The sequence below is a fragment of the Chlorocebus sabaeus genome, chromosome 13, assembly GCF_047675955.1.
Source record: "Chlorocebus sabaeus isolate Y175 chromosome 13, mChlSab1.0.hap1, whole genome shotgun sequence".
In the NCBI taxonomy this organism is placed as follows: Eukaryota; Metazoa; Chordata; class Mammalia; order Primates; family Cercopithecidae; genus Chlorocebus; species Chlorocebus sabaeus.
In genome coordinates, this window is record NC_132916.1 from 46,568,812 (window position 1) to 46,712,990 (window position 144,179).

Sequence of the window (144,179 nt, forward strand, 5' to 3'; positions counted from 1 at the left end):
AATTTCTTTTGAAAAGTGTTCATTCATGTCCTTGGCCCACTTTTTAATGGGTTTGTTTGTGTCTTGTAAATTTAAGTGCCTTATAGATGCTATATATTAGACCTTTGTCAGATGCATAGTTTGTAAATATTTTCTCCCATTCTGTAGGTTGTCTGTTTATTCTGTTGATAGTTTCTTTTGCTGTGCAGAAGCTCTTTAGTTTAATTAGATCCCATTTGTCAATTTTGGCTTTTTATGCAATTGCTTTTGGTTTCTTTGTCATAAGATCTTTGCTCATTCCTACATCCAGGTTGGTATTGCCTAGGTTATTTTCCAGAGTTTTTTATAGTTTGGTGTTTTACATTTAAGTCTATAATCCATCTTGAGTGGATTTTGTATATGGTGTAAGGAAGGGGTCCAGTTTCAATCTTCTGCATATGACCAGCCAGTTATCCCAGCACCATTTATTGAATAGGGGAGTCCTTTTCTCATTGATTGTCTTTGTCAGCTTTGTTGAAGATCAGTTGGTTGTAGATGTATGTGACCTTATTTCTGAGCTCTCTATTCTGCTCCATTGGTCTATGTGTATGCTTTTGTACAAATACCATGCTGTTTTGGTTACTGTAGTCCTGTGGTACAGTTTGAGGCTCTGTGGTGTTATGCCTCCAGATTTGTTCTTTTTGCTTAGGATTGCATTGGCTATTATTGCTTGTTTATGAATTTTAAAATATTTTTTCCAGTTCTGTGAAGAATGATATTGTAGTTTGATAGGAATAGCAATGAATCTATGAATTGCTTTGGGCAGTATGGCCATTTTAATTATATTGATTCTTACTATCCATGAGCATGGAATATTTTTCCAATTGTTTGTGTCATCTCTGATGTCTTTGAGCAGTGTTTTGTAATTTTTATTGTAGAGGTCTTTCACCCCCCTGGTTAGCTGTATTCACAAGTATTTAATTTTTGTGTCAATTGTGAATTGGATTGCCTTCTGATTTGGCTTTTGGCTTGACTATTTTTGGTGTATAGGAATGTAAGTGATTTTTGTATGTTGATTTTGTATCCTGAGACTTTGCTGAAATTGTTTATCAGCTTAAGGAGCTATTGGGCTGAGACTATGAGGTTTTCTAGATATAGATTTATGTCATCAGTAAACAGAGATAGTTTGACTTCTTCTCTTCCTATTTGTATGGCCTTTATTTATTTCTCTTTCTTGATTGCTCTGACCAGGACTTCCAATAATATGGTGAATAGGAGTGGTGAGACAGGGTATCATTGTGACAGTTTTTAAGGGTAATGCTTCCAACTTTTGCCCATTCAGTATGATGTTGGCTGTGGGTTTGTCATAGATGACTCAAAAAGATTTTTAAATGCATTTATCTTTAAAATATCTTTAAAATTGGAAATGCAATTTTCAAATATTTCAGCATCTCCGGATTCGTGTTATGAGTAATACCAATCAGTGCAAAGAGGGTAGAAGAGTAAGCCAGAACAAAACACTCTTATTATTTTCACTAAGAAGAACTTGTTTAGGGTGACCCAGTTACAAACCTTTTGACACAGAGCATTCTTTTCATTTCTATTTGCTACTCTCTTCTGCACTGTTCCATGTTTTTTACTTCCTTTCTTCCATGTTGCCTTTCTCTTACATTTCATTTGCTTGTCATTTTTCTTTCATTTCCACAACTCCTTTTTTCCAAGAGTTTCCTATTTGTTCTTGGCTATTTCTATTTTACCATTTGTTCCAGTCACATTTTATTTGAACCCATTTATTATTGCCGTTCAATTTATTTTTATTTTTAATAATTTTCCCTCTTTTTCTCATTCATCTTTTTTTTCCATCCATGGGTTTTTCTTCTTTTATAGTTTAAATTATTAACTTTAAAAAATTTCTTTTTCACAATTCACAATAGCAAAGACTTGGAATCAACCCAAATGTCCATCAGTGACAGATTGGATTAAGAAAATGTGGCACATATACACCATGGAATACTATGCAGCCATAAAAAAGGATGAGTTTGTGTCCTTTGTAGGGACATGGATGCAGCTGGAAACCATCATTCTCAGCAAACTATCACAAGAACAGAAAACCAAACACCGCATGTTCTCACTCATAGGTGGGAACTGAACAATGAGATCACTTGGACACGGGAAGGGGAACATCACACACCGGGGCCTATCATGGGTAGGGGGGAGGGGGGAGGGATTGCACTGGGAGTTATACCTGATGTAAACGACGAGTTGATGGGTGCTGTCGAGTTGATGGGTGCAGCACAGCAACATGGCACAAGTATACATATGTAACAAACCTGCACGTTATGCATATGTACCCTAGAACTTAAAGTATAATAATAAAAATAAATAAATAAATAAATAAATAAAATTTCTTTTTCATCAAGCATGGTGGCTCATTCCTCTAATTCCAATAGTTTGAGAGGCCAAGGCAGAAGGATCACTTGAGCTCATGAGTTCAAGACAAACCTAGGCTACATAGCAAGACCCCTGTCTCTATAAAAAATACAAAAATTAGCTGAATGTGGTCGCACATGACTGTGGTCCCAGCTACTTGAGACACTGAGGGGGGAGAAGTGCTTGAACCAGGAGTCCAAGACTGCCGTGAACTATGATTGTGCCACTGCACTCCAGCCTGGGTAACAGAGTGAGACCCTGTCTCAAAAAGAATAATAATAACGCCCTTTTCTCTTTTTCTTTTCACATTTATTGAGAAAGCTACCTCTTCTCCACTTTTGCAAAGTGGGAACAATATCTTGGTGGTATTCATTCATTTGCTTATTTCATATATACTCAACGAATGCCTACAGTATATAAGACATACCAGGCATCATGGTTGGGAAGTAGCAATAAGGAATGAATGGTGAAGATGAAAATGAAAAAAACATAATTCCTTTTCTCTGTTGCTCATCAGAAATAAACACAAGGCTGGGCTCACACATAAGGTGGTGGCTCACACCTGTAATCTCAGTGCGTTAGAGGCCGAGGAGGGCAAATCACGAGGTCGGGAGTTCGGGACCAGTCGGGCCAACATGGTGAAACCCCATCTCTACTAAAAATACAAAACTTAGCCACGCATGGGGGCACACACCTGTAGTCCCAGCTACTCAGGAGACTGAGGCAGGAGATTCGCTTGAACCCAGGAGGCAGAGGTTGCAGTGAGCCAAGATCATGCCACTGCACTCCAGCTTGGGAGACAGAGTGAGACTTCGTCTTAAAAAAAATAATAAGAAGAAACACACAAAATAACTACAAGGCAGTTTAATATCAGTATCATAAGAAAAATACAATATTTTTCTCCTGGACAGGGCATTAACATAGAAACTGTGAGGGCTCTTGAGGGACACATAAGATATTCATAAATGTAAGTGAGGAGAGCAAGATGCCTAATAACACTGAGGCAGAAAGAAGGAATAGCTTAATTGTATTGAAATAAGGGGTAGATGCGGAAGAATAGCTGGAAATGTTGTACATTATGTGTCCTACAGTAAGAATGGTTTCTATGCAGTATTCATAATAGACTCTGCCTATTGGTAAACCTTTTCAATCCTTCTATAGACTTGGTGGGAAAGATGGAAAATCACAATTACTAATCAGTACCTTTTCTTGGTTTATTTCTTTATTTTAAATGGGATTAAAATAGTGCCTAATTCCTGGGGGATTGTTGAGAACTAAATGAGTTAATAAATGTAAAGTAATTATAACTGTTCTTGCAACGTATAGGAATGTAAAGCCGATTCTTATGTTGTTGTTATTTGGGGCCAATTCAAATACTCCATATTCATTCCATGAAGATTTTCTAATCTCTTCAACCCACTCTGATCTTTAACTTTGCTGTACACCTAGTCAGTGTTACCTGATTAATACTTAATTATTTGCTAGTTATTTTGTGTATTTTCATTTCGTGTTTTCGTTAGATCATAAATTCCTCTTGGCAGGGACCACAAGTATTGTACAATTGTCAGTGTAACTAATATGACCGAGGACACCTAATAGACACTCAAAAAAATTAGCTAAACTCATCAATATATTTTGTATCTTAGAAGTGTAGGAGTAAATAGTATGAAATGTAAACCTGCACATTCATTAATGGAAAATAAAAATTATAAATAACCTCAAAAGACATCGAAGAAGAACTGCTCAAATAAAGAGTATTTTAGTATTTCAGAGTTATTCAACAGTATCAGGGAACATCTATTAGGCACCTACTATTATGTGTCTATTTGTCCATAATAAATAATAAATTCATTATTTAAATGTGAGGTTTTGTAAATGAATGAGGCTCAGAGAGGTTCACAGTCACACTGTCATTAATAATGACAAAGCTTGCCAGGCATGATGATTCATGCCTGTAATCCCAGTGCTTCGGGAGGTTAAGACCAGAAGATGCTTGGCCCCTGGAGTTCAACACTCTGGCAACATAGCGAGACCCCATCTCTACATAAATACAAAAATTAGCTGGGCATAGTGGTACACACCTATAGTCCTAGCTATTCAGGAGGCTGAGGGTGTAAGATCACTTAAATCCAGAAGCTGAGGCTACTGTGAGGTATGATCACGTCACTGCACTCCAACCAGAGTGAAAAAGGGAGATCTTGTCTCAATAATAATAATAATGGCAAAGCTATGTCTGCCAAACTTCTAATATGTGCTCTTTCTTCTGTAACACCTTCCACTGATATAAGTAAATTGGAGACATAATTTCCATTTGGGGACTAAATAGACATTTTATATAATTAGCACAATTATAGAGACATAAAGTGAGAATAAGAAAAATCAAAATGTGTATTTCCAGAATTAGCTAAAGAAACACAGCAGTTGTTGTCAAATGTCAAAAATTGATTGATTTAAAAGGTTGAAATTTTGCAAATGTATTTTGAATTCCCAAAATACATTAATATTAAAATTTTCCAATAGTGAAACAAATACTTTTTTACAGTTAGTCTTGGACAAATATTTATTATCAAGAGAATCAAGTTTCATAATAGCAATAAAATACTTTTATTTTTGTTTCATGTTTTTAAGAATCAGCCTACACCTTTTCTTGAACCCCCAGGAGTGGGCCATTTCTTTGCTAACTTGTAGTAGAGTTAATGCATCATTAAATAAAGCTTGTCTTTATGCCAAGTCCTTTACTCAGCTCTGGTTATTAACTTAGCTGATAGCATTGCATAAAGATGCTCTCCTCTTATTTATTCATTTATTCATTTTTTCAATAAATATTTAATGAACACTCATAATGTGCCAGGCACACTACTTGGAATACATCCATGGAAAAAAAAAAATGAAGATCCCTTGCCTTGTGGAAAAAAATAAAAAGAAATTGGGGGTGTATAGGGGAGAGTAATCAAGAAGGTTACAATTTTAAATAGGCTAGTCAGGACAGGTGTCATAGAAAATATGACATTTAAGCAAAATCTTAGAAGCCAGGAGGAGAGTATCTAGAGGAAAGGGCATTCCAGGCAGAGGAAGCTGTTAGTGCAAAGACCCTAAGACAAAGTGTTCCCAACATGTTTGAAGAATAAGGACTCCAATACATCTGCAAAGAAATAAGAGCATTAAGAGAAGAAATATGTGATCAGTCTTCCTCCAATCCCCACAACCCAGGTGCAGAGGTTTTACCAGGAGCCGGGATTGGGTGAAGACAAATCACATAGATGTTTGTAGGCATTCAAAGGACTTTGACTTTAATTGGAGTGGAGAGATGGAGATGGAGAGCTTTGCAAAGTTTTGAGCAGAGGAGTGACATGTGCAGTGAAAATCAATAACACGTATTGATGATGTGAATAACTCTTGGTAAGGTTCTGAACAAAACAAAACTGAATTTTCCATTTTCTAGAAGTTGTATCCCTAGATAATTAAGTACTCCATATGATAAAATCTTAAAAAAAAATACATAAATAAATAGTATAATGCCATCCAACTACTTGTTCAAGGATAATTTAAAACCATTAAGCTAGCCAAGGGAAAATGTCATTTGATAACACTTAAAATATAAATGGTCAATTTTTTATTCTTAGTTATCAAGTATTGCATATTCATTAAGCTTCCTATACTTAATGACAAATTTCACAATGATTATTTTAATTTTAATATGGAGAAATAATTCTCATTTCACCTAGGCTTAAAATAATGCCTTAATATCTCATAATTAACTTTTTTGGTTACAAAAATAAAAAATATTAATAGCCATTAAAATGTGTTCATGAGTTTATCCAGTCACTATAAATCAACAAGGTTAGTAAAAGGTTTTTATTAAAGTTGCTTTAATATCCAGAGTAGTTGGACTTTTTGGTTGTCCCAAGGTTTTGGTATAGTTGAAAGTCCTCCTATAGAGAGTACATTAGCAGTCTCAGTTGCTAAAACAATGGAAAATTATTTTCTCACTGTTCTGGAGGCTAGAAGTCCAAGATCAAAGTGTTGGCAGATCTAGTTTCTTCTATGACTTTTCTTCTTGGTTTGCCAATGGATTCCTTCTCCCTGTGTTCTCATATAGTTACCCCTCAGTCTGTAGGTCTGTGTATTGTCTCCATTTGAATCTCCCCTTCTTATAAGGACACCAGTAATACTAGATCAGGTCTACCTGCATGGACTCATTTTACATCAATTATATCCTTAAAGACCCTATCTCAAAAAAACAGTCACATTCTGAGGTACTGGGGGATTCAAATTCCAACAAATAAAGCTTGAGGGGACACAATTCAGTCCATAGCACATAGCATCAAGACCCAAATGATCTATCTGTTGGAAACAAGACTCAGGATCAGAGCACACAATGACCTCACTAAGCACCAAAGCAGGAGAACCAGAACATGTTTTTGTTCACTTATGTTCGTTTGTTTGTTGCATATTTTTATATCTTAAAAACATTAAAATAGTCATCATAAAAAAGCAGAACTTTATTACACATTCTAATTCTTATTAGAAGAGAGTCTTGTTAACTGGTTACTATAGGTCTTAGCCAGCCTGTGGAAGATACTGAATAAGGGCTAAGGGAGCAGCCCAGCCAAGTAGGTGGGTATTGGCGGCAGAGCTCTGCCTCTCGTATGGGAACTGGAGTGCCGCCTAGTTACAGGCTAAAAAGAGTCAAATTGGAAGCCTGCCACTTTGAACAGGGGATGTCAAGCACTCACTCTGGGAACATCAAATACAAGAGACTTGGGATATCAGATTTGGTTTGGATTCTTCTAGGGTCATCATAGGGTAAATCATAAAATGATAGAGACATAGATTTCCAAGTGGAAAAGTCTGAATCAAAACACGTACACACACACACACACACACACACACACACATATATATATCTCATACTGATTGTGAACCTATTAGAATGTAGTCAAACCTCTCTGGGTCTCGATTTCAATAAATACCTCTAAACACCAGAACACTAGCTCCTTTTGTTTACTCTCTTCATTTTTCACAGCTGGCTAGGACTAGAAGAGATAGTTACAGACAATTATAAATTGATTCAGTGGAAAGTAAACCGGAACCAAATTGCCCCAAAAGCAATGCAGAATATATCTTCAGCCACCAATGCTCCCTGAAAATCACATGTAATAAAATGTAGTTGCCTGGCTTTGCATTGTGTTATGAAAATAACAAAGAAAAAAGGTGTCTCCTTTTATTTCTATCCAAAGGTGAAATCACTCCTCAGCACTAAATATTAGATTTTTCTCTCTGTCTTGCTTAAACATTTGCTATTGCCATAGAAGCATGATGTTGACATTTCTTGTTGCTAGGAGTGTCATAGTGTTGGATACATATACAATGGCATTCTGTTAGCTCAAACGTGGGGCTTTTTAAACAGCAGCATGCTCTTTTTATATCTTGGTACAGTAATCCAAAGTATAGATTTACCATGCAAATTATACATGAAAGTCTGAATTTACTACTCCAGAGAAATAAAACCACCAATGCTTAACGATTTATGTTTAAGGAATATTTTTGCAGCATCTCAGAGTGGAAAAAAATAAAAACCTTGAAACAAAGCAGACGCCCATCAATAGCAGAATGGCTGAATCTATTGTGCTGCATACAAACCACAGAATACCATGGAACCATTAAAAGGAATAAATTATAACTATGCTAATTGACATGGAAGAATTTCTACCATGTGTTATCAAGTGAGAAAAGCAAAATGCATAAAATTGTTTATATATACCAGTGTTGATAGCAGCATTATTCACCATCGTCAAAAGGCAGAAATAACTTGAGTCCACTGATGAACGAATAAACAAAATGTGGTATATGCATACAAATGAATATTATTTAGCTTTTAAAAAGACGGAAAATTATGACCCATGTTTACAATATAGATGAACCTTGAAGACATTATGCTAAGTGAAATAAACCAGTCACAAAAAGACAAACACTGTATGATCCCAAATATATGAGGTAATAGAGTAGTCAAATTTACAACCACAGAAAGTAAAATGGTGGTTGCCAGGGGCTGAGGGGAGGAGGAAAGGCATAAATGTTATTTAATGGGTATAGAGTTTCAGATTTGTAAGATGAAAGGCATTCTAGAGATTGATTGCACAAGAATGTGAATGTACTTAACACTATTAAACTGTACACTTAAAATTGTTAAGATGGTAAATTTTATATTATGTATATTGTACTGCAATTAAAAGTAAATTTTAAAAATTGGGAAAATGTTTTATATAAAAAATAATGCCAATAAACTCTCTCTACACATATAAATACATATATAACCTACTATAAATAGAGAAAATTTGGAAGAATGACACCAGCTTGTCAAATGAGTTACTCTGCATGAGTGCAAACTAGAGAGAATAGTACGTTGTTCAAATAAATCGAGAAAATAAATGATATAATCCCTACATGGAGGCAATGGGAGTTCTCTACAGAGTGATACTTGGAGGTCTTTGTTGACCATAGTGCTTTTCAGTACGTCTTGAAATATATCTTTAGCCACTAATGCCTACAAAGTCATATCCAATAAAACCTATGACCCCCAGCACTGAAAATTAGCTTCCCAGCTAACTGAACTCATAGTTCAATGTAGGGATCTATTTTGTTGCATCAATTTAGGAAATTTTGCCAGATTTACACTTCTGAGAACTAATCTAAGCCAATTTGATTATCCACAATGACTATTTTTGGTAGCTTCAAAGAGTTAGAGCTAGGTGAAGTTGAGTTGAACACAACCTTACCACCAGAAAGAAGTTTATATTTTAAAAACTTTAAAATAATCATCATAAAAAACCAGAAATTCTGCCACACATACAAAGATGTATTAGCAAGAAGGCTTCACCCTGCTGTATAAACCTGATGAAGTACATTGCATAGAATATGTTGCAGTATTCTAATAGTGGGATTCAGCTAACTTTCAAGAAAGCGAGGTGAAAAAATCTACTCTAAGTAGCAGTATTGCCTTTATAATCTAGAGGAGGAATCTCTTTCTGGAGACCAGCACCTTAAAGGGCCCTGAATATCGTTTAACACATACAAAATAATAATAATAATAATTTATTAAGGAACAAATGATCTCTTCTATCATTTGGAATCCAGCACTCCATATTGGCATAGTGTAACTCTAAACATCATTCTAGCTACTAAGAGCTCCAGGAAAACTCTTTTCCTATGCCCTTGAGACACAAGGTTTGCAGGTTGCACTACTTTATGCCCATGCCAGCTGCTTCAGAGTGAGAAAAGAGTTTATTTTTTGAAATGCTTAATGCAATCTGATTATAGTTTCAAAATATTAAGCTTAAAATGTCAAATTTATATAAATGATTTTGTTTTTAAATTAGAAATTTATTAACTGTAATTTAATTTTTAATTTTACGACATTTCTAAATATTTTAAAACAAAATGCACAAAAACTTTAATTTTCCTATTTTTAACACGTATTTGAAATACGTTTTATAAAATATATTCAAATTTGGTTATTAAATACAGCTGTAGGTTGAGTACAACTACATTTTCAAATACTTTGATCCAATAGAACATAGGTTATGTGACAACCTTGATGGTGACAATCTAACTGAAATATAGGTAAGGAAAAATAATTTTATGGAATAAATATACAATGATCTACAAATCATATATCTCTATTTTATTAATCATCTAAAACATCATTCCTCCGTCAACAGAACAGCAAACAATAATTACATTTGATCTTCTTGGATCAAAGTTAATTTAAAAATATTTTGCCAACCTAGTGTCTTATGAAAACTACACACACACACACACACACACACACACACACGGAGAGAGAGTTTGTTTGTTTGTTTTTTGACACAAAGTCTCACTCAGTTACCCAGACTGCAGTGCAGTGGCGTAATCACAGCTCATTGCAGCCTTAAACTCCTGGACTCAAGCAACCCTGCCTTAGCCTCCTGGGTAGCTGGAACTACAGGCATGCAGCACCATGCTCAGCTGAAAACTATTATTTGACACATATCTTTTAATTTTATTGTTATGAAGATACATTTGTCAAGCTAGGAGACTAGAACATATTTTATTTAACTGTTTGTTAGCTTGATTTGTAATCTTTAAAATTTCTGAAATATGGCATGTAAGTCTCTATTTTTACTTTTGCTTCAGGCTACCGAAATTGCCTGAACAATGGACCTATGAGGATCCTAAGGTGAGGACACCTTGAGAAGAGAATAGGCTACCAGTTCAAGATAATGCCATTCTCAGGTTAGTCAAAAATGGGAAAAGACAATACACTATTTTTAGTCAATACACATATCCTGAACTTCACTAATTTTACCAAAAAAGAAATCATTTCCATATCTATTATCCTAGTTAACAAAACTTTTGGTATTGATTAAAAAAATAAACATTAAGATAAAATCTTCATAGGAAAAGCATTAGATTGGTCTTTCATATGCTAACTAACCATCCCTGGAGACTGCCTTCCTAATTAGGGTTTTTCAACTGTTAAGTTGACTGTCCCTGGGGTGCAGATTACAATTAACTATCACACTTTATACTCCTGTTTAAATTGTACTATTTTAAAGTAAATTATAGCAAATACAACAATTACCATATGTAAAGGGCTTTATAAATCAAGAGTTCTGCCATTAATTAGCAAATGTTTTTTGTTTTTTTTTTTTTTTTTTTTTTTTTTTTTTGAGACAGAGTCTTGCTTTGTCGCCCAGGCTGAAGTGCAGTGGCGCAATCTCAGATCACTGCGATCTCCGCCTCCTGGGTTCAAGCAATTCTCCTGCCTCAGCCTCCCAAGTAGCTGAGAGTATAGGCGTTTGCCACCACGCCTGGCTAATTTTTTGTATTTTTATTAGAGGCGGGGTTTCACCGTGTTAGCCAGGGCGGTCTTGATCTCCTGACCTTGTGATCCGCCCGCCTTGGCCTCCCCAAAGTGTTATGATTACAGGCGTGAGCCACTGCACCCAGCCGCAAATCTTTAATACGTCCTACCAACTACTTGATTCAGACAATGGCAGACTTTTCTCTGAAAGATCAGAATTCATTCAATTCTATCCCAGGACGCCTTCTCAAGAAAGCAGCAGCTTGAGCCTTTGTTTCATCTCTACTGTACTGCACCACACTGTGAGCACAGAATAGAAAAGTCATCTCTCTTTATGGCTGGTACCTGGGTGCTGCTTATAGATGACTAAACTCTAAAGAGGTTAGAAATGCCCCAGTCGTTGCCAATTCTTCATGCACACCTCTCAGATCACGACACACAGCTGTGATAGTGACTACCTCCTCACTGAACCCAAGTTCTCCAGTTTAATATTCAAGGTATGAGTATATTTCTGTATCCATTTCCTATAATTCAGCTCATTTCATCTTTGAGGAGCTCAAAGGTCTTAGTTATCAAATGATTTGAATAAAATGATCACTTAAACCACATTTTCCAGAAAGATGAACTCCTAACACTTTCGATCCCAGCACTTTGGGAGGCCGAGACGGGCGGATCACGAGGTCAGGAGATCGAGACCATCCTGGCGAACACGGTGAAACCCCGTCTCTACTAAAAATACAAAAAATTAGCCGGGCGAGGTGGCGGGCGCCTGTAGTCCCAGCTACTCGGGAGGCTGAGGCAGGAGAATGGCGTGAACCCGGGAGGCGGAGCTTGCAGTGAGCTGAGATCCGGCCACTGCACTCCAGCCTGGGAGACAGAGCGAGACTCTGTCTCAAAAAAAAAAAAACAAAAACAAAACAAAACAAAACAAAAAAACAAAACACTTTCCATCTGTCTTGGACACCACCTCCTCTTGGAACAAGACAAGTACCAGTGAAGTAGAAACTTAAACCCTAACATGGTTTTATTCTAATGGAAATAATGGAAGACTTACATTGCAGGCCATTTCTAACCCACTCCGTTTTTCTAATGTTTCCAGTCCTTGATGTTTTTTTAGCCTTGAATTTTCTTTCTTATCAACATCTCTCTGCGTGTGTCTGAGACTTCACGGGGACCTTGAGTTGCGGGGGTACATCAATTCCTTCTATTTATTAGCTAGCTGTTGGAGTGCCTGTGAAAGAGAACCTCCACACTGCTTCCAGAAAGATCCCTTATCTACATTGTTGCTATACAATATTGCTTTGCTTAAGGAGCCTCTGCTTCCTGTCCAACATCTATAACTGGAAGAGGCTGGAGTTAGGGTGACCAAACAATCTGGTTTGCTTGGGGCTGAGGGATTTCCTGGGACATAGGACTTTCAGTATCAAAGCTGGAAATGCATTGTGCAAACCTGAACTAGTTTGTCACCCTAGTTGGATGACTGATTGGATTCTAGCAAATCTGGCATAGATTGGAGTTTTAACGTAGAGCAGTTCCAGCCCAAGTCTGGTACAAGCAGTACTAACACATTTCCTACATAAAAAGCTCCTCTGGCCAGTGTCTTTTGCACCCAGGTTGTAGCCTTAGAAAAAGGCAGCTTCTTGAAAATTTTTAAAAATTAACTTTCACAGTCTTCTAGCTCTTCACTTACTCAAAAGCCTATTCAAGAGTCCTTAAGCATTTTGCCACTGTCATTTGTTTTGAAGACATAAGTGGCTTGAAACCTGGGCCTCTATAGCATTCTGTTAACATCTGGCATTTCCAGGATTCTAATATTTGTTCAGTTACTAACAGCTCCTCATTCGCATGCTTCTCAGTTGAGCTATCCTTAAGCTCTTCTCTTCATTTTCTTCTCTTGTAAACAAAAAGGTTTCTACTGACTGAGAATAAATTGTAAGGGGTTTCTTTATTATTAGGTAGGGCACATTTTATCCAAAGGATTTCAAAAGCTAAAATTATTCATTCAACAAATATTTATTAAGCGGCTCCTACGTTATTATTAGCACTGTGTTGAGTGCTCAGGATACAAGAGTGAACAATGCAAGCACAATTTGCTAGTCTAGTAAGGGTTGCTGAGAAGTAAATGAGCAGCAATAGTGTGGTAAAAACTGTGAAGGTCAAGTTCCAGAAGTTATAGGAGCACATGGGAGGAAAAACTAACCCCGATTTGGGGGTCATGCAAGAATAAGCGGATGGTTAGCACTTACCTGTTCATGTATTCATTTATTAATTCAACAAATATTTATTGATATTTTAACATATATCATGCACTGTGAATGTCATTGTAAATAAATGAATGTACATATGACATAGTATTTATGTTGAAGCAGTTTCATAGTCTAGAATGAAAAATACATGTAAATAAATAATTATAATATGATGTAGTAAGTGCTATAATAAATGTTACCAAGGAAGATTTCACCAAAGAACTTAGGTTTGTACAGGATTATACTTGACCTGGAAGGCTGAAGAAGAATTTAGAGAAAAATGGTGAAGAAGAAGGGCTCTGCGGGCACAGACAACAGCCTATGGAAATACATAGAGGTATAAAAGAATATGACCAGCAAGGTAACTACAATCATTTAGGTGTGGCTAAGGGAAGGGTGTTGTAAACTATGGTAGACAATAACTGAAATGGTAGGTGACATCAGATCAGAGAAGGCCTTTTATGCCCCTTCAGGGGTTTGAATTTATTCCGGAAATTATGGGAAGTCACTGAATAGTTTTAAATCTGGAAGTGACCTTTTCAGATCTGTGTTTTAGAAAGAGATCCATAAAGATTGTGAAAGTGGACTGGAGGAAGAGACAATTTCTTTGATCTTCAAAACCACCCTGTGAAGTGAGTATAGCAGATATTTTTCACTTACATCTTATATATAAGGAACAAGGACTGGAAAATGTTAGGTGATTTGCCTAACGTCCCCTAAGTCATTCCAAAATTGAAGAAAATCAACACTTTGTCCAGATAGCAATATAGGTGGAAACCTCTATGCAGTTCACCTTTGGATTTAATCATCCTATCCTTGAAAAAAATCTTTAAAAGCTAATACTGGTTGCACTGTTGATTCCAATTAGTTTTGCAAAATTGATTGGATAGAATTTATGGCATCATCTGATGATCTGAAGCATCAAATTGCTCCATAATATGTTTTCTAGTTCCTAGACAAAGGTCTGGGTCATTCATATTTTTGAATGTTATTCTAAATCTAAGTCTTACATTGTAGGCTGCAAATAAACCATGAAAATAATACAGCTTTTAAAATTGGAGTTAATAGGAGGCAACTCCTTTAAGAAAGTGACATTTTTATCTTCTTGTGTTATGAACAGGTCAAAATTGCTGCCACTGTCTCAAATCTGTTTCTTCTGATATTTTAGGGATATTACAGGTGGCAAATAATTGTGAGATAAAGCTTGATTTTGTTTTCTTCCCCTCTCAGTTTTATAAATAAGTGCAAACAAGCCAACAAGTTATAATTTTATTTTCCCCAAAAAATGTCTTCATTCAATACTTAGTTTTTCAGAAAATGTATTAATTATAATAAATATTAACCATTAAGTTCATAGAAAAACAAAACATAGTAGTTTAAGTTATTCCTGGAACATCTGGATTTTATTAAGAGATGAAGCGTGGTCAGGTGCGGTGGCTCACACCTATAATCTTATCACTTTGGGAGGCCAAGGTGGTGGATCACTTGAGATCAGGGGTTCAAGACCAGCCCGGCCAACACGGTGAAACTCCATCTCTTCTAAGAATACAAAAATTAGCGGGGTTTCATGGTGCAGCCCTGTAATCCCAGCTACTCAGGAGGTTGAGGTAGGAAAATCGCTTGAACCCGGGAGGCAGAGTTTGCAGTGAGCCAAGATTCACACCACTGCACTCCAGCCTGGACGACAGAGTAAGACTCTGTTAAAACAAACAAACAAACAAGCAAACAAACAATAACAAAAAAAGAAGTGAAGCATAACAATTAATCAGTACATGTTAGTAGTAAGGGAAGGTCAGTTTACTAATTTTTCCTCTATAACAGCTGTTCTCAAAATGTGGTTCCAGGGCCGGTAGCATCTGCCTTATCTGGGACTTGTTAAAAATAAAAATTCTTAACCTGTGTCCCAGACTTACTGTGTGCCATGGAAGCAGAAGTAGCAATTTGTTTTTTAAGAAGCCATACAGGTGATTCTGCGCTGAAGTTTGAGGCACATTGATGTAAATTTAAAAAGCATGTTTCAGACTACAAAAGACCTGGTTTCAATTCCAACTTTAGCTAGATGATTTTGGATACATCATCAATTTCCTGGTACCAAGGTTTTCTTACCTGGTTAATAACTTATCCTTGTCGCTGCCCTTATAAGTATTACAAATACTACCTGAGAACTGATATTGCTCATCTGCTTACTGGAAGGCTCCCCTCTCCAAGTGATTCAGACACATGCTTAAGTTTAAGAACCATTTGTTTCAAATTTACGGTCTATAAGATGCCACACACTGGAAACAGAATCAGCTACAAATTTTGCAAGGTCCATTGCAAAACGAAAATGCAGAGTCCCTTGTTCAAAAATTGAGAATTTCAAGAGTATGAGAGCAGAGCATTAAACCAAGTATGGCACCCCACTAAGCCCAGCCCTATGAATGCCCAGCCTTTGAATGTCCAAAGATAAGTTTCCACTTCTATCTAACCACACCTTATTTTTTTAGAAGAAAATAATATAATGCCATGAAAGTAGGCCACATTTCCTCCTTAGACACTGCCAATCTTACCTCTGAACTGTTGCCCTCCATAGACAGACATGATCATTAGCTTCCTGGTTTTTGCTTATTCTGGTATCTTCCTTTTAGTTATTCAAATATATTTGTACCTCAAGATCCAACTTAAGGTCCCTATCCTCCATGAAATCTTTCCTTATCACCTTAACCTACTAGTCTGTCTTTTTAAACTCACCTAGTACGTATTTTATACCAAACATTTAGCTCTTTTTGTATATATTAATGAGTGCTGATCACTGTGGTCATGTTGTTTCTCGAGTTTGAATATAAGCATCTTGAGCTTTGAAACAGTGTCATCATTGTACAATGGAAAGGGCACATACTTTTGAGCTCAGTAAAGCTTGGGTGTAAATACTCTCTCCCATTTACTTGCTGTGACTGGGGAAATTAATCAACTTTTGAGTCTCAGAATCTTCACTGGGAAAATGGGATAATAAAACCTAATTCATTGGATTGTTGTGAGGATTCAATAATACATGTAAAGCCCTTGGCATATATAAGGGCTCATCAAATACTAGTTCCTCTATCACATATATGCCTCCATATATCTGATTTTGCTTCAGCCAACATCCCAGTGCTGAACACAAAGGCAGCATTCAATAAATATTTGCTCATTGGAAGATTCTCTCTCTATATATTTTTAATGTACTATTTTACATTTACCCAAGAAGTAAACCAACCCTATGTTGAATTTTTGTATGTGTTGGCTCTGACTTGTTTATAAGTTTTTACCTTCACATGCTGATATCTGTAAAAAAAAAAAAAAAAAAAAAAAAAAAAAGTCGAATTTTGTAGACTTCATATTTTCAAAGCATTTGCACAGCCATTATAGCATTAAAGACGCTCTTAATGGGTAAAAAGATAGATCTTATTCCCAATCAAGAAATGGGAAAAACTGGCACTGGTGGCTAAGGAATTGCTCTAAGTGACAGTACCAGTGTATTTTAATATACAGAAAAACGTTCAAGAGGCTTTATCTAAACTCAGATCTACTGACTCCTTCTCCATTATTTTTTTTTCACTATACCAATCTCTCAGGCAAAAAAGAATGTATCTGTAAAGTATACGCAGGAGCAACTATTTTAATTAACTAAAATAGTATAAACAGCCTATTTCTTTTTATTCTGGGTGTAGAGTATGCACTCGATGACTGGATTAAAAACAGCACATGATACATCAATTGCAGTTCCTGGTTTACAGTTTTAAGTAATAGTGAGTTATTTAAACTGCTCTTTTTGATAAACATATTTTAAAGAGGGCTTTTTCTCCCAATGATAATGTAAGAACAAGGTTCATTATTTTTAAGACAATTTCAATTCGGGGCCTAGTACATCATGCTTGAGAGCTGGTTTTTTCCTTCTGCGAATGGATCTTCTCTAAACTGGTGCAAACCACACTTTGCCTGCCAAACTTATGACTCAAAGGCCCCGAAGGGCTTTTTGTAGCCTCCCAGCCACAGCCCAGAAACCATAAGCTGTTTCCACGTGAAACGTCCAAACACGGTCTCCCAAGCCGAAGATCCGCTACCATCAAAGCTTCTGTATAAAAGGCAAATGAGAAGGCAGCGCCCCCTTCTGCTCCCACCCCCTTCTGCTCCCACCCCCTTCATGTCAGCAGCAGCCAATCGCTTTCCTCCATCGTGTGGTCGGCCCCTGGGATTGGCCAGGAACGGGACCGGCGCGGAACCACTGCGCGAACAGGCGGAGCGCGGGGACTTGTCCGTCACGTGCGGCCGCCCGGCCTCTCTGCCTCGCCGCGCGCCTGGCGGGGTTGGGGGGCGGGGACCAAGATCTGCTGCGCCTGCGTTGTGGGCGTTCTCAGGGAGCTGCTGCCTGAGCTGCTGCCGCCGCTACCACCGCGTTCGGGTCTAGAATTTGGAATCCCTGCGCCGCGTTAACAATGAAGCAGAGTTCGAACGTGCCGGCTTTCCTCAGCAAGCTGTGGACGCTTGTGGAGGAAACCCACACTAACGAGTTCATCACCTGGAGCCAGGTACGGTCAGGCCACGGCGGCCTCTGAACCCCCTGAATAACCGCGTCCTCACTCGCTCTCCCGCGGGGTGGTCTCTCGCGGCCTTGCGGCTCGACGCTGCCTGCGAGGCCCGCGGTGAGGGGCCTTGGCGTTCGGCCTCGCGGGGGACCCCCTGTATTGTTCGCTAGGGGAGCCGCGGGGGCCCGGCCGGCAGCGCCGCTCGCCTCAGGCCGCGGTGGGGGAGGGGCGGCCCGCGCGGGGCGTAGCGGCCCTGGCAGCCCCTTAACGGTCTGGTCCGCGTTCGGAACCGGCCCGGCGTCGCGAGGGGAATCGGCGAGCCGAGGGCGCGGGAGCCTCTTTACTGCACACTCATCCTCTGTCCTCCCGCCCGGCTCAGGGGTTACAAATCGCGGAGGGAACGGTGAGTCCAGGGCCAGGATCATCGACCTGGGGCTTTACAGGAGGCGATCTTTACCTCAGCGACCGATCACCCCCTCCCCGTTCCCCCAACACTGCTTTGCATCTGGGATCTTTATGTGGAGAGCAGTCAGGGAAACAGACATATATTCAAACGCAGATTACTGCTTATCAGTTGGTTTTAAAAATATATAGAAATTAACACATTCTTTCGAGATTCTGTGCTATTTGTATAGTCGGATTATTAGGATTGTTTTAATAAAGTACTAATAGGTGGTCAGTAACTTAGTAGTTACTAAATTTCACTGAACTGTTACCAACAGAGGGGCATATCGATGTGTTGATTATTGGTCTGATCTCAACTCTGCTTGTAAACAAGGATGACCTTAGTCCAGCCCCTTTTCTTGTCTGGCCTAAGTTAAATCCATAAGATGGATGGGTTGCCTAGGTGACCCAAGACCTCTTTCAGTTCCAAATACAAGATTCTAGGCAGAATGATTTTTTACATCCACACTACCTTTACATTAGAATACAATCCTAGGCTGTTGGAATCATTTTATGAAGGGAAGTGGTTAACTCTTATTGTAGATGATCACCTATTGAGGCATATTTTCATGTGTGTAGTTCTTGAGAAGAGTAAGTGAAAACTACCTGCATAGTGCCTGGCACCTGTTAAGTGCTGAGTAAATGTTATCTCCCGTCCTCCTTTCTTTCCTGTTCTCCTCCTATTATAGGAACTCTCAGTTTTATTTACTTTTATCTTAACAGGGAGTGAGCACCATATTAAGACCCTGAAGTTTTGACTACTGTAATACCATAGTTTGCCTTGTGTTATTATTTGTTCTTTTTTCTAACTTCCTTCTAGGGTTTAATTTTTGTGTGTTCCTTATGAGCAACTGAGTTATCCTTTTAGCCCCACTCCCTGCTTGGAGTTGAGTGCGGGGAGGTGGTGGGGCGGGGGCATTGTGTGAGTGTTTGTATTAAGAATTTAATGAGTTCTGTACAATTGTACAAAGCTAGGTGAAAATAAGAAAGCCAGCCACTAGCATGTACTTAAACACATGTCTCATGCTTTTCATCAGTTAGAAGGATTAAAAGTTGACAAGAAGGGTCAGCACAGACTGTTATTCAGACATGTATTCGTGTTAGAGATCGGACTGAGATTCTCTCCCCATGAAAGCTGACTTTATCATACCTTTTTGTCTTTTACAGGCCAGAAATAGGGGCCATATATATTGGCAGTTGCTTTTAATCAGAGTATCATGCTAGTTGTAGGCCTATTAAATTCTGATTAGTAACAGTGTTTTAATAGCATTCTTATTTTCTGAGCAGTGTCAAATGTGGAGAGTGTTGTACTGATCCACAAATGCATCATTCTGTGAGTTCTAAGCCAGATAAACAAGCCACTTAACCATTTTTTAATCCCATTATTAACTTTAAGCTTATGTGTTAACTAATTTTCTAATATGCCTATGGGACAATCAAAATGTAAGCTCAGTGAGGTCACTGTGGCGGAGACACAGTAGATGTTTAATAATTGATGAATAAATGGGATCCCTCGAAAACGTAATGGAGTGGTAGGAATGATGAAGATAAAATTATGTTTGAAATGAATCTTAGAGATCATCTAGGTTAGCCTCATCATTGTATAGATGAGGATTTGAGGCTTGGACAGGTGAGATTATTTATCCATAATTATACAGCTCGCCAAGATTGGAGATGAGACTCTAACATAAGCTTGTCCAACCCGAAGCCCATATGTGGCCAAGGATGGGTTTGAATGCGTTCCAACACAAATTCATAAAGTTTCTTAAAGAAACATGAGATATTTTTGCAGTTTTGCTTTTAAGCTCATCAGTTATCATTAGTGTTAGTGTATTTTATGTGTGGCCCAAAACAGTTCTTCCAGTGCTGCCCAGGAAAACCCAAAGATTGGACACACCCCCACCCTAATAGATTTCTGAGCTCCCAGATCAGTCTTCCACCAATAGAACTAGACAATACAAGTTGACATCATGTTTAGTTTTATACCAGAATGTTGCTTGCCACAAGTCAGTGGACAATTCTGAATAAATGTTGTCTAGGGCTAAGCCTAGTTGCTTAGTTGTCTCACTCATGCTCTCCATTAATTTTTCTAAAAGCAGTGCTAACACTGAAAAGTAAAACTTTAACAATGATGTTAGGTGGAAAAACCAAAATGTTACTTTCATCTTTCTCTTTTCTTTGATGAATAAATGAAATCCCTAGAACATGTAATGAGAGTGGTAGGAACGATGATATAATAGTCCTCAGCAGACTTTGAATTTCTAAGTGGCAGAGATTATATCACATTCTTTTTTTTTTTTTTTTTTTTTGTAGTAGAGTATCACTCTGTCACCCTAGAGTACAGTGGCACGATCTCAGCTCCCTGCAACCTCTGCCTCCTGGGCTCAAACGATTCTTCTGCCTTAGCCTCTTGTGTAGTTGTGATTACAGATGCACACCACCATGCCTGGCTAATTTTTGTATTTTTAGTAGAGAGGGTGTTTCACCATGTTGGCCAGGCAGTCTCAAACTGCTGACCTCAAGTGATCCGCCTGTCTTGGCCTCCCAAAGTGTTGAGATTACAGGTGTGAGCCACAGGTGCCCAGGTACTCTCATCTTTTAAAAGTGGCTAGCTATGGTGGTTTCTGGTTTCCTTCAAACTTGTGTTTTACTTCTGTTGAGCTAATTTAGCATTTGTACTATGAAAATCATTGAGAACTTTTAGAAGAAGCAGTTGTTTTGGGAACCTGACAACCTTTTGTGCAATTTTTTTTCAGTGGTGGAAAATAATTTATTTCTCTACCTTGAGTGTAAGGCAAGGGGAAAAAACTCTTACCAACTGCGTTTTTCCAAAACCAACTGTGTTATCCAAATTATCTCTGGATAATATCTCTGGAGACTTATATAACTTTAATTTTCCTTGAAGTTTGCAATATGACAAAATTAAAAAGTGAAGTAATACCTCTCACCATTAAATACAAGAATATAATGATCTGAACAATTGAAATTATACTTAAATGTGTTACTGACTCTAAAATAATAGAAATGCCTTAATTCCAGACTGTCTTTAAGAAAGCATAACGTGACTAGGTGCGGTGGCTCATGCCTGTAATCCCAGCACTTTGGGAGGCCAAGATGGGCAGACGGCTTGAGCTCAGGAGTTTGAGACCAGCCTGGGCAACATGGCGAAACCCTGTCTCTACAAAAAAATACAGAAAGTAGCCAGGTATGGTGGCATGCATCTTTAGTCCCAGCTACTCAGGAGGCTGAAGAGGGAAGATGGCTTGAGTCCACGAGGCAGAGGTTTCAGTGAGCTGAGATCACAACACTGCAAGCCAGCCTGAGCAACAGAACAAAATCCTGTCTCAAAATAACAACAACAAACAGAAAAGAAAGAGCATTTTACATATTTCCATTTTATCCTTACTCTTCTGAAAAACAAAAATGAAAAGTTTCATTTTTTAACATTTCCTTTAAATGTAAAATTTTATATAACTGCTCTTGGCTTTGATAGTCTGTTGTCAGAATCAAGTACAGAGATTGTACTGTCAGACAACCTAAAGCTGTTTTAAATCTTAAGTGTCCTAAAGAGAGGGCACATATTAGCTTGGAAGCAACTGGTGAAACTTGATATTTAGAGACAAGGCTGTAGAGGTTAAATGAAGTTATATAGTAAAAACCAGCCTTTACAAGTTAATGAAATGTGATAACCAGTGTACGCTGAAGTGAAGCAGTGTAAAAGAAGGAAAGAACTGGAGGGTCATTCTTTTGTCAGTGTTGTTACCTTTGTCTCTGTTTTTCAGATTGTTTGAGAAAATGAAGTGATTTCCACCAAAGACTTCATACCCAGCTTTTCCCCCTTTTTGTGCCCTTTGGTATTCTCTGCTTCTCTGTCCCCCTCATATCAGCAGAAATGAATTAGGAAATAGGTAGGAGGGAGAGAGAGCAAAAACAGAATTTTCCCATTGTTTTCTAGCTGTTTTGGATGAATTTGAGCAGTAGGCCCTTGGACTTCACAAAGTACTAGTATTGTTTTGAACATCCCAGCAACCATTGCATTATTTCAGTGTTTCAAAGTGAAAATAAGAAAGACTACAAGTGTGGGAAGATGAGGGTAAAATCCAACTTAGATAGACCTGCAGAAAAGTTGAAAGATTGATTTTCAAGTATTTTTACTTGTGTATATATAAGAGAAAGAATGAGCTTTTAAAGACTCCAAAGAAGTGGCTGGTACATATTAAAAAATTATAGATTGGTAAGTCACAAATTTCTGTTCTGAAAAATGTTTTAAAGTAATGTGGCTGAAGTATTAGATTATTAGGAATATTTTGAGTGTTCTAAACCAAGAGTGCCAAATGGTTAATTTGGAGAGTAACTACCGTTTCTACTCTTTGGAAGCTTGCCAACATTTGTGGGTAGGGTTTAAGGAGAAGGTGCCTGTCTTTCCCACCTCATTCAGTAGTAGTTTTCTGATCCTTGTAAAATACTTAGAGAGAAGGAGATTCTGTGTTGTATTGCTTGAACCTCACAGGTTTAAAAGGGAGGAAGGTGAGTTTTTGCACTCTAAGTTATTTACTAATTTTAGAATAGAGACTGAGGGAATACAATAAGCAGAGATAGAGTGATGTGAATGAGTAAGTGTTTGTGAGAGAGGGTGAGCACAGGTATAAGCAAGAGATTATTGTCATCTTCCTATTTTATATAATCAAATAAAATTTGATGAAATTCTAAAAATTCAGTTTATTTGGCCAAAGATTAATTTAGTCAGTCACAGATACTTGTTATGAATCTGTTATGACCTGATAGTGTGCTGGGTATTAGGAATTCATTCAGTAGTGAACCAAAGTGCCTACCTTTATGGAGCTTACATTTGAGTGATGGATATTAATAAATAAAAAGTAAGCAAATACAATCTGGGTGTGGTGGTACATGTCTGTAGTCCCAGGTACTGGGGAGGCTGAGTTGGGAGGATTGCTTGAGCCCAGGAGTTTGAGGCTAGCCTGGGCAACATACTGAGACCCCTGTCTCTTAAAAGAAAAAAAAAAAAAAATTAAAAGCAAGCAAAACACAATTAATATAATTTCAGTTAGTAATAAATGCCTTTAAAAAAGCAAGATAAACTGTGTATTGATTAAGGTCCAATCATAAGTCAGAAGCCATAGGTATTTTCAAGAGGGTAGGTTTAATAGAGTTACTGATTTTATCAGGGAAATTAAAGAAAATTCAGGGAATACAGGAATAGTTTTAAGAAACAGCTACTACTGATATGGCTGAGATAGAGTGCCCAAGTAAGAACCCTTTTTGCCAAGGCTAAGATTCTTACCTTGTTGGAGATGATATGGCCATGACTCAGTAGCAGAGAAGTCACTGGTGTTGCTCTGGTGGAACTTACTGGAAATGCATCCTTTAAAACTTGCTGGGGAATATGCCCTCTAGGTGAGGGATTGGCAAACTACAGTCCTTTTGCCAGCTGTTTTATAAATAAAGTTTAATTAGAACACAGCTATGCCCAATCTGTTTACACATTGTCTATATCTCTTTCTCACTACAAAGGTAGAGTTATGATGTTATAATCTGCAAGCCTAATTTACTATTTGTCCCATTAAGATAAAAGTTTATAAATCCCTGTTCTGGAGTACCCTAAAAAACTGTTTATGGGGAGATATCTTGTTAGAGATACTCTGCTTTGAAACCTCCCCAGAGAGGGAGCACCAGGGAAAGCTGATGGCCTTTGAGTGTTGCTGACTACCATTAATATCAAGAGCTAGGCACTGGAGAACCTTCCTCCACTGCAGAAGCTTGCCAAGGATACATGAGTCAGGAACAAGAACTCCTTTTTCTTGTAATATCTCTGTAGTATCCCATGCTGACAAAACTTAACATCATGGTACCTAGAAAAATAAAGATATTTATTTAAGGGATCTAGCTCTGTGCTTGTAGAGCAGACAATGAAGAATGAATTTGGAGCAATAAATTGATAACTGACCCATAAACAAACTAGGATTTGTGGATATTTTAGGTAAGGTGATGAAGAAAACCTCTCCAAGGAGATGATGTTTGAGGAGAGATCTAAATGATTAGAAAAGATGGGCCAGACAGAGGGGAATGACAAAAGGAAAGGCCTTGAATGTGGCTGTTCAAGGAAGCAGGAAGGCCCATGTGGTTAGAGTATCTTTAGGGAATAGGAGAGTGAGGGTAGGGAGGTAGGGAGGAGCAGATGGTGTAGGGCCCTAGATCTATAGTAAGAAGATTGGAAATGAGGGGACCAGTTAGAAAACTATCACAGTTTTCCTATATGGTATTGAAAATATTGGTGGTTGAGACTAAGGTAGCAGCAGTTGAGGTATTGAGAAGTAGTCAGCTTTGAAATATTCTTTGAAGGCAGAGCTGCAGGATTTGCTGATAAATTGATAAATTGGCTATGGTTGGAGAAACGACAATTAAAAATGATTCATAAATTTGGTTTGAACTACAGGATAAATCCATTTGCTGAGGGAAGATAAGTTAGAGATTATTTTTGGCATATTAACTTTGAGATTAAAAACGGATCTGTAGTAGTATTTGAAACAACTTGAAAGTTGTTTAATTTTTCTTAAGTTTGACCATGCCTAGTCATATGGCCACACCTAATTTCAAAAGGGATGGGGAAGTGCAGTGCTAGGAAAAAAAAAAAAAAAAAAAAAAAAACAAAAAACAGGAATTCTTTGAACAGCTTGACTGACTTCCATACTCCAAGATGTCCAAGTGGAAATGTTGAATAGGTTGTTGAGTATAAGACTTTGGCATTCATGGTGGAGTTTGGACCTTGTAACTGGTAAAGCCATGAGACTAAATGAAATCATCATCTGTGAAGATAGAAGGAACTAAAAGATTTATTATTCCAACATCTGGAGAGTATGAAGACAAAAGTCAGCAAAGGACACTGAGAAGTGAAAAAGTGAAACAGTGAACAGTGAAAAAGAAGGAAAAATCAAGGGAGTGAACTCATAGAAATTAATGAAAGAAAATGGCTCAGGAAAGAGATCAACTGTGTCATATGCAGTTAGGAATATTCTTGTATGTCTCTCCTGGTGTATATAAGCAAGTTTCTCTAAGGTCTGTACACTCACATCAATTGCTGGGATATAGGGTATGAAATGTTTAACCTCAGGGTAGTGCAAATTATCTTCCAAAGAGACCACACCAGCTTATTCTGCTCTTAGCCATGTAGGAGATTTTCTGTTAATCTGCCTCTTCAAAACTGTGTATTAGTTATTGTTCTTAATTTTTACCAATCTAATTGAGATAAAGCATTGTCTCGATGAGGTTTTGATTTATATTTTCTTGATTATTAATGAGTTCTAAAACCTTTTCACGTTTCTTGGCCATTTGTGTTTCCTGTTCTGTGAAATGTTTGTTTTGCCATTTTTCTGTTTTTTTTTTTTTATTGTTTGTGAGAATTCCTATATATTCTACATACTCACTTTTCAAGTTTATGTGTTGGCCATATCTTCCAGTTTGTGGTTTTTTACCTTTTAGTTGTCTAGAACCTTTACTGAGTAGTTCCTCCTTTTCTAGTGATTTGTATTGCCACTTCTGTCTTACGTCACAAGTACATATAGATATTGTCTTAATCAGTTGGGCTGCTGTAGCAGAATAACATAGACTAGGTGGCTTCAACAACAGAGATTTATTTTTTACAGTTCTGGAGGCGGAGAAGTCCAAGATGAAGGCACTGGTCATTTCAGTTCCTGCGTTAGAGCTTTCTCTGCTTTGCAGACAGCTGCCTTCTCTCTGTGTCTTCACAATGGTGGAGAGAGAGAGTGTGTGTGTGTGTTCTGGTCTCTCTCATCTTATAAGGACACTAAACCTAACTTGGGGATCCTATCTTCATTACTTTTTCTGAACCTAATTACCTCCCAAAGGCCCTACCTCCAAATACCATCATATCAGGGGCAAGGGTTTCAACATAAAATTTTGGGGGACACAAACATTCAGTGGTTTTGTTTCTGGAGTCTTTATGCCATTCCATTGGACAGTTTATCTTGTGCCTGTCTTCTGCTGTCTTAATTACTGTAGCTTCAGAAAAAGTATTTTGGTAGGGTAATCTATTCTTCAGGAGTGCCTTAACTATTTTTGGTCTTTAGCTCTTCCATATACGTTTTAAAATCAAGTTCCATTAAAAAAAGAAAGCCTTTTGGATTTTTGCTGCAATTGCATCAAAATTATATAAATCAGATTCGGGAAAATCGATATCTCTATGTTGTGTATTCTCGTGACAAGGCATATTTCTAAATTCATTTTGTTGATTTATAAATGTTTCCTATTAGGCCTTGTGGATCTTTGTTCATTTTCTTCCTGGATATCCTATATGTGTTGTAAATGGTGTTCTTGACTTAAAAATAGATTTCCAACTGTTGCTGGTAATTAGAAATACAAGTAATTTTTGTAAATTGATAAACAGTGAGCAAATCATTTTACTGATTTCAGTTTTCTGAGTACACCCATAGTATCTGTGATTGATACTTATTTTCTTCCTTTCAGACCTTTATGCCTTCAGTTTTTCTTTTGGCAGTAACTAAGAGTGAAGAGTAGCAATTATCGTGGGATTCCAGCTTTGTTCTTAATTTTTAAAGGGAATGTTTTTAATGTTTCCCTCTTATTAGCTGTTAGAATTGAGAGTTTTTAACTTTATGTTTTCTTCTTGACATCAAATGTTGAGTAAGTTAGTGGGGAAGGGACTTACTAGAATGGAAGACACAAGAAAAGATTGACTTCAGGGGAAACAGGAAATGGGTTGAGAACATACTGAGTTAACATAGTGTAAAAAATGTTAACAATTTTAAATTGAAGTGTGTAATTTGAGATGATCGTGGACAGGGATGTACATGTGTTTATCATCATATAAAATAAAGTCAATAATAAGATACCCTACTGTGGATATAAATATTCATATATATATATTCTTTGTCTTTCCTTTGTCTAAGGAAAGAATATCAATGCTGCCATGATCAAGGATAAAAACCTAGAAAACACAGCTACCTCTTATTTGATAGGTGGAAGAAATTGAAAGGAAATATGAGAGATAAGAGACTCAATAGTGTTTAACATCAAAGCCCAGGGAGTAGAACATTTAAGGAGGTAATTGTTAGTTGTACCAAATGAAATGCCACAGAGAGGTGTAGGAAGATCAGAACTGAAAAGAGGGCATTGAATTTGACATTTGACATTTTAGAAATCTGGTTTCAGTCAAGTGAGGGAACCAAAACCAGTTTTAGTGAGAGTAAGTGGATGGTCCTGAATTGGAGAAGGGGGGTTTAAAATACCTGCTTGTTAAATTTTGCAGTTAAGGAAAAGACAAATGGGTAGATTGAAAAAGAAGGTGTAAGAGGGAAAGTTCTTTTAAGATAGGAAAAGATGTATGCATTTTAATTTTGATGATTACCTAGTTGCCAATCCTGGTTATTGTCAAGGGTTGTAAATTTAATCTAATAAGGGAAAATCATTATTTGTTTTGCTTTACATTCTTCAATTATGAGTCTGGGCCTCTGCTAAATTTCACAGTGTGTTTTTCATCAAAATTGTGTTTCTGTTAGGAAGAAAGTAGAGGAGAGTAGAGATAGAGCAAGAAGCTAGCAGTCTCCCTGGATAAATTTATATTTTATCTATATGTCTTCTTTGTTTATTATGTCATGTCTCCAAAAGCTTGGTTGTAAAGAGTGAGAGGGCATTGAGCTCTTATTTTTCTTCCCAAATGGAAAATTTCTTAATCCTTTTCTGTCCTGATTATCCCCCAATTTGAATGCCATCTTGACTTACTACCTGGTAAATTCTCAAATAGATTTGCTGGTTCATCTATCCTCTCTAGTCAGTCCATTCATCTATTTAATCACTTTTTCTTTTGTGCTAAATTGTTGACACTATGATTTTATAATCTATATTGGGTAAGGTTAAAATACTCCCCATTGTTCTGAATATTTTCTTGTTTGTTGTTATGTAATTATTTTTACAAACGAACTTAAGTACCTAATGTTTGGTTATAATAGCATCAATTCATCTTTACTCCACAAATCATTTTTTTTAATAGAGAATTTAATGTATTGGTTAATTTAGAGAGGATTGACACCTTTATGATACTGCATTTGTCTTCCTTTTATATTTCTGTGGTTTTAATATTTTTAAAGTTCCTGTATATTTTTAAATTTTATTTTTAGATACTTAACATTTTTCTATTATTGGGTTTTTTATTCCATTTTAGTTTCTAATTTTTTTAATTATGGTAACATATACATAAAATTAACCATTTTGAGTTTGTTAAGTTAGATTCACATTGTTAGGCAACCATTACCACCACCCATCTCCAGAACAATTTTTATCTTTCCACACTGAAACTTTATACACATTTCACAATAACTTCCAACTCCTTCCTCTCCCCAGCCCCTGACAACCACCATTCTACTTTTTGTCTCTGAAATTGGCTATTATGAAAACTTCATATAAGGGAAATTGTGCAGTGTTTTTTCTTTTGTGACTGGCTTATTTCACAGCATAAAGTTTTCAAAGTTCTTTCCATGTTGTAGCTGTGAGAATTTCCTTTCTTAGGTGGAATAATATTTCATTGCATGTATATACCATATTTTATCCATACATATTTCACAATGTATTGGTGGATACTTAAGTTACTTCTACTTTTTGCCTATTGTGAAAAATGCTACTGTGAATATGGGGTACAAGTATCTGTTCAAGTCGTTGCTTTTATGTTTTTTTGTTGTTGTTGTTTTTGTTTTTGTTTTTTGTTTTTTGTTTTTTTGAGAGTATACCTAGGAGTGGAATTGCTAGATTATATGTTCTTTGTTTAATTTTTAAAGGAACTATCATATCGTTTTCCACAGCAACCACACTATTTTAACATTCCCAACCAATATTGCACCAAGATTCCAGTTTCTCCACATCCTTGTCAAAACTTTTTTTATGTGTTTTTGATAATAGCCATTCTACTGGGTGTGAAGTAGTATATTGTTTTAGTTTTGATTTTTATTTTCCTAATGATTTGGGTTACTGACCATCTTTTTATGTGCTTATTGGCAGTTTGTATAGATTCTTTGGAGAAATACCTACTCAGTTCCTTGCTCGTTTTTTAATCGGGTTGTTTGGGAGTTTTTTGTCTTTTGTTGTTTTTGAATTTTAAGAGTTCTTTCTATGTTCTGGATATTAACTTCTTATGAGATATATGATTTGCACTTTCTTTCCATTCTGAGGATTGTCTTTTAAATCTGTTGGTAGTCTTCTTTTCATAAAAGTTTTTGGATTTGATGTAGTCCTATTTGTCTGTTTTTGCTTTTGTTGCCTGTACTTTTAGTGTTACATTTAATAAATCATTGCTAAATCTAATGTCATGCTTTACTACTGTTAAAAGTTTATTTAGTGCTTGGGTTTAGGTCTTTGATTGATTTGAAGTTAGTTTTTATATATGGTATGTATCAGCTAAGGGTCTAACTTCATTTTTTTTGTATGTAGATACCCAGTTTTCCCAGCACCATTTGTTGAAAAGACCTTTTTTAATTGAATGGTCTTGACACTTGCCAAAAGTCCTTTGGCAGGGTTTATTTCCGGGCTCTGTTTTATTTCACTGATCTATATGTTTGTCTGTATGCCAGTACCGTGCTCCTTTGATTACTTATTTTTGTAGTGTTTTCAGGTGTTTGTTTTTTGTAGAGAAAAACACTAGTGACGTTTAATATTAATTTATTAACCACGTATCTCACTGAATTCTTAAAGGATTTTTTAATTGATTGTACAGCGACTAGGATTGCAACCCCTGCTTTTTTTTGTTTTCCATTTGCTTGGTAGATCTTCCTCCATCCCTTTATTTTGAGCCTATGTGTGTCTCTGCACGTGAGATGGGTCTCCTGAATACAGCACACTGATGGGTCTTGACTCTTTCTCCAGTTTTCCAGACTATGTCTTTTAATTGGAGCATTTAGCCCATTTACATTTAAGGTTAATATTATTATGTGTGAACTTGATCCTGTCATTATGATGTTAGCTGGTTATTTTGCTCATTAGTTGATGCAGTTTCTTCCTAGCATCGATGCTCTTTACATTTTGGCATGTTTTGGCAGTGGCTGGTACCGGTTGTTCCTTTCCATGCTTAGTGCTTCCTTGAGGAGCTGTTGTAGGGCAGGCCTGGTGGTGACAAAATCTCTCAGCATTTGCTCGTCTGTAAAGAATTTTATTTCTCCTTCACTTATGAAACTTAGTTTGACTGGATATGAAATTCTGGGTTGAAATTTCTTTTCTTTAAGAATGTTGCATATTGGCCCCCACTCTCTTCTGGCTTGTAGAGTTTCTGCTGAGAGATCTGCTGTTAGTCTAATGGGCTTCCCTTTGTGGGTAACCCGACCTTTCTCTCTGGCTGCCCTTAAGATTTTTTCCTTCATTTCAACTTTGGTAAATCTGACAATTAAACCAACAAAGATCAAAAGAGACAAAGAAGGCCATTACATAATGGTAAAAGGATCAATTCGACCAGAAGAGCTCACTATGTTAAATATACATGCATCCAATACAGGAGCACCCAGATTCATAAAGCAAGTCCTTAGAGACTTACAAAGAGACTTAGACTCCCACACAATAATAATGGGAGACTTTAACACCTCACCGTCAACATTAGACAGATCAATGAGACAGAAAGTTAACAAGGATATCCAGGAATTGAACTCAGCTCTGCACCAAGCAGACCTAATAGACATCTACAGAACTCTCCACCCCAATCAACAGAATATACATTCTTCTCAGCACCACATCTCACTTATTCCAAAATTGACCACATAGTTGGAAGTAAAGCACTCCTCAGCAAATGTAAAAGAACAGAAATTATAACAAACTGTCTCTCAGACCACAGTACAATCAAACTAGAACTCAGGACTTAGACACTCAATCAAAACTGCTCAACTACATGGAAACTGAACAACCTGCTCCTGAATGACTACTGGGTACACAACAAAATGAAGGCAGAAATAAAGATGTTCTTTGAAACCAATGAGAACAAAGATACAACATACCAGAATCTCTTGGACGCATTTAAAGCAGTGTGTAGAGGGAAATTTATAGCACTAAATGCCCACAAGAGAAAACCGGAAAGATCTAAAATTGACACCCTAACATCACAATTAAAAGAACCAGAGAAACAAGAGCGTTTACATTCAAAAGCTAGCAGAAGGCAAGAAATAACTAAGATCAGATCAGAAGTGAAGGAGATAGAGACACAAAAAACCTTTCGAAAAATCAATGAATCCAGGAGCTGGTTTTTTGAAAAGATCAACAAAATTGATAGACCGCTAGCAAGACTAATAAGTAAGAAAAGAGAGAGGAATCAAATAGACACAATAAAAAATGATACAGGGGATATCACCACCAACCCCCCAGAAATACAAACTACCATCAGAGAATACTGTAAACACCTCTATGCAAATAAACTAGAAAACCTAGAAGAAATGGACACATACACTCTCCCAAGACTAAACCAGGAAGAAGTTGAATCCCTGAATAGACCAATAACAGGCTCTGAAATTGAAGCAATAATTAGTAGCCTACCAACCAAAAAAAGTCTAGGACCAGACGGATTCACAGCCGATTTCTACCAGAGGTACAAGGAGGAGCTGATACCATTCCTTCTGAAACTGTTCCAATCAATAGAAAAAGACAGACTCCTTCTGACTCATTTTATGAGGCCAACATCATCCTGATATCTAAGTCTGGCAGAGACACAACTAAAAAGATAATTTTAAACTAATATCCCTGATGAACATCGATGTAAAAATCCTCAATAAAATACTGGCAAACCGAATCCAGCAGCACATCAGAAAGAAAGCTTATCCACCATGATCAAGTGGACTTCATCCCTGGGATGCAAGGCTGGTTCAACATACGCAAATCAATAAACGTAATCCAGTATGTAAACCGAACCAAAGACAAGAACCACATGATTATCTCAATAGATGCAGAAAAGGCCTTTGACAAAATTCAACAGCCCTTCGTGCTAAAAACTCTCAATAAATTCAGTATTGATGGAATGTATCTCAAAATAATAAGAGCTATTTATGACAAACCCATAGCCAATATCATACTGCATGGGCAAAAACTGGAAGCATTCCCTTTGAAAACGGGCACAAGACAGGGGTGCCCTCTCTCACCACTCCTGTTCAACATAGTGTTGGAAGTTCTGGCTAGGGCAATCAGGCAAGAGAAAGAAATCAAGGGTATTCAGTTAGGAAAAGAAGAAGTCAAATTGTCCCTGTTTGCGGATGACATGATTGTATATTTCGAAAACCCCATCATCTCAGCCCAAAATCTCCTTAATCTGATAAACAACTTCACCAAAGTCTCAGGATACAAAATCAATGTGCAAAAATCACAAGCATTCTTATACACCAATAACAGACAAACAGAGAGCCAAATCATGAGTGAACTCCCATTCACAATAGCTTCAAAGAGAATAAAATACATAGGAATCCAACTTACAAGGGATGTAAAGGCCTTCTTCAAGGAGAACTACAAACCACTGATCAGTGAAATAAAAGAGGACACAGACAAATGGAAGAAGATTCCATGCTCATGGATAGCAAGAATCATTATCATGAAAATGGCCATACTGCCCAAGGTAATTTATAGATTCAGTGCCATCCCCATCAAGCTACCAATGACTTTCTTCACAGAATTGGGAAAAACTACTTTAACGTTCATATGGAACCAAAAAAGAGCCCGCATTGCCAAGACAATCGTAAACCAAAAGAACAAAGCTGGAGGTATCACGCTACCTGACTTGAAACTATACTACAAGGCTACAGTAACCAAAACAGCATGGTACTTGTACCAAAACAGAGATATAGACCAATGGAACAGAACAGAGTCCTCAGAAATAATACCACACATCTACAGCCATCTGATCTTTGACAAACCTGAAAAAATCAAGAAATGGGGAAAGGATTCCCTATTTAATAATAGGCTAGCCATATGTAGAAAGCTGAAACTGGATTCCTTCCTTACACTTTATACGAAAGTTAATTCAAGATGGATTAGAAACTTAAATGTTAGACCTAAAACCATAAAAACCCTAGAAGTAAACCTAGGCAATACCATTCAGGACATAGGCGTGGGCAAGGACTTCATGACTAAAATGCCAAAAGCAATGGGAGCAAAAGCCAAAATTGACAAATAGTATCTAATTAAACTAAAGAGTTTCTGCACAGCAAAAGAAACTACCATCAGAGTGAACAGGCAACCTACAGAATGGGAGATAATTTTTTCAATCTACTCATCTGACAAAGTAGAACCTACAAAGAACTCAAAACAAATTTACAAGAAAGAAACAGCCCCATCAAAAAGTGGGTGAAGGATATGAACAGACACTTTTCAAAAGAAGACATTCATGTAGGCAACAGACACATGAAAAAATGCTCATCATCACTTGCCATCAGAGAAATGGAAATCAAAACCACAATGAGATACCATCTCACACCAGTTAGAATGGCAATCATTAAAAAGTCAGGAAACAATGTGCTGGAGAGAATGTGGAGAAATAGGAACTCTTTTACACTGTTGGTGGGACTGTAAACTAGTTCAACCATTGTGGTGATTCTTCAAGGATCTAGAACTAGAAATGCCATTTGACCCAGCCATCCCATTACTGGGGATATACCCAAAGGATTATAAATCATGCTACTGTAAAGACACATGGACACGTATGTTTATTGTGGCACTATTCACAGTAGCAAAGTCTTGGAACCAACCCAGATGTCCATCAGTGACAGACTGGATTAAGAAAATGTGGCACATACACACCATGGAATACTATGCAACCATAAAAAAGGATAAGTTCATGTCCTTTTTAGAGACATGGATGCAGCTGGAAACCATCATTCTCAGCAAACTCTTGCAAGAACAGAAAACCAAACACCACATATTCCCACTCATAGGTGGGAATTGAATAATGAGAACACTTGGACACAGGAAGGGGAACATCACATACTGGGGCCTGTTGTGGGGTGGGGTGGCGGGGGAGGGATAGCATTAGGAGATATACCTAATATAAATGACAAGTTAATGGTTATAGCACACCAACATGTCACATGTATACATATGTAACCTGCACATTGTGCACGTGCACCCTAGAACTTAAAGTATAATAAAAAATAATAAATAAATAAATAGATTGTACAAAGATACAATTATGTCTACTGCAAGTAATTATAAAATGGTACTTCCTCTCAAAATCTTTTTTTTTTTTTGGTCTTTATTGCACTAGTTTTAAAACAATATTAGTTCTGCTGGCTACATAATTGTATTTCATTTTCTCATTTCTGGTTTAGTGGAAATTCTTCTAATATTTCACCATAGAGTGTGATGTGGCATTTGGTTTGAGATATATTCCTAAACTTTTGAGGTTGACATCAGAAAGCTTAGTTGCAGTTTGGTACTTAATTGCAATTTGTTTGTTGTTCCTGTTATCAAGAATAGAATGTTAGTCGAAGACATCTAGGAAGGACTACTCAAGACAGTTCTGGGATGTATAAATATATCACCATGTGTCATAGGAACTTAATTAATTGACTTTTTCTTCTTTTTTTTCCCCTTGTAGAATGGCCAGAGTTTTCTGGTCTTGGATGAGCAACGATTTGCAAAGGAAATTCTTCCCAAATATTTCAAGCACAATAACATGGCAAGCTTTGTGAGGCAACTGAATATGTGTGAGTATGGACAGCAGTTTATTTGGAGTAGTATTATCAGCTACTGATGAAGCCATTTTTTCCCCCATTAGGGTGGTAAAGGAAAATTATTCCATACCAGCACCACCAAATTTTGACTCGTTTATTTTAGTGATTTGAATTTTGAATCTTTTTCAGATGGTTTCCGTAAAGTAGTACATATCGACTCTGGAATTGTAAAGCAAGAAAGAGATGGTCCTGTAGAATTTCAGCATCCTTACTTCAAACAAGGACAGGATGACTTGTTGGAGAACATTAAAAGGAAGGTGAGCTGTTGTGAACATGAACTGATTCGGGTATTGACCTGGAGTGTGCTTGACCAAGATTTTTATTTCAACTGTTGAAAGTACAGAAATACACAACTGTTCCTTGTTGGGATGAATTAGGAAAGTAAAGTTTTACTTGTTTCCCTGTATTTTTTTCCTAAGTTAGCTTAAAAATAAAATAAAATAAGTTCCTGCTAGAATGTGAGCTCCCTGGAAGGCTTTTTCTATAGTTTGCTATTGTATATCCAGTGCCTACAATAAGTCTCTTCTAATAATATAAATATGCCCACATAGTAGGCTTTCAGAAATACATTCAGTAATGCATTTTTTAATGCATAATATCTTTTGGTAAAACAAGATATTTTACTAAATCTATAAAAGGAGTGGACCATGGAAGAAAATGGCCTAGCATGAACCTCTTACTGCATAAATTTAATTAAATGTGGAATGTGGCAATAAAGAGGCTTGGGGGAAACTACAAGGAGTTTGGCATAACGGGAGAATAAAAGACCCTAAGATATTCCTGCTTGTGGAAACTTTTTCACAGTAAAAAACATTTTTTTAAGTACATTATTCCTTACATTCCCTCCCATTGAGCTCTGAAGTTTATTCTTTCCCTAGCATTTCATCCCGGGCTTTTGGAACCAGATCTCACTTCCTGAACAGGCCACGAAAACCTCTTCTGATAGGGAAGCTTTGAGTTACAATCATGAGTGTTTACTGTTTCTTTGATTTTCTAAATTTACTTTTTCAAAGGTTTCATCTTCAAAACCAGAAGAAAATAAAATTCGTCAGGAAGATTTAACAAAAATTATAAGTAGTGCTCAGAAGGTTCAAATAAAACAGGAAACTATTGAGTCCAGGCTTTCTGAATTAAAAAGGTAAAGTTTTATTTCCAAATATAAATTTAATGTGGGAATTGGGTATTTGTCTGTGTGTGTTGGGTTTGGAGGTTGTCTGATGTTTTATTGTAAGTACTCAGATCACTTTGTTGAAGCCAAGATCAAAGGTCATTTTTCTGCAAGTATTGGTTCCCTTTACTTTGATTTGTGGCCATAGACTTTACCCTAATATTCTTTTAATTATGATAGTCAGAAAAAGATATAAACCTGAGCATATCAAAACAATTTGATGTATAAGTCTTAGCGATAAACATTAGGTCTTTAAGATGATGTAGGAAATAGCATTCTACTTAGGTTAGCTCATATTGTGTTCATAGACAATGAGGGCATATGACATAAAAACACTGTATGTTACCCATCCTTTGTTTAGTGGCTGTTGCTTAAGACTTCTCTGGGTGGGCTCTTAGGAAAAAGTAGGACACAAAAAAATTGGAAAACAATAATACAAGAGAGTTGCCCTGCTTAATACTTATTTCATATAGACTTGGAAAAGTGTTATTCAGACCTTTTATCTACAGAAAGATGCTTCATTGTATTTTACTACATTTCTTGGTACCATTATTCTAACTTACCATACTAATAACTTGTATATAGAGTAGATGGTGTATTACTCTTCTTAGTAAGTAGCTGGAATTTTTCTGTATCCTAATAGGTGCCAAGGGCTTAAGAGTAGTTTATGTATTCTCTCTTCCATATCAAATGTGGGACATTAGTTAATCATAACTCAAATATCTTCATTAAAAGAGGAACCTATGACTTTGATTTCTTTTTTTAATAAGCATTAGGCTTTCCCTTTTTGTGTACTTTATTTAACAACTTGTTTACTGTATGTATCTTGTGTATACTAGCTGCTCTTTGACCCAGTTCCTTGGACCACAGTTTTAGCCCTTAAAGAAAGTGATCCCCAAATCATCTTTTGTGTCTTAGAGGAAACTTTCTTCTCCTTATCTTTTTTTTTGTTTGTTTTTGTTTTTGTTTTAAGACACAGTCTCACTCTGTTACCCAGTCTGGAGTGCAATGACTTGATCTCACCTCACTGCAACCTCCGCCTCCTGGTTCAAGCGATTCTTGTGCCTCAGCCTCCCTAGTAGCTGGGATTACAGGCATGTGCCAGCTAATTTTTGTAGTTGTAGTTGAGACGGGGTTTCACCATGTTGGCCAGGCTGTTCTCAAACTCCTGACCTCAAGTGATCCGCCCACATCTGCCTTTCAAAGTGCTGGGATTACAGGCATGAGCCACCGCACCTTTGTTTAGTAAGCAGGTAACAGCGTTTTAAAATTTGAATCAGAAAAATACAGTAGTTATTCAGTAAATATTAAAATCTCCTTTGGTCTACCTTTATATGTAAATCTCCAGTTCCTTTTATATTAGTTTGGATTAAAGAAGATGATTTGTGGAGATTAACAAAAGATGGAAAATTAAAGCATTTAATAGGTAGAGTGTCTGTCATGTCTTTTCAGCATTATCCACGCTGCTAACATTTAACAGCATAATGCAGTTTCAATTAAAAAAGGTGAACAAAGAAGAAGCTATTCATATTTGGCAAGTTATTGTGCAAGTTAATATCCATATTATTGGATATGCTTTTTCAGAATAACATTTTAGTGGTTTACATATGCTTTTGTTTGAGATAGATCTTAAGATAGTTTTAGAATCTGACAGACTTTAGTTTGACTTCAACACTTACCAAATTATTTGTATGATCTTGAGCAATTCCCTCAGTGTCCTCAGTGTCCTCATCTATAAAATAGAGATAATGACTTATTTCTTGGTGGTTTTTAGAGAAGTTTTAAATAAGTAATACACATAAAATGTCTAGCATAGTGCTTGGAGTATAGTAAGTACTGGGTATTCATCACTACCCTTTGTTTTGCAAGGTTAGATTAGGAAGGCCTGAATTCACTTGGTAGCCACAGTCGAAAGACTGGCTTATTTTTTTTTAAGCAAAAAGTAATGAGCCAGATTGTCAAAAGTAGTAAATTGCCAACTACTGTATGTATGTAGGCATATGTCTTTTAAGTTTCTGTGTATATATTGCCATGAGTAGCAGATAATACACTTAAGAAGGAATGATTCTGGTGCTAGGCGTGGTGGCTCACACCTATAATCCCAGCACTTTGGGAGGCCGAGGTGGGTAGATCACCTGAGGGTCAGGAGTTTGAGATCAGCCTGGCCAACATGGTGAAACCCTGTTTCTACTAAAAATACAAAAAAATTAGCCGGTTGTGGTGACACATGCCTGTAATCCCAACTACTTAGGAAGCTGAGGCACGAGAATTGTTTGAACTTTGGAGGCGAAGACAGCAATGAGCGGAGATCGTACCACTGCACTTCAGCCTGGGTGACAGAGCAAAGCTCTGCCTTTTTTTTTTAAAAAAAGGAATGATTCAGGAGTTGTGTCAAGGTAGTTGTCATTCCTGTGTAATTGAACCAAAGTTTTCTTAGTCTCATAAATATATATAGAGTAAAAATAAGTGTAGTTAAGTTGTCTGGTATTCTTAATTAAAGATATTGTGGTCTGGTTTTCTGACTGATTTTTTTGTTTTGTTGCTTAATAAATTATAACATAGTGAGAATGAGTCCCTTTGGAAGGAGGTGTCAGAATTACGAGCAAAGCATGCACAACAGCAACAGGTTATTCGAAAGGTAAGAAGCTCTTTTCCCCAGGACCGTAATTTGCATTTGTTTAATGGATACAGTTTGTGACCCAAAAAGGTCAGTATTGAGTATCTGTGATTGATCTTAGTTTCTTACATATTGGATGCACAGATCGAAGTAAAAAATGAAATGAAATGAAGCCAAGTGTTACATATTTTTAATAAAAAATTTCTCACTAGCTAAAGATGGTTATTCCATACTTCCATATAATGTCTCAGTAGCTTTTAGTAAATAATCTTTTGCCTAATATAACAACTTTGAAATACGTTATTTTTATGGGCTTAATTAATACACTACCAATTTCTTTTAAAATTAGAAAACATAGCCTTACTGGTTTTTGTTGTTGTTGTTGTTTTTTATTATAAAAGGCATAGTTAAGGTCTCAGAAGATAAATATTTTCAAATCAGTTGACCCAATTATGACTTCAAAAAATTTCTCAATGTATGCAGTTATTAGTCTGTGCAGAAAAGCAGTTAACATAGTAAAATGAATTTTAGATTTTAGTATGTGAGCTAAAAATTTAATATAGGAGTTGGAATCCCTCCGTTTCATTGTGTCCTTGTGATTTAATCTTTGCATATCAGCTTTCATTTGCTAATAAGAGATGAAACATAGTAATTAAGGCAGCTATTTTTTGCTCATGAGTAAACTAGACTCTGAGTTAAAGCAACAGGTTTTTTGAGGGGGAGCTTCTGATTGCTCCTGCTTAGAAGGCCCTTGAACTAAAAATAGGGTGGTGACTGACAGGATCAGGGTCTAATGGAGAAGGCTTAAAGCAGAGATGAATAGTAGTTGCAGCCTGTGGCCTATAGTCAGCATAGATTTACTTTTTTTTTTTTTTTTTTTTTTAAATTAGTGTGCAAGTGAAGGTTGAATGTAGTAGAATTCAGTTCTAAGTGTTTAGTCCAAGTACATATATTTTTAAAACTTTCATAGACAACTCTGATGTGCAGCTTGGTTAAGAATAGTTGATTTAAAACAATAGATGTACCTTAACCTGTACTTTATGGAAACAGTCTGTTAATAGTTTTCAGAAACAGTGTTTTGGTAATATATTAACTTACAACACTCTATAATGTGTAGATTTTTTTTTTTTCCTGAAAGCAAGAATAGTTGATAAAATAGCTATATGACATTTCAGTTTTTCATGAATGCTAACATTCTGTCTTCTAAAATTTGAGTTTGAATCTCTGTGCTTTGTTGAGTGGTGTTTATATAATGCATAACAACAACCAATAATTTTTACTCTGCTTCTGGAATTTACTGTCAGCCATGGATTAATTGAGAATAATATGTGTGATGGTCCAGTTATAGGACTTAACAGGTACAGAAGTTACATGCTGTATTAGATGCCTTATCTTCTTCAGATAAAAATCCCTGTATAATGTGATCCGGAAGTGTCAAAAGAGAATTGAGATGTAGAATAAATTTAATTTAGCCACTGATTGATGTTCTTATAAATTCAACCTGAAGTTTTTAGAATTTTCCCATAACATTTATTAATTAAAAAAACTGAAGTCGAGTTGTATCATAGACATCTTTAAGCTTACATATTGTCTTTTCATTAACTGTTAGCATTTTCTCTTGAATAAGCAATTTGGCGGCTACCCTCCTTTTCATAGACTCTAATACTATCAAACTTTTCAGTTAAAATGTCTATATTTTTATCCATTGAAAAGTTGATATTGATTATAAGGCAGACCTCTTAGTAGCCTTTTTTTGTGAGGAAATGCTCACTGTTAAAAGCTATACAATAGATATTTTTAATTGATAATACTCTATTTAATCATGTAATTTCACAAAGCTTATAAGCACACTTTCTGCACAGAGTCTAAATAGTGCTCCAATCAATTTTGGCTTTTATTCATAGCTTCTCAGTGATACACTACTTTTTACAGTTTACCATATGATCCTCACCTTTTATAGCACCTTTAGGAAGTTGGCAATGTAATTTCAAGACATACTCTTAAGCCAGTGGTTCTTATACTCACATCAGTATCCAGTCACACTTAAAGGGCTTTCTAAACACACGCATTACTGGATCCCATGATCCAAATTTCAGATTCAGCAATTCTGTAGTAGGATTGAGAATTTAACATATCCATAGTTCCTAAGCTAGTGTTGTTGGTTTATGGGCCACAGTTTAAGAAACACTACTATGAAATATGAAAGCTTGTTTGTGTGTCTTGACAGTTTTCTCTCGAAATTTAATCAAATATTAAAGATTAGCTTCCTTTGTCAGTAGGAAGTTTTGACAGGTAGGTCTCAACATTAATCTTTATAGAATCAGGCAATAAACTTTTTTCTTTTTCTTTTTTTTTCTTTGGTTGCAAGCAGAGTTTGTTTGTTTGTTTGTTTAGAAATGGAGCATCACGATGTTGCCCAGGCTGGTCTTGGACTCCTGGGCTGAAGCAATCCTCCTACTTAGGCTTCCTAAAGTGTTGAGATTACAGGCATGAGCCACCATGCCTGGCCCATCAACTGTTTCTAACTTGAACATTTTATGATTATTCTGAAGGAACTGACAGTTTCTTTTGCCTCTGTTACCTGGTATAAGTAAAATGTTGCCTATCAAACACCAGTTTTCTCTTCTGCACCATAATGTAATCTTCTTTAAAGTATTTGAAGTAAAAAAGTTGGGGTCTACACCCAGGCAAGTTTGGTACTTATCACCAAAACAAATAAACTGCCTGGAAGCTGGTACGTTTCTTTAGACAGCAGTTGTAAGGTGCACCTGGATTTCAAGTGTTAATATGTGAGAAATTATGAGACTTAGAATAGAGGACAAATTATTATATGAATTTGTTTTATAAGACTTGGTAATAGAGACAGAAGAATTAACAGTATAATGAAATAATTTTTGTTTATATTTTTTTCAGATTGTCCAGTTTATTGTTACATTGGTTCAAAATAACCAACTTGTGAGTTTAAAACGTAAAAGGTAAGTTTTTATGATATAGCATTATGGCCTGTATATAGACAGTCAGGCTTGCTAGCGTTTAACTATGAGTAGCCTACATTAGCTGAATATATGCTTGTTGTCCCAAAAGAACAATTCTCCTTAGTTAAATTATACTCTTAAAATCTCTAGAGTGATATTATTTTTTACTTTTATCATTCTACTGATGTTTGTGAGAGATAAGAATAGCCTAAATGGTCACTTTATAGACATACGTACAGTTAATAAAGAATATTCACTTTTCATTCACATTATTAAAGTAGCATTAGAAGGCCTGAGTGAGGGAAATTTAAAAAGAGGCCATATGTTCAAAAGAAAACATCAACCTTTGTTTTACTTGACCTCTCTTAGTTTAATCTGCTCATAGTCTTTTTAAATCTGTATATCAACCATGGGTTGTGATACCTGTAAGTGTCAGTAGCTACTATCGTCACAGCTAAAACATTAGAAGAATAATGGACAAAAGGAATAGTTGAAAGGAAAAAATGATCTGTAACACTAAGATTTGGGGAAAACCCGATTATGATCAGAGCTTTATGACCTTAACTACTTCCACCAATTAGTTCTTATGATATTATCTGTTTTTTTTCTATATAAATACAGTTCATAGAGTTGTGTAGTTCAGTAAGCAATGAAGTATAACTGGAGAGAATAGTTTATTATTATAACAAAAAGAGTGTAGAAAAATGGATAATTGAAAGTCCTAGATATTCTCATCCAGAAGTTTCTGTTCCTAAGATGTAATCATTTTTAAGTTTATTTATTGTTACTGAACTTTTTTATGCATTATTAAAGTGAGTGTGCATGTGTGTGTGTTTGGGTAAGTTAATAGAGGGAGTTTAAATTCCTTGTATGTTTGTCACTGAACTGCATATTCTTCTGGTTTTCAGGCCTCTACTTCTAAACACTAATGGAGCCCAAAAGAAGAACCTGTTTCAGCACATAGTCAAAGAACCAACTGATAATCACCATCATAAAGTAATTTTTTAGTCAGAGTCTATTTTATATTTATTGTGTCAGACTAAATTTTATTATGGCAGTGTTTCATGCATTCAAATAAGTGTGGTGAATAACAATTCAAGTGTTCATCCCACAGCTTTGTTAAACTGTGACACTTTTTATTATTTACTTTAGATTATTGTAAGAAATAAATCATCACAAATCTAGTTGTTCCAGTTGCCTGTTTCCAAGTTTTTCTCTCTTCCCCTCTCTTGTCTCACCTCTTTACTGTCCCTGCTTACCCTAGAGGTAGTCACTATATTGAATTAGTATCTATCATTCTCATGGCCATTTTGTATGAGTGAATCCAGGAGCAGTACTTGGTATTATTTTGCATATATCTAAACTTCATATAAATAATATAATTTTGTGCATATCATTTTACAGTGTGGCTTTTTTTTTAACTTGGTGTTGCTTTTGAGATTTATTAAACATAGAGATTTAGTTTATTCATTTCTTCTTTTTTTGTCTTGTTTTTTTTTTTTTGTTTTATTTTTTTGAAACAGGGTTTCACTCTGTCACCCAGCCTGGAGTGTAGTGGTACGATCTTGACTCACTGCAACCTCCACCTCCTGGGCCCAAGCAATTCTCTTGCTTCAGTCTCCTGAGTAGCTGGGACTATAGGTGTGTGCCACCACACCTGGCTAATTTTTTTATTTTTTGTAGAGATGGATTTTCATCATGTCACCTAGACTGGCCAGACTCAAGCCATCTGCCTGCCTCAGCCTCCCAAAGTTTTGGGATTGCAGGCATGAGCCACTGCACCTGGCTTATTCATTTTAATATAATAATTTAATATTTTGAAAATATAATTAATGTGATTATATATTCTTACATTGGTTATTTTATTTTCAACTTTTTTTTTAAATTAATGTGCACCAACTAGACTGCTTTTTACTCTCAGCAATTTAAATTTTTACCTTCATTTTGTCACAGGCTTTCCGTATAATTTGTCAGATTTCTATCCAGTGGCAAATTAGTCCAGTCCAAAGTTCAGATCGTTTTTATTATCTTTTTGTTACTACTTTCAGACTTCAGAATTCAAAATAGTTCTTCAGATTTATTATTAAAGTAATAAGATTTTTGTTTTTGGACAATCAAACTTAACCTCACGTCTGATTTCTTTTCCCACTACTGTTAGAAAATAAGCATACCTATTTTGTTTTTAGAATTGAAGGCTCATGTAAGTGGATGAAGAGTTTACATTTTTGACTGGGTTTATATATTTTAAAGTACTTCACATCCTTTGCCTCTTTATTATCTAGTATTGGAATTTATAAATTTTTGCATTTTAATAATGACTTTAGTTTGCTTTACAGGATTGAACTTACTTTGCTTATACAGCTATAGCCTGAATATATCTGTAGATTAAGTTTAAAAAAATAATTGCTAAAAAGCCAAGCTAACCTGTAACTGAGATAGGTGAAGTGCATTCTTTTTCTCTTAGTGAAGCTATTTAATGAATAAGAATAAAACATATTTCAAAACAGAGCAGCTTGAGCTGAAACAATATCCGTGTCAGCACGGTGGCTGTCTGGTTGTGCTTGAAATTTCTAGTGAAGTCCTAAGACTTTTTTACTCTTTAGGCATAAAAAATACTGTAAAATTTGAAGATCTTTCCATAGAAACATTTTTAGGGATGTCATCTTCAGGGTCCCTTACAGTAAAAGAAGTAGTTAAGTGTAGAATGCAGTTAATATACCTCATACCTCTGTGAATTGGTGCTACTAGTACCAATTAGTATGTAAGTTCCATAAGAGCAGAGAACATACTTGTTTTGCATACCCCGAGATTCAGTAAGTAGTAGTTGCCCAGTTATTTTGTAAATGATATCTTGTTTGGTAGTCAATGATTTTGATTTTTAGATATATTTTTCTCTCTGAATTTTTAGGTTCCACACAGTAGGACTGAAGGTTTAAAGCCAAGGGAGAGGATTTCAGATGACATCATTATTTATGATGTTACTGATGATAATGCAGATGAAGAAAATATCCCAGTTATTCCAGAAACTAATGAGGATGTTATATCTGATCCCTCCAAGTAAGGAGTTTGTGAGATAAAATGTATGAAAATATTGATTACTTTTCTTATTACAGAGCAAAATTCAAAACTACTTTGTTCTTTGAAAGACTAACAGTCTTTCTCACATTTGGATTATTAAACTGAATAATTAAGCTAAATTATTCAACCAGATAAAGCCTCACCTCCTCTTCCTCTCAAAGGAGGTAATACTGAAAATTAATTGATTTTTAATTTTTATTTTGTAGTTAAACACTTCTCATTGAATCGTTGTGGTCTTCTATACTATGAAGTACCAATATTGTGATTAAGCTGCTCGCTCAAGAAATTTAAGCCTTTCAGTATGTGGTATGGGGAGAGAGTTTCCATTAGAATGAATGGATAGTATGAACTTATTAAATTTGAAAGTGTAATAGATTCTTTCTTTTATTGCTGGTCTAGCTGTAGCCAGTACCCTGATATTGTCATCGTTGAAGATGACAATGAAGATGAGTATGCACCTGTCATTCAGAGTGGAGAGCAGAGTGAACCAGCCAGAGAATCCCTAAGTTCAGGCAGTGATGGCAGCAGCCCTCTCATGTCTAGTGCTGTCCAGCTAAATGGCTCATCCAGTCTGACCTCAGAAGATCCAGTGACCATGATGGATTCCATTTTGAATGATAACATCAATCTTTTGGGAAAGTGAGTACTTATCTAGATGTTGTCTAAAATTACTTGCTTTCTTTGTTCACTTCACATATTCTATTTCTCTTTTGAGTGATCTTCCTTTCAGATGATGAACCCACATAATCCACCTTTCTCTGTTTTGGTTAGTGTTGAGTTCTGTAATGAATGGGATTTAATCATCCCAAGAGTAGTCTTGGTATTTTCCTGCTAGTTTCTCAGATTCCTTTGATGATATACTTACTTTGAGTGTACATACAGTGTTTGTGATTATATATATTTGTGTATCCGAACTGCAGAATAATGTAATTTCTAGTAAGGGACTTATAACAAAGAAAAATTAATAATTAGTAATAATCAGTAATGAGATTAAACATTTTATAATATATAGAGGAAAAAGGTAAATCAGACTGTTCCTGCAGGGTGTTTTTTTCTGTAAATACTAAAGTTTTCTGTAAAGGCTATGAATTTTCAGTTAACCAAATTTGCAGGGATTCCTATTCTTGAATATTATCTCTTACGATTAAGAACCGGTAAAGATGCAGCAGCTGCTAGAAATATCTTGCCTAGCCAAGTTGTAATGGTGATTTTTAAACATAAAAACAAGGATATCTAATATTTGATTTAAAATTTTTTTTCCCCTTAGGGTTGAGCTGTTGGATTATCTTGACAGTATTGATTGCAGTTTAGAGGACTTCCAGGCCATGCTATCAGGAAGACAATTTAGCATAGACCCAGATCTCCTGGTTGATGTAGGTACTTTGGGTAATCTTTGCTTTACTGGTAGTTTGTGTATTTATGTATATTATTTAAAAATCAGTACGCCATTTTGTTTTGTATTCTACAGGTTGTTTTTGCATTTTCTTTTTTTAAATTAATGATTTTGTTTATCAGAAAGATAGGTTTGGGACATTGAAGGAGAGTGATTACCACCTGCCTTGGAGTAGCAGTTGAGCAAATCTCCCTGTGGGAACATATCATATCTTTTCAGCAGTACTGTTAAGTTCAGGTCTTGTCTGGACTTGTTGCTGTTTTATGTTTTGCTCTAGAATGATTGTCAGTAAATAGGAATTTGTGGAAATTAGTAATAGAGGTACATAGCCGGGAAATAGCATGGAGACAGCTTTTAATACTTTGGGGATTAACGTTTTTTACTCAAATATATTTTAATATATTTGCCTTATTTTTTACATTTTTATATTTTGAGTCACAAGATTTCCCTGCTCCAATCCACCATCCCTATGAAGTTGACCTCAATATTGACTGGACTGAGAATTCTTTTATCTACGGTTTCTGCCACTAACCACCTTTCTTACTCTGTTCTCTCTTGTCCCGGCTATTCCTCCCTTCTTTATCTAAAGCTTCCTACATGGCCTGGTCCCACTCAGATGAATCTTGTTCTGTTTCCTATTTCCATTTTCTGATGTGAACAGTTTTCTCTCTTTATCCTGGAAAATTATGTTGTCTTTTTTCTGTGTTTCTTGCCTTACATTGCAGCTTCTCTTACCCTTTTAGAAGCCTCTCAGGCTAAACAAGAATTAGTTCTTTCTGCTGTTCAGTCTTATTTCAAGTTCATTAATTTACTGCATTACTCCTCTGCTTCTCACCAGTCCTTGTCAATGTCCCAAGGACTTATTCTTACTAAATCGTTAGCACCTCACAGAGTGAATTTTACTTTCTTTGAAGATTTCTTTTCCATTTTGACCTGTGTTTCTATCTTATCAATATGTGTTAATTTGAATTTTACATCCATGTTGATGACCTACTTCAGCTTAGCAGTAACGTGACAGTGTTTGTTGATCCTATCAGCCCTTCTCCCCTCTTTAGATCCAGAGATCTTTCAAAATAGTTTTCCTTTAGATCACCAAGAAGAAAATAAAATTCCATAATCCTGGTCATGTTCAAACCCTTATAGTCTTCAGCTAGGTCATTTTAATTCAACTTTAAAACATTTACCACATTTATATGCCGTAAAGACCTTATCCAGTCAACAATCCCTTATTCACAGATGATAATTAACTATACTCTTGTTCTTTCATAAGTAATGACTGTTTCCAATCTTGTATCCTTTCTTAGAAGTAATTCCTTAAACCAATTTGTACCCCTGTCCTTTGCCTCTGTATTTGTCTCCTCTATCCTTCATCTTTCCCCTCTGCCTTCAGTAGTTAGAGATCTGCCCTATCTTAAAAAAACAACCATTTTGACATCTGGCTTTGTTCATTTACCATTCTGCTTCTCTGACTCCTTTACTACAAAACTTTAGAAATGAGCAGCTATATTTACCTCTTTTTTACTCTATTTTGTCTGAAGCTTGGTATTGTGTTGCTTATTAACTCTAACTCTGCACTGCCTGTGTTGTTTTGTTTTTTTCCATTGTAAGTACGCTGTGTGTGATTTTTCTTTTCTTTTTACTGTATTAGTCCATTGGGCTAGTGGAAAGTTTGTTTTGAATCAGACAAGTTTGGGTTCTGTTATTGGCTCATGTTACTTACTAGCTATGTTACTAATCTTGGAAAAGTTACTCTCTCTTGCCTAGTTTCTCCATCTGTTAAATGTTGCTAATGTCTAACATGAAGGGCTGCTGGCAAGAATTAGAAATAATTAACACTGTTATTAACATTATTGGGCATTCTGTACAATAGATCTTTTATTGTTGATTTTGGAGGTGCTGTACTTTTTTGTTCTCTCCCTGTCTCCCTAATCTTCTGTGTTTTATCTAGGAGCTTTTCTTTTTTCTACTATCTTCTACTTAAGGGCATCCCCTAATGCACCCCATCTTTCAGTCTCTCTTATTTTTTCTATCTCTCTTCTTTTTCCATTCTTCCTCTGAAGAGATTTTGGCTTGTAAGATTGCTTTTAAATGTGTATATTCAGCTCTTAACATTTTTCTAAAGTAAACTTGACTTGAATTCTAATTCCATGACTTTGTGATCATCAGTTAGCTCTTACCTCAGATTATTTAACAACAAACTTCTTTATTCTCTGTATTAGCTACATTTTACAACTTTCTCATTTTCTGTAATGGTATTAGACTTCTATTTACTTACGAGGATAGTTATTCACAGAATCACCTTGAATTCTCTTTCTCTCATCATTCACTAAGTCCTGTTTTCTAAAATAGCATTCACAAGCCATCCCTATATTCTGTTTTCACTGTTGCTTTTCTCATCCAAGACCCTCATTATTTTATCCTTGAATTATGCTGTATTGTTATAAATAAAAAGTCCACCTATGCTGCTTTGTTCTCTGAGACGACAAAGATGGTAAGAATGTGAATAAGTATGCTGAAAAGTTTACAGCTTCTCTCTGAGGAGTTCAGTACTGGTAACCCAGAGTGGGCTCACAGCAGGAGAGGCCAGACCTTAGAATTCAACCAGCTGTGTCAGCTTATATATGATCTACCTTTCCTACCATTTGTCTCCTGGGAATACATGTAGGATATCCTTGAGTTAGTGGGTAGGGGTTGTTGGGCAAAGAGGAGAATAGAGGAGCTTACAGTGCTGGTCTTCCTCAGATGCCACTCTCTGTAGGGACAAAATGTGAGTTAGGCTTCTTAGGCAGTGATAAACTAAACTGGTAGAGATTGATTATCATGAGTAACTACTCTCAAGGATCTGAGCTTTCTTCCTTTTCTGAGGTTAGTAGTTGGTAAGAAAGGAGAAGGAAATGAAAAGGCAAAGCCAGGGATTTTTGTAGGACCACCGTGAGTGTGGAACTTTAAAGAGAGGAATCAGTGTCTAGAGAGAATGGGGGAAGGATCTGCCTGTGGCTCTTTTTGCATCTCATTCTATCCTGTGAACCATTTGGTGTGTTCATTCTCATAAAAGGCCAACTTAGTGACTGCATTTCATCATTCAGGCCATTCCCAAGGCTCTTATTGCTGACAGGATATGGCCTCTACTTTTCGAACCTATGTATATAACTTATTCAGCTTAGAACTTCTGTGTTATTACTATTTCTGGAACATATCCTACCTTCTTTTTTGATGCCACTAGTGTTATACACACGCGTTCTTCCCCCCATCTTCTCCTTTCCAAGTTCTAACCTAATATTCTCTAGGTACTGACCTATATCACATAGTTTTATCAGCCCATTTTGTTTCATTATGTATGTTTCTGTGTGCGCTTTCCTCCCTTCCCATTCTCTTAACTCCTTAGTGCTTTTGAGCACCACCATCTTATGTTAAAGTATTGTATTGTATCTGAACATGTGTTGCTATTTGATGTTGGTCTTACCTTGTCCTTTTAGATTGTAAGCTCCTAGAGAGCAGGAATGATGTCTTTATGATGTCATTTATTTCTTAAAGATACTCAGTAAATTTCTATGGAATGAATGACTTTAAAGCTTATGACTTACAGTTACATCTATAAACTGGCTAGACTGAGGAGTACAGTAAGCAGTGATCTTAGCACTTACAATTTTCCTTGCGAGATGTGGTGAAAAGAAACAACAAGTAGATATGCCATTTGTCAGAGGGCTTCAATTGAGGCATAGTTTAGGAGCCACTGTCATAGAGCATATTCTGTAAATTTTTTACCTAACCAGGTATTCAGTGAAGGCTCAGTGTCAGGGCAGAGGTCTCACAACCCTGCGCACCACTTAAGGCCAAAGACATTTAGAGAGAAAAAATAAAGGAAATGAAATTGAATGATAAATAATGAAGAAGGGAGGAGGTGAAAACCACTATTTGTCTCAAGTGATTTACTCCTTCTAGAGAAATTCTTACAACATGAAATTTCATCTAATGCATGGGCTAGCTTGTTCTGCTTTTGTTTGTTTTTCTTTCTGCTTTTCTCTTTCAAACTTGTTTAACTGTATAGAAGCTTCCTAGTGTAGGGGCTACATCTCTTCACCCAACATGGCTGTGTAACAATTTTGAACACACAATTATTTTAAATTATTTTTTAAACTTATCATCTTTCTTGTTTGGTCTTTCAGCTTTTCACTAGTTCTGTGCAGATGAATCCCACAGATTACATCAATAATACAAAAGTAAGTTTTAATTCATGTTGCTCAGGACCCATAGCTATAAAAATCTACAAAAAACGTCCTAATAAGGAGAGAGCAGTATCACTCCCAGCTACAAAAAACATTTTATATTCTTACTCAGTATGTGTGATCAGGATAATAAAATTCTAGTTGAAAAATTAGCTTTTGGTTATGTGGTGAACCATTACCCACTTTTGGCACTTGTGGGATTAACTACCAGTATGAAATGAGCTTCTTTTGGTGCTGGGAGATCACCTGACTAAACTTGGTATATTGAAATAAGTAACTAAAATATGATTTCTTCATGTTTTGTGGGCAGCATTTTACATTCTTATTTTTTTCTATTCTCAACTTTTTTATTAAAAATTTATGGTACCCATATTTTTTATGAGTTCTATCATTAGCATATAGTAAAAACTCAGGAATTCTTATTTATTGCAGAAAAGGGAAGTTGAAACGTGTATGGATTTTCGACTTTTTTTTAAGTAATAAGGATTTTTTTTTTTTTTTTTTGTAACATATGGGAACTGCACTTGGGCTTAGCAAGTGTTGAAAAGAGATTCTGTGGAACTGGTTTTTAATGAGTGGTAAGGACAGTTTGAAGTTATTAGAGCAGATATTTATATATCATTGTATTTTGTATAACTTATTGTCATGAATGGGTATTCACTCCCTTTATATTTTATTTGTACCAAATTGTTTAGTAAGCCTGGTTAAAGGTAAATCAAGTCCAAATTCCAGATTAGTGAAGCCAGAATTTTGATTCTTTTGAGTCCAAAAATGAGCACATCTCAAATAAATATGAGTGATTAGGGTGAGGGGTGGAATTTATATGATAATTGTCATATGTAAGCCTGACCAGACTTTCTGTATTTTCAGAGTTACATTGTGGATAACTTAGAGCTTAAAAAATTTATGAATTTGTGAACTAGGAAGTTGATGATACATTCAGTATTCAGATAATTTATATTGGAGGTTGGGATACTTTCTCCATAAAGGTGCAGCTAGTAAATACTTTATCTTTCAGGCCATGTGTTCTCTGTCATAACTATGCAGTTCTGCAATTGTAGTGCAAAAGCAGATACAGACAATATGTAAAAGAATGTGTGGCTGTGTTGCAAAAAAACTTCATTTACAGACAGGCAGCATGCTAAATTTGGCATGTGGACCATAGTTTACCTGGATTTATATTGTAAGATTTTGTGTAACATGCTCTGTGTTTCAGTAAATATATTACTGAATGTTATTCTCATGGACCGTTTAAGTTGAATGGACCCATATCATTTGTTCATTTAGTGAATGTGCTTTATTGTTTATTTGTGACTAGACATTGAGTCATTTTTTATTTGTGGACCATCTTCTTATTCCAGAAACCAAGAACTTGATTATAGTTTTCAAAAACTGTAAACAGTTAAGCAAAAATTGCGTTTTGCTCTATAATGCTGTAGAAAAATTACATTTGAGAGTGACTTTTCATTATAGTTCTGAATCTAGATTTTAATGTTTTCAAATAATTGCCACATCAGCTGTCCTTCCCTTGCTCATGACAGGTGTTACATAACATGGATTACAACACTTTCCTAATAAATCAGATGCCTTATACTCCTCAGTACAGCAATATTAATTGGCCACTATGAATGAGTAAGAATTTGCATGGGAAATGAAATCTCATTCAGTATGATATTGGCTGTGGGTTTGTCATAAATAGCTCTTAAAATTTTGAGATATGTTCCATCAATACTTAGTTTATAGGGTGTTTTTAGCATGAAGGGGTGTTGAATTTTATTAAAGGCCTTTTCTGCATCTGTTGAGATAATCATGTGGTTTTTGTCATTTGTTCTGTTTATGTGATGGATTACATTTATTGATACGTGTATGTTGAACTAGCCTTGCATCCCAGGGATGAAGCCAACTTAATCGTGATGGATAAGCTTTATGATGTGCTGCTGGATTCAGTTTGCCGGTATTTTATTGAGGATTTTCGCATTGATGTTTATCAGGGATATTGGCCTGAAATTTTCTTTTTTTGTTGTGTCTCTGCCAGGTTTTGGTATCAGGATGACGCTGGCCTCATAAAATGAGTTAGGGAGGAATCCCTCTTTTTCTATTGTTTGGAATAGTTTCAGAAGGAATGGTACCGCTCCTCTTTGTACCTCTGGTAGAATTCGGCTGTGAATCCGTCTGGTCCTGGCTTTTTTTGGTTGGTAGGCTATTAATTACTGCCTCAATTTCAGAACTTGTTATTGGTCTATTCAGAGATTCGACTTCTTCCTGGTTTAGTCTTGGGAGGGTGTGTGTGTCTAGGAATTTATCCATTTCTTCTAGATTTTCTAGTTTATTCGTGTAGAGGTGTTCATAGTATTCTCTGATGGTAGTTTATATTTCTGTGGGATCAGTGGTGATATCCCTTTTATCATTTTTTATTGTGTCTATTTGAAATCCATTTGTCATCGGGTTCTCATGTTTTAGAATAACAGTGATATCTTTGGAAAATACCTATTTTAGGAAGCCTAAAAATAAAGTTGGTATTATTTCATTAATGTTTATATATTTATTGTGAATGCTAAGTGATGAAATATTTTTATGTACATTTTTGGAAAGGTTTCGTAGTTTTTATTATATCTTGGAGCCCTTATCTTCTCTAAATCCTAAAACTTATACAGCTTCATTTTATGTTAAATATCAGGAGAATTACTGTAATTAGTTTACAGTTGGTTACACCATATATATTTAGCCAGCATGTAGATATCTGGGACTTGCAGATGTCTGGGACTTACAGGAAAAATTAAGAACCTCTGCACCTCAGAGTTTGAACATCATTGAAAAGAGCACTGAAGAAATTAACAAGGTAAAGATATAATTTCTCTACCACAATCAGATGTGAGGAGAGAAGAAAGTGGTTCAAAGAAGCAATTTAAATGACAGAAAAGAACTGACAGAGCTACAAAAAGGACAAGAAGAAACACCACCTCAACTTTGAGGCTTCTAAATAGTGATAAATAGTTTTAAGGATGTCATTATGTCATCCTGAGCTACTCTGTGTTCACTTATGCTAAATATTCTGTTTATGAGTGAAATGTATAATACATTTTTTAAATCAAAACTACTTAAAATGAATTTAATTGCTTAATTATCTCTCAATTAACATTTTGAAACCAGTCATCTTTGATTCGTTCTGATCTTTTACTCTTGACAAATTCTATCTGTTCTGCTGTTGAAATCCCCCTTCATTTCATCCTTAATATAGAATATCCTAATTCAGGTTCTTTGTTTTATCCCCTCAGTGACAGCAATAGTTCCTTAACCAGTCTTGTTATCTCTACTGAAATCTCTCTCTGTAGCCCATTTTTCCTGATGTTTCCCCATCTCATATGTTTCAGATAATATACCAGTATTTACATATTGTATCAATTTTTCATTTTTTTCAGAAACTAAAATATGAAACAAGTACTTATATATATATTTTTTTCTTTTAGTCTGAGAATAAAGGATTAGAAACTACTAAGAACAATGTAGTTCAGCCAGTTTCAGAAGAGGGAAGAAAATCTAAATCCAAACCAGGTAGGTATAAATATAGTATTCAGTCTATGTAGGTTTTTTTAATCCTATGTAGAAACAAGTGCAAGCCAAGGGTAGTCTTAACAATTGAATATGCTGGCTTTAGTTCTGTGAATAGTGTGTCAAGATATAGAGCAAGTTGAATTGGTGAGGTAACAATTCTTAAAGTTTAAGTTTTTTTTTTTTCTTTCTTTCCTATTTAACTTTAGGAAACTGAAAGACCCCTCATTTCTTAATTGTTGAATGAGAACTACTGACTTGCACATTTTAAAATTTATTGACATAGTGCATCATGTCATTTCTTGTTTGGCTATCTGAGAGTAGTAATTGCCTATGTGTACATTTGTTTTCATTTTTTCCCCTCAGCTTGAACTCAATATAAGCTGGTGATAAGAGTGTTTTTCTGATCTTTATAGATAAGCAGCTTATCCAGTATACTGCCTTTCCACTTCTTGCATTCCTCGATGGGAACCCTGCTTCTTCTGTTGAACAGGCGAGTACAACAGCATCATCAGAAGTTTTGTCCTCTGTAGATAAACCCATAGAAGTTGATGAGCTTCTGGATAGCAGCCTAGACCCAGAACCAACCCAAAGTAAGCTTGTTCGTCTGGAGCCATTGACTGAAGCTGAAGCTAGTGAAGCTACCCTGTTTTATTTATGTGAACTTGCTCCTGCACCTCTGGATAGTGATATGCCACTTTTAGATAGCTAAATCCCCAAGAAGAGGACTTTACATGTATATATTCATCAAAATGATGAACTATTTATTTTAAAGTATCATTTGGTACTTTTTTTGTAAATTGCTTTGTTTTGTTTAATCAGATACTGTGGAATAAAAGCACCTTTTGCTTTTTCTCACTAACCACACACTCTTGCAAAGCTTTCAGATGTTACTCAGCTGCATAGTTACACAGATTTAATGCACATTATTGGCATATCTTTAAGTTGGATTCAAATGGCCATTTTTTTTCCAATTTTGGTAAATTGGATTTCTTTTTATTACAAATACGACCATTAACCTCAGTTAAATTTTTGTTTGTTTTCCTGTTTGATGCTGTCTATTTGCATTGAGTGTAAGTCATTTGAACTAATGGTATAACTCTTAAAGCTTTCTCTGCTCCAGTTATTTTTATTAAATATTTTTCACTTGGCTTATTTTTAAAACTGGGAACATAAAGTGCCTGTATCTTGTAAAACTTCATTTGTTTCTTTTGGTTCAGAGAAGTTCATTTATGTTCGAAGAAGTTTATTCATGTTCAACAGGAAAGACAAAGTGTACATGAATGTTCACGGTCTGATAGGGTTCCAGCTCCATATATATAGAAAGATCGGGGGTGGGATGGGATAGTCAGCCCCATCCACTTAGTTGGACTAGTTTTAAATAAAGGTTTTCCGGTTTGTGTTTTTTTGAACCATACTGTTTAGTAAAATAAACACAATGAATGTTGAGTACTAGTGTCTGTTATGTGTCTTCTTTAGAGGTGACACTTACATGAAACAATTTTTTCTTATAGGAAGCAGTGGCTTTAAACTGTCTATGGTTCATTACTCTCAATATGAGTCACACCAAGATCTTTGTGCCACATCTCGAAAATATATTGTATATTGCAACGAGGGAGATACATCTCTAAATTTAATGTATTTTGAAGTTCTTTGTTTAAAAATTATACTGGGTTGCTTTCTATGTTTCTAATAAAGTGGGAGAAGTATGCCCCTCATTGTCCCAAATAGGGTAAGAGTATTATCAGTAGATGTCTGGAGAGAAGATAAGAGAAATAGTAAAATCAGCTCTTTCCTTTGAAACAGTCGCCCAAGAGAATTATAGAGACTTAATGCAAGGCCAGGGCACTTTTATCATGTGAAGAATTTCACCTTTGGGCAAAGGAGTGAAAGCAGTACAGTTAATATTGTATAGGGCTATTTAATGAGGAGTTTCAAGGCAGGTTTTCCTATTGGCCATATTCTGTCCGTGTCTTAGAATTTCTTTTATTATGATGTAATGATTCAAAGTAAAAGCTAGCACAGAAGAATAGGAAACTTCCCTTAGGGGAATTTTAGTTAGATCCTAAAATACTTGGCTCTGACAGTGGGGTCTTGGTGAATTAATTCAAGACCCTACAACAGTGCTCTGTGTGAGCTGAAGAGGTTACGTTTCTAAGGGTGATAAGAAGAGTTTAGAAACTGAGAGGAGAAAACCTTAAAAGATTTTTTCTTCATTCCTTTCTCATTGTGAAATACAATCAAGTTTCTTCTTGGGGGCATTTTGGAGCTCTAGAAGCTCTTCAAAAATAATTTTGAAAAACTTGATTACGACCCTGGTACTTTTAAAGTTGACATTTAAGATTTTTCATCTTAAGTTTAAATAGTTGGAAGGAAATTAGGATATAGTTAATATTGCTGTTCTAAAACATAATGGTTATATGTTTCTCTAACATTTACCTAAAGGAACTTAAATGCCATAATGATTTGATCTCTCATCCAATCTACTTCCTCCAAACAATTTTTTTTTTTTAAAGACAGAGTTTCACTCTGTCGCCCAGGCTAGAGAGCAGTGGTATGATCTCGGCTCACTGCAAACCTCCGTCTCCCACATTCAGGCGATTCTCCTGCCTCAGCCTCCTGAGGAGCTGGGACTACAGTCATGTGCCAACACACCCGGCTAATTTTTTATTTTTAGTAGAGACAGGGTTTCACCATGTTGGCCACGCTGGTCTTGAACTGGCCTCAGGTGATCCGCCTGCCTCGGCCTCCCAAAGTGCTGGGATTACAGGCGTGAGCCGTGCCCGGCTTCCTCCAAAGAATTTTATCCTGCTTTTTTATGTGTGAAAGTTAGACATCGATGGTCTTTCGTGACACTTCTTTACATCTAAATTTGAGATTATTTCCTGTAAGATTCTAGGCATTTAAAAACTTTCTCTCCAATTTTATACTGTATAACTACACAGTGGTTTAAAACCATATAAATATATATGGTAGAGACTTAACTGATTGCCAGACCATTTCCTTTTCCTATTATGTGGCTAGATTATTTCCACCACTGCAGATGGGGTAGCCATGTAACTGAGTTTTAATCAGTAAAACAGGAGAAGTGATGTGTAGCACTTGCAGTTCTGGCGTAACTTCCCCCATGCCTTCCTCCCATGCCATTTACCGCTCCACTGGCTTGATGCAGAGTTGTATATAGCTTTCAAATATACAATCAAGAAGGAAAATAATGGCTTCTTGAATTACTGCTTAGAGGAGGGCAACCCATCAGTCCTGGATAACCATTTTACACTTCAGGTGAGGGGAAACAAACCTTTTTTCTGCCTGAGTTTTTGGGGGTTGATCTGTTATAGCTTTTAATGTTTACTGTCATTATAGTTTAATTTTGATGATCTGTTAAACAAAAAGTTTTACCAAAAATATCTTTTAGTGGGATAAACAGGTCTTCCTGAGTTTTCATAATAAAAGTTAGTACCAATTTTATTCCTATTTTTGTTTTCATTGATGTTAAAATCCTGAGAATCTGTTTATAGTACAAAGTGACAAGTAGATGAAAAAGCAGTTTTGTATAGTACTGTTAATTTTTTTAATGCCTTTAGAATTATGTACCAGAATTCTATCAGTTGATGACTCAGTTGGATCATCTTTCAATTTTGTTGAAAGCAAAATACTAGAAACCAGCTAAATCACAAAAAAAGTTTTTTAACTCAGTGTCATCTCTTTCTCACCAATATTTTTTAATGTCCCTTTACCAATTGTCTACTTTTTCCAAAGTGCATTGGTAAGATTCAAAATGGATAAGAGGTATATCTTTGTTTTGTCAAGTATGAAAAGAATAATTTTTGTTTTGCTTTTGTTTTTGTTTTTTTGAGACTGAGTTTTGCTCTGTTGCCCAGACGGGATTACAATGGCCCATTCTCGGCTCATTGCAACCTCTGCCTCCCAGGTTCAAGTGATTCTTCTGCCTCAGCCTCCGGAGAAGCTGGGATTACATGCGTGCACCACTACACTCAGCTAATTTTTTTGTATTTTTAGTAGAGATGGGGTTTCACCACGTTGGCCAGGCTGGTCTCAAACTCCCGACCTCAGGTGATCTGCCCTCCTCGGCCTCCCAAAGTGCGGGGATTACAAGCGTGAGCCACCGCGCCTGGCCAGAATAATTGTTAAAAAGGATGATGCCGGCTGGGCGCCGTGGCTCACGCCTGTAATCCCAGAACTTGGGGAGGCCGAGGCGGGCAGATCACGAGGTCAGGAGATCAAGACCATCCTGGCTAACACGGTGAAACCCCTTCTCTACTAAAAAATACAAAAAATTAGCCGGGCATGGTGGTGGGCCCCTGTAGTCCCAGCTACTTGGGAGGCCGAGTCAGGAGAATGGCATGAACCCGGGAGGCGGAGCTTGCAGTGAGCTGAGATCGCACCACTATACTTCCAGCCTGGGCAACAGAGCCAGACACCGTCTTAAAAAAAAAAAAAGTAAAAAAGGATGATGCCTTGTCCTGAGGCCTGTGGCACCGTTTCAGCCAGATCAGTTTTAGGAAAGAGGAATTAAAGATGTGGTTTCTTTAAAAAACAATCTAGCTTGTGTGTACCAGAGGGAAGTCTGCCTGTACTGTCTGGGAAACTAGTACCACAGTGTGAAGACAATATAGGGGGTAGGTACCCTCATCCCACTTCCAGCTTTTTTTTGTCTTTAGGGAGATACAACTAGGACCATAAAAGCTTGTGAATTACAGACAGCTAAACGTTCTTTTAGGTTGTGTCAGTATGTTTGATTACAGATGGCATACTCAGGAATCTGGAGCTTGAGATGTGAGAAAAATGGTCTGCAGACTGGAAGAATACCGAAATGACATTCACTATGACTTAACGTATATAAAATGTCATGTTCAAGACTTAGAGCCTAAACCTTCATTTCAAGCATACATGAAGTATTTTCTGAGAATCAATATAGCATAATAGGTCATAAAGTAAGTCAACAAACTTCTAAGAATTGGTATCAAATAGACTAACCACAATGCAAATAAGCTAGAAACCAGTGAAACCATTTTGAGATTCTTTAACATTTCTGGAAATTGGAAAAGAACTGCTAAACTTGTGGGCCAAACAAAAAATGTTGGAAATACTGATGTTAATGATTTAAAAAAAAAAAAAAAACCAAAAAAAAACAAAAAGGACATGCCAAGATTTATGAGATGCAGTTTAAGTGATATCTAGAGGGGAAATCTATTCTTAAGTGCTTTTCAAGATAGGAATAAAAATAAAATGAGCTGGACAAAAGCCAAGTAAAATAAGCCAGAACTTGTTTATTGAAAAAGCACTAAAACAAAATCTTTTGGTAAGATTGAGCAAGAAAACACAAATAGAGAATGGAAAAATAAAAATGCTATAAATGCAGTTGAAATTTGAAAATGTGAGGATATTATGAACAATTCATTTGAAAACTGACAATAATAGACAAATTACTACAAGTCTTTTACTCAAACTAATTGAAGATAGACATGTAATCCCACAGCTCCTAGTTTCAGTAATTAAAATTTTTCCCCCAAAGCATTTTATAGTAAATTCCACTAACCTGTTCCATATGGTACCAGTTCTTAATCTAACAGTTAACAGTTCATTCAAAATAGCAACAATGTATTTGATTATATACATATATATTTGTGTGTGTGTGTGTATAGTCTTCATACTTAGGGGTGCTTATATATAAGTGGAATGACAGCAATGATACGTGGGATAGGAAAGAGAAATTAGGATTATTTTGTTACTATAAGGTAAACTGCCCATGAAGCAGTATATTATTATTTGAAAGAGGGGTTGCATTATTTGTAAATGCATACTGCAAACACAAGGGCAACCATAAAAAAAACCACACTAGAAGACAGAGAATAACAAAATGCCAAATTAACACCATCAAAGGCACAAGAAGAATGGAAGTCAAAAATAGGAATAACGAACAAGGTTAACAAATAGAAAACAGTAACATGGTAGATGTTTATCCAAATATATAAATAGTTTGAATGTCAAGGGTGTAAATGTACCAATTAAAAGATAGATTATTCTATGGGAAAATTGGGCCAGTTTAAAAAAGAAAAAAAATATTGTCAAAGCAGATCAAAGAACAAAACCCAATTATATGTTGGTTTCAAGCAACCCACTTGAAATGTAGAGACATACAAATTAAAGGGAGAAAAATATGCCAGGCTAACACTAACCAAAATGAAGAAATAGGTATATTATAGAATAGCAGACTATACAGCAAGACTTATCAGGGATAATGATGTACAAAATGATAAAGGGGTCCATTCTCCAACAAGACATAACTATCCTTAACATGTATGCACCCAAGAACAGAGGATCAGGATACATGAGGCAAAAACTGATAGAACTGCAGGGAAAATGATACAGTTTGGAAGTTTACCCCTCTAACCCTCACACTGAATTGTAATCTCCGGTGTTGGAGGTGGAACCTGGTAGGAGGTGCCTGCATCATTGGTGCAGATTTCTTATGAATGGTTTAGCCCCATCCACTTGATAATGCCCTTGTGATGTGCATGCTCATGAGGTTTGGCTGTTTACAAGTATATGGCTTCTTCCCTCACTGTCTCTTACTCGTAACTCTCACTATGTGAGACTTTGGGTCCCTTTGCCTTCCACCATGATTGTAAGCTTTCTGAGGCCTCACCAGAAGCTGAGCAGATGCCTGGGACTGTGCTACGTGTACAGCCTACAGAACCATAGCCAATTAAGTCTCTTTTTATATTACTCAGCCTCAGGTAGTTACAGCAATATAAGAATGGCCTGCCACAGAAAATTGGTACTGAGGAGCTATATAGACATTTGAAAAAGCGGAGTCTCTTACTTCAGACAACCACCCTAGTGCCCCAGCAAGGGTTCTTAACCAGGCTGAAATGGCTGAAATGACAGAAGTAGAATTCAGAATATGGATAGGAACAAAAATCATCGAGATTCAGAAGAAAAGTCAAAACCCAATTCAAGGAATCTAAGGATTACAATAAAATGATACAGGAGCTGATAGATAAAATGGGCATTATAAGAAAGAAACAGACTGATCTGATAGAGCTGAAAAAGATGCTACAAGAATTTCATAATGCAATCATGAGTATTACCAGCAGAACAGACCAAGCTGAGAAAAGAATCTCAGAGCTCAAAGATTGACTTACTGAACTAACTCAAACAAAAATAAAGAATGAACAACACCTCCAAGAAATAGGGGGTTACGTAAAGGAAACCAAAGGGGAAGAAAGCAAGCAACGTGGAAAACATATTTCAGGATATTATTCATGAAATTTCCCCAACCTCACTAGAATGGCCAACATTCAAACTGAGGAAATGCTCTGGGAGATACTACCCAAGAAGACCATACCTGAGGCACATAGGCATAAGCTTCTCCAAGGTTGAAATGAAAGAAAAAAATGTAAAAGCACCCATAGAGACGGGGCTGTCCAGCCTTGGGACACTGCTCAGCTCTAAAGGGCAAGTAAGGCTTGGGCTGCCACTTGTGCAGGGCACAAGCCATAAGCCTTGGTGGCTAACAGGTGTTGTTAAGCCTGCAGGTGTGGAGGGTGCAAGAGTGAAGGAGGCATGGCAGCCTCCACCTAGATTTCAGAGGATGTATGAGAAAGCCTGAGTAACCAGGCAGAAGCCTGCTGCAAGGATGGAGCCCTCACAGAGAACCTCTACTAAGCCAGTATGGAGGGGAAATGTGGGGTTGGAGGCCCCACAGAGTCCCCACTGGGGTACTGCTCAGTGGAGCTGTGGGAAGGGGGCCACTGTCCTCCAGACCCCAAAATGGTTGATCCTCCAGCAGCTTCCACCCTGTGCCTGGAAAAGCCACAAGCACTAAACTCCAACCCTTTACCCTGCAAAGTCACAAGGGCAGAGCTTCCCATGGCTTTAGGAGCCCACCCCTTACACCAATGTGCTCTTGTGAGGCACAATGTTAAGACATGGAGTCAAAGAAGGTTATTTGGGATATTTAAAACTAAAAGACTGTGCTGCTGTATTTCAGACTTGGATAGGGCCTGCAGCCTTTCTTTTGGCTAATTTTTCTTTTTTGGAATGGTAATACTTATCCAATATCTGCACCCCCGTTGTATCTTGGGAGTAAATACTTTGAATTTTAGAAGCTTATAGGTGGAAGAGACCTGCCTTGTCTCAGAAGGGCTTTCTACTTTTGAATGATGCTGGTATTAGTTAAGATTTTTGGGAGCATATTGGCAGAGGATGATTGTATTTTGAAATGTGAGAACATAAGATTTCAGGTTCCGGGGCAGAATGATACAGTTTGCATGTGGTCTCCTCTAAAACTCATGTTAAATTATAATCCCCAGTGTTGGAGGTAGGACATGGTGGGAGATAACTGGATCATTGGGGCAGATTTCTCATGAATGTTAGTGCCATCCACTTGGTGCTGTCCTTGTGATAGTGAGTTCACAACAATATCTGGATGCTTAAGTGTAGCATCTTCCCCCTCATTCTCATCTGCTCTTGCTATGTGAGATGCCAGGTCCCCCACTGGCTTCTGCCATCATTGTAAGTTACCTGAGGCCTCACTAGAAGCTGAGCAGATGCCTTGCACCATGCTTCTTGTACAACTTGCAGAATTGTGAACCAATTAAACCTTTTTACTTTATAAATTACTCAGTCGCAGGTATTTCTTTACAACAAATTAGACAATAGGTTAACACAGAAATAGTTGAATTCACTATTACAGTTGGAGACTTCAACACTCCTCTATCAGAAATGAGGAGATCCATCAAGCAGAAAATCAGGGAGTCAACAGAGAAAACTGATGAAACCAGAAGCTGGTTTTTGAAAGATGAAATCAGTAAACCTCTGACAAGCCAGACTAAGAGAGACAAAAATTAATATCAGAGATGAAAGAGGGGATATCACTGCAGATCTCATGAATATTTACAAGGGTAATAAAGGAATATCACAAACAATTGTATGCCTACAAATTTGATAACCTACATGACAAAGTCCTTGAAACACACAACCTGCCAAAACTCACACCAGAAGAAATAGATACACCAAATACACCTGTATCTATTTTAAAAATTGAATCTATTGCCTTCACAAACAAAATGCTAGACTGAGATGGGTTCACTGGTGAATTCTAAAAATGATACTAATTCTGTAGAAACTCTTTCAGAAGGTAGAAGCAGAGGGAATGCTTCCTAACTCATTCTATGAGGCCTAAAACCGAAACCAGACAAAAATATCACAAGAAAACTACAAAATAGTATCTTTAATTAACATAGATGTAAAAATCCTCAATAAAGTATTAGCAAATCCAATTCAACAATGTATAAGAATTACACACCAGGATCAAGAGGGATTCATCCCAGATATGCAAGGCTGGTTCAAATATTGAAAATAAACTAATAGAATCTATCACACAAAGAAACTCAAGAAAAATCATCACATCAATAGATCCAGAAAAAATATGACAAAATCCAAAACCCATTCATGATAAAAATTTTCCATAAACTAGGCTGGGCGCAGTGGCTCACACCTGTATTCCTAGCACTTTGGGAGGCTGAAGCAAGCAGATCACTTGAGGTCAAGAGTTCAAGACCAGCCTGGCCAACACAGTGAAACCATGTCTCTAATAAAAATACAAAAAATTAGCTGGGCGTGGTGGTGGGCACCTGTAATCCCAGCTACTTGGGGGCTGTGGCAGAATTGCTTGAACCCAGGAGGTGGAGGTTGCAGTGAGCCGAGATCGTGCCACTGCACTCCAGCCTGGGTGACAGAGTGAGGCTCTGTCTCCAAAAAAAAAAAAAAAAATTCTCCAATTCTCTGTAAACTAGGAATGGAGGGGAACTTTCTCAACCTAATAAAGAATATTTACCAAAGATCCCCACCAGTAACATCATATTTAATGGTGAGTAATTTAGCAGTTTTCCTACTAAGGAGGAAGGCAAACATGTTTCTTTTCACTATTTCTTTTCAACATTATAATGGAAATCCTGGTTAATGCAATAAAACAAAGGAAATAAAAAGTATACTACTTGGGAAAGGAGATATAACATTAACATTGTCTCTGCTAGCCGATGACATGATCATTTATGTAGAAAATCCAAAAGAATTGATTGCAAATCTCCTAGAACCTATATGCAATTCAAGGTTGCGGGATACAAGGTTATATGAAAGTAAACTGCTTTCTTATATAACAGTAATAACTCAAATTTGAAGTTAAAACCCAATGCCATTTCTATTAGCACCCCAAAATGAAGTATTTAGGTAAAAATTAAGAAAATATACATAAGATCTACATGAGAAGAACTACAAACCTGATTAAAGAAATCAAAGACCCAAATAAATGGAGAGATATTTTATATTCATGGATAGGAAGACTCAATATTGTCAAGATGTCAGTTCTTCCCAACCTGATCTATAGACTCAATGTAATCCCAGTTAAAATCCCAGCAATATTTTGTGGATATTTGATAAACTGATTTTAAAGCTTATATGCAGAGGCAAACAACCTGCAATAGCAAACACAATATTGAAGGAGAAAATCAACATTGGAGGAGGAATGATTGATTGATAGTACTCATCCTCAAGATTTAATATAAAGGTATAATAATCAAGATAGTGTGGTATTGGCAAAAAAATAGACAAATGATCAATGAAACAGAACAGAGTTCAGAAACAGACTCTAGTCAACTGATACCTAGCAAAAGGACAAAGGCAATATGATGTAGTAAAAACAGTCTTTTTGACAAATGATGCTGGAACAACTGGACATTTACATGCAAAAAAATGAATCTAGACACAGACTTTCCACCCTTCACAAAAATTAACTCAAATGGATCACAGAACTAAATGTAGAAGTATACAACTCCTAAAAGAAAACAGAAGAAAATTTAGATGGTCTTGTGTTTGACAGTGGCATTTTAGATACAACAGGAAAGGCACAATCCATGATCCACAAAGCTCTCTCCCCTCCCATCCCTGACCCCAAACAACCATTAATCTGTTCTTCGTTTCTATAACTGTATCATTACATGGATGCTATATAAATGGAATTATATCATATGTGATCTTTAGGGATTGGATTTTTTTAAAACCCAGCATTCATGTTGTTCCATGTACTAATGGTTCATTCCTTTTTCAAGTAGTATTCTATGGTATAGGTTTACTAGTATGTTTATTCATTCATCCACTGAAGGACATCTGGGTTGTTTATAGTTTTTTTTGTTACAAATAAAACTGCTATGAACATTTATGTACAAGTTTTTATGTGAACATAAGATTTTATCTGGGATAAATGCTCAAGACAGTTACGGGCATTGTGCTGCTCATAATGTTGGAGAAAGACCACTTGACAAGAATTATGGAATAAAATATACTAAAGCTTGGTAACGAATACGGGTTGGAGTATTTTATCAGTAAAAGTACATTCTTTTTTAGTAAGGAAGGGAAATTTTTATACTATCTGAAGTATCTGCGAAAGAAGACAAGCCTCAAAACTGGCAACCAGAAAAAAATAGCTGGAAGACACAGTAGATGTAGAATATCCACTGAACATATTAATATTCTCCAAACTAAACTGGTCCATATACTGAAGACTTTTCAGGGGAAGAATGCCTCTTTACCGTTGAGATCCTACTTCTGGGGTCACTTATAGACAACCAAAGGGTAACAACCTCCTTCTAGACAATTTAATTATCATTACAGAAAACAGGGAGTTACTTTCTAGTGCCAGCTCCTTTTTCACATAGGAAGAAAGATCTAAATGTTATTATGGCCACGTAAAGTTAAGCTGCTAAATAATCAGTACACTATCCAATTTCTCTGAATTCATTTATTTAGAGGTAAAACACAGCCATTCAAAATTGTGGAATACAATGTCTACACACAGAATAAGGTTGGGGAATTAAGCTGAATTGTTATATTCCATTCACATTAATAAATATTTTTAAAGAAGAAAATGTAGATTTTAAAAGCTTCATTAGACACTAGTGACACATACAAATAACTAAACTGTCATACTGCTTGATTTTCAGGGTGAAAGGTTACAATAATCTATATCAATTACATGGCAGTAAGTACAAAGCATTTTAAACATCTTTTGAACTGTGTAGTATACTATAAGCAGGAGTTTATTCTAAAACATTCGATCATTCTTCTGACCTGTTTATGGGTCATGCTGGACACCAGCAATGCATATCACATAAATTATCCACCAGTAATGAGGTGTAAAATCAATTATGCAAGTATTTTGAATAGAAATTATTTTTAAATGTCAGAGAGAATGCTATTACTGGCCAACTTGAAATTTCCTAATTAGCTATCTGAGCTATTTAAGTCTGTACTTCAGTGTCTTCATTTTTTAAAATGAGAAAACTGGACTAGATTTTAGATAAGTACCTACTAAAGCCTAGTGTTTTGCAGTTACTTCCTTCCCTGTCAAAATTTTGCCTCCTTTGATTTTCAATCCTTTTTTTTTTTTTGTCTTCCTTTGTTGCCCAGGCTGGAGTACAGTGGCGTGACCTTGGCTCACTGCAACCTCTGCCTCCTGGGCTCAAGCAATCCTCCCACTTCAGCCTCCTCAGTAGCTGGGACCACAGGCACATGCTACAAAGCCCAGCTTATTTTTTGTAGAAATGGGGTTTCACCATGTTATCCAGGCTGGTCTCGAATTCCTGGGCTCAAGTAATCCACCCACCTCAGCCTCCCAAAGTGCTGGGATTACAAGGGTGAGCTACCATGCTGGCCCAAAACTAACTTTCAAAGTGAATTTCAAACACTTCCTTCTAACCCATGATTATCCTTTTCAAAACCTTGTCTAAATCCTTCAGAGTTCCAAACATCACCACTGAACCCATACCTCATGAGTTTAAAACAACCAACAGTTCACTTTGTTGGCAAAGGCCATCTCTACCCACGTAAGATTATTTACTCATTATTCAATTAAGTACTCAAACCTCCATCCATAACCTACACTATTGTCCACTGAACACTCCCTACCTGTGTAAGTCCCATATCAAGGGTAAAACCTTCTAAGATTTTTCAGACAATTGGCATTTAAGTGACGTGTATAAATTTTAAAATAAGCCATGTTCTTTGCAGTATCCTACCAGGCAACACATCAAATATTTCAAAAGGCAGCCATACATTTGCTTTAATGCTTCCTAAAACAGCTTAAGGTCTAACATAATTTTAAAATAGTCAAGCAATTTTGTTTTTACTCTTCATTTCACAAGTATAGAGCACAGAATAAGCCCAATAATGTCCACTTTTACTAACTCATCACCATATTCATAAAACTTTCCCTCTGCAATTCATTCTACTTCACATATCAATGCACTTGGCAAGAAAATAACAAATAAAATGACAAGCAGTAAAATCTAATTCATGCCAGAACACTGGAGAAGTTACATGGGAAGCACAAACATACACAACTTTACAAAAGTTGGAAATACTGTTTTCAAATAAGCAATAATCAAAGTGGGACTTTCATGCTAGAAGTCCCACTCAGTCAAAATCACGATTTGTAAGAACAAGTGGTGCCACGAGTGTCCAAACATACAGCACGATGCCAATCCAACTGGAAGAGATTTTCACCCAGACAGCTGTCCACTGACTTTTCATCTCACGAGAGGGTTCATACCTAAAATTTCAGGGAAAATTATTAAAAAGGGGCAAGTGGGTTGAATTATCAGCCATCAAGCTACGAAGCTTCATTAATTCAGAAGTGTTCTTTGTATATAGTTTGTGATTTCAGATATATCATTGCTGCATCTAATCTGCTCCCTTTCTTTCCACACTGCTAGTGTGAAGGTAAAAATCTGTTATTTCCTTTAATGGAGTAAAGTACACAGGCCTCTGAAATAGTTATTTTGCATAATCTCTGAAGCACTTTATGCATGTCTGCCATGTTATTAGAAGAGAAACTGAATGTGACCTCTGGATAAATGTCACTATTACATAAGATTATTCAAAGTGTATATGGAACTCCTCACCTGATTTCTACCCCGCCCCTCGCCCCTGCCTTCTCAGAATTAAGAGACTGGTATGACTCAGAGACATCTCCTTAAAAAAAGAAAGAATTAAGAGACTGGGAAGGAAATATATCTCAAGTTTAACTGATTTTTGAGTTAATGAAATACACCAGAATCCTTCTGGTATAAAGCCTTAATATCTACTGTTATCTGACAGCCAAGGATCTGAATTAAGAACCAGCTGGTTTGGGAGGCCGAGGCGGGCGGATCACAAGGTCAGGAGATCGAGACCACGGTGAAACCCCGTCTCTACTAAAAATACAAAAAAAAAATGAGCCGGGCGCGGTGGCGGGCGCTTGTAGTCCCAGCTACTTGGGAGGCTGGGGAAGGAGAATGGCGTAAACCCAGGAGGCGGAGCTTGCAGTGAGCCAGGATCGCGCCACTGCACTCCAGCTTGGGCGACAGAGCAAGACTCCGTCTCAAAAAAAAAAAAAAAAAAGAACCAGCTGGATCCTTATAGCTGAATACGCAACAGTATAGGAATTTTAAAAATTTATTGTTTTCAATAATAAAAATCAGTAAAGGCTGTACTCAAAGAAATACAACAAAGAATAATCTTTTTCCTCCATCTTTTGCTGATACTGAAGGCCTTCTTACAAATTGTTTATGAATATTATGCATTAAAAAGTTATTAAAAACAAAACTTCCCCAACTGCATAGTTCAATCTGAATCTTTGACCAAATCGTTCAGTAGTCATTTGGACAAAACCAGAACTTTCAAAAATGAAAACACTATAAATCACTACCTTCCTCTTAAAAGAAAAAGATTTATGGATTAAGTTTGAAGTGATAAAAAAGAAAAAGCATAAATTGTAGCTTGTAAGAATTCTAAGAATCTATGTTAATGAATTCATACTTAAATTTAAAAATTTTCAGAGCTTTTAATAACAGTTCAAACAAAACAGAAAAAAGGATGTATCCTTTACTTCACTATGTTTACAGGATTGAAAAAAACGTTATGTTAGATCCCCTATCAACATGGATTTTGTTAAAAAAAAAAAAAAAAAAGTATTAGTTTCATGAAAATTTTTATTTTAACCTCTCCAAGATTTGGAACTATTTCAATGTTTCAGTTACCGTTAAAGCAAGGAAGTAAAGATTGCATTTCTCATGCTAATCTCACTATTCATTTAGCTGTACATTTTGAAATATTATCAGAGGATAAAAAGTACTTCATATCACATCATGGTTTCACAAGAGAATCATAAAAACGCCATCAGAATTCACACATCCAGAGTTTTCATGAAATATAAATACCTGTACCAGTTGGTAAGGGTCATCATGATATAAAGTGAAGCCAGGAAAAGCATGAAGTGAAAGAAGGAATAACTGTAAGTGACACCATCCCTTTCATTATCTACAGCTCGGTGAACATCGTCACCATCCTCCAGTGATCCATCACTTCTAGCTCCACCATCTTCTATTAATGTAGATTCATCACTTGTTAAAGTCAGTTTATTAACCTGACTATTGTTTGAAGTACGGATGCTGTATGAAAGAGAGTTTAGGAGGAGAGAGAGAAAAGAATATTTTTAAAAGAAATGATTCATAAACAAACAGCTAGACTTCTTGTTTAAAGAAAAAAATTCCATAGTTTTTCCTACCTGGAATAAAATACACACAACAAAAAGAGGATTAGTCCTATAATTCCTTGAGCATGCCACCACTGGACTGATTGCCCTTCCTTTGGGACAGTGCTTGTTGTATTGTAGCCAATTATGCTTAGTAGACTTGGGTTGCAATTTGTTTCTGTAACATAAAGTCAAATTAAAATGTTAGAATATATTAAAAAAATGTTTTTCAGAGCAAACAAAAGTTATGTTTAACTCTCTATACACCTGCAAACTGAAAAACAATTGCTGGAAAAGGCATCAGTATAACAAAAATAACTGAAGACACCTTGCACTTATGAATAAGACCTCTGAAGTGTTATAATTCTGATTTTATAGAAGTACCTGGAAAAGTTATATCATTTAATTTTCAACAACATATGAATCTGAGAGAGAATTACCTCTACAATCAGGAATATAGATGACCTTTCCAAGGTTAGTATAATTCTAGTAGATTTAGAAAGAAAATTCAGAGATTATAAACCACAATGCACTGACTTTTCTATCGTATGTTGAGATTATGAAATGGACTTTATGAAGCTTATCCATTTGATACAGCACATTGTTAAAAAAGCAAGACGGCTTACACAAAAACCAGTTATAAGGACTCCAGCAAATGCCTCGGGGGAATTACCCAATAAGGTGTAACAACCTACTGCTTGCTTACTCAGTTTTATTTTTATAAAGAAGAAAGTAGGCCGGGCGCGGTGGCTCATGCCTGTAATCCCAGCACTTTGGGAGGCCGAGGCGGGCGGATCACAAGGTCAAGAGATCGAGATCATCCTGGCCAACATGGTGAAACCTCTTTTCTACTAAAAATACAAAAATTATCTGAGCGTAGTGGCGTGCACCTGTAGTCCCAGCTACTTGGGAGGCTGAGGCAGAATGACTCGAACCTGGGAGGCGGAGGTTGCAGTGAGCCGAGATCACGCCACTGCATTCCAGCCTCCTGACGACAGAGCAAGACTCTGTCTCAAAATAAAATAAAATAATAAAATAAAATAAAATAAAATAAAATAAAAAAGTATGATTGGTGAAATACTCACTACAGTATCTAAAATACGTATTTTTCTCCCACAAAGCCAGATCTGTCAAACTCCATCTTACTAATGAAAATGACTCTTATCTTAAAGCCAATTAAGTAAGGCTATTTCCTTCTCTAAAGCCAATTACTAGTAATTTTTTTCTAACCACTTACCTGGAAAAAAAAATAGAAATCTTTCTGTAATACATCAAAACAAAAAACAAAAAAAAATATCTTGGTCTCCAAGTTATAAAGTACCCATGATAAAATACCTTCAGTTTGTAAACTCAGTGAGATTCATGTAACATCAGATACATTTTTTAGGAAAAGAGATCATTTTCTTTCTTTTAATAGGTAATAATTTTTTTCTATTCTAATTTGTCCCCTTTCAACATATTCTATTCTCATGGTATGCAATATAACTAGTCTATAATAAGATGCATTACAAAGCCCAATTATCAAATTCAATTGTAAGGTAGTCACAGGCTAGAAGAGTAATTTAATAATGTGAAAAAATTACACTGTTCACAATTGAACAAGAGGAATTTGAAGAGCTTGTCTTTCTATATACAACGATCATACGCTCTATGCAAATTAGATACCTTCCTTATAATTTCACCCAGTTTCTTACACAGACATACCTTGTTTTATTGTGCTTTGTGTGTGTGTGTGTTTTTTTTTTTAGCATTTCACAGATACTGTTCTTTTTACAAATTGAAGGTTTGTGGCAACTCTGCATTAAACAAGTCTATTGGTTCCATTTTTTCTAACAGTATGTACTCACTTTGTGTCTGTTTCACATTTTGCTAATTCTCGTACTATTTCACAATTTTTCATTATTATTAACTAATCTGTTATGGTGATCTCTCTACAGTGACCTATTATGTTACTGTTGTAATTTCTTTGCGGCACCACAAATCACACTCATATAAGATGGTGAAATAACAAACATTGTGTGTGTTCTGACTGCTCCACCAACCAGCCATTTCCTTGTCTCTATCCCTCTCCTCCGGCCTATTTCAAGACACAACCATATGGAAATTAGGCCAATTAACAACGCTGCAATGGCCTCTAACTGTTCAAGTGAAAGAGTCTTCCCTTTCTCACTTAAAATCAAAAGCTAGAAATGATTAAGCTTAGTAAGGAAATCATGCCAAAAGCTGAGACAGGTCAAAAGCTAGGCCTTCTGTGCCAGTTAGCTGAGTTGCAAATGCAAAGAAAAGAGAGAGTTCTTGAAGGGTATTAAAAGTGCCACTCCAGTGAACATGAACACACAAATAATAGATAAGAAAGCAAAGCAGTCTTATTGCTGATATGGAGGAGAAAGTTTTAGTGACCTGGATAGAAGATCAAACTAGCAGAGCATTCTCTTAAGCCAAAGCCTAATGCAGAGCAAGGCCCTATCTCTCGCTTCAAGTTTATTAAGGCTGAGAGAGATAATGAAGCAGAAGAAAAGTTTCAAACTAGATGGTGTAGGTTCTTGAGGTTTAAGGAAAGAAACTGTCTCCATAACATAAAAGTATAAGGTGAACCTAAGTGCTGATGCAGAAGCTACAGCAAGTCATCCTGAAAATCTAGCCAACAAAATTAATCAAAGTAGCTACACTGGCCAGGCGTGGTGGCTCACGCCTATAATCTCAGCACTTTGGGAGGCTGAGGCGGGTGGATCAACTGAGGTCAGGAGTTCGAGACCAGCCTGGCTAACATGGTGAAACCCATCTGTACTAAAAATACAAAATTAGCTGGGTGTGGTGGCGCAGGTCTGTAATCCCAGCTACTCAGGAGACTGAGGCAGGAGAATGGCTTAACCAGGAGGCAGAAGTTGCAGCAAGCGGGGATCTCACCATCGTACTCCAGCCTGGGCAACAAGAGTGACATTCCATCTCAAAAAAATAAAAATAAGAAAAGAGAAAGCAGCTACACCAAACAACAGATTTTCAAAAAAGACAAAACAGATTTCTACTGGAAGAAGATATAATCTAGGACTTTCATAGCTATAGAGAAGTCAGTCAATGCCTGGCTTCAAAGCTTAAAAGGATAGGCTGACTCTCTTGTTGGGGGCTAATGCAGACAGTGATTTTAAGAGAAAGCCAATGTTTGTTTATCATTCCAAAAGTCCTAGGGCCCTTAAGAATTCTACTAAGTCTATTCAGCCTCTCTATGAATAGAAAAAAGGCTAGATGACAGCACATCTGTTGAAAATATGGTTTATGGAATATTTTAAGCTCATTGTTGGGACTTACTGCTAAAAGAAAGATCCGTTCAAAACATTACTACTCACTGACAATGCACCTGGGTCACCCAAAAGCTCTGACAGAGATGTACAGGGAGATTAATATTTTCATGTCTGCTAACACAGTATTTATTCTGCAGCCCATGGAAAAAAGGAGTAATTTGAACATTTAAATCTTATTATTTAAGAAATGTATTTTGTAAGGCTATAGCTGCCATAGAGTAATTCATCTGATGGATCTGGGTGGGCAAAGTAAACTGAAAACCTTCTGGAAAAGATTCACCATTCTAGATGCTATTAAGAACATTCATGAATCATGGGAAAATGTCAAAATATCAACATTAACAGGAGTTTGAAAGAAGCTGATTCTAACCCTCATGGATGACTTGAGGATTTCAAGACTTTAGTGGAGGAAGTAGCTACAGATATGGTAGAGAGAGCAAGAGAACTAATAAGTGGAACCTGAAGATGTGACTGAATTGCTGCAGTTTCATTATCAAACCTGAATGATAAGGAGTTGCTTCTTACGGACAAACAAAGTAGTTTTTTGAGATGGAATCTACTCCTGATGAAGATGCTATGAATATTATTGAAATGACAACAAAGGAGTTAGAATTTACATAAACTTAGTTAATAAAGCAGCAGCAGGTTTAAGAGGATTGACTCCAATTTGGAAAGAAACTCTACTCTGGGTCAAATGCCATCAAACAGCATCATATGCTACAGAGAAATATTTTGTGAAAGGAAAAGTCCATCAATGGGCAAACTTCACTGTTGTCTTAGTTTAAAGATACAAAAACAGCCACCACAACCTGCAGCAACCAACACCCTGTTCGGTCAGCAGCCATCAACATTGAGGCAAGACCTCCTATCAGCAAAAAGATTACAACTCGATGAAGGCTCAGATGACTGTCAGCATTTTTTGGAAATAAAGTACTTTCAAATTAAGGAATGTACATTGTTTTTCTAGATATAATGCTATGGCACACTTAACAAACTACAGTGTAAGATAAACAAAAGTTTTATATGCATTGGGAAACCAAAAAATTCTTGACTTGCTTTACTGTGATGTTTCTTTTATTGTGGTGCTCTGAAAATGAACTCACAATTTCTCTTAGGTATACATGTAACCTTCTTATAATTTTGTTAGTGATGGAAGAAACTAAGGGAAGAAATAGTAATACATCAAAGATGAAAACTTTTTATACTTTATTCCTCTGGGAGCCTAATTTTTAAGTAATTTAATCTTACCAAAAGACAATTTCTGGAAAAACAACAACAACTGCAGAACCTTTAGAAACACATAATATAAACAAAACACACCTGGTTCATTGGTCATAGCCGACCATGTCAAATACATTGTGTAGACTGTAATCACTGAAGACTGTAATAAACCAGATCTTGGTTGTGATTCCTACCAAAAAAAAAAAAATAATATATACATGTATACAATATATTAAGCAACACAGGTAAATATTCTAGACATCATTCTAGATTTTTGAAAACTTAAAAAGGTACAAGCTTCATAAAAGCTAATGCTTTAAAGGGCATACTTGGATTTTTGGCAGTATAGACATTACAGAAGCACCAACGCAGAGGAGCATGTTGACACTGATGAACGCCTTGTTTTCTGAACAACTGGCTGGATGAGTGTAGTAGACAAAGAACAGGACGATAGCAACTAAAGACAGCAGATAATTCAGAGCTGTAGCTGATAACAAGGCTGTGAAAGAAATATAATTGGATAATTAGCTTTTTATCAGAAATATCAGCAATTAGAAATGGGACCTGTTTTATAAACAATCTGTCATTTTGTCAAAAAATATATTTTAAGCAACTAACATTGTCAGCATTATAAAGGCTTATAAAGGCTTATAAAAGCAGGAAAGAAAATTAATTCTGACCTTTATTGCTTAAGAATTCTAGTTTTTACACATATCTCACTATTACACATTTGCAAGGATGGCAAGTTAGTAAGAAACTAATATGATTTATTAGTAATATCTATATTAGAGTTTACAAACTACGTTTACATGTTAGCCATTATTTTCAAAATAACGAAAAATAACTATAAGAGGAATATTACTTAAGATTCTTAAAGAACCATTATCACTCAGTTGTAAACAAGGGCATTAAGAAAATTATTTTCATTGTTAATGTTAAGCCCTCATAACAATGATGCTTTTCCTCATGAACTAAAATCTTAAAAGATACATATTATGCAAAGGTAAGTCATTATTATTTAATAAGTCAACCTATGCTTTTTCTATGTAAATTTCAACATACACAAGTTGTTTAGCCTTTATGCTAATATGTGCTTAATATACAAGTATTTATGTAGATTTGCCTCACTGACAGGGGATCCATCCAACAAATATTTATTGAATGCCTGCGTTCCAGGCCCTGGGGATACAGCAGGGAACAAAAGAGACAGAAACCCTTGCATTAGATTTTGCATTTAGAGAACAAGGTATTCAATGTAAGTGAAATTTCCAAATGACTAAAGCTTGTTTCTTTGAGCACCAAATTATTTTAACTTGAACCACTGAGATCAAACACCATAAATTAGTTGTGTGAGAGGAGTATTAGGCCAGCAGAAACGGATTTGGTTTGCACTCCAATTTAAAATTTTTTTTAGCTGAAACTCAGGTCATTTAGCATGAAAATCCAGATTTATGACTTATTTTGAAAAACATTAGAAAAATCAAGCAATACTGAGTTCACATTCCCACAAGGCAACTAATAAATGGAGCTGAGCAGTAGCAATGCACTTTAGATGGGGCATTCATACTCTTGAACTCATTGTAGTCCCTACTATTTGGACAACTCTTATCACTTAAACTTTGTCTTCCTGTTCCCTCATTTTTGTTACCTGGTTTGGTCCTGTAAGCATCTGAATTGTGATATCTGTGTTCAAGTATAACCCCAAAGAACTCGACCTCATCATTAAAAATAACCATTAGTTACATTACTACACGAATTCCTTTAGTTGTTATTGATGCACATAAAAGCATCCTTTGCACTTATATAAAACGTCCAAGTTGCTTTTTATATTTTTTATTTGCTGCTGTTTATGAATTGTATCACTGTGTGTTCATCTATTCCTAGCAATCCTCTTGCTTTTAATATTTTACCTTTAACCCACGTAGGCTAGAAAATCAGACTATAAAGTGCACATGCTTTGTATTCAGGTTCTTTCAGATTCTTTCCTGGTTCTTGGGTTATGTTCCCAGTTAACCTGCTAAAAGATCTGATCACCAAGTTGCTGATACAATGTGATATTTTGACACTCAGAAAGTTTAAATTAAAAACCTCTTCATAGGAAATTAGATCATAAAAATCCCAAGTGATTTACCTAGCCTACATATCTATTCTTGACTTCAAAGTTAAACTATACTGAAGTTGTTCTGCGACAAAAGCTTACCTGCATACCAACATCTTGAGTTCCCTTCTTCCATTTTTTCAACCCATGATTCATTCCATGAATGTGCAAAATCAATAAGTAAGACTAATTGTATGAGGATGAAACAAAAGGCACCTGCCATGCCTACATAAAACCACACTGAAAGGGAAAAAAAAGCATACATAAGTGATTGATTAGTTCGATTTTTATCAATTCCTTTAAAAATCACAGTACACAAAAAGGAAAATAAAATTTTGTATGAACATCTTGATTTTGCTAACTGGGAAAACACACACACACACCCCCACCAAAAAGACAAACAATTAGAGTTATAGTTCCAGGTAACAATTATTTCAGATTCCTTTATAAAATATCAACGTCAAACAACGTAAAAAGGATTTCTTACCGGTTGTAAAAGTTCCTTCTGGAATGAAGAATGCCCCAATAATAATTGCAATTGCTGCAGCAAATTTAAAGAACCAAAATCTAAAACAAAAAGAAACATAATTTTTATTAATAAACATTCATTCATCAAATAATTTCATATATGAAATCATTTAACTGCATCTTAACAAATAGCTCCTCTTTATGTGAATGTTCTACTTCTTTCTGAGGATATTATGATGATCTGGAGTGTAGCCATATTTGTAACTACAAAACAAGGTAATCATCGTATTTAGATAACTTAGTTTGGAGAGAGAGTGAAATTAACCATTACCATGAACCCAAGCTTATGTTATAGATCTTTCCAATTGGAAAGAACAAAGCAAAAAAAAAATCTGGTAAGAAAGGCAAGTCAAAATGTGAAAGGAATGGATTAAAGCCCAGACTGCGCTAGAGGAAGCATCAGAGCAAATGGCTGGAAAAGAAAGGGAAATGATAAGACATTTCAGGGACTACTGGACACTGGCTCTGAGTTGACATTGATTCCAGGATACCCAAAACATCACTGTGGTCCCCAGTTAAAGCAGGTACTGATGGAGATCATTGGGTCACTCCACCAGGAAAAAAACCACGACCTGCTGAGTTGCTTGCTGAAGGCAAAGGGAATAAAGAATGGGTAGCAGAAGGCAATCATCAATACCAGCTACGACTACATGTCCAGCTGCAGAAATGAGGGCTGTAATTGTCATGAGTACTTCCTCGTTTTGTCAAAAACATGTTCATGCATGCATATACTCGTACTAAGAAAATATTTTCATTTTCCTTTCTCCTTTATCATGTGACATAAGATTATTGACTTCACATCAGCATTTAAGTATTGTTAACTCTATGTAATAGTATTTGGGTTGGGGACTGGTGTGTTTTCAGTTGTAAGGTTAGTTGTATGACCTTATTTTTGTCTTTATTTGCAGATTATGTATGGTCTCAGAAGGTGTATTCGGGTTCAAGTTGACAATGGGTAGACTTCTGATAGTTAATATTGAGTGTCAACTTGAATTCAAGGATGCAAAGTACTGACTTGTGATGGTTAATACTGAGTGTCAACTTTATTGGATTGAAGGATGCAAAGTACTGATGCTGGATGTGTCTGTGAGGGTGTTGCCAAAGGAGATTAACATTTGAGTCAGTGGGCTGGGGAAGGCAGACCCACCCTTAATCTGGGTGAGCACCATCTAATCAGCTGCCAGCAGGGCTAGAATATAAAGCAGGCATAAAAAAAAAAAAAAAGTGAAGACTAGACTGGCCTAGGTTCCCAGCCTACATCTTTCTCCCATGCTGGATGCTCCCTGTCTTTGAACATCAGGCTTCAAGTTCTTCAGTTTTGGGACTCGGACTGGCTCTCCTTGCTCCTCAGCTTGCAGACGGCCTATTGTGGGACCTTGAGATCATGTAAATTAATACTTAATAAACTCCGCTTTGTATATATATCTATCTATCCTATTAGTTCTGTCCCTCTAGAGAAATCTAATACACTTGATTATCAGAAAAGACAACAATTATATAAACTGCTTTTAAGACCATTTTGAGAAAGATGTATTTCTCACTCATTCATTATGAAAAAACGAGAATGTTAGTTCCATTTGACAGGCTTATTTCACATAAGTGGGATAATATATCAAAGTATAAGGTGAACTGTATAAATGAATAGTTTTTATAAACACATGATAAATGCCTCCATCTAAAACTCTAATAATTTAACAAAATAATCAATGACTAAAGGAACAATAAAAGATAATCAACCTGTCACATATTTTCTCATTAATATTTATATTCTACTTGTTTATTCCTTTTGTCTTTGGTAGCACATGTTACTAGATAAGCAACAGCAGATATTAAAACAGTCAAATAAGGGTACCAGAAGTAGTGCTCTATATGAAGGAAGATTGATAAATAAACCCTGAAGTTTCCGGGTTGTCTAATACAACCAACCTAGAAAAATCTGCTCTCTGGGTCTAGGGAACTGAGAGTTCCATGTAAGTGGACTGGTCCACCAAAAGTTAAGAGGAGAAGGAGAAATAGCTATTCCCTTAGTAGTCACAAATATAACAGAGTCTCTTTTTTAGGATGAAAATATAAAACACTGTGGATCAGAGGTTATTATAGCTATTATTTAATATACAAAGTCTGACATTCTCCAGTAAAAACAAGATTTTCTCACCCTATCATTCATGAATAAAGTAATTCTACAAATTGTATAAGTTTATTTTACCTTAAGGTTTCCTTAGATAAATGCAATTACCAATAAGAGGCTACCCAGGCTTTTATATTGAAGCTTATTTGAAAACTTACCCATTGTGCACTGCAGCTCTAGGATCACTGCTACTCTTCACTTTGATCATTAGTAAAGAGAGAAGAAGATAGAACATAGCCAAACCAAAGCACAAACGATATACAGCTTTATAGCCAACCAAAATATTACAAGGGACAACACCTTTCTCATTCTCACAAAATCCAGGAATCTAGAAAAACAAAAGGGTTTGATCCATCATTTTTTCATTAAGTAAAAATTATATGTAATCAAATAGTTTAAGTAAACGTTTAGAAAACTGGAATTTGCTTTACAATTTAGGATGAATATGTACTCAAGATGAGTCTGATACATTTGAATCACATCCAGTGGGGAAAAAAGAGTTAAATCCCCATCTAAGCAAATCATAAACTATAATACCAACTCTATGCTGGATGCTTACTTTGAGTTACAGATTTGTCCTACATTTTAAAAACTTGCATTCTACTTGAATAGCATGATATACTTGTTTTGGTAGTGTAAGTGCTATTTCTGAGACTACTGTTCAAAACTATTAATACATCTATTATTCATATATATAAGAATAAATTATTTCCTCCCACTCCTTCCAGTCCCAGCACTCTAAAAAGAACTGCTTTTTCAGCACACTAGTCATGTACTAGTTTTCAAATCCAAAGGCTACTGCTTAAGCACATTCCTTAATCTCATTTTTATGTAGACACTATCCCTGTCATTCTTAAAACTTTCTTCCTAGAACCTGTACATTTGTTTTGTTCTTTTCTGTTATCCCTTCCCTCCCAGTCTTTTAGGATCAGAACCAGGTTTTCCTTTCTCCACTAACTCCCTTAAGTAAGAGATTTTGGCAAAGTTCTAGCTCTGCTCACTTTGAATGATCTTCAGCATATGATGCCATGGTTTCAACATTCGATTTCTATCCTCAAGGCAATCTCTAGCTGTGATTTCTTTTAAATTCCTTCATGTTTTCTACTTGCTACTCTATATTATTATGGACTTCATGTTTGTGTCTACCCAAAATTAAATGCTAAAAGCCTAACCCTCAATGGGAGGATAGTGGGAGATAGGGTCTTTAGGTGGTAATTAAATCATGAGGGTAGAGCCCTCAGGATGGGATTAATGCCCTTATAAAAACAGATAGAAGAGAGCTGCTGCTTTCTCTCAACAATGTAAGATGACCATGTGTAAACCAGGAATAAGACCCTCACCAGAACTTGACCATGGTGGCCCCTTGATCTCGGACTTTCAGCCTCCAAAACTGATAGATAAATTTTTGTTGTCTTAAGCCACCCAGCCTATGATATTCTTGTTATAGCAGCCTGAACTAAGACATACATATATATATATATATATATGAATATACACATGTACATGATACAATACCACCAAGTCAACATGTTAGAAGCTAAATTTATTACATGTTCCCCATCTCCTTCCACAACCTGACTCTCTCTAAAAATTTTTCTTTCTGGGTTAATAGCAACACTTTCCTCCCAGTTTTCTAGGATCAGAGCCTGGTTGTTATAAATGATTCCATCACTGCCAATATTTCAGTGCCAGGTTCAGTCAATTTTACATCCATAAAATCTTACTTCAGGTTCTCTATTCTCTTCTTGATTATACCACTGCAACAGCCTCCATATTTAACTGCTTGACTTTTATACTTTATTAATTGTAAGATTAATCTTCCTAAAGTACAGATACTTTGCTCAAAAAGCTCTTTTATACTCATTATGCTTTCTATTTTTCAATCTCTGTATATGAAAGTTCTAATCATTCTTAGAATATCCTTTTTTCCATGACCCACTGAGATTCTGACACCTGATTAAGAATTATACTTCTGTGTATTACCACAGTACATTTCCTGTACCACCATCAAAGAACTTAACAAGCTAACGTATATTATCTTTGTTTTTCCTAAAAGATTATGAACTACAACTAGGATTACATACTGTCTTATCCTATATTATTCTGTTTACAATATCCCTGAATCAGTTTTATTCATATACATATATACCCTATAGCCTCAGTTAATCAATAAATAAGAAATGAGACTAACCTTATTCAGTTGTTCTTCCATTCCTGGTATCAACATTACACAAGCTACACATACTCCAACAAGCAAGAAAAGTGCATAGATCAATCTAGTTACAGTGGAGTTGTTTCCACTAGGACAGCATCGGCATAGCAAACACGGGGCACTTCCACACAAACATGGTATCTGGGAAAAAGAATATTATTAAAAATATTATTAAAAGCCAGTAAATCAGTAGATCTTAAAATGATACAATGAAAACTGACATTCTATCCAAAAAAGAAAAAAGACTAAAAGGAATTACATCAAGGGACATAAGGTATTTGGTTCATATAAATTATCTATATACCACAAAACTTAGCAACTTCTAAAAAGGACTAAAGACAAAAAAGCCTTTGGACTCTATGACAAGTAAAATGAACAAATCAGCTAAAACAAAAAGGGGGAAAAAATCATCAGTAGTAACCAAAGTTTAAATAAGAAAAGAAATGGAATATTCATGAGTAGCACAGCTGCTAAACCCACAACCTCCAGCCCCTGCCCTTTAGCCCCCAGATACTAGACTGATGAATACACAAAATTCTGAGGATTCTCAAATACATCCAGGGAGGAAAAAAAAAGTGAATTGATATGTTTTCCTTCTTTTGAACTGGTGATAGTGATAATAATGAAAACTACAACTAGAGTGAGCCAAAAAGGATAATAATACAACTGGGGCTAGCTAACCTTCTCCACTGACCACCACACTAAACTAGCAGCATGCTCCCAAGGGAACAGAGTATCTTCCTGTCCAGGAGAGAGGAACACTGGTACAGAGTATTTACCAGTATCTAAGAAAGCCACAGAGTAAATATTCTCATAATATCATAACCTGGGCTGAGATGTCAGACTTCTAGAAGGTGGATGAACCAGATCTTCCAGCCCTAGAATTACAACTCTAGGGGAAAACAGTCTTAGATATCACAGTACGGGAAGTTGTAGAAGCTAGAGCACTACACCAACCAATATAAGGTAAGAATAAAGCCGCTTTATATTAAACGTCCACAAGACAGAAATAAATGTCATGGCAACTATGCAAATATACTTTAGCAAAAATTAAACATAAACATCTCCCCTCAGAAAAAGGAATGAAGAAAATATAAGGCATATGAAGAATTCAGTCTGAAATAAATATAATCCAGTAAGGAAATTCCCTACCAGTATTTCATTTGAGCTACAGAAAAATAACAAAATTTTTTTTTTTTAAAAAAAGGAGACCTTAAAAATGAAATAAGAACAGAACACAATGGAAAGTGGGAATCAAAGGGCTAAAGAAATGAGAAGGGGAAAAACAGACAACTAATAACTATCAAGAAACAAAACAGACATAGGTAAAAATAAAATTACTGATGAAAAAAGGCTTGGGAAAATCACTATAAATTCAGGTCAAGATGGAGAAACCATGACCAGACTTATCCTCCTGACTTAAACAATGGAAAAAACAAGTTTTTCAGACAATGAACAACGGGCAATGTCAAGCAGTAATTTCTAAGAGGAGACAATGTGAGCCCTATGACTGGCCCTTATTTTACCAATTGATCGATTGACAGAGTCTCCTTCTGTCGCCCACGATGGAGTGCAGTAGTGCGATCTCCGGTCACTGCAACCTTCCCCGCCCCCACCCCGGGTTTGTAGGATTCTCCTGCCTCAGCCTCCTGAGTAGCTGGGATTGCAGGTGTACACCACCACACCCAGCTAATTTTTGTATTTTTAGTAGAGACGGGGTTTCACCATGTTGGCCAGGCTGGTCTCAAACTCCTGACCTCAGGTGATCGCCTACCTCGGCCTCCCAAAGTGCTGGGATTGCAGGCGTGGCCCACCTTGCCCGGTCAACTGGCCCTTATTTCTGCCTGGGGAGAACGTCCACTGCAGGGAGGGTCTGGGAATTTTACTACCCAGAGGTAAAAAACTTTGTAATCCATGAGGCATTGGGTAGAGATATCAGAAGGCAATTAATACTGGAGAAAAATCAGCCATCAAACTGAAGGCTGCACTAGTTGCACTTAACGAAACCTAAAGGCAAATAAAAAGATCACACTGTCTCTAAGTAAAATCACCCAAGTCAAAGATGAAAGCCCAATAATATATATATATTTTTTAATAAAAGTATATCCAGCACTGATCAAGGAAAAATTTACACTGGACAGCTAACAAAAAATTAGCAGGCAGGCAAAAAAAAGAAAAATACAACCTATAATGAGGATCAATCAGTCAATATCAACCTGGAAATGATACAGATAACTGAGATCATTTATAAATAGGGCACTGTAGTATTATTGTAAGTATATTATTTCACATGCTCAAGGAGGTAGAGGAAAACTTGATCATGTTACGGACAGACATGCAAGATAATTTAAAATTAAGACCCATATTGTACTTCTCCAGATGACAAAATAAGCCCCCTAAATATCGACAAGACAGAAGAAAAGATTAATAATGAACCTAAAGACATAAGAAACTAAATGATCCAAAATGAAAAAGAAATAAAAATAACAAGATCGGAATATCGTGAGACAACTTTAAATAGCCTAATATAAGTGAAATTAGAGATGAACTTCAATTGGAGAGAAGTGAACTGGAGGGAACAGATACAAGGGTGCTTTTGAGGAAGTAACTGCCAAAATTTTTCCAATTTTATGAAAACTATTAATTCACAGATCCAGGAAACTCAACAAAGCCCTACCAAAATAAACATGAAAACCATACCAAGTCACATCATAATCAAATTACTTTAAAAAAGTAATAATTAGAAAAATCTTAAAAGTAGGCAGAAAAATAAAATGTACATTATAAACTGAGGAACAAAGAAATAAATCACACTTCTAGTAAGAAACGGTTCAAGCCTAAAATTAGTACTGAAAGAAAAAATATATAAACAGAATTTTGTATTCAGTGAAAATATCTTCCAAAAATTAAGGCGAAATAAAGACCATTTTCAGGAATAGAAAAGACAAAATAATCCAAACAAGCAGACTTAAACTGCCAGAGATGTTGAAGGAAATCCTCCAAGAAAGAAAATTATACCAGACAGAAATTTGGATTTGCATACAAAAGAAGAAAAGAAGCAGTAAATAGATACATTCTTCTTATTTAAAAAAATGGGCCAGAATTACTGAGACTAAATCCAAAGACATCATAAGAAAATAATAGACAAATATCCCTCATAAACATAAACAAAAACTTCTTAATGATATTTTAGCAAGTCAAAAACAACAATATGAAAGTATATAAAAAGGGTAACATATTGTGACCAGGTAGAGTTTAGCCTGGAAAAGCAAGGTTGGTTCCGCTTTTAAAAATCAACCAATGAACTCGACTGTAAAAACAGACTAAAGAAAAAACATGGTCATCTCAATAGATATAGAAAAACCATTTGACAAAATTAAATACCGATTCATGATATAAACTGTCAACAAGGAACAGAAGATAACATCCTTAATTTGATAAATGGCATTTATAAATATCTATAGCTGTCATCCATAATTGATGATGGAAGTCTGAATGCTTTCCCCGTAAGATATCAAACAAGGCAAAATACCTCTCTCACCATTTGAATTCAACTTCACACTGGAGGTCCCAGTCAATATAACAAGGTAAGAAAAAAACTAAAACATAAAAATTGGAATGGAAGACACGAAACTGCCCCCTTCACATGTAGCACAACCGTCTACATAGAAAATCCCAAAGAGGGCCATGAACCATGGCTTACACCCGTAATCCCAGCAATTTGGGAAGCTGAGGCAGGAGGACCATTTGAGCCTAGGAGTTCAAGGATATAGTAAGCTATGATAGTGCCACTGCACTTGAGTCTGGATGATAACAAAATAAAACAAACAAAAAACAACAACAACAAAAATACCCCACAAAGAACCTACAAAAATGCAACTACAACTAACTCTTCAAGGTCACATGATAAAAAGTCAATATACACAAATCAATCATGTTTCTACATATTAGTAACAACTGAAATAATAAAGAAAATAGTTATAAATCTAACAAAACAGAAAAGATCTCAAATAATGAAAACTACAAAACATTGGTGAAAGAAATCAAAGACCTAAATGAATGGCAAAATATACAGAGTTCATGGATTGGAAGACAATTATTTTCAAGATATCAGGTCTTTCCAAACTTATCTATAGATTCAGTCTAATTCCAATCACAATCCCACTATCAGATTTACAGAAATAAACTAGCTGAAAAGGCAAAAACACTAGAATAGCTCAAACAAGTCTGAAAAAAGAGCAAAGTTAAAAGACACACTACCTGATTTCAAGACTAGCATTAAAGTGACAGTAATTAGAGTGATACAGGGAAAAGGGTGGACACAGTAAGCAGAATACAATGAAGTTCAGAAATAGACTGATGCAAATATGATCAAAGGATTTTTGACAAAGATACCAAAGCAATTCACTATGGAAAGGATAATCTTTTTAATAAATGGTGCTGAAATAACTGGCTATTCATACATTTTTTAAAAAGTTAACCTTAAGCCATAATCAAGCCATATACGAAAACTAAGATTTCCTGGATACCATATTAAAAAAAGGACTCACAATAGAAAAACAAATGAATTGGGCTTCATTAAAATTAAGAATTTTTGCTCTTTAAAACACACTGCTGAGAATGAAAAAGCAAGCCATAAACTTGAAAATATTTGCAAGTGAGGTATATGGTAAATCATTGGCATCCAGAATATAAAAGGAACTCTAAAAACTCAGTAATAAGAAAACATACAACTCAATTAAAAAATGGGCAAAATATTTAAACAGATACTTTAATCAAAGGCATATAGACAGCAAATAAGCAAAGAAAAAGTGCTCAATATCATTATTAGGGAAACGTACATTAAAATCAGAGATACTACTACATGCATATTAGAACGGCTAAAAGGAAATAAACTGATGATACCAACTACTGACAAGAATGCAGAGTGACTAGAACTCTCTTACTTTGGTGGTGAGAATGAAAAATGGTACAACCATTTTGGAAACCAGTTTGTTTCTTATTTTTAAGTCAAACATGCACTTACTGTATGAATAAGCAAATCCACACTCAGATATTTATTCAAGTGAAATAAGACCTTATAATCACACAAAAAAAATCTTTATGGGAATGCTTATAGCTACTTTATTTGTAATCATCAAAACCTAGAAAGGCTCCTCAAACGGTGAATGGATAAATTGTGGTATATCCAAACAAAAACAATACTAACAATAAAAACATATGGAGAATGAAACTCAGATGAATTATGTGCTAATAAGAAGCCAGACTCAAAAACTATATATTGTAGGATTCCATTAATATGACACTCTAGAAAGGCAAAATCCTAAAGACAGAAAATAGGGGTTGCCAAGGACAGGACAGTGCAATTTTTTAGGATGATCAATGTTCCAAAATGGTTACATGACTAGATGCACTTGTCAAAACTCATGGAACTGTATATTACAAAGAGTAAATTCTACTGTATATAAATTATACTTTAAAAAAAAAGTCCTTAAAATAGAGAATACCCTAAATAAATGAATTAAAGGATATTCACAGATCTAATATAAGAAAAATTCCTTAGATGGAAAAATAATCTGTGAATCAAAAGAGCACACTACTTTTTGAGAAGAGGAAAAAAAGTGATAAAAGATTTAAACTCAGACTTATCTGGTTATTTAATTTCTAAAATAAAGAAAAACTCTTCAGCTACTCAGGCAGAAGAAACAAATCACCTATGCATGTGCAGAGTTGTTTAGGGAGGGTGTGGAAACCAGGCTGATATGAGACAGAATACAATACAGAAATAACTACAAAGTTCTGAAGGAAATTCATATACTATATGTCTCTCAAGAATTTAGCAGACACTTTCAAAAACCAAAGATTCCAGCACCCATAAATCCTTTTTGAAAAATCTACGGATGACAAAATGTGGTCAATTAGGAGATGACATTAAAATAAAAAATTAGAGCAAAGCAATGGTAAGCCAAGGACTGGTAGAGAGCTTTGCATCCACTTAAGTTTAGAGCACTGGTTCTCAAACTGTAACAACTACCAGAATTACCTGGACGGCTTATTAAAACATAGAATGTCCCCAGTCAACGTTTCTATGGTACAACATAATAGCGACATAAAAATGATAGTACAAAGTGTTTCTGGTTAAAGATGGCAGACTGAATATATTAATTTACCTATGTTCCCCGTAGAAATCCCAATCAAATAAAAAATAAAGGTTTGGGTTTTTTTTTTTTTCTTTAAAAAATAAGTAATAAAATATAAAAGTCAAAAAGAACTAGGAGAACACATCTGGAAAGTAGAAAGTACGAGGTAGTAACAGCCTTAACAGAGAAAGCTGAATTCTAAGTTATCAAAGGAAAAAGTTAACAAGCAACACAATTTATTCAGCGGAACACCCAAACAGTTCAGGAACTGGTGGCACCAGGAGTCTCTGTAAGTGGTACTAAGGGTAGAGTAAAAATAGATGATTGGTTGAATGTCTTTTCAAAGAGTAGTTAAGACTCCCAGATTTCATTCCATTTCTTGCACTAACCAACTAAAAAGGATAAAACATGAGGTTTGACAGGGGAACACCAAGAAGAGTTGACAAAAGGGGTTCCATACTAAAAATATAAAATTAAATCAAATTTTATGTACTGAATGTGAAGAACCTCATCATTCTTTCCCTCACTTGCCTTCCACAATGCAAGTATATTCCTCAGGTTAGAGACTGGAAGTGTACCCTGGATCTATCAATAGCCCTAGATAAATATCTGCATCAGGCTTCCACAATAAACTGGTTCAGCCAGATCACTTCACTGTAGTCACAGCTGACAAGTCCTACACCAAGCTCTTGAGTGTCCCACTCCTAAATATGAACAAATAACTACTGACCATTGAATACTGAGGAAAACACTAAGATCAATGAAAGTGGGTGGAGTGGATAGGAGTAACTTGAAAAGAAATTATATTCAAACATAAAAGCATAAAAAAATCTAATATTTCTAATATACTTACAAAGTATATTAATTATATAGTGTAGCATACATCGTAAAGATAAAAATAAAGTTTTTTTAAAAAAGGGAGAGCCGGGCGCGGTGGCTCAAGCCTGTAATCCCAGCACTTTGGGAGGCCGAGACGGGCGGATCACGAGGTCAGGAGATCGAGACCATCCTGGCTAACACGGTGAAACCCCGTCTCTACTAAAAAATACAAAAAACTAGCCGGGCGAGGTGGCGGGCGCCTGTAATCCCAGCTACTCGGGAGGCTGAGGCAGGAGAATGGTGTGAACCCGGGAGGCGGAGCTTGCAGTGAGCTGCGATCCGGCCACTGCACTCCAGCCTGGGCGACAGAGCGAGACTCCGTCTCAAAAAATAAAAAAAAATAAAAAAAAATAAAAAAGGGAGAAAGATTGCTTCCATGAAACAAACACAGGATGCTATAAAAATGGAACAGAGGCCAGGAATGGTGGCTCACATCTGTAATCCCAGCACTTTGGGAGGCTGAGCTTGACAGATCACTTGAGGTCAGGAGTTCAAGACCAGCCTGGCCAACATGGTGAAACAGTCTCTACTAAAAATACAAAAATTACCCAGGCATGGTGGTGCATGCCTGTAGTCCCAGTTACTCAGAAGGCTGAGGCTTAAGAATTGCTTGAATTTGGGAGGTATAAGTTTCAGTGAGCCAAGATCACACCACTACGCTCCATCCTGGGCGACAAAGCAAGACTACGTGAAACAGAGAACAAAACAAACCTCTGGTAATTAAAAATGTTATAGCAGAAGTTTTTGTTGTTGTTTTTTGAGACAGTCTTGCTCTGTTGCCCAGGCTGGAGTGCAGCCTTTACTAAAGTGCAGTGACATGATTACAGCTTACTGCAGCCTCAACCTCCCTGGGTTTAGGTGATCCCCCACCTCAGCCTCCACAGAAGCTGGGATCACAGATGTGCTGGGTGTAGCTGGGACCACAAGCACACACCCCCACGCCTGGCTAATTTTTTTGTATTTTTTGTAGAGACACGGTTTTGCCATGTTGCCAAGGCTGGTCTCCAACTCCTGAGCTCAACTGATCTGCCTACCTTGGCCTTCCAAAGTGCTAAGATTATAGGCGTGAGCACACTGCCCCTATAGCAGAAGTTTAAAAATTCAACAGAAGTCCAGTCAGTCAATAAAAAAACTTAAAAAACAAAATTCAATGGAAGTTCTGAAAACAATCAAGGAAATTTCTCAGAAAGCAGTGCAAAAAGCCAATGAGATGGAAAGCAGAAAGGAAGAAACGTAGAGTTTCAGTCCAGGAAGCACATTATCTGAATAACAGAAAATCAATGTAGAAAATACAGGTGGGAAAATTAAATAACTCAAGAAATGTAATTAACTGGTGGAGAAGAGAAGGATGGAGAGGTCATACAGAAAAAGTTTCTAAAATGACTTCAGAATACCCAGCAACAACACTGCAAGTCTACAAAGGAGCATCAAAATTCTGAGGGAAAATGACTTCCAATCTAGAATTCTATGACCAAAGTGTACCTCCTATGTGCTTCTGTCAAGAAGCACTACACCAAAACATGGTTGTCAACCACAAGAAAACAAGCAGTGAAGAAAAAAAGGGTTTCAACCTAAGAGAGAGGAAATGTACATCCTCATTTGAGGATAAAGTGAGATCCAGGATGAAAACAGTGACTATAGACTAGAGTAGGTCAGATGATTCTGGGAGAGATAACCTCCAAGGTTCGATCAATCATGACATGTATCTGAACTTATTCAGAGATGCATACAGCTGAGGAAAAGTCTGAGGTCAAATAATTTAAACACACTGAAAATAGGCTGGGCGCAGTGGTTCACACCTATAATCCCAGCACTTTGGGAGGCCAAGGCAGGTGGATCACTTGAGGCCAGGAGTTATGAGACCAGCCTAGCCAACATGGCAAAATCCCATCTCTACTAAAATACAAAAATTAGCTGGGTGTGGTGGCATATGCCTGTAATCCCAGCTACTCAGGAGGCTAAGGCAAGCGAATCCCTTGAACCTGGAAGGCCAAAGTCGCAGTGAGCTTGCACCACTGCACTCCAGCCTGGGCAATGGAGCAAGATTCTGTCAAAAAAAGAAAAGAAAGTAAACCAATGAACACAAAATTTTGTGCATGAAAGGAAAAGTCTTTGTATATTTGTTACAAGGTTGACCTATGAAGAGCATTACACAAATAAAGAACTAATATTTAAGTGCTTACTATAGCTTTACAGATAGAAACTTACATAAATAGTCACAATAATGTTCATTTACCACAATTATTTAGTATTATGGAAAGCTATGGGGACATCAATGAGTGTATGTGATTTTGGTGGGGGTAGGGATGAGGGCCAGTTGAAATCAAGGGATGATTGCTCAATCTTCATCTTCCATAGAAGACAGTGTCTAAAACAAACAAATAAAATCAAGAATACACTATATGCATGTTAATTAGAAATGTGGCAATAAATACCAAAAGAAATACTGTCTCCAAAGGGTGGAAATGGGAGTGGTACTATTTTTCTTAAGCACACAGAGAAATATGTACATACAGAATTATGAATTAAAAAATTTAAAAATCATACAATTAATTAACCCTGGGAACTAGGGGAATGGGTGAATATTGATTTATTCCACTTTTCAGAGAAGTGAATCTAAAATTAAAATGTCCTTAAAAATTTACTCCAACTTCAATGTTTTATACAATGTTTTTCTTAAACTTAAAACAGGCTTTCTTAACCATGGTATTATTGATATTTTGGGTTGAATAATTATTTGTTGTTGGGGGCTATCCTATACATTGTAGATTTAGCAGCATCCCTGTCCTCTACCAACTAACTAGATGCTAGTGGCACCCCTCACCCCAGGTTGTGACAATGAAAAATGTCTGCAGGTATTGCCAAATGCCCACTGGGGAGCCAAACTGTGTCCAGTTGAGAATCACTGCTATAGAAACATCTCCTTAGAAGAATCTTTTTAGGAAACTCTTCTGACAAATGTTAACATTCAAGAATTACTTTTTTCTTTTGTTAAATTCAAGAAAAATTAATTTCAATGCTTTGCTTAAAAATGTCTAAAATGTTGCCATTCCTAAGAATGTACTTTTGTCTATTCATCCACCCACGTGTATACAAATACACAATGCACCCATGCATTGTGAGAGAAGGAAGATTTTGAGGGGACATTTTTATTTAACTTCTACTCTGCATTGCTTGACCATTCATAGCAACTATAAATTATTTCTATAAAACAAGTCACTGTATTAACAAAAATTTAGGAGAGGTTGGCAAAAAATACGCACTTAGTAATCACTAGTTCTTAACGACTTAACTACATTAAATATCTTGATAGGTAAGGTTCAGTCATTCAAAAAAAAAATCAATTCTGTCTACTCACTAATATCAATGTTGAGACTGGGATGGGGAAAAGCATGTAAGTAGGTATTAGTGATTGGTAATGTTGTAGTTATAGGATTAGTTGGTATGATGTTTATAATGTTTGAAGTAATTACCAATCGAAAAAAGAAACAACCATGCATGAATAAAAAATTATACTGCCATGAACCAAGGATTATAATCAATCTAACTCTAGGCCTCTTAGCTGCAAACAAAAAGTGAACAATTTAACACTCCAATTTCTGCTCAGTGCTATTACACATAATTTATCTCTTTTTAGTTTAGCCATTTTCTACAATTATTTTACAAATAAGGAAAAATCTTACTAAATTTGATTAAGCCTGCAGAAACTTGTACTAACAACGAATGAGGCTGGTTTGTTTTTAATTCTGGCTTACCTGATCTAATTTAATGATTTGAATGTTACTTTTTTTTTGGTCTGTTTTTTGTTTTGTTTCGTTTTGGACACAGTGTCTCACTCTGTTGCCCAGGCTGCGGAGAAGTGGCACCATCTTGGCTCACTGCAGCCTCTGCCTCCTGGACTTAAGCGATTCTCCTGCCTCAGCCACCCGAGTAGCTGGGATTACAGTCGTGCGCCACCACAACCGTCTAATTTTTGTTTTGTTTTGTTTTGTTTTGTTTTCTTTTCTGAGACGCAGTCTTGCTCTGTTGCCCAGGCTAGAGTGCAGTGGCATGATCTCGGCTCACTGCAACCTCTGTCTCCCGGTTCAAGCAATTCTCCTGCCTCAGCCTCCCGAGTAGCTGGGACTACAGGCATGTGCCACCATGCCCAGCTAATTTTTTTGTATTTTTAGTAGAGATGGGGTTTCACCATATTGCCCAGACTAGTCTCCAACTCCGGACATCAAGTGATCCATCCACCTCATCCTCCCAAAGTGCTGGGATTTCAGACGTGAGCCACCGCGGCAGGCCCTGAATGTTACTTTGGAAAAGTTGAATAAATTGTAATTTCATCAAAACCTCTAAGTAAATGAGCACATTAACTGTTAAGAATGTGGAAGAGATGGTTCCCTTCAATGACTATCGGCCTGCACTAAAATCAAACAATTAATGAATAGAGACAGAGGCACAAGAAGAAAAGGGAAAAGGATTACTGAAACTGCAAACAATAAAATAAATTCCAAACCGGGCACAGTAGCACCTGCCTGTAGTCCCAGCTACCTGGGAGGCTGAGGTACTAAGACTTGAGCCCAGGAGTTCCAAGCTGCAGTTCACTACGACTATCCCGTGCACTTCAGCCCGGCCAACACACTAAGACCCCCGTCTCTAAAAAACTGCCTCACTGCTGCTACCTTTTTAATTTACTTCGCTATTAACACAGAAACTAAAAGGTAGTGTCAATTTTATCACGGACATTCTTCTAATCAATAAAGGTGGCGATCTATATTGTAAAACGGAAAACATATATCTCATCTTTTAAATCTCTATTATATACAAAAAAAACTACAGCATGCCTACTTCATAAGTGGGCAAGATAAGACATTACAAATTAAACTGCGTAACATCTTCCAATAAAAACCGATGAAAACAATCTTACATGATAATCAATTATCAGCTTTCAAAACTGTTTATTACACTAAATATGCCTTTGTATGAAAGTCAATAATTAAACTCTCTAATATCTTGAGAGAAAATATTCCAGGTTTCCGTGCAAGAAGAAATATCATGTAATCAAGAGAACAGACTGGCTGGAGTAATAATCTCCACATCATTATTTGATTAAAATTCAACATTTTTAGTTCAAGACATATGAAAACCTTTTTGAAAAGAGTATATATAACGGAATTATTTGGGAAGTCAGAAAAGCAATTGTTAGAAACAGAATTAAGAAATTCCAGACTAAAGAAAAGTGATTTCAATCCAACTACCTCGCCTAAAATTACAAATATCTTTTATTAACTGCACTGCCAATGTTTTGCCTACTATTTTGGAGGAGGCAGAGATTATCTTAAACAAACTGAAATAAATTTGTGCCATATGGACCAAAGTCTTGCCACTATACTGAAAGTAGTTCTACTCTAACAACCCTTTAATGAAAATGCAGTGTACAGCGAATTAAGCATGAAATTTCAGATGACACACGCATGCCTTGTGCCTAATGACAATTTGGTCTTTAGGCACAAAACATGTGCGTGTCATCTGAAATTTCAATTTTAAGCTGAAATTTGAAATTGACACTTCAAACAGTCATGGCAGAGCTATGACTACTTGTTTCAAAAACAATATTACCACATTAACATTACTGCCACGCGGTCCCAAATGACGACAAGCACTTTTTAATCATAATCTGCGCCACAGAACAAAGAGGGCGACATGAATCCATGAACGACAGTGCGGCAGTCTGAGGTCGCCGGGAAAGAGATGACAACAGAGTGGGTACCCCACAGAAGGAAAGGAGCAAAGACCTTCGTAGAGATGGCTTAGGCAGATACAAACAAAACCATGAAAAGGGGCCTGAAAGAATGGGAGACAGCGCTCACCAAGCAGGGGTGGGGGAGGGGTACTATTCTAGTTCTCTTCCTCAATTTGGGTCATCTTCCCATCGCCACTACACCTTACGGCCAGTGATCAGTTCTTCGCAAGACCCAAAGCTCTGAAGCGAACTCTGAGTGACGAGAGGAGAGAGAAGAAAACGGGGACAGAGAGGGCACTCCCTGTTGGGTGGGGCACCACATTCCCGCCGGGCTCACCCAACCCCGGCTCGGGTCGCCTTCTCTTTAGTCTCTCCCACTAGCACCCAGAGGCCGCAAAAAGCACCTTACCCAGCTCGCCATGGAGCACAGCCCCAGGACGCTCCCCATCTCCACAACGTCACAAGAGCAGCGGATACAGACAAGATGGAGACAGCGCCCTTCTCGCCTTTCCGAGATTATTTACTATTTGCGAGACACTTCCGGCACAGAGCTCAACCCGCCCCTCAGCCTCGCGTCACTTCCTTCCAGGCCAGGGTGGGATAAGACACGGAGCTGGCAGCGCTGAGATTGCGCGTGCGCGTCACTAGATGGCCCGGCTGTCCTCTTTCCTGGAAAATTTCCCAAGGACTGCTGGCTGGAAACTTAAGACTAGTGTGGATCTTACCGTAGTTTGCCAAATTAAGAAAATGGTGTGAGCAAAACCAACCTTTACCTACCATTAACTTGAATTTGGGCATTAGTAGAGAACAGAGCTGAGGTGGTGGTTGACGTTTTGCCCTCCTTCATCTGAGGAACCTCTCTGCTTTTTAGGGGATTGCTTCCTCTTTCTTAGTGTTTGTCTGTCATAACTCCACTTATTTCCCATTTTTCCCACTTTTGCATCCTGTTTTGCGCTTATGCTCACAACGTATTCCTGCAACCCGCTGCCTGGAACAAGTTTTATTGGGATATTTATATTCATCTATGTGCTTCAGTTTCTCTGTATCATTTCTGTTTGCTATTGACTTATATTTTAATTTCTTGTGCTGTTAAGATGTTACAAGAAATTTGCACATTAAAATTATTTTTAATTAGTTAGATAAGACATACTAATTATCAAACTCAAACATTGGTTTCGAATGTCATGAGCTGTTGAGGCATGTGGAACCCTTGCAAATTAGGTGATGATGCACATCTGCAGGGAATGCATTCCTATAAAAGTTCCATTTTTTTTTTTTTTTTAACGTTATTGGTTCTTGAAAATATTCTGGGAATATTCAAGACCAGCCTGGCCAGCGTGGTGAAACCCCATCTCTACCAAAACTACAAAAAATTAGCCGGCCATGGTGGCACGTGCGTGTGATCCTATCTACTCGGGAGGCTAGGCAGGAGAATTGCTTGAACCCGGGAGGCAGAGGTTGCAGTGAGCCGAGAATGGTCCACTGTACTCCAGCCTGGGCCACAGAGTGAGACTCTGTCTATAAAAAAAAAAAAAAAAAAAGATTTGTGGAAATGGAAATTACAAACCTAACAATATTTTTAATTATGCTAAACTTAAAGTAACATGTTATTTATGGGAGAAAAGAATCCTATTATCTCAAGTCCTTAAACTTTTCAAAGTATCAGAGAAGGAGACAAAAAACACTTATATGCAAGTAACTTTAAGGTCATAAAGAATATGTTGATTAGACAAATGGAGAATGGGTCTTTTAAAATTTAAATTAGCGCAGGTTCTTGTCTCTTACTACGTTGAAGAGGGTTTCTGAGATATTTGTAAGTTCTTGCACTATTCAATAGAGTTTTTTCACCTGAGATATCCAGAGTTAAATACAAAAGTCCTTGTTAATCTCTCTGGAATGTAACACTTGGCCTTGAAATACATTAAAAAAAATTTACTTTCATTTAACCTGTAGGCTATGTGGAGTGGAATTTGCTCACTTAAGTTGTTATATATACAACATTAATTAGACACGACAGTATATAAATTATAAACTGTTTTATTCGTTAGAAAAGTCTTCAACATCAGTCTTGTTTTACTCTTTGCCAACTATGAAAGAAAATTGAAATGACGACTTTTTCAAATATCAACCCAAACACAGCTCATAGTCTTCTCAATGTATACCAGCTATTAGTAGGAGCACCCATTTCTCCAGGCGACTTCCTGTAGCACACATATAACATACAATGCCAAAATACAAATTAGTCTAAGTAAGTACATTAGTAAAAAACATCCTATCTAGCCAAGCATGGTGGCTCACACCTGTAATCTCAGCACGTTGGGAGGCCAAGGTGGGCAGATCACCTGAGGTCAGGAGTTCCAGACCAGCCTGGCCAATGTGGCAAAAACCTGTTCCTACTAAAAATACAAAATTAGCAACGCATGGTGGCACACCTCTGTAATCCCAACTACTCGGGAGACTGAGGCTGGAGAATCGCTTGAACCCAAGAGACAGAGGTTGCAGTGAGCTGAGATTGTGCCACTGCATTCCGGCCTAGGCGACAAGAGCAAAACTCTGTCTCAAAACAAACAAACAAAAAAAGCCATGCTATCTAATAACTCAGTTCTATGACTTGATTAAGGGCTAATATGCCCAAAAAAAACCCAAAAAATTGGAATACTGATTTTTTTTGAGAATGTTACTAAGTAGACATGCTGGAAAAAGTTTTCAGATAAGCTTGGATAATACTGCCTGTTATATTCTCTTGTGACTGATGTTGCATATTAACATGTTGAATTCCTTCACTCCTAATGTTTTCTAAACTTGACCTTAAAAAATCTTTTTTTTTTCTGATGAAACATGTATTAATATGCATTGTAGTTATTCTGTGAAATATAGTTTAAGAAATACTGATGGAGGGAAGGATGGACTTCATAGCCTTCTGGTAGCCTTCCTAGAATATCTTTTCTCATGATTAAACTTTTGTTCCATATGTGGCATCAGAGAGCTGAAGGTTATGTTCTTTGTCAAGAATCAGAGCATGAATGCTCTGTGTTGTCAATTAAGGACAAGACATAAACTTTAACATTCAAATAAATGGTATGTAAAATTAATAGTCTCTTAAGGAAATTCAGGAGAAAGACCAAAATACTTGTCAGAATAGACATGCACAGAAATGGGCTGAGAGAACTATGGAATACTATAGTCAGGCTTAAGGTTTTTCTTAGGAGATAGTCCAAGTTCATTCTCACATATGGGTAAATAAAGAATCTCCCAGATAAACTATAGTTGTGATTATTGTACCCTGAGAAAAATGTAAAGCAGGATTACCAAACTTATCCTAGTCATAGTACAAATTTCAATAATGGATTCACAAAAATCAATATTAACCAATGTAATTTCAGAATGATTTAGGTACAAAATTTAGGTTTATGTAAGTTACTCTCAAATATAGATTTGTCAGTTATTATCAGTCATTTCGGTTTGTTGTTGTTATTATTTTGAGACGTAGGCTTGCTCTATTGCCCAGGCTGGAGTTCAGTGGCCTCATCTCGGTTCACTGCAACCTCCACCTCCCAAGTTCAAGTGATTCTCCTGCAACCTCTGTCTGGAGTGCAGTGGCCTGATCTCAGCTCACTGCAGCCTCAGCCTCCTGACTAGCTGGGATTTCAGGCACCTGCCAAAATGCCTGGCGCATTCAATTTTTGAGAGAATACTAAAAATAATAATTTTATTTTCAGAATTCACCAGCATGGTAATAAAACCATATCTTCAGCATAAAGGAAAATAAATGTCTATAACCTTTCACCACCTCTTGTAATTCCGATTGAAATCCATAAGGTTATGCTGGGTGCAGTAATTCACATCTTAATTCCAACACTCCGGAAACTGAAGCAGGAGGATAGCTTGATCACAGGAGTTAGAGACCAACCTAGGCAACATAGTGAGACTTCATCTCTATAAAAGTTAAAATAGGCCAGGCGTCGTGGCTCACGTCGGGCTCCTGTAATCCCAGCACTTTGGGAGCCCGAGATGGGTGGATCACCTGTGGTCAAGAGTTTGAGACCAGCCTGACCAACACGGTGAAACCCCGTCTCTACTAAAAATACAAAAATTAGTTGGACGTGGTGGCTTGCGCCTGTAGTCCCAGCTACTCAGGAGGCTGAGACAGGAGAATCGCTCGAACCTGGGAGGCAGAGGTTGCAGTAAGCCGAGATCACGCCACCCCACTCCAGCCTCAGTAACAGAGTGAGACTCTGTCTCAGAAAAATAAAAAAAATTTTAAAAAGTAGCTCTCTTCCACAGGAGGCCTACACGCCACCGCTTGTGCGGGCGCCATGTCTCTAGTGATCCCTGAAAAGTTCCAGCATATTTTGCGAGTACTCAACACCAACATCGATGGACGGCGGAAAATAGCCTTTGCCATCACTGCCATTAAGGGTGTGGGCCGAAGATATGCTCATGTGGTGTTGAGGAAAGCAGACATTGACCTCACCGAGAGGGCGGGAGAACTCACTGAGGATGAGGTGGAACGTGTGATCACCATTATGCAGAATCCACGCCAGTACAAGATCCCAGACTGGTTCTTGAACAGACAAAAGGATGTAAAGAATGGAAAAGATAGCCAGGTCCTAGCCAATGGTCTGGACAACAAGCTCCGTGAAGACCTGGAGCGACTGAAGAAGATTCGGGCCCATAGAGGGCTGCGCCACTTCTCGGGGTGAGTAGAGCCTTTGCGTCCGAGGCCAGCACACCAAGACCACTGGCCGCCGTGGCCGCACCGTGGGTGTGTCCAAGAAGAAATAAGTCTGTAGGCCTTGTCTGTTAATAAGTAGTTTATATACCTAAAAATAAATAAATAAATAAATAAATAAATAAATAAAAATTTAAAAAAGTAAAAGTAAATAATCCATAAGGATATAGCTGAATCCTGTATATCACATTAAAAATTCCCAGTGTAACCTAGAATCAGTGTGTCTCCATCAAGGTTGACTAAAATTAGACTCATCTTTGGTCCCATAATCCTTCCTGCCTTTACACAAATCTCCGTATAAACTTTAATTTTTATCCTAATAAATGATCTTTATCTCTGAAATACTGTGAGTGTAACAGATTTTAAGGAAAAATAATCAGGTCATATTTTTCTGGAAATTAGAAATTATACTGCTTAGTTCTCTTGTCCTTAGTATATCAACACTAAATGTAATGAGGACTGAAACATCTTGACCCCCCACAATAGTTAAAGGATGAATAAAATTTGTGCATTGTTTGTTATATAATCCAAGGAGAACAAAAATATAAAAAGTATTTTATGTTTCATCCTAAATTAATTATATCTTAAATGTAAACATGTTTAAGTATTTCACCGGATATTCTGAAAGGGTAAGCCAAAATTAGATTAGGACACAGTAACCCATAGGGGTCAGTATAAACTTAGAATTGGAAGAGACCATATTCTGATTAAAGACATGCTTTTATTTGTTAAGACAGACATTGATACTTTTGGAAAATAACTCAAAAACTAAGATATAGTGTCAAATGTATAAAAACTCTCTTCAGTTATGGTCTTAATGTTAAAATAGCAAGTGAACAATACTCTTTCCACACTGATTTTCTTCTTTTGCTGAAATCTAAGTCTGTAATTCCATAAAAAGCAGATATGTTTATACCAGTGAAATAGATGTCTACAAAAATATGTTTATTTCAGTCAGAACATACATAAATTCAGGAAAAAAGGAAATATTCACTGTGTAAATAATAAAGTGAATAGTGAATTCAAATATGTGTCTAATATTTAATGTACTGTTTTATAATCGTTGAGAAGGGAGTGACTTCTTGAAAAATTGTTAATGACATTTCTAAAACATTTCACTTCTCAAGGGCAGATGTATTGACCTTGATAAAATATAATGAAAGTATATACTGAAGAAATTCTTTACATTCATTCACCCAAAATGTTATTTATTGTGCTACAGAAAGAAATAAACTACTTCTATTTGGCACTCATCAGATTTTTGAGTTCTTATTAAATATGTTATTAAGGCAACGTCTAAATCAGCACCTTCCAATAGAAATGAAATGTGAATCACATTTGTAATTTAAAATTTTTTGTAGCTATATTAAAAGAAACAGATGAAATTAATTTTAAAGATGCATTTAATTACACTCATTATATCCAAAATATTTCAACAACATTAATATAAAAATTATTAATGGGATGTTGTACATTATTTTTCATACTAAATCTTCAGAGTCTGGTAGTGTTATATAATTAAGAGCACATCTCCATTTGGACCAGCACATTTCAAATGTCCAGTAGTCCCTATATTGGACAATGCAGGTCTATAAGCTGAAGGAGAAAGTTGAGGCAATTATCCAAGTGATACAAGCTAAACAAGCAAGCAATCATATTTTTCTCTGTATAAGTTATTTAGATATTTTAGATAAAGTGGTTTTAAGGCTGTGCATTTGCTTTAGGTATTGAACCTAAATTGATTTCTTCTATAAAAAACAAATAGGAGAGATTTGTAAGAAGGATAAATGTCATATTCTGATAATCATTTAGGCTATCAAAGTACTATACTATATGTATGAAATTTGCCAGATTTGACTTTATTTTCCAGTAATCCAAATACTCCATGATGTTGTTTTAGTCAATTTATCCTGATTTCCTTTTTATTCACCCAAGTTTCTGTGGCCTTAGCTGCTTTCTTTTCTCCAGAATTAATTGTAAGAATAGAATGATATCCAGAGGCCCTGACATTTTAAGTGGCCTGATCTCAAGCGACTTCAGAGAGTGTTCTTATTCTTACCCAATTCTCTACACCTCACTCCACTGACTGTATTGTCCATTACTGCATATAACACTTGGCAAATTCATACCTAAAGCTCTTTCCGCTGAATGATCAAGAACTTCGGGTACTTTTTCCTCACAGTTTTTACCCAATTGAAGATTTGCTTTAACTTCAAAAGCGATTGCAACAAAGTATGGACACCCCTTCAGAGCCAACCTGGTAAGTCACTGGTAAGGTCTTAATTTCTCCATAAAGCTTCCTACTATTTTCTGGTATTAAGGTCTTCATTTTCTGTAACCCACTTTGCATCACCTGCAGAAATCCTAGACTTAGCTGTTTGGTAGCATCTGGCTGTATCATTTGTTGTATTATTTTTCCCAGGCTCTCATTCAGAGTCCTGTTATAGCGAAGGCTGGCTTCCACTAGTTTCCATTCTTGCTCATGGGTCTGTCCCTTTTCTCCAGAAAAGTCCTATCTTTTTAAAGATGTAATGTCAGATGAAGCTTATGTATGAACCAACCACAGGCCATTTTTTTTATCGACATCTCCTGAAGGAAATTTTCTGCCTCAGTTGGCCTGACTTACTTGTATTTTGCAGCAGAATCCAGTCTTTCTAGGAATCATCCAGTTTTTAAAATCATCTCAGTGGTTGTGGAGCTGAGAGCAGAATTCTCTCTACCTATTTTCTCTGCCATGGAGAGAACACTCCCAGCATCATTTATACAAATGCTATGCACATTTCCACTTCTCAGCAATACTCATCCAGCAGTTTAGATGCCATGGGAGGGTACTCCATAGTTCAATTCTATGGTATGCTTTGATATGGGCATGGCTGGACACTGCACATTGTTCAGCAATTCCAAATGGTAGTCTTTAGTAAGAGAAAAAACATAATTAGAGTCACTTAACATAATATGTGGCAGGGGGAATTATGCTTTGAGAAGTAGCTTTCACATACAAATGGAATCCAAAATAATGAACTTTCCCATTGGATCTTTATACAAATACAACCATGGATTAAATGCCAATAGGAGAAAGTGTTTTAGAGACATGCTTAAAATCTGGAGTAAGAAAAAAACAAGAAACAAAAAACAACAACAACAACAACAAAAAAAAACAACTCCTGCAGCTAGCTCAGTGTCTGCCCAAACAGTCACCCAGTTTTGTACTTGAAACCCAGGGCCCTGGTGGCATAGGCACCGGAGGGAATCTCCTGGTCAGTGGGTTGTGAAGACCATGAGAAAAGCATAGTATCTGGGCTGGAATGCACCATTCTTCTTCACTTTATCTGAAATATCTAAATAACTTATACAAAGAAAAATATGATTGCTTGCTTGTTTAGCTTGTATAACCTGGATAATTTTCTCAACTTTCTCCTTCAGCTTATAGACCTGCATTGTCCAATATAGGGACTATTGGACATTTGAAATGTGCTGGTCCAAATGGAGATGTGCTCTTAATTATATAACAAAACCAGATTCTGAAAACTTAGTATGAAAAATAATGTAAAACATCCTATTAAATAATGCTTCATGTACCTTTTTCTATTCAAGTTATTTACTTAATCCAAAGGGAATAAATTTTTTGAAAATGTAGTAATAGTGATCCTAGAAAAATGTCATGTTCTATTTATATGCCCAGAGTATTTACTCCATTTCTATCTCTTCCCTTTGATCTGTTTGATGGCTATACCTTATATTTCCAAGAATTTTTTTCAAACAATTTTTAGTGGGTTGTAGTGTTCATCGCCATTTCTTATGGTACAGATATTTTTCTGTTAAATGTAAAGGTTACTCTCTAAAGCTTAGTAGGTGCACTTTCATTTTCACAGTGATACTAAAATCCACATCATTACTAATCATAGACATGCATGTGTGTTGATTGTAAAGTGATATTGTACATACCACAAAATCTGACGTATAAAAATAATCTTTTGGTGTTCTTTTTAAAGAATTTAATGTAGAAATATCATAAAATAAAGTTAAATTGAGTAAATCTTAAGATATCACTTAGTCAAGCTCCTTGCATCAAATCAAGCCCATGATTATGTAAGTGTATAGAAAAGCCCGCAAAAAATTTAAAAAAGCTTTTCAGTGGAAAACCTGACAGACACCTTATCCAAAAGATCAAAGTTTTAACATCACCAGTAATAGAACAAATAGGTTTCATGTGTCTTCTGAAGTAATACACTGAGGAGTGAGCACTATCACTCCTGAGACATTTTTGCCAAAAACCTATAAACGAGAATAAATCATGAAGAAACATCAGACAAACCCAAATTAAAGGACATTATGCAACATAAATGGCTTGTACTTTTCAAAATATCTAGGTCATGAAAGAAAAGGACTAAGAAACTGCCCAGATTAAAGGAGACCAGAGACTTGACAACTAACTGCCACATGTAATCATGGATTAGATACTGGAGCAGAAATAACAATGATAATAAATAATTACTGTTATTGCTGTAAAGAACATTATTTAGACAATTAGCAAAATTTGAATGGGGCTTGTGAATTACAAAGCAGTATCATATCAAAACTGATTTTCTGTTTTTGATTGTTATAATGTGGTTATGTAGAAAAGTGTTGTATTTTTGGAAATGTACATTGAAGTATATAGGAGTAAACAGGATCATGTTGGAAATTTACTCTCAAATGGTTTACAAAACATGTTTTGTATGTGTGTACATACACATTTTGTGTGTGTGTGTGTACATACACATACACTGTTTTGTATGTGTGTACATACACACACATTGTGTAAAGTAAACAAGATAAAATTTTAATATTTGGTGAATAGAGGTGAAAGATATATAGAAAATTTTTGTATAGCGTTTGCAACTTTTCTGAAGTCTGAAATTAGTTCAATTTTTTTTAAATATTGCTTTGGCTTCCTATTTTACCTGTAGTTAACTGTGTCAAAAATATGCTAATTATGTTATCATATGCTAATTATGTTATCAACACCCAGGGTTTTTGTAATCTCACAATATTGAAATCAAGAAACATCACAGAACACAGCAGCAAAGGTAAGTTTAATTTTATTCCAGCTTGTACACAAGGGAGCTAGCACTGAGAAAGAAAAAAGGAGTTGGCTGTTGCCTGAGGGTAGTGTGTGGGTTAATTTTATAGACTCTTTTCATAGGGAAAGGTTATATTAGGGCATATATAGGACAGTTTTTTCTAGTGCTTGCACAGTAGCTCAACATGCTTCTCCATATATTGCATGTAACATTAGCATTTAAAATCTCCACCCTTGGGTATGAATTATTTTAGCATTAAAATGAGGCAGAGGTAACTTTAGGTTGTTTAAGGTTTTTTTTTTTTTAGACGGAGTCTTTCTCTGTCACCCAAGCTGGAGTGGAGTGGTACGATCTTGGCTTACTGCAACCTCCACTTCCCGGGTTCGAGCGATTCTCCTGCCTCACCCTCCGGAGTAGCTGGGATTACAGGCGTGTGCCACCACACCCGGCTAATTTTTGTATTTTTAGTAGAGACGGGGTTTCACCAAGTTGGTCAGTCTGGTCTCAAACTCCTGACCTCATGATCTGCCTGCCTCGGTCTCCCAACGTGCTGGGATTACAGGCGTGAGCCACTACGCCAGGCCACTTTAGGTTGGATTTTAAGTCCAACTGCACATGCAAGGCTCTGGGGAAATCCCTAGTCCCCTGAAATAGGAGCTTGCTGTTAATAGTTTCTTGGATCTCTTGTCACTGATTGGCTGAAAGTTAAATAAGCTAGTGCTTGAGTGAGGGGCTTTATAGTTTCCTTTAGACCATCTTAAAATAGGGAATCAACCAGCCTGCTTGTCTTAATCATATAAATTTATTTAAGATTATCTTAATAAACCAGAACCTGGAGACTATTTTTTAAAAGAATTATTTGTTGAAGTATTAAATTTTTAGTAAGTTATCTCTTTTTCGTGTGTAGCTTCCTTACTTTTAATTTTAAACCAGACAAAAAGTTTCAGTATACAACATAAAGAACATTTGTCTAAAATTTGATGGAAGTAATTTAAACAACTATAAATACATTAATTTATATCAAATTTGATTATGGTAGAGTAATAATCCTTAATTACAAGTTTGAAACATCCCCTGAATACATTAGAATGAATGCTACTGAAAACAGAAATAATTTTTACAATTATCTGCCACATATCATAATGCCTCAGACAAATTTTGTGTATGCATATAGAAGATGAAAAATTCTTTCCTAATACACTCCTAGGTTTTCTGGTTAGAGTCCTCTAAATTAAATTGACAAAAGGCAGCAAAATAAGGGAAAAAAAAAACCCAAAAGTTTATTAACACATGCATTGTGCATGTAACATATACCCAGAGATGAGTAACTCAAAGTTTTGGTTAGAACTTGGACTTACATAGGATTTCAGCAAAGAAACAATTTTTAGAAGTGACAAGTGTCTCTAGGAGTGGCAAATTGTGGGAAGGCAAATATATGGGAAACTAGATAAATAAAGGCTAGTTAGCAAAGGTGGTTATATACATTCCTCTGATTCTGTCTACAGGCCGTAAGGGTCTAAAGCTGTCTCTGGTAATAAAGTTTTGTCCTTCCTTGTAGAAAGCGGGGGACAACTTTGTAAATTTATGTCCTGCTTTTAGACGACAGAAGGACAGAGAACTTTTCTTGTATCATCTTGTTCTCGTTTGTCTTCAGCTGAAAGTAATCCTTGTGCCAAAGTGGAAAGTTTGCTGTGGCATATTCTGCCACCCTAGCATAGCTAGGATAGAACACATCTGTACACAAAAGTCTTTGAGGGCAGAGGCCAGATTAATTTGTAGAGTTTTACTGCCATCACCTGGCCTAGTGCTTGACATGGAGAAGGGGCTTGGTCAACAATTGAATGAATTAATGCATTTGCTTGTGCCTTGCATATTTTCCACACAACATTCTTGCAGTAAATAAAGAAAAAAAAAAAACACTCTTGCAGTAAATATACTCAGATACTTTTAAATACAATTCTAAGGTCAAAAACACCTTTATCAAATATCTAAAAGCTAATGTGAAGAAAATTACATGAACACCAACCACATTGTATAAGATAATTTCATATGCTTGGTTTATGTACTTGTTTTGAAAAGTGGAATTTTGCCTTAGAAATCAGAGACCACTTTACATATTAACTGAGAATCATTTTCATTAACTCTTGGAACAGGAGCAATTGCAAGGAATAAATATAACTTAATTTTTGGAAGATGTATTCTGTGAAGAACGGATACAGTAAGAGGAGTTATTTATTCTTATAAAAAGAAGAATCCTGAAATAAAAAGGGACAGTCCCAAAGTGAAGGGATCATTTTCAGTAGATTTGCTACTTTCCTTATCAGAAATTCACAGCACACATTACTTTTTTAAGACTTTGACAAATACTGCCATAAATAAAATCATTTAATATTGTTTAATACAATGTTTCTTAAATGTATATGATCTCAAACCCTGAAACAAAACAACATATCACATCCCATGGATCATCATTTAGGAAAACACTATTAATGTGTTAAAGCAAACTAAATATGGCCTGAGAAGGACTCCGTACTTCTATATTTGAGTCCTTGTGGATGAACTGCAACCTAACTTAATAGGTAGACAAGATTGAAAACCTAACTTAGGAGTATGTGCCAGAAACAATAGATGAGTCTTGACCAATCCTAGCAGCTGAACTTCAAACACTCATACACTGCTTAGTGTTCAAACTGTCTTCAAATGAGGCAAATGCTGAGCTGTAATCAATCTAGTTATTTCTGTACCTCACTTCCAATTTCTGTACTTCACTTCCCTTTTTTTTGCCTATAAATCTTCTTCCACCATGTGGCTGCTCTAGAGTCTCTGAATCTGCTGTAATTCTGGGGGCTGCCTGATTTGTGAATCATGCATTGCTCAGTTAAACTCCTTTAAATTTAATTCAGCTGAAGTTTTTCTTTTAACAAAAATATTCTTTTTTTCTTTTTTCTTTTTTTTTTTTTTTTGCTGGAATGTGGTAGCTAGGTGGTCTATATTTTTACTGAGAATAAAATGAGACAAAATGGAAAAACTGAATTAATCTATTACATGAGATATAAATAAGATGCCTAAGTATTTGTACTTTGAAATTATTTCCCAAAGGAAAATTAAAATCTCACTGAAAATAGAAGAGCTAGTCATCTATAAAGTATTTATTTTGAAGGTTTAGGTTAAAATATTAGAACAAACTAATGTATCAAAGTAGCATCATTCTTTTGATAAAAGATAGACGTATCAGCAGTAAAAACAGCATTAAATTTTCTGGAATAATTAGGCCTCAAGATAACATCAGTCGTTTGTAACTGGAATACAGAAATCAGGATCTGAGGGAAGTACACATGGCAAACAAAAAATCACATGTAGTTACAAAGGAGAGTGGTTAACACATTTCCAATTCGAAGCTAGAAGAGAGTAGAATCTAGTAAGGATGGATAGTTTAGTAGCAGAGCCATCAAAGGCAGTGTTAAAGCAGAAGATGAAGTTCGGACTAATGGCTTGAAGGATGGTGGCAGAAATCATTAGCAGTCGAGTGCCTGAGGATTGAATGCTGCATCTGTTGAAGTCTTTATCATGAATTAGCGATGACTATGCTTTGGTAGCATGGTTGGATTCACTGTAACTTTTGGATTATTGCTCTACATCTTGCCTTTTGTCTTTTTGCATGGAAGTAATTGTCACCAAAAATTGTCTCTCTTCTATTTTTTTCCCAAAATTTACAACATATATCTTTTCTTAGGAGAAATTCCTGGTGCCAAATGATTGTTTCTTTCTAGGAATAACATATTCATAGACACATACACAAATGTGGCTAATTCATCACATAATATACCCATGTAACAAACCTCCACGTTACCCTTCTGACTGTAAAATAAAAATAAAAACAAATGTAGCTGATAAATTGAATAGCCAAACTTAAAAATAAATTTTTTAAATACATCACTGTCCCTATTAAAGAAGCCAGCTTCTTTCTGCAGAAATTGAAAAAGTCTTTAGTCCAGTTTCATCATTTCTGATTGTTTCAGAAAATAAAAGGTCCTCCAGTCATTTTATTCCCCATAAACCAGTCTCAATTCAATTATTGTTATCTTTCTTTCAGAGTAATAAGTATGGCATTTTAAAATATTATGCAATTATTTGTTCTCTTGGTTTCTTTTTTGAGGATTCCAACCATAGTTGCTTGATCCACCCTCATCTTCTATGTTATTTCATGTGTAATGCATTTTAAGCTTATAACTGTTGTACTTTTTCATTTTTAAGTTTCATCCTCTATGTTCCAATAGTATCTCACTTCCATTAGATTCCTTCTAATTTCATTTCTCATATTAATTTTTTGTGTGTATGTTTTTTTTTTCTTTTTCTATTGTTTCTTTTTAGTTTTTCTACTAGTGTTGTGTATCTCCTTTTATTGCCTTACCATCTCTTCCTCAATTTCTAACATTTCTGCTTTATGGTATTCTAGTTATAGATAATTGTATTAAGTTTTTAATTTTATGACAGAGTATTTGGTCACAGTTTTAATCTGCACTATGACATTTTTCATGTAATTTTACTTTTGCTTTCTAAAAGTACTGTGTTTTAAAATGTCTTAGTTGAAATATTCTAGATTTGCAGAAAAATTATAATAGTATGAAGAATTCCATCTATCCTTTACCCCAGTCTCCCAAATGTTAACCTTTTGCCACACTTGCTGTCTGTCTGTCTGTCTATGTAACTACTATTTTTCTGAATCAATTAAAAATAAGTTGTAAACATGATGCTGTATTTCATGTAACTACATAAATATGTATTCAAATGTAAAACCATTTTACTGCATAGCCACAATGTACCAAAATCAGAAAATTAATAGGTAAAATGCTTCTTTCTATACATTGAGCATATTCACATTTTGCCAATTGTCCCAGTGATATATTTTATAACAAACAAATAAATAGTTTATCTGGTCCAGGGTCCAATGGAGGATTACATGTTGCATTTAGTTGTCATGTCTCTTGATTACCTGGCAATGTAAAACTCATATTCAGTCTTTTGTTTCATGACCTTGTTATACTTTTGAAGAACGAAAGTTAGTTAAATTGTATCATACCTCTTATGTTTAGATTCATCTGATGTTTCTTTGTGATTAGATTCAGCTAGTTATGTTCTGAATATTCATGTTTGTGTTCACCCCCAAAATTCATACGTTGAAACCTAATCTCCAGTGTGATAGTATTAGAAGGTGGGGCCTTTTGGGAGGTGATGAGGTTGTTAGGGGACAGCCCTCATGATTGGGATTTATGCTCTTATAAAGGAGACTCCAGAGAGCTAACTAGCTGTTCTACCATGTGAAGACGCAGCAAGAAGGTGTTGTTTTGTTGTGTTTTGAGACAGGCCCAGCTGTAGCATCAGCTGACTCCATGGGGAAGCTCTGGCACTAGGATGATAGTCTTGACTGGAAGCAGACCCTCACCAGACACCAAATCTATTAACACCTTGATCATAGACTTCCCAACCTCCAGAAATGCGAGAAACAAATTTCTGTTGTTTATTCACTACCCAATTTACGGTTTTTGGTTATAGCAGTCTGAATGAACTAAGTCACAGCTTAGGCATTTGGGACAGGAATATGAGAGAAGCGATGCTGTGTTCTTCTCATTGTATTAATACTGTATCAATAAACATATGGTGCTGATTTGTCCCATTACTGATGATAACACATTTATCACTCATTTAAAGTGACATCTTCCAGGTTTCTCAATTGTAAAGTTTCTGTTTCTCTCTTTAGTATTTTGGAGGGAGATGTTTTTAGACTGTAAATATCCTGTTCCTCAGTAATTACCCATTCATTTCAGCATCCATCCATGGTTTTTACCTCAATATGTTCTTCTTATAATGGCTACCAAATTGTAGTTTTCTCATTTCATCATTCTTTCTACATTTAATTTGTATTTGGCTAGAAGTAATAGCTTTTTCTCTCATATATATATATACACACACACACACACACTCTCACATAAATGTACACATACAAACAAAAAATACACATCTACTTGTAGATTTCTGTTTATTTAATGAGTTTATAATATGTTGTTATAATAATTATTTATCTTGTTGCTCTATTTGCTACATATTTGGCAAATGGGGAAACCTCCCACCTAGAAGCTGAATCCTGTCTTTTACTTTTTCCCATCATATTCTTTTGTTTGAGCTCTTTCTTCTTTTCGGGCACAAGATCTTCCAGGGTCTCACTGTGTTGCCCAGGCTGGAGTACAGTGATGCCATCATGGTTCACTGCAGCCTCTCCTTCCCTGGGCTCAGGTGATTCTCCTGCCTCAGCCTCCCAAGTAGTTGGGACAATAGGCATACCATTATGGCCAACTATTTTATTTTATTTTTTTGTAGAAATGGAGTTTTGCCATGTTGCCCAGGCTGTTTTCAAAGCAGTTTATATTATTCTTTCATTTCTTCAAGGAACTCTTGTTCTACATTAGAGAAGAATGATACTTAGAAACCAACGTTCGAGCACTACATCTGCTCACTGCTCCTGGGATTAATTGCTTCTAGGCTTTCCCATCAGGCAGAGGTAGAAAATGTCTGTCACTCACATACACAAACATTTGTATCTACTTCTATAACTATCTGTCTAAGAAATTGTGCATTCCCAATGATAACTGTAATTGAAACTTAATACCACAGGGATCATTCTGGTCATTGACTTTTCATATTTGTAACTCCTTTATCCAATAATGAGAAACTTGGTTCTCATTATTCTCAATTTATTTGCTTATTTGCTTTTTCTTCCTGTATGTAATCAAACTCCTGACCCAGAAAGTTGCCTTCTAGGCCCTGCCCACCTCAACACACCAATAGTTTCCTCCTATAGTTTCTACTTATGTTAGCTGCCTCAAAGGACAGTAGAAGGAATTAATTGATTTTTCAGAAGAAGGGGAAAAAGGAAGAGACTTTTTAAAATAGTATTTTATTTATTATTATTATTATTATTATTATTGAGACAAGTCTCACTCTGTTGCCCAGGCTATAGTGCAGTGGTGCAGTCTTGGCTCACTTCAACCTCTGCCTCCCAGGTTCAATTTATTCTCCTGCCTCAGCCTCCTGAGTAGTTGGGATTACAGGCACCTGCCACCACACCCAGCTAATTTTTGTATTTTTAATAGAAACGGGGTTTTGCCATGCTGGCCAGGCTGGTCTTGAACTACTGACCTCAAGTGATTCACCTGCCTTAGCCTCCCAAAGTGCTATGATTATAGGCATGAACCTGGCCAAAATAGTAATTTAAAAATGGATTCTTTCCTTTTAAAATACTACTCATCATTGAGTGAGTTAGGCTTTCCTGGACTGGCTATTTGTAAGAGGTTTCTTTTGGGATAGGAAGCAAAGATAAAGTTTCTGGCTAACTTTCATAGAGCAAAAGCTTTCTCCTTTCCTGTTACAGAGTCATGTTACTTCCTATAAATATGGTTTTTCTGTATAGTTATTTTTATAGCCCCAGGCCTTCTTAAGAGGAAAGACATGCCAACTGAAGCCATTCAGTCTTTGTACTAAGGACCACAAAAAAGGAATATTACTTTTTGGCTTCACAGTGTACCCACACTTTCAGGAAGTATATTTTGCTGGTGCTTTTTGAGATCTATTTTTCAGTGGGTCCCTGCTCTTGAGATTTATCACCAGGGATTCTTGTTTTCACTGCCCTTTTTGTGTATACAAAAAAATGTCGTCCGCTTTTGATAGTATTTGATATAAAATGGAGTCTGGGAGTTAAATATGCATCCAGGTTCTTCAAAAACAGTTTGCAAACTTATGAAAACTTCTTCTTGTAGCTTTTGAATAATTTCCAAGAAAAAGGGAAAATGCTAAATTATAGAGTCATTCAAATTGTGTCTAAGTCCTCCAAAAATGGTTTTCAAACTTACAAAAGCATCTTCTTGTAGCGTTAGAATAATTTCCAGGAGAAAGAAAAAATGCTGCTTTACAGAGTTATGTTTGTAATTGTCACATGTTGGGTTCTTCAGGAAGGAGACTCTGTGATGAAGTTTAGCATGAGGATGTTTATTAAGGTGTGCCCTTACAAAAGAGATCAATACAACTGGCAGGGAGGGAAAGAAAACAGTAGCAGTATTCTGGTTTGGATGTTTACCTCTTCCAAATCTTATGTTGAAATGATTCCCAATGTTGGAGGTGGAGACTGGCGGGAGATGATGAGATCATGGAGAAAGGTCTCTCATGAGTGGTTTAGAACCAGCCTCTTGGTGATGAGTGAGTTTCCTCTCAGTTAGTTCACACAGAGATCTGGTTGTTTTGAATTGGGACCTCTCCCTTCTCTCTTTCTTGCTTCCATTCTCATCATGTGACATATTGGCCCTACTTTGTCTTCCACCATGATTGTAAGCTTCCTGAGGCCCTCACCAGAAGATGGCAGCATTATGCTTCATGTACAGCCTGCAGAACCATAAGCCAATTCAACCTCTTTTCTTTATAAATTCCTCAGTCTCAGCTATTTCTTTATAGCTAGCAAAAATGGCCTAATACAAGTAGGCAGAGGAAGAAGTTGTGCTGTGATACAGCCCAACTTTAGCCTCAGCTGAATCCATGGGGAAGCTCTAGAACTAGAATGACCCTTTAGAGTTGCCGGAATGGGGCTAAGATCACCCATCAGTGACAGTGGCAGTGAATCTATACTGGTCTGCAGCAACCTCAATTCTTGCCTCCTCAGAAGAAAAAATCTGAGGGGCATAAGGGAGAAGAAAAGACTGAGACAAGTTTTAGAGCAGGAGTGAGTTTATTAAAAAGCTTAAAAGCAGAAAGAAAAGTACACTAGGAAGAGGCCCAAGCAGGCCACTTGAAGGACAAGTGTGGGGTTTGACCTTTTGACTTGGGGTTTTATATCTTGACATACTTCCACGATCTTTCATCCCTTCTCTCTTTATTCTGCACTCGGGGCTGCCTGTCCTCATGCACGGTGTGTTACTGGAGTTGTACGCATGCTCACTTGGGCATTCTTCTCTTTACCAGTGGAATGCTTCTGGAAGGTCATATACCAGTTAAACTCCACCATTTTGCCTCTTAATGTGCATGCTTGAGCTCACTCGCCAAATTCCTGAGATCTTTCTGGGAAGCATCTATTACTATTTTAGAGAGGCAGTGTGACAACTGCCTGACAGTCACCTGATGGTCACCTGACATTCCTGCTGGAGTTGGGGGAGCCCTCTCCGCCCCTGCTCAGACCTGGCTAGCTACCTACTGTAAAAATTAGTCATTAACGTAGGCCTCTATAAGGGACATGTGGCCTTGGGCAAACCGAGTCTTCCTGAAGAAGTGAACAACTGAAAGATGTCTGCAGATAGGACTCCTCAATACTGGTGCAACAAGTTCTTCCTTGAAAATAGATTGTGGAAGCACATTTCAGTGTCCTGGTGCATAGCCTTTTAATACACACTCCTCTGAGTTATAGTTTTCATCTGATTTCATAGTCGTTTATGACTCAAAAATATCAAGAATCACTGAATTATTGGGAATATTCATTATTTCTGTACCTTGTTTTTTTCTAGAAAACTAAGGTTAGTCTAGAAAGATTTGAGCTGAATTTCTGAAGCTACTTGGTAAAAATAAATATGTTGTTTTTACAGTCAGCAAATTTTCTTTAGTTATATGCTAGAATTATGAGTACTGAAAACCCTTTGTAATTCCACTATATTACTAAAAGCTAAGACTCACCATCTGTGGATTAGTTATGCAGGTATTTCAAAAATACTTAGAGGTTTCATTCAGAGGCTTAAGTCACACATCTCAGTGCTTGGGAGGGTAGCCTTGAACCAAGAGGGGGCAGCAGAGGGCCATCAGAGCAGTGAGGGAGAGGTATGAGAACATGTCAGTTGGAAGGATACTGATTTTAGAGAGAGAATTACATCTATCCATGCTAAACACAGAAGGAGGAGTTACGGCTTAAGAAAAATTGATTATAAACATATTGAGAGAATCTCTGGTTGTTCGTGGGTAGTGTTCCTAGGACAAAAACTGAGCAGAGGAGAAGCAAGTAGAATTCAGGTTATAGGGAAGTCATGAGCTTGTTAGGGAATGTGTGCCTTTTGGATCTATGACCTATGGTTACTTTGGGCTCTGAATCAGTGATAATATTGAGTACTCAGGGAAGAATATGGGACCAAAGATAGCCTCAGTAACGTTTCCAGATATATATTTATATTCCTTTTCCACTAATTCGTAGATCAGAGTAATGGACTTAAGAGATATTCTTTCAAAGAAAAATTTTCCCCAAAGAACCAGTTTTTGCTTTTAGTGATCAAACTACATTTTCCTCTCAGTTGCTAGTTTGACTTATTATTTCTATAACTCTAACATTTTGTGTTTTATTTTGTTGAAGCACTTGTTCTTTTATATTTCTCTGTAAAGTAATTTAAGCGTAAGAGGTTATGAGTTTGCCCCCATATAGCTTTTTTATATCTTATATATATTTTAAGATAAATAGTTTTTTTTTTTTTGTTTTTTTTTTCTCAGTATTCTTTGCTGGAAGCTTTGGTTTCCTTTTAACCCAATAATTATTTAAGACATGTTTTCCATTTTCCACAAAGGCAATCCTTTTTGTTTAAGCCATTGTCATTAAATTACAGTTTTATTACATTTTAGTCAGAAGATACGACTTTCATTACTTCTACTCTGGCATAAGGTTTTGTGTCCCAGTAGATATCAATTTCTCTTTCATGAATTATTGAAAAGGATATATTTTCTATTACAAATTATCTGTTGTCTCTCTAAACTGAACTTCATTAATTAGGTTAATTTTAGACTTTCCTATATTTTTCGAGTTTTTAAAAAGAAATCCTTTTCAGCTGTCAAAGCATGATGCTATGGTCTGAATAATCATGTCCCCCCTGCAAATCTACATATTGAAACTTAATCCCCAAAGTTACCATGTTAGGAGTTAGGACCTTTGGGAGTTGAATGAGATCAGTGCTCTTATAAATTGGCTCCAGAGAGCTCCTTCGTCCCTTTCACCATGTGAGGACACAGCTAGAAGACACTATCTGTGAACCAGAAAGTGAGTCCTCACCAGACACTAAATCTGCTGACACCTTGATCTTAGACTTCTCAGCCTCCAGAAATGTGAGAATTAAATCTCTGTTGTTTATAAGATACACAGTTTATGATATTTTGTTGTAATAGCCCAAACATGTATGATGTGTTGAAATCTTCCATGAAAAATTATGTGATTTTCCTCAAGTTCTTCATGTTTCTAACAGATATTATTATGCATATTTGAAGCTGTGCTTTTCAACATATAAATGTTCATTGTTCTATAATTTTGATATAGGTAGTGCCTCATATGTAGTACCTTTTGTCTGAGAGTCTATTTTGTCTTCTTCCATGACGCTGTAAACTCCAAGGAGTTTTCTAAAATATTTTCTGCTTTGGTAGTATGCAAAATCCCTAGGCCTGAAATTTCTTTAATTATCTTTACATGAGGGGTGGTCTAGCTAGTCCAGTCTTTGCTGGCTTAACCTTGGTCGTCTTCTCTGTACCTTCACTCTAGTTATATTGAATTCTGGACCACAGCCAGGGAGCACGTTGTTCCCACTAATCCTGTTCTTGTAGTCATTTATCTACTGTGGCTCTTCTGGAAAGAAATGGGATCTTTTCCCATCCTCTCTGCTTACTTTATTGCTTGCTTTAAATATTTGACTATTTTATTAAGTTATCCTTAAGCGTCATGAGGCATATATGCCCATGTTAATATAAAATGAAAATTTTGAAAAACCTATTAGTAATTTAAAATCAATTACTGCATCTAACTTTATATATGACCAAGTTAATTCCACACAGACCTTGAACTTTCTTGTTTGAGAATGTGCTTGATTAATTTAATTAAAACCAAACACCCAAAGTTCAGAAAACTTGAAAGGAGTGCTATGGCATTAAAAATCTTTCATTGTATCTTTGGAATAGTAAGAAAAATCTGCTTGCTAGTTTGGAAGTTGCTAGCTCTGAGACCTCAATTGAGCCATCTAACTTTTCTGGACTTCTGTTTACCCTCTTCTTAAAAAATAGGCATTAGGTCAATGGTACAATATGAAACCTCTTCCTGGCAGTTGTTCAGAAGTATGTAGGACTGTTTTCCTTGTCACAATAACTGAAGAGTTCTATGGGGCAAGGGTTTAAAATATGAGACAGTTTTATACTAAAGAGAATTATCTCAACAAAATGCTAAAAATACCCCCTTAGGAAATACTGGAAGATGATCAGCAAGTTTTACTAATTTTGTGGTTCCTGAACAGGTGTTGAAAAATAATGGGGAAAAAAATTGCCTTTAAGAAAATCTGGCAGGGCACAGTGGCTCATGCCTGTAATCTCAGCACTTTGGGAGGCCGCGGTGGGCGGAGCATGAGGTCAGGAGATCGAGACCATCCTGGCTAACATGGTGAAACCCCGTCTCTACTAAAAATACAAAAAATTAGTCGGGCATGGTGGCGGGTGTCTATAGTCCCAGCCATTCAGGAAGCTGAGGCAAGAGAATGGTGGGAACCCGGGAGGTGGAGCTTGCAGTGAGCCAAGATCACGCCACTGCCCTCCAGCCTGGGCGAAAGAGCGAGACTCCATCTCAAAAAAAAAAAAAAGAAAAGAAAAAAAAGTCTTGAAGATGGCTGACTTAGAAGCAGCTAGTGTGCTTAGGTTAATTCACTCTCACACAGAGAAACAGGGTAGAGAATAAACACTTGCTGTTAAAGTGGGCCATCAAAGGGATCATTTCTGGATTCACCAAAGAAGCAACAGGGACCCCAAAGAACAAACAGAAGTGAAGCCAGGCAGCTTCCTATTCAGAACTGGTGTGGAGCCACGGGAAGCCCCCTAATGTGGCGAAGTGATAAGTGAGTGAGTGTCCCCAGGGGATCCACACTTCCTCCATGAACCTTGCAATCCTGGGCGTGGGAGAACCTCCCTGACACCTTCACTCCTCCAGGCCAATAGAGAGGGTCACCTGGAGTCTGCACAGGCACTGTTTAAGCCCATGTGAAGACCCACAGGCCTTGGATCCCTTGGTGTCAACAGTTATAGCCCTGCTAGAGGATGCAGCCACAGTGCTAACGAGTGGTCAGACTGCCTTGCTATTTCTTGCCAGGCAGGGATCTACAGCTTGGGCTCCCAGCACAGTGGCCCTGCCCCCAATCCAAACATTGTGGTTGGTGACAGGTCCTTATTCTTCTGAGCCAAAACTCCCAGAGGTAATAGACAAGGTTTAGCGCCTTTGCATGCTACCAACAGCAAAGTCCACCCTCTTGGGTGGGAAGGAAGTGCAAGTGTATCACATGCCCTACAGTCTTTATTGCTCCAGCTGAGGGGGTCCTGCCTTCCTCAGTGGAAGGCCCACAGCACAGCTGCCCTGCCACCACCTGAACATTTCACCTGTGCTCCAGAGCCCTCTGAAAACCCAACCCCCACAGGCCTGTAATATCCCTTCAGATCCTCCACCACTTATGTGTTCCATCTGCCTCTGTCTGAGAGTTGGTTGGTGATCTGGGGACCAGGCCATCTCTCCCCATCACAGCCAGCACTTGTCTTCTGGGCTAGCCCGACCCTAGTCCAGGCCCTTCAGGAGTCATATATGCTATCTAGTGGGCCATCTGGGGCCTGGGAACTGGGGAACTACCTACCCCATTCCAACTCAGCTGGCATCTGGCCGACTCCCCCAGTGTCTGAGGTCAAGCTGACCAAATCAGCCGATACCACCACAAACAACTACCATTTGCGTGAGTCCAAAAGTGGAGCCACCCCTTTACAAGAAGCGGAAGTACTATCACATTGGAGAACAGGAGAGCAATGAAGCTATATGTATCAGGTTGGGTGACAAGATTATACCCTGAAACCACTTCCACAGAGAGAGGTGAGACAGGTGTTTCCCCTGGCTTTCAACCATATTGTGGTCCAGAGACAGATTGCAGTTTGCATCTGAGCTGGGATCACAAGCTCTGCAACAGAAGTTTCACAGGGAAACAGGTCAAGTCCTTGCCTGTCTAGGATGGGGAGCTGCTGTAGCCTCTCCCCCACATGGAGACTCAAGCACATATCCCCAGAAGATCCTCCTAGCCACCCTCGTCAGTGCTGGTGTTTACTTGCCATCTCTGTATTCATAGGCAAGCTTGGGACTCCAGCTCAACCCAGCTGTGTCCCTCAACCCCCATGGAAAGCTCGGGGCACCAGGTACTTCACTGTCCAGTCCTTCACCTGAGACAACAGAAAGCCCCTCATGGTAAAGAAAGATCAGGTACACAACTACCTGCTTGTGCTACAGTGGCTCTTACCTGCAAGTGTTGTCTACTGGCCTGTAGGTCAAATCACATGGAACAATATAAAATCTGCTGACAGAAGTGCAAAGGGCTATAGTAGTAGAGCCCAAAGACCCTACCCAGCAACACATTTCTTTCCAGATTTGAAGGAACTAGTATAAAAAGTCTGGCACCATGAAAAACTAAATGTTGCAACACCACCAAAGGATCATTCTTTACAGGAATAGTCCCTAACCAAAATGGAAACTCAGAAATGACAGTTAAAGAATTCAAAGCATAGATGTCAAGGAAGCTTGATGAAATCCAACACAAGATTTAAAATCAACACAAATAAACTTCTAAAGTAATCCAGGAAACTAAGGAAAAGATAAATCTTCTGAAAAGAAATCAATCAGAGCTACTGGAATTAAAAAATGGCTTAAGAAATTCTAAAATATGATTGAAAGTTTTATCAGTAAACTAAACCAAAGAGAAGAGAGGATTTTAGAGCTTGAAAACTATTCTTTAAAGCTAATCCAGTCAGACAAAAATTTTAAAAAATTCAAAAAATGAGCAAAGTCTCCAAGAAATATGAGACTGTGTAAAGTGACCAAATTGGCATTCCTGAAAGATAAGAATACAAAGTAAACCTGAAAAATATATTTGAGGGAATAAGTCAAGAAAATTTTCCTAATCTTGCTAGAAATGTCTTATATCCAGATGCAAGAAATTCAGAGAATACTTGCCAGATACTATACAAAATGAATGTTATTAAAGCATATAGTCACCAGACTGCCTAAGGTCAATGCTAAAGAAAAAACCTGAAATATAGCTAGAGAAAAAGGTTAGATTACATGCAAGGGAAACCCCATCAGGCTAAAAGCAGACCTCTCAGCAGAAACCTTTCAAGCCTGAAGAGATTGAGAGCCTATTTTCAGCATTCTCAAAGAAAAGAAATTCCAATCAAGAATTTTATATCCTGCCAAACTAAGCATCATAAATGAAGGATAAATAAAATCATGTTCAGACAAGAAACTAGGGGAATTTGTTACCTCTTGACCAGCCTTACAAAAGATTATTCAGGAAGTTTAAACATGGAAACAAAAAACAATACCTACTACCATAAAATCACACTTAAGTATATATCCCGCAGAATCTATACAACAACTATAAAATAGCAACAATAAAGCAACCAGCTAACAACTTGATGATAGAATCAAAACTTCACATTACTATATTAGCCGTGAATGTAAATGGTATTCACACCCTACTTTGAAGGCAAAGAGCAACAAGTTGGATAGAAAAGCAAGACCCATTCATCTGCTGTCTTCAAGAGACTCAGCCCACATGTAACAACACCAATAGTCTCAAAGGGTTGAAGAAAGTTCTATCATGTAAGTGGAAAACTAAAAGAGATTGGAGTCATTATTCTTAGACAAAATAGACTTTAAAACATAAACAATAAAAATAGTCAAGGGCACTACATAATGATAAAAGGTTTAATTGAACAAGAAGACTTAACTATGCTAAATATATACATACTCAACAATGGAGCACCCAGATTCATAAAATAAGTACTTCTAGACCTATGAAAAGACTTAGCCACACGATTATAGTGGGGGACTTTACCATTCCACCAATGGCATTAGACAGATTGAGGAAGAAAACTAACAATAAAGTCTGGGCTTAAATTCAACATTTGACTAACTGGACATAATAGACATCTACAGGACACTTTACCCATCAACCACAGCATATACATTCTTCTTATCTGCAAGTGAAACATACTCTCGGATTGACCCCATGCTCAGCCATAAAGCAAATATTAATAAATTTAAAATATCAAAATAATACCAACTATACTTTTGGGCCACAGTGGAATAAAAATACAAATCACTACCAAGAAATTCTCTCAAAACCACCCAATTACATGGAAATGAACTAACTTGCTCTTGAATGCTGTATTAGTCCGTTTTTATGCTGCTGATAAAGACATAACTGAGACTAGGCAATTTACAAAAGAAAGGTGTATTGGACTTACAGTTCACGTGGCTGGGGAGGCCTCACAATCATGGTGGAAGGTTTACACCACACCTCATATGGTGGTGGACGAGGGAAGAGAGCATGCACAGAGAAAGTCCCATTTTTAGAACCATCAGATTTCGTGAGACTCCTTCACTATCAGGAGGACAGTGCAGGAAAGACCCACCCCCATAATTCAATCACCACTCACCAGCTTCCTTCCATGACACGTGGGAATTGTGGGAGTTACAATTCAAGATGAGATTTGGTTGCAGACGCAGCCAAACCATATCAAATGACTTTTGGGTAAACAACAAAATTAAGGCAGGAATAAAACATTTTTTTTGAAATAAAACAGACACAACATACCAAAATCTCTGGAATGCAGCAAAACCAATGTTAAGAGGAAAGTTTATAGCATTAAATCCCTACATCAAGACTTTAGAAGGATTTCAAAGTAATGAGCTAACATCACATCTAGAGAAACTAGAAAAACAAGAATGAACTAACTCCAAAGCCAGTAGAAGAGAAATAACTAAAATCAGAGGAGAATTGAATGAAACCAAGAGGCAAAAATCCATACAAGGGATCAATGAAATGTAAAGTGAGTTCTTTGAATGAAGAAACACGATTGATGACCACTAGCTAGATTAACAGAGAAGTGAGAGAAGATTCAGATAAGCTCAATCTGAAATGCCAAAGGCAACATTAGAACTGATCCTATGGAAATACAAAAGATACAGACTATTATAAACACCTCTATGTATACAAACTAGAAAATCTAGAGAAAATGAATAAATGCCTGGAAACACACAATCTTCCAAGACTGAATGAGGAAGAAATTGAAAGCCTGAACTGACCAATATCAAATTCTAAAACTGAATCAGTAATTTAAAAACCTACCAACAAAAAGAACCCTGGATCAGATGGATTCACAGCCTAATTCTACCACACATACAAAGAAGAGTTGATACCAATCCTACTGAAACTATTCCAGAACATTGAGGAATAGGGACTCTTCTCTTAACACATTGTACAAAGCCAGCATCACTCTGATATTGAAATCTGTCAAAGAAACAAAAAAAAAGCAAACTTCATGTCAACATCCCTAATGAATATAGGCAGAAAGATTCCTATTAAAACACTAGTAAACCAAACCCAGCACCATGTCAAAGTTAATTCACCACATCAAATAGGTTTTATTCCTAGTAGTCAGGGTTGACTGAACATATGCAAATTAATAAATATGATTTGCCACATAAACAGAATTAAAAACAAAAACCATATGATTGTCTCAATAGACACAGAAAAAATCTTTTGATAAAATCCAAAATCCCTTCATTAAAAAAACACTCAACAAACTAGTCATCGAAGAACCATATATCAAAATATTAAGAGCCATTTATGAGAAACCACAGCCAACATCATACTGAATGGACAAAATCTTGAAGCATTTTCCTTAAAAACTGGAACAAGACAAAGATGCCCACTCTCACCACTCCTATTCAACATAGTACTGGAAGTCCTAGCCAGAGATATGAGGGAAGATAATGAAATAAAAGGCATCCAAATAGGAAAAGAAGAAGCCAAATTTCATCTCGTTTTGCTGATGATCTAATTCTATACCTAGAAAACCCTAAAGACTTCACCAAAAGCCTCCTAGAACTGATAAGTGACTTCAGTAAAGTTTTAGGATACAAAATTTACATACAAAAATCAGTAGCAATAACTTTTAAATGGAGAGCCAACTCAAGAATGCAATTCTATTTACAATAGCCACATAAAAATAAAATACCTAAGAATACATCTAACAAAGGAGGTGAATGATATCTACAAGGAAAACTATGAAACACTGCTGAAAGAAATTATAAATGAGACAGACAAATGGAAAAATATTACATCCTCATGTATTGGAAGAATCAATATTATTAAAATGGCCATACTGCCCAGAGAAATCTATGGCTTCAATGCTATTTCTATGAAACTATTCATCATAAAATCAGCATCTTTAATCTATTCAGCATTGACGTCATTGGCTACCAGTGAGATATAAGGAACAGTGGGAAAAAAGTCCTCAATAGGGTTTGAATTTCTAAGTGGCAGAGATTATATCACATTCTTTTTTTATATTAAGTATCCAGTATATACTAAATGCTCACTAGATATTAATAAAATGGAATTGTAACACCGAGGAAGAGAAGAGAAGATTGCCTCTACATTCTAATACTTTTCTATAGATAAATTTTTGTTTGCATTACATTTACACAGTTAGCACAAAAAAAAGTTTCCTTCGAGTCATTTACAATAATGCTAAATATAAACTTTTATGCTGTGCAGCTAGGAGTTTACACAAAAAATGCTGTCTATGATTGTCTCTGGCATTTTTCTGGCTTCTCCAGAAGATTAAGAACTTACCCCTACTCACAAGCATAGAATACTAGATATGACCAATTCCTAGAAAACAAGTAGGCATTGCATTTTCTTAGATATGGAGAAATGTATTTTGTCATGAGTTATATGTTGTATTAGTTTGTTCTCACAGTGCTATAAAGCCATACCTGAGACTAGGTAATTCATGGAGAAAAGGGGCTTAACTGACTCACAGTTCTACAAGCCACACAGGAGGCATGGCTGGGGAAGACTCAGGAAACTTACAGTCATGGCCGAAAGTGAAGGGGAAGCAGGCACAGTCTTCACATAGTAGAGCAGGAGAGAGAGAGCAAAGGGGGTAGCGCTACATACTTTTACACAACCAGATCTTGTAAGAACTCATTCACTACCACAAGAACAGCAAGGGGAAGTCTGCCCCCATGATTCAATCACCGCCCCCCCCCCCCCCACCAGAACCCTCTCCCAACACGTGGAGATTACAATTTGACATGAGATTTGGGTGGGGGCCAAAAGTCAAACCATATCATTCTGCCCCTGGCGTCTCCCACATCTCATGTCCTTCTCACATTCCAAAACACAATCATGCCTTCCCAACGGTCCCCTAAAGTCTTAGCTCATTCTAACATTAACTTAAAAGTCCAACTCCAAAGTCTCATTTGAGACAAGGCAAGTCCTTTCTGCCTGAGTCTGTAATGTCAAAATCAAGTTAGTTACTTCCAAGATGCAGTGGGGGTACAGGCATTGCATAAATGCTCTCATTCCAAAAGGGAGAAATTGGCCAAAACAAAGTGGCTACAGGCTCTAGAAGAGGTTCTCCATGATGGCTCTGCCACTGCAGCAGACTTCTGTCTGGACATCCAAGTGTTTCCATGCATCCTCTGATATCTATGAAGTGGCTTCCAAACCTCAACTCTTGCCTTCTGTGCACCCTCAGGCCAACACCACATGGAAGCCATCAAGGCTTGGGGCTTAAACGCTCTTTGAAACAATGGCTTGAGCATTACTTTGGCCCCTTTTAGCCCTGGCTGGAGCTGGAATACCTGGGATGCAGGGTGCCATGTCCTGAGGCTGCATAGAGCAGTAGGGCCCTGAGACTGGCCCATGAAACCATTTTCCCCTCCTAGGCCTCCAGGCCTGATGATGGGAGGGGCTAACGTGAAGGTCTCTGAAATGCCCTGAAGGCATTGTCTTGGCTATTAACATTCAGCTCTTCTGCAGCCTTGAATTCTTCCTCAGAAAATGGATTTTTCTCCTCTACTGCATAGGCAGGCTGCAAATTTTCCAAAATTTTGTGATAAGTTCTAGTTTCAGTTCATTTCTTTGTTTATGCAAATAAGCATAGACTTTTGGGAACCAAGCACAAAATTGTTCCACAGCATAAAACAAATCCATAAGATTTTCCTTATCAACTTTTACCCCACCACAGTTCAAGAGCTGCCATAGCAAGCTCAAATACATGGCATACTTACTTTCAGTTTGTCCCATTTGTGTCCCTAGCTTTCTCCGAGCGCCCTGTTTACCTGCAGAACTTAAAACTTTTTCGTCCTTGGGAGTCCTTTTTCCGTCAGTCCTCCATTTCACATGCTCTAGTGTTTCTTCACTGGATTCTTTCAGGGCCCACATTGGGTGACAAAATGTTGGGGACCAGCCTCAACACTACCCATAGGGTACCCAAAATCTGGTGGTGACAAAGGAATGAGAAGAGACAGGTTAAGAGTTCTTAAAAATGGGAGCCAGGGGGCCAGTTGTAAAATGGAGGCTGCAAAAGGCCCCAAGGTCTCGTTTCCACACTATTTTTTGAGTACTGTCACTTAAATCTTAGAAGCAGATGTTCAGAGTGAAACAGTGAAAGGGAGGCAGTATATCATAGGTGTGATCTACAGCAATAGTGGTTTAAATAAATTTTCTTTGTGTTCAAACAGTGTATCTAACTTATTGGAGAGTAGTTAGTGAGAGTGGGCTTAGCTAGGCGTCTGTACATCTGTCCACATTTTAATGTTTTAAAGGAGTGTCTTTTTTTCTTGAACACAGTGTTTACAGGTAAGAGAGCGGGTCTCACTCTGAGCATGGGAACATGATGGCAATTAGGAGGCTTTCTTCCTTAGAGGCCTCTTGTGGCTTTCCACAGCTTACCTTCCCATATTTTTAGGGCCAGTTTATGCAGGCACCCCACAATCCTTTTTCCCAACAATGTCCTAACCTATTTAAGATTATAGTGAACACACCAGTGCCCCAGAGGACTAAACTTTTAATTCAAATAATATAAAATGCATTTTATTTTGCAAATGTTTAAAAAACAAGAAAACGTCAATACTCGAAATAACCAGATTAGTTTATTCTTGAAATAGTCAAGAATTTTCTTGGGATCTGTGACTCCCATTCTCCTTAGTGAACTTCTCTTTCATTGCTCATTCCATAAATGTTCTTAAGTTTCTCTCTTTTCCCTCTTCTCATTTTATATCAGATGTTGGAAATTGGTGACTATACAGACCAAATCTAGTCTACAGATAGTGTATTATAATAGTAATTTTTTTTTTTTTGGTTCTTGCAATACTTAGAAATAAATGGACTTCACATTTAACAATTTAGAGATTATATATGAAATCTATTTTCAGCTTTTTTGAAAACCTGGACTCTCTGAACCATCTTGGCTGGCACTTCCACCTGTTCATAGTTAGCTTGAGCTGTGTACCAGCTGCTCTTTTGAACAACACATGCTCTGTCCCCTCACCTACCACTCCCTTTGGTATCCTTCCAACACTGAATCCAAGCCTCGGTTATCACTCATCACAATGAGACTGTTATTTTTCTTATAGTAGAAAAATATTCCTTGACATTTAGAATTAGAAAATGAAAGACCAAGACAGCTATGTGTTTAAAGGAAAATTAGAAGAATGCACTTGTCAATGTCCAAATTGTCCAAGAGGGCAAGTCTACCCTCTTGTCCCTGAAAGATTCATTCATTTCCATAAGATTTAAACTACCATTTTTAATGTTAATAATTCTAAAATATATATCTCCCTTTCATAGTTTTCTCTTAAACTTCTTACCTATATATTTGTATATATGTATAGGTGTATATGTATATCCAATTGCTTTGTCAGCATCTCTGTTTGAATGTCTCACAGACACTTTAACCATGACATGCCTGATGTGGACACATCATCTTATTCCCTCGATTTACTCTTCCACCTCTGATCTTTCTTTGTGGCAGACCCAATTGCTCATTCTTCCCTTCCCTGTAAGACAATTAATCTACATCCACTGCCGTGTGCATACAGTACTTGCCTTAAGAGGAGCATACCTTCCCACACCGTTTAGGCCGGGCTCAGCCACATGACTTGTTTTGACCAGTTAAATGTGAGCAGAAGTGACAGTACACCAGTCTGAACAGAAGCTTTCTATTGTGTAGTTTCACCAGCTCTCTTGCTTTTACTGTCTATCTCGAGAAGTACAAATCACAGGTGAGTGATGCTTCTTCCACCTGGATCCTGGAGTGAAAGAACAACTAAATTGCTGGATAAAATATTTACATATGTATATTTATATTCAATTTCAACTTTTATTTTAGATACAGGGAGTATATGTGCAGCTTTGTTATAAGAGTATTGTGAGTACATTGTGTGGTGTTGAGGTTTGGTGTGTAGATCTCATCACCCAGGCTGTAGTGAGCGTAGTACCCAATGGGTAGTTTTTCACCCCATGGGCTTCTCCGTCCCTCCCCTGTCTAGCAGTTCACAGTGTCTATTGTCCCAATCTTTAGGTCCATGTGGGCTCAATGTTTAGCTTCCAGTTACAAGTGAGATTATGCAATATTTGGTGTTCTGTTCCTGTGTTAATTTCCTTGGGATTATGGCTTCCAGCCATATCTACATTGCTGCAAAGGACATGATTTTGTTCTTTTTAAATAACTGCATAGTATTCCATAGTGTATATGCACCACATTTTCTTTATCCATAGATAAAATATTTTTTAAATGTATAATTATAAGGAAAGTGAGGGAACTTCACCAAGACCTGTAGCAATAAGAAATTGTGAATCTCTTTCTAGGTCAGTGCTAAAGTTAGCATTTGCACTAAAAGCATCTACTCATCCTTGGTGATTTAAAGTTTCATATTTTGTTGGGCTGATAATCACAAACAAGAACACTTGGGCTCCTGTGCAAGGTGAGAGACTGGAGCAAGACTCAGAGGCAAATCCAGAAATTCTAAAAGGAACAGATTCCAGGGGTGAATTATCTTACTCAGGAGAAGGGAGAGAATAAGAATGCTTGCCTTTTTTTGGCCTTGGCCATGAGTACATGGGAAAAAAAAATTCTTTGAGAATTCTCAGTATGCCTTCCTTCTGGTTTGGGGTCACATGGCCTGTATGCCTGGAAAAATACCCATGCCACAAATTTATGTAAAATTGGTCCTGGGCTAGCAGTACACACAGGTTCCTGGCATTTTAGCAAACTCAAATTCTCTATGGTGGTACATGCTTGAAACTTAGGCCACAAAGAAGTCATACTGATAAAGTTTAGAGAAACATGAGTTCACAAAAATATTTGAAAAGCACTTGGCAAAACAAGCTATCTTTGGCAAAATTTAGCAGAACAACAAAATGAAGAATCAGATTCACAAAGTGACATATATTTGAATGTTTAAAGATAATACAAAATAAGGGTACAAATACAAAATATTTATCAGACTATAAGAGGATAGTTTCAGGGTCTTGACCAATCTCCTTTCCATAGATACCAAGATAAGAAATATTGTTTAGAAAGTCGTGGATTTTTTTTGTTTCTTTGTTTTTGTTTCTCAAGTCCTTGTATTACTCATTTTTAACAAACAGCCCCAGGGATAGGGAACCAGGGGAAGTGGAAGGGGGAGAAGGGAGCCCCTACAACCCCTCCCATCTCACCCCTTCCCCTATTATAGATTTATAATCTGTATATATAAGCCCCAGGGGTGAGAGAAAAGGGGAACTCCCTCACTGGAGTTGGGTAACCCATAGAGAGAAGTTACATTTAGGCTTTGTGTGACATTAATTCTATGCCTCTGTGCCTGAGGTCTTTGCAAGAGTAAATGGTACAGTTTGGGTGCAGTTTTTTCTCTCTTGGTATGCTTACAGAGATAAACTAACAGTAAAACTATTTTACAGTTGGTATTAGTGTAGTTTCTTATAAATTCATATTTTTGGAGGGGAAGAAAGAGCAAAGCACTTAAGTGGACATTAACTCATGAAATACTCAACCCTATTACACAATACTAAATAATTTTCCATTTTCTGAACTATAATTTCTTGATAAAACTCTGGATTTGAACCATTTATTCCAGGTATAAATGCAGATTTTGAAAGCCAAACAATAAAATACAAAAAGTCTTTCAAAATTATCTTTCTTCTGTTTCTGACTTCTTCTAGTTCAATAAATATTAAACATTAACAGTTGTCACTTGCAAAGAGTGAAAGATTTTAAGTGACCAACTTAATTTTTAAAAATACTTTATAATTTATAAAACAAAAATCTCATTTCATTAGAAAAATTTTATTAGTTCAGATTCACACAAGGTTAAGTATAAATAAGAGAAAATTAGGATTAAATAATACTTGAGAATAAAGGCAAAGTCTTCTTATATTTTTAAGTACAACACAGACTTGAAGAACAAAGCATTTATTAATAGAGATCCTTGAGAAATTAAGAACAGATAAGACAGATTAGCAGGTACCCCATGTACATGAGTGTCTCTATGGTTTGTTCATTTAGATAAGTCAAAAATTCTCACTTGAGATCTTATTAATTAAAATATTAGTAAACGATTTCTTCATGAGTTTTTTGTTTGTTTTTGAGATGGAGTCTTACTCTGTTGCCAGGCTGGACTACAGTAGTGTGATCTTGGTTCACTGCCACCTGTGCCTCCTGGGTTCAAGCTATTCTCTTGCCTCAGCCTCCTGGGTAACTGGGACTACAGGCTTGCACCACCATGCCCTGCTGATTTTTGTATTTTGGTAGAGACAGGGTTTCACCATGTTCACCAGGGTGGTCTCCATCTCTTAACCTCGTGATCCACCCACCTTGGCCTCCCAAAGTGTTGGGATTACAGGCGTGAGCTACCACACCCAACCTCTTCTTGAGTGTTTAATGATTCCTAGCTCATATTTGAAATCAATGTCAGCTTTAAATGCTCTAACAACTAATGGGTTTCCCACAGAATCTACTATCATACCATTTAGTGTCCTGCAATAGAAAGTATAAATCTCAAAAGAGCACACACATAACTACTTGAGCTGAGGAGTGAACCAGTATCTGGCTTCCCGGAAGACTGTACTGTAAATATGGAGCTGTCTTCTCTTTTGGTCATTTGCTCCTGTCATCATTCAGGTGAATCCACTCATCCTCACCTTCAGGCTTCAGTTATGCCTCTTGGGGGACTGGTTTTTGCTTTAATATAACTCCATAGGAGACCTCAAGATAAATCAGAGTTGGCTTTCTGTTCCCTGTGCCTCTTGCATGCTCCTCTTTTATGGTTGTGATCACTAATGGTCAGTCACTTGTTTGAGTTCTTGCCTTCAACTTCCAAGACCCTTGTTGCCTACTGTTAAGATGACTTCTTGGGTAATCAATATGTTCTCTTTTTCCTTGTTAATATTTACTAGGTGACTAATCCTATAAACCTTGCCTGTGTTCCCAGTTCTGACTACTCTGCTGGAGACTTTCAAGTTGACCTGCTTAGCTATATCATCTCTCATTCAGATCTGGCTTGTAGCAGGCGCCAGATTGACTGAAACTGAGGTGTTACGTAAAATTCAGCATTAAGTAGGACAGATGAATATTAGAAAACAGAAGAAGTCCCACCACGTAAGTCAACACTAAAACAAGTATTGAGATTGAGAGCATTCAAGGAATAAATTAGGGAGAAGAGACATGGAGCAATGGAAAAGTGAGAGATTTTGGTTAAATATGGCCATATGGGAAGCTTTTGCCTGGTCTTCCAGGGATATTTGAAACATATGCCATTTAAGAACTGGAGTGAGCAGGTACCCAATTCTAATTCTGTGCTGATAACCTCCTCCCACCCATAGTATGGGAATGGTGCATGTACCCTGGCCATGTATGGATCATCTGTATCACTATTTAGTGGATTATGTCTTAAGAGTCTCAGAGTCTCCGATTTTTTTAGAGGTTAAAGTGTCTTTAAAAATATTCCATCACTTATGGGTTATGTTTCTGTTTTTTGTTGTTGTTGTTCACTTTTTATTAAAAATATACATTCAGAAAAGCGTATAAATAAATGTACAATTTCTGGAATTTTTATAGTGAACACATTCTAATCACCTTTCAAATCAAGTTATAGAATATTTTCAGTACCCCAGAAGCTTCCCTTGTACTCACTTTCAGGCATTATTCAACCCCACAGGGAGCTAATGTTTTGACTTCTATTAAAGAGAATTTTTAAAATATTGTTTTTTTATAAGTCGAATGCTTTTAGGAAATGTTTAAATATTAAACAAACATTCCCCTAAGCACTTACTGTGTACTAAACGATAGAGATTTTTAAAAGAATAAAAGTCATCCTTGCCTTCTAAAAAGAGGAGCTGGAAATGTTTTCTGTGAAAGTCCAGAGGGAAAATATTTTAGACTGCATGGGCCATGTCTTATAATTATTCAGAGACATCAGTCTAAAGTGTGGTTTAACCCTTCTCCCGTTTGCCCTGAGAATACTCACTTACGGCACTTACAGCTGCAGCATTTGCCCCTGGATAAGTTTGCCATGAAATATCTGGATTTTATTATTATTTTCACTTTGTCTATGTATATTGACTTTGGAAACAGAAGACATAGTTCTATTTGTGGCATTCTGTTTTTAGTAGTGGCATTTCCATTTACAAAAGATAGTAATTCTTGATCACTGAATATGTCAAATCCTAGAAAACATAGCATTACTAGATGTGACATTAACATCATTCTCAAACAGATATTGGCCTAAGAATCATTTGATGAATCCGATTTTTCCAAAATAGGTGATTCTGATGTTAGTTCTGTTTATATATAACTCCAAAAACAGTTTTTGTATTTTACTTTCACCTTAAAAATTAGTCATATTTGCTTCAGCCTCAAAGAGCATGTTCATGTAAAATTAAATGAGCGCTGGCAGTGAGCTGCACTTTTTTTTTTCTGAAGAGGAAAAGGGTTGAAAGCAACCCCAGAAATGAATAAATGTGGCTGTGTCCCAATAAAACTTTATTTATGGAAATTTGAATTTTATATAATTTGTACATGCTATGAAATGTTCTTCTTTTGAGCTTATTTGCCCATCCATTTAAAAATGTAAAAGTTACTCTTAGCTTGTTGGTTGTACAAATGCAGGCAGTAGGCTGTAATACTCTAATTTTAAACACTACGTTAAGTCTTTTTAGAGTGGTACCTTCACAGTTTTATTGGAGTTCACTAGTGAGAGGGACTGACTCTATCCAAGTATGTGAAGATTTCAGGGAACAAAATGAGGGAGCAGGGCCCTGCTTTACCTGTAGGTTGTCAGGACCTCTCTGGAGAGGAACCATTTGAGCTGAGAACTGAAGGGTGAGACAGAGTGGCAGTGGGAGAGCTGGAAGTCACGCCTTCCAAGCAGGAGGTAAAGCACATGAGAAGGTGCTGAGACGGCCTCTGGCATATGGGAAAGGAGGAGTGCCTAGTGGGTGTCTTGCATTCAGTAAATGTACCTGTTATTATAACCATCATGACCCCTTTTAGACCGAGAAACTAAGGAGTGAAGAATTAAGTCTATGAGGCTCACATTCATTAACACAAATATATTTTATTTATGCATCGTATGCTATTCATTTTATTTTTAAAGTATCCATTAAAATAGGCTCAAATACAAAGATATTTTAAAAATTGATCATTCAAACACAGACTGAGCACCACATGCTGACTACTTACTGTACTTTTCATCATAAGATGAAATAGAAAGATGCCTCACTTTGGGGAATGTACCATCTGGAGGAAGAAGAAAATGCTACAATACAAGTGTGAGCACTTATTAGGTTGGAAGAGCCAAATTTGGGGGAGAGAAGATGTTTTAGGTTAGGGGTAACAGTCCGTGGACTGCTAGGAACCAGACTGCACAGCAGGAGGTGAATGGTGGTGGGTGAGCAAGTGTTACTGCCTGAGCTCTGCCTCCTGTCAGATCAGCAGCTCCTAGAGTCTCATAGGATAGGGAACACTATTGTGAACTGTGCATGTGAGGGATCTAGCTTGTGCCTCCTTAGGAGATTCTAATGCCTGATGATCTGTCACTGTCTCCCATCACCCCCAGGTGAGACTGTCTAGTTGCAGGAAAACAAGCTCAGGGCTCCCACTGATCCTACATTATGATGAGTTGTATAATTGTTTCATTACATGTTACAATGTAATAATAATAGGAATAAAGTGCACAATAAATGTATTGCACTTGAATCATCCCAAAACCATCCCCCACATCCCCCACCTCAGTCTGTGGAAAAATTTTCTTCCACGAAACTGGTCCCTGGTGTCAAAAAGGTTGGAGATGGCTGTTTCAGGTTATACAGCCATAAAAAGCAAGCTGTAATGAATTAATAAAAATCTTTTTCTATTCCAAGGCAAGAGGAACGAATGATGGGTTAAAACATAGCCCTCACTGACTAATAAACAGCAAAATACAATTTCACTAGGAGAGATGCCTTTCTCCTTACTCTGTGAGCGAAGAAGAGATACAAGGTTTTTTCTTATTGTATGTTTTCCTGAATCTTTCTATTAAAGACTCACATTCATGGAGTGACAACATAGTAAACGTTGTCCTCAAAACACTTTTATCAGAGCCATTGGATAAAGAGACATTTCTAATCCCAATCCTAGATGGAAACAGAGGACATCACATTAGCAGGACTTGAGGTCCACTGTGGCCCAGATACAAAACCCTAATCTTTTCTTCCCACGGAACTGTTGGCATTTTTCTCATTTATCATGTAGTTTCCCACCTTCCAAGATTCCCTCTACGGTGCCATTCATTATTGCCAAATAATCTTAATATTTCCAGTTATGTTATAGTTATCCATTGAGTTCAGGCATCAGTTCCCAGAAACATTCCCTAAAAATCCACACTGAACCAAGTGCCTTTTAGTCTGCCTTGTTTGGCACTGTATCCATACCACATCACTGTACTTGCTATATTACGTTGAAATTATCAATATATTGGTCAATTCGATGTATTTCCTCAACTAGATTGTAAGCTTCTAGAAGAAAAGAGCCATGCATTTTTGTTAATTGTCATATCTCTAGCACTTAGAATAGTGGGTGCACATTAAATGTTTACTGATACTCTATAAGTTTGATAAGCCTTTGGAGTAACAAACCTGAGTTACACAAGCTAATTTTGTTGCATTCTGATGATCTGACTTGATAAAGGGATTTAACACAATAAATCATCAATGTGTCTCCTTAGAAGAGGCCTCCTCCATATCAATAGTGTCTATTCACCTTAGGCCTATTCTGCAGATGGTGTGAAATTGAGATAATTGGCACACATCTAAGTTCACATGTTTGTGTTTTTCTCATCTGGCTTATACTCCTGCGGCAATTCTCCTCTAGGGAAAGCCATTATTTCCTCTTCTCAAGCTCTCTCTGTAAATGCATGGTGTGGACTGAAAGTTTATGTCCCCCCCCGCCCCACCAAATTTATATTAGTTTGATGCAAATGTAATTGTGGTTTCAGACCGTGAATTTTAAATCATTATAACTAAGCTTAAACACATCTTTATTAATCAAAGTAGGGACCATTACAATCAACATATTTTTTTTTTTTTGCCAATGAGAAATAAGTTTGTTTAGTCCTGTAGCATAAAAATTCATGCTTTGGGATTTGATGAACTCTTGGAAAGCATTTTCTGCATCCTACTGGTTGTGGAAGCATTTTCCCTGCAAAAAGTTGTTGAGATGCTTGAAGAAGTGGTAGTCAGTTGGCAAGATATCAGTTGAATATGACGGATGAGGCAAAACTTTGTGGCAGAATTTCTTCAACTTTTGAAGCACTGGTTGTGCAACATGCAGTCTGGCATTGTTGTGGAGAAGAATTGAGCCCTCTCTGTTGACCAATGCTGGCTGCAGGTGTTGCAGTTTTTGGTGCATCTCATCGATTTGCTGAGCATACCTCTCATATATAATGGTTTCGCTGGGATTCAGAAAAGTGTAGTGCCAAACAGTGACCACTACCTTTTTTTTGGTGCAAGTTTGGCTTTGGGAAGTGCTTTGGAGCTTCGCTTGGTCCAACCACTGAGCTGGTCATTGCCAGTTGTTGTATAAAGTTCACTTTTTGTCACATGACATAATCTGATTGAGAACTGGTTCATTGCTGTTGCAATGAGAAGAATAAGATGACATTTCAGGCCGGGCGTGTTGGCTCATGCCTGTAATCCCAGCACTTTGGGAGGTCAAGGCAGGCAGATCACGAAGTCAGGAGATCGAGACCATCCTGGCTAACACGGTGAAACCCCGTCTCTACTAAAAATACAAAAAATTAGCTGGGCATGGTGGCGGGCACCTGTAGTCCCAGCTACTTGGGAGGCTGAGGCAGGAGAATGGTGTGAACCCAGGAGGCGGAGGTTGCAGTGAGCTGAGATCACACCACTGCACTCCAGCCTGGGTGACAGAGTGAGACTCTGCCTCAAATAATAGTAATAAAAATAATAACAAAAGAAGATGACATTTCAAAACAATGATATGCTTGATTTTCTGTCAGCTACTGAGGTACCCACTTATCGAGCTTTTTCACCTTTTTGATTTGCTTCAAATGCCAAATGACCGTAGAACAGTCGACATCGATTTCTTTGGCAACTTCTTGTGTAGTTGTAAGAGGATCAGCTTTGATGATTGCTCTTGGTCCTTGTCAATTTCCGATGGCTGGCCACTATGCTCCTTATCTTCAAGGTTCTCATCTCCTTTGCAAAACTTGAACTGCCACTGCACTGTACATTCATTAGCAGTTCCTAGGCCAAATGCATTGTTGATGTTGTGAGTTGTCGCTGCTGCTTTACGACCCGTTTTGAACTCGAACCAAAAATCACTTGAATTTGCTTTTTGTCTAACATCATTTCCATATTCTAAAATAAACATAAACAGCAAGTAATAAGTCATTAGCAAAAAAAAAAAAACCATAAAGCAAGAAATGCACATTAAATTGATGTACAACATAACCACATTTATTTAAGAATGTATTCTAATATCAAATGGCAAATTTAAACAATGCAAAAACTGTAATAACTTTTGCACTCACCTAGTATATCGGATCCTCACCAGAACGTTATAGTATTAGGAGATGAGGTCTTTGAGAGGTAATTATGTCACGAGGGTCGAGCCCTTGTGATTGGGATTGGCGTCCTGAAAAAGAGAGATACGAGTGAGACCCTAAGCCCCATTCATCATGTGAAGTTAAAGTGAGAAGATGGCTGTTAATGAGGAAGCAGGTCCTTACAAAATACCTAATCTGCCTTGATCTTGGACTTCTATGCTTGCAGAATGGTGAGAAATATATTTCTGTTTTTTATAAGTCACCTACTTTATGATATTTTGTCATACTAGTCAAATGAACTAAGATAATGCATTACCTTCTTTGTTGCTTTCTCAGCATATATCAGCCATTTTTCCTCAGGCCAATTCAAGTTTATGAAGAAAGTCTCTGTCAAAATCTTTCTGCTAAAATACTGAACACGTTTATTTCCATGGGAGGAAGCAGGCAGAATCCTGCCACACATTTATCTTTAGGGGCTTCTTCATTACTGCCAGCAGTGTTGACGAATTGAACTTTCATAAACTCTCCTATCACAGATCTCTCTAATGAATTCCATATCTAATTTCTAAACATCTTCCATGGCAAATTCTTGGTTAGAGAGTTGATGCACTGTGATTACAATCTTTTCTGCTCTTCATTTAAATCTGAGCTAAAATGTATCTGTATCCTTAGGCTCAGAACTCAAATTTCCTTTCCATTATATTTTACCTTCAAGGAAGCACTGAAAGTAAACACATTACTGTCCAGGGTAAGAAAAAGTGACTTCTTAATTGTGACAAATGAACAAACAAAACCACATAGCATAAAATTTACCACCTTCACTATTTTGGAAGGGATTTAATTACTTTTATTATATTATTTTTAATAACTTTTTTGAAGTATAATTTACATATTATACAATTCACCCATTTAAAATGTATGGTCCAATAGTTTTTAGTGTGTTCAGAGAGCTCTGCAACCATCATTGCAATAAATTTTAGAAGATTTTTGTCGTCCAATAAAAGCTCCATAAACATTAGCAGTCACCCTTCCTTTACCCCATACTCCCTCCCTCTTCCCCCTACTCCCTCCATCTTCCCCCACCTTCTAGCCTCAGGCAATCACATCTCTAGTTTCTGTATGTGTGCCTAGCCTATGCTGTATAATTTTTTTCACTTTTCTTATCTCACTATGACTGTGTATCCTTTGACAAACATTTTCTCACCCCCTCCAACCAACCAAGCCTCTGGCAACCACCATTCTATTCTCTCCTTCTACAAGATCAGCATTTTGAGATTCCACATATGCCAGCGATTATGTGGTATCTGTCTTTCTGTGCCTGGCTTATTTTATTTAAAATAATGTTTTCTAGCTTCATCTATGCTGTCACAAATGACAGGACTTTATTTTTTATGTTTTTAAATTTTTTGAGATGTAGCCTCGCTGTGTTCCTCAGGTTGGAGTGCAGTGGTGCAATCTTGGCTCACTGCAACCTCTGCCTCCTGGGTTCAAGCAATTCTCCTGCCTCAGCCTCCTGAGTAGCTGAGACCACAGGCCCATGCCACCACACCCAGCTAATTTTTGTATTTTTAGTAGAGACAGGGTTTCCCCCATATTGGCCAGGCTGGTCTCGAACTCCCGACCTCATGTTCCACACACCTTGGCCTCCCAAAGTGCTTGGATTACAGGCGTGAGCCACTATGCCCAGCCAGGATTTTATTTTTATGGCTGAATAGTATTATACTATGTATATATACTGCATTTTTTTTTATCCGTTCATCGATTTATGGACATTTACGAGTGCTGTGATAAACCTGGGAGTGCAGATGTCTTTTTGACATGCTAATCTTAGGTCCTAAGTGTACATACAGTTCAGTAGTGTCAAGTATATTCATATTTGTGAAACAGATCTCCAGAATTTGTAATCTTGCAAATCTGAAACTGTATACCCATTTCTGTCTCCTCCTCCTTCCCTCTGTCCCTGGTATCAAAAGTAATCACTACTCTACTTTCTATAAGTTACTCTACTTTGATACTTCATAAAAGTGGAATCATATAGTATTTGTCTTTTTGTGACTGGACTATTTCATTAAGCATAATAATGCCTTCAAAGATCATCCACGCTGCAGCACATATTAGAATTTCCTTCCTTTTTAAGGCTAATATTCAATTGTATCTGTATACCGTATTTTGCTATCCATTCATCTATTGATGCACATTTGGGTTGCTTCCACCTCTGAGTTATCGTGAATAGTGCTACAATGAACATGAGTGTGCAAATATCTCTTCAAGACCCTGCTTTTGATTGTTTTGGATAAATAACCAGGACTGAGATTGTTGGATTACATAGTAGTTTTAATTTTAATTTTTTAATACTGTTTCACAGTGGCTACACCAATTGGCATTTCCATGAATAGTGCCAATGGTTACAATTTTTTCACACCTTTGTCAGCACTTGTTATTTTCTGGTTTTATTTATTTATTTGTAGGTAGTCATTTTAATAGATGTGAGTTGATATATCATTTAAGTCTTGATTTGTATTACTCCACGATTAGCAATGTTAAGCATCTTTTTATATACTTGTTGACTATGTGTATATTATCTTTGAAGAAATGTCTATTCAAGTTCTGTACCCATATTTTAACTGAGTTATTGAATTTTTTGTTGTTGAATTGTAGGAGTTTGTTATATATTCTAGATATTAATCTCTTATTATATGTATGATTTACAAATATTTTCTTTCTGTAGGTTGTCTTTTTACTCTGTTTATGTCCTTTCCATTCCATAGGTTGCCTTTTCATTCTCTTGATTATGTCCTCTGATTAACACAAGTTTAAAGTTCGGTGTAGTCTCATTGTCTATTTTTGCTTTTGTTGCCTATGCTTTAGGTGTCATATCAAAAATTATTGACAAATTCTCTGTCATGAAGATGTTCCCCCATGTTTTCTTCTAAGACTTTTATGTTTCTTGCTTTTATATTTAGGTCTTTGATTCATTTGAGTTAACTTTTGATATGGTGCGATGTAAGAGTCCTTTTTCTTTAGCATGTAGATATCCCATTTATTAAACATCATTTGTTGAAGAAACTGTCTTTTCCCCATGAAGTGGTCTTGGCACCCTTTTTGAAGATAATTTGACCATACATTTAAAGGTTTATTTCTAGAATCACTGCTCTGTTTTATTGGTCTGTTTGTCTGTCTTTATGCCAGTCTCCCCCTGTTTTGATACTATAGCTTTATAGTATGTTTTGAAATAAGAAAGTGTGAGTCCACCAATTTTGTTCTTTCCAAATGGTTTTGGATATTTGAAGCCCTTTGAGATTTTATTGAATTTTAGTATGAATATTTTATTTCTACAAAAAATCATTAGGATTTTGATAGCATTTTGGTGTACAGGTTTTTTAACTCCTTGGGTAGCCTTATTCCGTAGTATTTTTAAAAATGTTATTATAGATAGAATTGTTTTCTTAATTTCCTTTTTGGATTATTCTTTGTTAATGTTTAGAAATGCAACTATTTTTTGGTTTGACTTCATATCCTGCAACTTTACTGAATTTATTAGTTTTAATTGTTTTTCTTACAATTGTTAGCATTTTTTTTCTTTTTATTTATTACGCTTAAGTTCTGGGATACATGTGCAGAGCTTGAAGGTTTGTTACATAGGTATACATGTGCCATGGTGGTTTGCTGAACCCATCAACCCGTCATCTATGTTAGGTATTGCTGCTAATGCTGTCCCTCACCTTGGCCCTGACCCTCGGATAGGCCCCAGTGTGTGATGTTCCCCTTCCTATGCCCATATGTTCTCATTGTTCAACTCCCACTTATGAGTAAGGACATGTGATGTTTGGTTTTCTGTTTCTGTGTTAGTTTGCTGAGAATGATGGTTTCCAGCTTTATCCATGTCCCTGAAAAGGACATTAACTCATTCTTTTTTTATGGCTGCATAGTATTCTATGGTATCATATGTGCCACATTTTCTTTATCCAGTCTCTCAATGATGGGCATTTGGGCTGGCTCCAAGTCTACTATTGTGAATAGTGCTTCAGTAAACATACGTGTGCACATATCTTTGTAGTATAATGATTTATAGTGCTTTGGGTATATACCCAGTAATGGGATTGTTGGGTCAAATGGTATTTCTAGTTCTAGATCCTTGAGGAAGCACCACACTGTCTTCTACAATGAACTAGTTTACACTTCCACCAACAGTGTAAAAGCATTCCTATTTCTCCACATTCTCTCCAGCATCTGTTGTTTCCTGACTTTTTAATGATCGCCTTTCTAACTGGAGTGAGTTGGTATCTCATTGTAGTTTTGATTTGCATTTCTGTAATGACCAGTGATGATGACTTTTTTTCATATGTTTCTTGGCCGCATAAATGTCTTCTTTTGAGAAGTGTTTGTTCATATCCTTTGCCCACTTTTTTGTGGGGTTTTTCCTTGTAAATTTGTTTAAGTTCCTTGTAGATACTGGATATCAGCCCTTTGTCAGATGGATAGATTGCAAAAACTTTCTTCCATTCTGTAGATTGCTATCACTCTCATGATAGTTTCTTTTGCTGTGCAGAAACTCTTTAGTTTAATTAGATTCCATTTATCAATGTTGGCTTTTGTTGCAAAAGATCAGGGTGGTGGTTGCTGAAGGCTGAAGTGGCTGTGGCAATTTGGCAAACTAAGACAACAGTAAAATTTGCTACATCAATTGACTCTTTCATAAAATATTTCCCTGTAGCATGCAATGCTTCTTGATAGCATTTTACCCTATAGTAGAATTCTCTTAAAATTGAAGTCAAATCTCTCAAATGCTGCTACTGATTTATCAACTAAGTTTATGTAATTTTCTAAATTCTTTGTTGTCATTTCAATAATGTTCGTAGCGTCTGCACCAGGAATAGACTCCATCTCAGGGAACTACTTTTTTTTTTTTGCTCATTCATTAAAAGCAGCTCTTCATCATTCAAGTTCGATAATGAAATTTCAGCAATTTTGCCACCTCTTTCCGTTCCACTTCTACTTTTGTTCTCTTGCTATTTTTACCACATTTTTAGTTATTTCCTCTGCTGAAGTCTTGAACCTCTCAAAGTTATCCATAAGGGCTGGAATGAACTTTTGCAAATTTATATTAATGTTGACATCTTGACCTCTTCCTATGGATTACAAATGTTCTTAATAGCATCTAGAATGATTAATTCTTTCCAGAAGGGTTTAAATTTACTTTGCCCAGATCTAGCAAATGAATCATTCTTTGTGGCAGCTATAGCCTTATAAATGTATTTCTTAAATAATAAGATTTAAATGTTGAAATTACCCCTTGATCTATGAGTTGCAGAATGGATGTTGTGTTTGTAAGCACAAAAGCAACATTAATTTTCCTGGACATCCCCATAAAAGCTCTTAGATGATTAGGAGCATTGTCAAGGAACAGTAATATTTTAAAACAAAATCATTTTCTTTGAGCAGTGGGTCTCAACAATGGGCTTAAAATATTCAATAAGCCATGCTGTCAATTAATGTGCTGTTATCTAGGCTTTGCTGTTTCATTTATAGAGTACAAGCAGAGCAGATTTGGTGTAATTCTTAAGGTCTCTAGGATTTTCAGAATGGTAATGATTTTATAAGACAGATTTTCAAATGGTAAATCAGCATTGGTTTCTAGCTAAAGTCACCAGCTGTGTTAACACCTAATTAGAGAGTCATCCTCATTATGAGAGTCAGTGATTTTCACTTCAGCTCTGAAAGTGCTAGATGGCATCCTCTTCCAATATAAGGTTGTTTTGTCTACATTAAAAATCTGTTGTTAAGTGTAACCACCTGAATTAATGATCTTGGCTACATCTTCTGGATAACTTACTACAGTTACTACATAAGTAATTGCTGCTCCATCTTGTACTTTTATGTTATGGAGATAATTTCTTTCCTTCAACCTCATGAACCAAACTCTACTAGCTCCCAGCTTTTCTTCTGCAGTTTCCTTACCTCTCTTAGCCTTTATAAAATTGAAGAGAGTGAGGATCTTGCTCTTGATTAGGCTTTGGTTTAAGGGAGTGTTCTGACTTGTTCGAAATATTCAGATCAAACTGTCTTCCTTTCAGTAAGAAGGCTGTTTTCCTTTCTTATTATTCACGTTTTCACTAGAATAGCACTTTTCATTTTTTTATAAGAAATTTTTGGCCGGGCGCGGTGGCTCATGCCTGTAATCCCAGCTCTCAGGGAGGCAGAGGCGGGAGGATAGCTTGAGCCCAGGAGTTCGAGACCTGCCTGGGTAATATAGCGAGACCCCGTTCTCCACAAAAAAAAAAAGAAAAAGAAAAAAAAAAGAAATTTTTTTGCATTCACAACTTGCTAACTGGCACAAGAGGACTAGCTTTTGGCCTATCTCCGCTTTGGACATGCTTTTCCATTAAGTTTAGTCATTTGTAGGTTTTGATTTCAAAGGAGATACATGCACATTTTTCTTTATTTGAACATTTAGATGCTATGGCAGAGTTTCTATTGACCTAATTTCATTATTTTTGTGTCTCTGAGAATAGGGAGTTCCGAGGGGATGCAGAGAGATGAGGGATTGCCTGGTCAGCAGAGCACTCAGAACATACACGACATTTATCAATCAATTGCACTGTTTTATATGGGCATGGTTTGTGGGGCCTCAAATAAATTATAATAGTAACATCAAAGATCACTGACCACAGATCACCCTACAGATATAATAATAATGGTTGAAATATTGTGAGAATTACTAAAATGTGACATGAGGCACAAGGCGAGCGCATACTGTCAGAAAAGTGGTTTCAATAGGTTTGCTTCATGCAGGATTGCCACAAACCTTCAATTTGTGAGAAACACATTATTTGTGAAGCAAAATAAAGCAAACTGTAATAAAATGAAGTACATTTGTGTTATTTAAATCCCCTGTTTTCTTATCGATATTCTGTCTGGTTATTCTATTCACTATTGAAAGTGGGGTATTGAAGTCTCCTACTAGTATTTTGCTGTTATTTCTCACTCTAATTGTGTCAAAGTTTACTTTGTATATTTTTATTTGGAAACTTGGAGATTTGGTGCATAAATACTTAGGATTATTATATCTTTCTGGTACAGTCACTCTTTTATCGTTCTAAATGCCCTTCTTAGTCTCCTATAACAGTTTTTGATTTGAAGGCTGTTTTGTCTGCTATACCAATATTAGGCACTAGTACAGCCACTCCTGCTGTTTTTGGTTGCCATTTGCATGTAGTATCTTTTCCTATCTTTTCACTTTCATCTTACATGTGTCTTAGATGTAAAGTGAGTTTCTTTTAGAAAGCGTATAGCTGGGTCTTATGTTTTTTATCCACTCAGTCAATCTATGTTCTTTGATTGGACAGTGTCTTAGTATACTTAGGCTGATGAAACAAAATACCACAGACTGGATGGCTTAAACAATACAAATTCATTTCTCACAGTTCTGGAGGCTGGAAAGTCTGAGATCAAGGTCCCTGCATGGTTGGGTTCTGATGAAGGCCCTTTTTCTAGCTTGCAGCCAGCTGCCATCTTGCTGTATCCTCATATGATAGAGAAAGAAAGAGATCTAATATTTTCCTCTTCTTATAAGAACATTAATCTGTTGGCCAAGTGTGGTGGCTCATGCCTATAATCCTAGCACTTTGGGAAGTCAAGGTGGGAGGATCACTTGAGATCAGGAGTTCAAGATTAGCTTGGGCAACATAGCAAGACCTCATCTCTACAAAAAATAAAATAACTAGCTGGGCATGGTGGCACATGCTTGTAGTCCTAGCTACTTGGGAGACTGAACTTAGGATTTCAAGGCTGCAGTGAGCCATGATCATACCATTGCACTCTAACCTGGGTGACAGAATGAGACCTTGTTTCTTTAAAAAAGAGAAAAAAGAAAAAACGGAAAAAAGGACACTTAATTCTCATGACCTTATCTAAACCTAATTACGTCAAATGATTGCACTGCTAACTACTGTCACATTTCGGACTAGGGCTTCATGCGAATTTTAGGGTAACACAAACATTCTGTGTATAACAGACAGTTGACTCTATTTACACTTAAAGTAATTACTGATGGTAGAAGAATTACAATTGCCATTTTGTTAACTGTTGTTTGTATATCTTATAGTTTCTCTGTTTCCCTTTCTCTCTGTCTTCTTTTGTGTTTTGTTGATCTTCTGCAATGATATGCTTTGATTTACTTCTTATTTCCTTTTGTATATATTACATAGATTTTTCTTTGTGGTTTTCATTGCAATTGCATAAAACATCTTAAGTTATAGCATTTTATTTTAAACTGATAACAAGTGCGTTTAATCACACACAACAACTCTACTTCTTAACAGTTCCACGTCCCCTACTTTATGTTATTGAGGTTACAATTTACATTTTCATATATTGTATTCTCACTAATATGACTTTATAGCTTTAAAATTTTTGGTCATTTAAATTTTATGCATCAAAATTACAATAATACAAGTTATGATATTTGTCTATAAATTTACCTTTATGAGAGTACCTTTTATTTTCACATGGTGTCAAATGACTTTCTACTATCCTTTTGTTTCAACTTGAAGGACACCTGTTAACCTTTCTTGTAAGCAGATTTGCTTGGTCTGGGAAAATCTTAATTTCTCATTCGTTTTTGAAGGATGGGATGTTTTTGCTGGATAGAGTATTTATTGATGATAATTTTGTTTTCCTTTCTACACTTTGAATGAGTCATTCTACTTCCTTCTAGTCTGCAAAGTTTCTGCTGAGAAATCCCCTGATAATCTTATGGAAACTCCTTTATATGTGATGAATCTCTTTTTTCCTTTCTGTGTTCAAGATTCTCTCTTTGCCTTTGGCTTTAAACAGTTTGATTATAATATATATCTGTGTTGCTCTCTTGAGATTTATATTGGTTGGAGTTTTTTCAGCGTCTTGAATCCACATGTCTATTTCTTTTTTCAGATCTGGGGTATTTTCAGTCATTATTTTTTCAAATAAGCTCTCTCCCCCTTCTTTCTCTCCTCTCCTCCTAGTATTCTCATAGTGTATATATTGGTTCACTTAACAATGTTCCATAGGCTCTTTTCACTTTTCTTTACTCTTTTTTATGTTTGATTCTCTGATTCAATCATTTCAAGTGACTTGTCTTCAAGTTTGCTCGTTATTTCATCTTACTCATAAAGTCTGCTGTTAAATTCTTTAAAATACATTTTTAGTTTAATTATTGAAATTTTCAGCTCCAGAATTTCTATGTTTAAAAAAAATAATTTCCATTGACTTGTCTATATTCTAATTTTGGTCGCCAGTTGTTTTTGGTTTTGTTTAGTCATTTATGTGTGTTCTCTTTTAGTTCATTGAGTATTTTTATGACAGTTATTTAAAAATCATTTTTAGACAGCTCATAGATTTATGTTTCT

The 144,179-nt window shown here is 36.6% G+C and overlaps 3 protein-coding genes across 4 annotated transcripts; 2 read left to right on the plus strand and 1 right to left on the minus strand.

Moving 5' to 3' along the window:
• Positions 1 to 17,747: 17,747 nt before the first annotated feature.
• Positions 17,748 to 55,658, plus strand: HSF2 (heat shock transcription factor 2). 2 transcript variants are annotated; one of them, XM_008007195.3, is made up of 13 exons: positions 17,829 to 18,026; positions 35,065 to 35,173; positions 35,330 to 35,457; positions 36,214 to 36,338; positions 38,931 to 39,006; positions 41,899 to 41,960; positions 42,869 to 42,956; positions 44,869 to 45,017; positions 45,438 to 45,677; positions 46,306 to 46,411; positions 50,598 to 50,651; positions 54,125 to 54,209; positions 54,623 to 55,658. In XM_008007195.3, exons 1-13 carry the CDS (start codon positions 17,934 to 17,936, stop codon positions 54,916 to 54,918), a joined length of 1,611 nt encoding a protein of 536 aa, XP_008005386.1. In that variant the 5' UTR covers positions 17,829 to 17,933; the 3' UTR covers positions 54,919 to 55,658. The 2 variants fall into 2 exon arrangements, with proteins under 2 accessions (XP_008005388.1, XP_008005386.1); XM_008007197.3 differs by lacking the exon at positions 50,598 to 50,651 and having other exon boundaries at positions 17,748 to 18,026.
• A 10,983-nt stretch (positions 55,659 to 66,641) lies between these two features.
• On the minus strand, positions 66,642 to 94,575 carry SERINC1 (serine incorporator 1). The gene is made up of 10 exons (XM_008007194.3): positions 94,447 to 94,575; positions 81,267 to 81,428; positions 79,234 to 79,403; positions 76,907 to 76,986; positions 76,522 to 76,659; positions 74,651 to 74,820; positions 74,421 to 74,511; positions 69,835 to 69,979; positions 69,488 to 69,718; positions 66,642 to 67,839 (listed from the first exon to the last, which is right to left on the minus strand). The coding sequence occupies exons 1-10, from the start codon at positions 94,483 to 94,485 to the stop codon at positions 67,704 to 67,706; spliced, it is 1,362 nt and encodes a 453-aa protein (XP_008005385.3). The 5' UTR covers positions 94,486 to 94,575; the 3' UTR covers positions 66,642 to 67,703.
• Positions 94,576 to 98,323: 3,748 nt separating this feature from the next.
• Positions 98,324 to 98,905, plus strand: LOC103240453 (small ribosomal subunit protein uS13-like). Its single transcript, XM_038000962.2, has one exon. It carries the CDS (start codon positions 98,354 to 98,356, stop codon positions 98,738 to 98,740), a length of 387 nt encoding a protein of 128 aa, XP_037856890.1. The 5' UTR covers positions 98,324 to 98,353; the 3' UTR covers positions 98,741 to 98,905.
• The last annotated feature ends 45,274 nt before the right edge of the window (positions 98,906 to 144,179 follow it).

What these genes read in the sequence shown, in the direction of transcription:
- SERINC1 (XM_008007194.3), bottom strand. Translation starts at nt 94,485, where the DNA reads ATGGGGAGCGTCCTGGGGCTGTGCTCCATGGCGAGCTGG. An exon ending in AGAGCTGCAGTGCACAATGG is followed by an intron (nt 76,987 to 79,233) that starts GTAAGTTTTCAA and finishes TTTTTGTTTTAG; the next exon opens with ATTTTGGTTCTTTAAATTTG. An exon ending in CTCAAGATGTTGGTATGCAG is followed by an intron (nt 74,821 to 76,521) that starts GTAAGCTTTTGT and finishes TTTCTTTCACAG; the next exon opens with CCTTGTTATCAGCTACAGCT.
- HSF2 (XM_008007195.3), top strand. Translation starts at nt 17,934, where the DNA reads ATGAAGCAGAGTTCGAACGTGCCGGCTTTCCTCAGCAAGCTGTGGACG. An exon ending in AGTTCATCACCTGGAGCCAG is followed by an intron (nt 18,027 to 35,064) that starts GTACGGTCAGGC and finishes TTCCCCTTGTAG; the next exon opens with AATGGCCAGAGTTTTCTGGT. An exon ending in AAAATCTAAATCCAAACCAG is followed by an intron (nt 54,210 to 54,622) that starts GTAGGTATAAAT and finishes TGATCTTTATAG; the next exon opens with ATAAGCAGCTTATCCAGTAT.
- LOC103240453 (XM_038000962.2), top strand. Translation starts at nt 98,354, where the DNA reads ATGTCTCTAGTGATCCCTGAAAAGTTCCAGCATATTTTGCGAGTACTC.